At 43.1% G+C, this 121,896-nt stretch overlaps 8 protein-coding genes across 9 annotated transcripts; 4 read left to right on the forward strand and 4 right to left on the reverse strand.

Moving 5' to 3' along the window:
• The first annotated feature begins 16,478 nt into the window (after positions 1 to 16,478).
• On the forward strand, positions 16,479 to 25,132 carry lhx6b (LIM homeobox 6b). The gene is made up of 9 exons (XM_030104882.1): positions 16,479 to 16,573; positions 17,254 to 17,384; positions 17,911 to 18,042; positions 18,342 to 18,463; positions 20,510 to 20,730; positions 21,442 to 21,542; positions 21,623 to 21,718; positions 22,406 to 22,577; positions 24,794 to 25,132. The coding sequence occupies exons 2-9, from the start codon at positions 17,382 to 17,384 to the stop codon at positions 24,874 to 24,876; spliced, it is 930 nt and encodes a 309-aa protein (XP_029960742.1). The 5' UTR covers positions 16,479 to 16,573; positions 17,254 to 17,381; the 3' UTR covers positions 24,877 to 25,132.
• An 8,567-nt stretch (positions 25,133 to 33,699) lies between these two features.
• krt1-c5 (keratin, type 1, gene c5) lies at positions 33,700 to 41,470 on the forward strand. The gene is made up of 9 exons (XM_030104671.1): positions 33,700 to 33,775; positions 34,332 to 34,733; positions 34,975 to 35,057; positions 36,189 to 36,345; positions 37,817 to 37,981; positions 38,062 to 38,187; positions 39,372 to 39,589; positions 39,715 to 39,743; positions 40,276 to 41,470. Exons 2-9 carry the CDS (start codon positions 34,341 to 34,343, stop codon positions 40,389 to 40,391), a joined length of 1,287 nt encoding a protein of 428 aa, XP_029960531.1. The 5' UTR covers positions 33,700 to 33,775; positions 34,332 to 34,340; the 3' UTR covers positions 40,392 to 41,470.
• A 3,421-nt stretch (positions 41,471 to 44,891) lies between these two features.
• Positions 44,892 to 49,648, reverse strand: poli (polymerase (DNA directed) iota). Its single transcript, XM_030104669.1, has 10 exons — positions 49,476 to 49,648; positions 49,065 to 49,181; positions 48,824 to 48,988; positions 47,806 to 47,952; positions 47,440 to 47,676; positions 47,105 to 47,283; positions 46,738 to 46,829; positions 46,513 to 46,646; positions 46,144 to 46,364; positions 44,892 to 45,726 (listed from the first exon to the last, which is right to left on the reverse strand). The coding sequence occupies exons 1-10, from the start codon at positions 49,582 to 49,584 to the stop codon at positions 44,956 to 44,958; spliced, it is 2,172 nt and encodes a 723-aa protein (XP_029960529.1). The 5' UTR covers positions 49,585 to 49,648; the 3' UTR covers positions 44,892 to 44,955.
• On the reverse strand, positions 49,539 to 69,998 carry tal2 (T-cell acute lymphocytic leukemia 2). Of its 2 annotated transcripts, none has more exons than XM_030104673.1 (4): positions 69,867 to 69,998; positions 69,085 to 69,453; positions 65,963 to 65,968; positions 49,539 to 49,557 (listed from the first exon to the last, which is right to left on the reverse strand). In XM_030104673.1, exon 2 carries the CDS (start codon positions 69,437 to 69,439, stop codon positions 69,101 to 69,103), a length of 339 nt encoding a protein of 112 aa, XP_029960533.1. In that variant the 5' UTR covers positions 69,440 to 69,453; positions 69,867 to 69,998; the 3' UTR covers positions 49,539 to 49,557; positions 65,963 to 65,968; positions 69,085 to 69,100. The 2 variants fall into 2 exon arrangements, with proteins under 2 accessions (XP_029960533.1, XP_029960532.1); XM_030104672.1 differs by having other exon boundaries at positions 69,085 to 69,456.
• On the forward strand, positions 51,503 to 58,243 carry LOC115397811 (RNA exonuclease 1 homolog). The gene is made up of 18 exons (XM_030104283.1): positions 51,503 to 51,641; positions 52,688 to 53,064; positions 53,180 to 53,239; positions 53,650 to 54,069; positions 54,163 to 54,258; positions 54,341 to 54,575; positions 54,720 to 54,895; positions 55,118 to 55,258; positions 55,332 to 55,446; positions 55,529 to 55,600; positions 55,680 to 55,823; positions 55,956 to 56,069; positions 56,219 to 56,292; positions 56,382 to 56,486; positions 56,773 to 56,888; positions 57,234 to 57,372; positions 57,806 to 57,926; positions 58,116 to 58,243. Exons 1-18 carry the CDS (start codon positions 51,503 to 51,505, stop codon positions 58,202 to 58,204), a joined length of 2,733 nt encoding a protein of 910 aa, XP_029960143.1. The 3' UTR covers positions 58,205 to 58,243.
• Positions 58,220 to 62,531, reverse strand: LOC115398046 (UDP-glucuronosyltransferase 2A2). The gene is made up of 6 exons (XM_030104670.1): positions 61,814 to 62,531; positions 61,545 to 61,693; positions 61,115 to 61,246; positions 60,754 to 60,841; positions 59,039 to 59,258; positions 58,220 to 58,852 (listed from the first exon to the last, which is right to left on the reverse strand). Exons 1-6 carry the CDS (start codon positions 62,529 to 62,531, stop codon positions 58,573 to 58,575), a joined length of 1,587 nt encoding a protein of 528 aa, XP_029960530.1. The 3' UTR covers positions 58,220 to 58,572.
• A 3,067-nt stretch (positions 69,999 to 73,065) lies between the features above and the next one.
• shoc1 (shortage in chiasmata 1) lies at positions 73,066 to 91,898 on the reverse strand. The gene is made up of 29 exons (XM_030104284.1): positions 90,417 to 91,898; positions 90,192 to 90,205; positions 88,058 to 88,136; positions 87,850 to 87,979; positions 87,036 to 87,126; positions 86,799 to 86,953; positions 86,540 to 86,702; positions 86,326 to 86,440; positions 86,111 to 86,252; positions 85,929 to 86,030; positions 85,716 to 85,845; positions 85,483 to 85,577; positions 80,359 to 80,595; positions 79,347 to 79,718; positions 78,949 to 79,140; positions 78,553 to 78,736; positions 78,361 to 78,473; positions 78,044 to 78,228; positions 77,859 to 77,931; positions 77,025 to 77,094; positions 76,635 to 76,810; positions 76,452 to 76,557; positions 76,020 to 76,131; positions 75,787 to 75,908; positions 75,535 to 75,625; positions 74,964 to 75,095; positions 74,522 to 74,671; positions 73,322 to 73,946; positions 73,066 to 73,151 (listed from the first exon to the last, which is right to left on the reverse strand). The coding sequence occupies exons 1-29, from the start codon at positions 91,896 to 91,898 to the stop codon at positions 73,066 to 73,068; spliced, it is 5,724 nt and encodes a 1,907-aa protein (XP_029960144.1).
• Positions 91,899 to 94,382: 2,484 nt separating this feature from the next.
• Positions 94,383 to 121,607, forward strand: rusc2 (RUN and SH3 domain containing 2). Its single transcript, XM_030104502.1, is given in 14 exon segments — positions 94,383 to 94,494; positions 109,265 to 111,003; positions 112,549 to 113,092; positions 115,084 to 115,697; positions 115,699 to 115,753; positions 116,840 to 117,055; positions 117,178 to 117,351; positions 117,444 to 117,520; positions 117,701 to 117,875; positions 117,962 to 118,067; positions 118,757 to 118,803; positions 118,883 to 119,879; positions 120,449 to 120,631; positions 120,931 to 121,607. Coding segments are annotated over 13 exon segments (4,962 nt in total). The 5' UTR covers positions 94,383 to 94,494; positions 109,265 to 109,425; the 3' UTR covers positions 121,127 to 121,607.
• Positions 121,608 to 121,896: the final 289 nt, after the last annotated feature.

Here is a 121,896-nt window from a genome sequence, read left to right on the forward strand (position 1 = left end):
CTCCTCCATTGCTCTTTTATTTCCATTGTGACAATGTCTTAATTTAAATGACAGTGCATAAGGAGAAATAATGTTTTACATTAATTCTTAATTAAATCAAATATGATGCAACTTCATTGTACTTTGTAAAAAAAAAAAAAAATGTTGCTTTCAAGGTACAATTAGTAAGAAATTCACTATAAAACAGTAAAAATCATTCCCATTTTTCACCTGTCATTGAGGAAACATTCCGTTTAAACCATCTGTCGTGATGACACTGTTGATGGAGACTGGTCAACTGTTTTTTTTCTTCCCAGTAGGAAGTTGGCGCCAAAATATGTCAGCTGACCAGACACGTCACAGCAACATCACGTGACACTTCTGAAGAAGGCTGCAGCTTGGCACCCGAAACATGTAAAGGTAGGCAAGAAATCACTGGCCTGATTATAAGAATCAAAACTATTGGTCAAGTGTTTTTCTTTCAAAAGGAGAGTTCAGTGAGGAATAAGTCTTTGATGGGCTCCAGAGCCAATCATATGTGAGTTTTCGAGGTTGCCAAAGAAGCAGCGCAGCAATCTGTATTTCATGACCGGCCGCGCGCATGCGTAACACACGTGCGACACTGGTCGTGTGTGCGCGACACCGGCCACACGCGCGCACGCTGCGCACCGTGCACCAGAACTGTCGAAACTCAGTTCAAGTCTCTCAAACTGGTAACCTACGCGACGGGGGAGTAGGTTATGGAACGTAACATTACTTATTGCAACTTTCAGATACATTGTTGCTAACTGCTCGGTCAGGAAAGTTCCAGATGACTTCATCACCTAATTTGCCAAGGGGCTCATTAGCATATCTAGGTCAAATCTGATGGTGACGTCATTTAGAACCGATACATTGTTGCAAACTCCTCAGTCAGCCAGCCATCACAGCATATTGGTGCACAGGGCATCACGTGACAAGACAGAACTGCAGCCATAGAGCCCTGATCGTTCAAAGACAGATTTTAAATGGAAGCACAGACATCTATTGACATACATCTATTATGATTCTTTTACAAATTTAGAAATGCTATCTACAGTTACAAATCAAATTTGATTGGTGTCTTGTCTCATATTATCACACAGCAACATTTGAATAATTCAGATTAAAGGAGTATTTCCTTTTTTAATTTATTCTGTCAAGTGTCCATTTATTTGATTAATTATATATCCAGATTTTTAATAAACAATTGAACATGAATCTTAAAGTTCCATTAAGAGGAGATCCAAATTCTTTGACATATTTGAATACTTAAAGTAATGCAGTTTCTTTGTCTAGTGACTAGTTAATTTTAAAATAATGTAACTCAGTTATTAACTCTGTTACTTTTTTAAAGAAGGAACTAGTCACTATAAATAAGTACTTTTTAAAAGTAACTTTCCCAACACTGGTGCACATAGTTATTGTAGCATAAGAACAAGAAAAACAAACTGCACTTATAAACTTTAACTTTCTGTATGTTTTTATTGTGGATATATTTTTTACAGCTTTTATTTCATTCTTTGACTTTTCATTAAATGCCATCCATTAAACACATCACCCTGACATTTTTTTTCTTAGTTACATTTGACAATCATTAAGAATTAAAAATAAAATATGCCAGACATTTTCACTTAGACTGACTTTTTTTTCTTGTAATTATGGTCAGCTGTGCCTCAGTCTAAACTGCCAAGCTAACTAGGATGGCTGGCATGGTATGCATTAAACCTGCTCTAGGGTTGCATGCTCGTACAGGAGAGACAAACACAAAACTCTGCCACAACTCTCATGCAAATGTATCAAAACTGTTTTTCATTGGGAAAACATTGGTGGTGGTGGTGGTGGTGGTGGTGGTGGGGCAGGGGTTTGGTCTTGAACGCTGGTTTGGCTTCTTTCAAACAAACACATGTTCAGAGGCATGAAGACAACACAAAGCTACAAATTCACTTCAGCCTTTAGATTTTCACTTTTCAACTACTAACCCCTGAAGCAAAGGGCAAACATACTTCATATTTAGGACTATTGAGCTCTTTATTATATTATAAAATAACACAATGGGCTCCATGTGGTAGAGTGAAAAGCCCCGCAGGGTTTTCAGGGAGACACGTAGTCGATGCCCCTGTGGTTAGCTGTGTCACTGTCAGACCCTCTCACAGCAGTTACATCCAGAAAAATGTTTGATAAAGTGACTTAAAAATGTAAAATATAGAGCAGTCCGTCGTTAAGGGAAATTAAAAAAAATACTGTAACCTCTTCTACTTTTTTCTTGTTTCCTTACAAGAAACTTTTTTGAGTTGAAAACACTACTTTAGTGATCAAGTCATTCATCACAGCAGCTCCAATTTGCACAGACAAAAGAAAGAAACATAATCATGAAGGACTTAGGGGAATGGGATGACACATTTTTCATACTTCTCCAATGAGACATTTTGTCCATTTAGAGCAGGGATGTCAAATGTGGGGCCCTCGGGCCAGAACAGGCCCTCCAGAGTCCAATTCGTACTGCAAGATGAAACTTGCTATCTGAGAAATTACATTAGCTGCAATACATCTATTAGACCACCAGGGACACACTTCTGTTCAATAGTGCAGTGAGTCAGTTCAGATGATCAGGATCACTACACAGATGATTTTTAAAAAAAGAAGGTCTTGAAATCATAAGATCTGAGTGTTAGAATTTGTAAATATTTGTAAATATAATATGGAAAGCTAGTTTCACAGGATGTGCTTTTTCCTCTCTTTTGTCTGTCCTGTTACAGTAATGTGCATGACCGTATTACTGAAGCCTTGTTGTGACACATTAACTAAGCTGTCATCAAGTCCAGCCAGAGCTGCATCAGCTAATGGGAAGAAGATGCATGTGAGCAGGTTTTGTTTTACTACAAACAGCAACAAAGACAAACTACCAGAGTGCAGACAGATCTTATGAAGCTTCGACAATATTTTCTTTCTAGTTATCGTGCATGTGGTGCAATTTAAAGCTAATGATACTTCAGTAAACGGGAGTTTCGTCAAATAATTACAGCTAGTAATACATCGGTGTTTGTAACTGTGGTCCTACTTTCATGATGGTACGGCGAAGGTTTTTTTTTTTTTTTTAGAGTGGGACCACCAGATGACACCAGAGGAGGTCTGTGCTTCTTCAGAATCGGCTTCTTCTGTGAACAGCTTAAACAAATGACCCTCAGAGGACCGCCGCCGTGTGGCTCTGTCACAGACCCCGTCCGAGATAACACATGATGCCCCTCGCACCGTGCGCCCATCGCCGCTCCGTCAGCCAGGTCGGTCCGTTTCCACTACTGGACAGGAAGTCTGCTAATCTGTAACCTGAACCAGGGGGGAAGGAGGAAGTCAGGAACCAGCCTTCAGTGCTTTCACCAGTCGTATTCATCACCGGAGCCGGGCCGCGGCTCATTCAGAGCAGGAGCGCGGCTTAACTAAACATCTTCTCCATAAAATAAATGCTTCCAGGTTACTCCCGGCCCGGGTCCCGCTCAGAAACTCTGGGTAATTGAGATCAGATGCTCCATCTATCGGAAGCGGCGGGCCTCGAGCGCCATGGCAACCGGCAGTACTTCCACGAGCCATGCACTGATCGGAGGCTTTTCAGGCACCTGTAAAGCAGGAGAATGATCTGTTAATTAGCTCCTGATGGGCCTCATTCTGTTCTGCATTGATCATCAGTATGAAACAGAAAGTCGTTGTCTGTCTGAGCTGCAGACGCTGGTTGGCTGGTCGCTCTGTCCCATCGACTCTGTCCCACTGAAGACTGATGTTCTCATGGAGATGGTAAACTGTACAGTGCTGAGAGAAAACAGTTCCTGTAAAACATTTTACCATCAGGCATAACATTATAACCACCCACAGAAATTTGTACAGGTGAAAACAGTTCAAGACGTGGATTTCTTTAGGCCTGTGAAGACAGAGCCAACAGGAATCAGCAGATCCAATAAGAGGTGGACGTTACAAGATGTTTCTGGATTTAATGACTTTAAGTTAATGAAATATGTAACATCTCCAATATCCAAGCAAGTCATAACATATTCATACTTTTCTATAAAAATGTTCACCTTTTTCTCATGTCATGCCATTTTTGTCAAAATAAATAAAACGTGGTATTTCACATTACCTCTTCTCAATGAACCACAACTACTGCAGACCTGTCAACAAATCACTTTTCCTTTATGAAATCACCATATTTAGTAACTAGAAACTGAGACTCAGACAGTTTAAAAACATGTTATTGGTCAAAAATGAACTTATCAGAGTGAGGAAACTAGCTTCTTGGCTGGAAGTTAAAGTCCAGCCCTGTCATTGTTGAACAGTATTGACAGGTTCTGGAGCAATATGCTGCCATCTAGAAATATTCAACAAAGGCCCATTTTTATTTCAGCAACATGATGCCAAACCACATTATGCACGTATCTCAACAGCGTTGGTCCAAGTTTCCTGCCAGCAAGTGCAGAGCTGTCAAAAATACGAGGAAGAAGTCCCTGAACTTTTGAGAAATCTATTTTATGTCAGGCAAGTATGAGAAGATGTTTCATTCTCAAAAGAATCTGGTTTCCAACATGAAATCCTAAAATTGGCTCGTAATTTTCAAACAAAGTCACTGCTTCAGAGTTTGATATGTTGTATTTTTGGTTTTATTCAGCTTGCTGTATGTATCAACTGCAAAATGATACTGAATCTTCTATTTTTTTCATTTAAACAGAATGCTTAAGTGGTTTAAATATGATAACAATCACTTTTATTTACACTTTGCATGGTATAACATTTTGAGGATCTCAGCAGCCAGTTCTCCTCTGTCGTGGTGAACACACACTGCTACCAAAACAAACAGCCAGCTCGATGGTTTCCAGTGGTCTCTGCTGAAACTCTCCCGTTTCCTCTCTGACCTCGCACACATCCCCTGGGCTGATCAGCGCTCACCTCGACTTGACACGGCCCGACTGTGCCGCCCGGCACCCGGAGCTGCTGGGATCAGCACCGCGGCAGGATATTGCAGTCGGCATCAAACTAAACACTCAGTGCGTCCTGCTCAAGTAATCTCTGCATCCAGCATATCTGATGTGACAGCTTAAACACTCGAACTTGGAGAGCCGGCCGGTCGCTGGAGGACTGCTGGGTGGGCCGGGGCTGTGCGTGTGCGTGTGCTGACCTGAAGGGGTTTTTTTTACATGGTTAGGAGCGCTGTTCACCTCTGATTGCTCCGGGTCACTGCAGGTGAGTGGTCGGAAGGAAGCAATTTTCCTCCTGGAGCTGGTTACCCCATTGGGTAAGTAGCTGATCTCTGACACTGACCCGAGTCTGCGAACCCTAGCGAGGAGCTGGACCCTGATCAGAAGGGATATCAGGGAGAAATTAAATCTGATGTACTTGTGAAATTGAGCCTTCAGTTTATAATTGGCATATTTTCTCAGTTACATAGAGGAGTTGTGGAGTTATTATACCTAGAAGTCCTTTCCTGAACTACATTCTAATCCCTCTTTTCCAGTTCTCTGTTAAAGGCTCATCTCACATCATGACTAACTGACAGTATAGAAAAGGACCTTCTCTTTTCCCTCACACAGATTTGTGTACATGTGTTTGTCATTTCCAGCAGGGAGGACAACACACAGAAAAACAAGCCACTCAAAGAAAGTCACTTGTGGGAGGTGAAGGGTCAAACTCACTTAAGTGCTATAAAAGGAGGTTGTAGGTCAGATTCATCAAGAGCCCAGAAAAATCCTCAGCGTTTTCTTAATGGATAAGCCAGCTTTTTGAAATCTGAAGCCAGAACTTGATGATATCAAGGAGGTCAGCTCCCCAGGATTCAGAAAGCCCCTCTCGAGCCTCAGAAGAACCGCTTTTATAAACTCAAATCACCCTTCATGACAAGCAAAGTTGGAGAATAAGAGCAGTAGAGGCTACCGATCTCCCTGCTGTTGGGTTTGTTTGTTATTTTTTGGCAGTACCGTCAAAGAAATCCAGATTTAAAATACACATAAAAACATAAACCAAGTCAAAGCCGGTAATGTCTGCAGAGTAACAGAGTTTCACTGTGTAATTTCATGGTAAGTTTTTTTTTTTTTTTTTTTAATGAGCGTTTTTCCTCTTCATTTTAAGTTCTTCCTTCTTTAGAAGTTACTGGCAGATTTCAACCCCACCTACAGTACGTGACTTTGTAACTTCGTGTCATGTATGATGTTTTATATTCCATAAATGAGAATGATCCTTTTCTTTAGGATTACAGTTTTGCTATTCTTCTCCTTCTGGTTACAACATTGCCTTCAGTCCCATTCAATTTCTATGGCTCTAAATCTTTTCCTTTCTTTTTCAAAAATTTTGCAGTCTAGTAGGATATTTTCTAAATTTCCAATACTTCCACAGCGCTGACATTTATTGAATCTTGGTCTGAAATGTGCTTGAATCAGGATCCACTCTGGGGCAAACAGACACCTACTTTTTTGATCAATTGTGTAATGAAAGCTATTCCCCTTTTTTGTGTCTTCATGGTGTTTTGTATTTTTGTGATATCGTAGCTTAGGTAGCTGACACACGATGGTAGAGAGTCAGGTTGTTCTCACACGAACAGACCCTTGAAATGCTCTAAAATCCAGACGTCTTAATTCATGTTTACTGATTTGCCCTTTAATTCCACTGCATGCAACAAGTGCTCCACCACACAGCACTTACACTGAGCTAACATCCAGTGAACATAGTGGAGCACTCTTCAGTCCCAAAAAGTAAAATTGAATGTCTTCCGTTGTGCGTTAGACGTGTAAATCAAAATTGTGTGTTTACTGTAACAGCTGCTTATACTAATCCCCTAAAATGTGTTTCTGCAAATTCAATCATGTTTGGAAACCTTCTGAGACATCTGTGTGTGTGTGGGTGTGTGTGGATGTTGTTTTCTGTGGTAAAACAAGATGCACAAGAACATGTATTTGATTTTACAGAGGTCTCTGGCCACTTGACGGGTTTGTATCTTAACCCAGGGGAGGGGAGAACATGGTGGAATCGATCAGCTGCTTCCTGCCTGTAAATAAAGAGGCATACTGTAATGCACTTGATAAATATCAAGGAGAATACGGCAGTCAGCTGAAAGCAATTTGCATGTCTGTGCTGAAGCCAGCGGCTTGTGATTTTCTCTCCTGTCATCTATCATAGACCACGCACTTGGGCCAAAATACACAATACTCCCAAATTGCTGTCATATGGAGTGCAAGTCCAGAAAAAAGTGCTTCATTTTTCCTTGTCTGTACTTCAAATAAACTTGTATTTGTTAAATAACTGCAGAGTTGTTTTCTCTCTCTCTCTCTCTCTCTCTCTCTGCCGTGCAATTCTTCAGAGAGGTTGGATGGTGTAATGTGCCGTTTCCTTTGTTTGTTGAAAGCTTGGCTGCAGGACCGTAATCTAGACGAGCTTGATCTCCGGCCTGCTGAACGCCGGCCGCCGCCGGACGGTGAGTCTTCCAGCGTCAAGCCGATCTGCAACAAGTTGGCAGAGGAACGGGGGTCTCACTTCTTCTGGTTCTCTTCACGGATCGTCACATCCCCGGCAGTTTCTCCCTCCTTTAATTTCCTCGCTCACATCACAAAGACAGATTTAAACGTCTGCCATTTAGCGGCTGATCACGGCCTTTTGTGTCTGACACACTGCTCTTGATGAGCTCAATTACCATTTTGTGGACCGTTCCACATGGATATGAGAAGATTTATCACTGGATTTATTAGTTTAATGGTTTGAAAATTACCACATGGTTTAGTCATATCTGTGTTTGTGCTAAGATTTAACAGTTTCTCACTTGGTTTGGTCTATGATACCTAAAAACAGACACACTGGAACTAAAATGACATTTAATTATTGAGTCACTGTAACTTAAAAACAGTAAAAAAAAATCCAAAATATTTATTCCTGTAATGAGCTAGCCATGCTTACCAGCAAGAAATCTTTCTGTTTCAGCAGGATTATTTAAATGAGGCCTCAGATGGTGGGCCCGACGGCATCCGATTACATGTGGCGGGAAAATGCGCCATGCGTAATTAGACAGCATCGGATTTTCAGTTGCTTGTCCAGCCAGTCAGCAGAAAGTAGGCATTTAGCTAACGGCTAAATATTAAAGATTATCTTATTCAAAATAAATTTAAAGGAATATCCCAGAAGACTTATGTCTTTCTGCACAACACAGTCTGGTTTGATGGATAATGTCTCTGAACTCCCTGCAGGGCCTGCAGGTGAACCAGCGACGCAGAGCTTGTTGGGAATCTGTTGGTAAAGCAGATAAAGACACAGCTGCAGCAATAAATATTTTTCAGGCCCTGCTTCTCACACATAATGGCCTCAGATCCAGCTCTTATCGCCGACATCTAACTGTGTTCACAGAAGTTCTACAGAAACAAGATAAGACCTCAGTGTTGCATTTAGGACCCGACCCCACCCTTCTCCAAACATTTTCCCTCTGCCAACATGCCAGGCAGAGCATCAGTCATTTCTGTAGCTGGGCGTTGTGTCCGACGGAGGAGAGGCGGAGGAACCAGGCTCACTGCTGTTTCAATACACCTTGTATCGAAGAATTACAAAAAAGAGGCATTGTTAGCAACAGAAGACAGATCTTCACCAAAGAGGAGAGATTTTTCATGTTTAAACTTGTAACCTAGTACATGAGGGTCTGATTTACTAAGGTACACAAACATGACAGAGGATTGTGTCTGACAGACACAAAATAAAGAAACACACTCCCATCAGCACAATTGGCTTCACAAACATTAAATACTGTGAGCTTGTTCCAGATGGAGAATAAAATGTCAGGTGTTTGTACTAATTGTTAAATGTATGATGTTTATGTGATTTTACTGAGCTTCACTAAACTACTGAAAATGACTGCATTGTTTGTTGTTGCGTTTGTTTGCTTTTTTGGTGCATTTGAAAAAGGAGTGCTAATCAGTTCCGCTTTGAGTAAACACTCTGCTGTCATAGTGCCGAACAGCTCCTCACCTGTTTGTGGACCATATTATAAGACGTTTTCTGAGTGCGAACTCAAATTTTCAATATCTGACCAATTATCTCCATATTGCTGACTGTTCCTGGGTCTGAAGCATGTAAAATACTCATCTGAGTCCTCCTAATCCCACCTAATGTCACTCATGGTGTTACTCTCAGTAAAAATGAAAGCACAATATATTTGTGTGGGAGTGCAATTTAGCTATCTTTCTGCAGGATCTCAATAAATCAGACACGCATTCTTTACAAATTAACCAAACTGAATTAATTAAACAGGTTTGCAGTAAAAACAAACAAACAAAAATCCACAATATTGGTGTTGTGAATAACACATATTAAAGTGAAATGTTACTGCAAGGCTGTTAATGCTGTGAAAAATCCATCCATATCTTCTGTACCCTGAAGCCTGAAAATTTCCGGTTTGCGCTGTGATAAACAGGTGAAATAGCTTCACCATTTTATATAGAATTTGAGTGTGATTTGGAAAACCCTATCTCTAAGAAAGATTGTGAGCATACGATGTATATATGTGATCATGATATTTACATTATTGATTTATCTTGCTGAACCTCACTTGAAGTTCAAAGTAGAGCCGATTTAAAAAACGACAGCTGATGTCCTGATACGTTTCTTTTTCATCACTTTGACCACTCGCTGTGTTAAACGTATCACAGAACGACTGTGTTTCACTTGTGGTCATTAATCAATTCTTACCTGATTAATTATACTTCATATTAATTTTAATCAGCTCCCTGTAGAAACATAATGAATGTCCTTGAGGATAATCAGCTGTCAAACGGCGTCACGCTGCTTAAAATGTTAGCTGCAAATTTGGCCTGATTCTTCAGCTTTGTTGTTTTGGACTAGATGTGGAAATTAAAGATAGTTTACAAGAACATACTAAGACTGTTTTACTGTTTTACTGTATTTTACTGTATTGTGTGAAAACAACTCCAGGGAAAGTGGGACTGATCATTGTAATTTCATTAAAAAACTAAATTACTTTCTGGTTTTAAAAACCAGTTGATAACTTCATGAACTTTATGTAAATTTACTTCAAAACTTGTATTTAATCATCAAGAATAAAATGATATTTCCCAGTTTTTAAAAAGTAAATTTCAATGTGTTTTACTACTTTCACATGAAATAACAACTGCCTGAGACAGTGTCTAATCTCATATCAGTTATGACAAAGGCCTCCGCCTTCACGCCGGGCGTTTCCACATGTAAATACGTTTTCAGCCTGAGGTGAACCCAGCAGCACCTCCACTGCGGGCGGATGACGCACATCGTACATTGTTGACATACCAGCCGTGGACGAGTCCGCTGGGGCCCATCCGATGGCGTTAATAACTTTAGCATGTGCTGCCGATTGTTTTTATTGTTGTGTGGACATTCACGCTTCCACAGGACGCAGCAGGTGACCCATCCTTACAAATCTCTCTCAGAGTGCTCAGAAGATGAGCGTGCTTTATTCTTGTTGGCACGATGTCAGGGAGGAAGTTCTGTAAGAGCTGGGAAAAAGGAGCATATGGTGCATTTATGAGTAATAAGGAAGTGGCAATGTCACGACTTTTGAATAGGATCAAAGAAATCTGAGTCCAGTGAAATTTCTACTTTGTAACTGGTAAGGTGGGAAGGCTCAGAGGGTTTCAGATTTTTTTTCTCACATGACTGATAATATGAAAACATGACAATGTAGTTAGCTAACAGGAGAAGAATAAGTGAAATTTGCCAATAATATTGGTCTTACCCAAAATGCTTTTCATTTCTCTGCAGATTACATCCAGACTGACTTGAATGCCAAAGAGAAATATGAATCCTGGAGAAAATCCATATAAATACTGCCGTTCCCACTATAACCCCTTACATACTTTAAATGTGTCATTAGGTTTTTATGATGGGGATGCTGAAGAATACTTTAACTTGGTCAGTTTTAGACATTAAAGTACTCTTTATGAAGGAAGAAAATGCCATAATTTGATTTTTAACATGTCAAGATTGTCACTTGGACAGATTTAATTTGCCTAGATCATAAACATTTGGAGATTTTGAACCAATTTAAACAAAGAAAAGACCAAAAAAAAACCCTCTACTTTCAGATTTGGTTGGTTACAAGACAGTAACGATGGTCTCCTGAATGTAAATCCTAATTTTTATATCAAACTTTCATTGTAAACAGTTTATATCCGTTTTAATACTCAATTTCAAGAATCTATTCTATTCCATTCTATTCTGTAATATTCTATTCTATCCTCTACTTTTCTACATTGCTGTTCCACTAACTGCATCAGCCACTAGAGGGCAGTAGGCACACAGTCAACCCTCTTTTGAGCACATGGCTCAATACCTATATGAGAGAAAAACATCATTGTCTCTCAAATAGTATTGATGTTCATGGACCCTCCGGTCAAAAAATCAAACACATCATCACTAAAGAGCAGAAATAATGGAGCTGAGGTAGTTCTCTTCGCTCCTGAAAGTCCTCCGGAAGGCTGGCCAGTCCATTTTCAGAGGACACTGCTCCATCTGGTAATTACAGGTAATGATCAGAGCTGCTGAAGTGCATTACAAACTGAGACCATGTAAATAGGCTTTTTCATTGATCAATAAGAATTAGCAGGACATTGATTTCAGGGAAACCTTCACTTGATGTTGTTGTTGTTGTTTTTTTTCCCTTTTGGTGTCAAAGGAATATAAAATATAAATAGTTCTAGCTTTCATGTCACTGTCTCCTAAAATACTGTTCCAAACATGTTGAGACAGCTTGTAACGTTTAAATTAAAGAGACACATAATCTACAAGAATCACAAACCGATATTTTATTTATTAATTGAATAGATAAGTTACTCAGTATTTACTGACAATTCTAGGAAGGAAAAGTGTCATTTTGGATTCAAAATTTTGCCCATGTTCAATTATGATTCACAAACCATCACATCTCTTTCTTTTTTTAATTTTCATATACTTCGTTCCAATATTTTTTAAATAAGAGGTATACTTTAATATATCAAGATACCAACAGTCATTGAAAAATTCTCACACTTTCTAACATACTTTAAATATTGACACTGATTGATAGTGTAGTCCAAACCAGAGAAATCACTGCATATTACTTGAGTATTGCCAATAAAACTATAAAGTTTCCATTTTAATTCTCATCTAAATCACATAATAAACAAACCTGTTTCCTTTTCTGAAACTGAAGTTCAGATGGGTTATTTCAGCTTATTGCATCCAGAAGCTGGCTAATTGCCTCAGACTTGAGTTATGAAGAGACGCTTTATTGGGATTTTGCTCTGAAATCCAAACAGAAACTGGTGTCGTTACAGAGCTGAGAAATACTCTTTAACAAAGATTTGACTTCAGGTATTTTCACACATCTGCCAGAAGCATTACTGTGTGCATTTTAACAGGAACAACAGTTTGATGTGGTGTCCCTGATAGTCCAGCGCCATCAGCTGCACTGTCATTCGCCTGCTGAGGATGGAGAATGCACTGCTCTAGAATTATAGGTATCATACTGGAAATGTGGAGTACCAGGGGCTTCACATGTTAAGTGGGTACATTTTATGTCATGGTTTGGTTTTTAAAAGTCTTGATCCCGTTCCATTTCCATGCATTGACATACAGTATTTTAGTTTGAAAATGTCATCCATTCTATAATAAATTATGAAATTAGACAGACCCCATCCCTCAAACTGTAACTCTGTCATCAATCATCCAAACAACTGATTCTCAAGATGAGGTACGCACACAGCTCCCTCTAGTGGTACAGGTTTTGAAAATAGCAAAAAGCTTAGAACGAGTGTTGCGAGTCTATAGCTAGTAGTGGAAACCTCCACCACTTTCTGTTCAGTCAGCTATAATGGTGAAATGTGGAGAACGCCATGTTTTCTCAGGTGGTGTGAAAAGTGTGAGAATTTAAAAAAAATCATCTTGACTGCACTGACTTGGTCAGCAAGTGAGATTAAAAAAAAGTTGACTATTTCAAGAAGTTCTGCACAGTCCAATTTAGAAGGGCTTTAATGTTTAAGCCCAAGTCAATGAAAGAATTGCAAAGAGAACTCTTGATAGATTAAGCCTGATAGTTGCTCAAATTATAGTAGAGTGTGCTTCATTTGATTTTCTATGTAAAGTAAAAGCTCATCTGCATATAATGAAACAACCTTTTGATTTCTAGTGACTCCAGAAAGATGTGGTCAGCAGCTCAATGGATAGATCAAATTAAAATGGCGAGAGGCATCATCCCCTTGATTACCTCCGTATAACCTAAAAATATCTGATCTGATGGAATATGTTTGTCGTGAAGCTGCTGGTGACGTGGTTAATATTCAAACAAAGGAGGAGGGGCTGATCGAGCACCAGAGACATATACTCCCACTCAGCCAGGTCAAATACTTTCTCTGTTTTAAGTGAAAACACAACTTCAGCTTGTAACAACTACAAATTCAATAATATCCAGAAATGTTTAGGACTTCATCAATGTAATAAAGCTCATAATTTAATAATTTTCCCATAGGGATTACCATAATACATAAATAGATTTCGATTTCTTGAAAATACAAGCTTGCCTATGTGCGTTGTGCAGTTTGCTTCGCAATAATAACCTTATGGGGTAGTTAGTTATTAGGCTCACTCATTGATACCATGCTGTCATTCATGGCTGTAAAACAGAAAAAAAAATTTACTGTTTCAGTACATTACAGGCAAGTTATTAGTGGATGATTATGTTGCTGGCAGTCTCTTAAGTTATTTGCCATTATTACATTATTGTTGATGTAAAAGGGTCACAATACAGCACACAGAACAGATGTGTCATATTATAAACCCTGTTTGATCAGGATCTGTTATCTTGGGCATCACTGTTTCGAAGTGATGTGATGAACTTTGTGATTATCCTGTATAATTCACAGTGCAGTTCCCTCCTTTATTTCTACAGCTGCCTGCATCAAAGAAACAGCTTCCTGTCTGAGGCAATTTTCTGGAACAAAAGACAAATATATGGCGGCCAATTTAGATGCAAATGTGTGAGAAATCCATCAGCAAATAAGACTAGATTGACGGTGGAGACAAAATTAACAGTGGCTTGTGGAAATTTGATCAATTATATCTTCATCCACCCCAAGGACAAACAGTCCGTTTGGGACCAGACATGGATGAAACAAAGTCTTGCTAACATCGGAGGGAAAGATGTGGGAGTGAAACAATTCCACAAGGAAATATGGATTTAGACACCTGCAGTGAATGGACTCCACCCTGATCAGAGACAAGCCACTCATCAGACACATGCTCCACCCACAACGTCTCTCAAGAGAAGGACTCAGGCTGCACATGAACTCAAGCACATCCGAGGAAGTGCTTTAGGTCTATGAAGCGCTGACGGCTGTGTACATTTCTATATAGGTGTTTTATCTCAACTGCTCCAAACATTTATGGAGGCACTTGAAAACTGAGACGCACTCACATGACAAGCAGATCTTCAGAGCATTGCTTCATTAGTCTGGGATAAGAGGAGTTTTCAGGTTCAGATGTTAAGAAGCAGATTGACGGCTGCTGGGAGATAACTCTAACTAATGCGGACTTGACACTAGCAATTGCAGTAAAACATATATAAAAACTAGAAATATTATTATTGACTGCAAAACAATTGTTTTCAGTAGCCGTTTTAAGCTTTAAAATCTTGCCATAATTCTTTTGTCCAATCACTGCTGAGATTAGCATCGTCAATACAAGGTTTCACTGCATTTGCTACTCTTCGCTTTTGTTTTTACATGAAATGTTTTGTAGAGCTGCAAAGCTGCTCGTTTTGCACAAGTTTACTTTTCTTGTTGGAACTGCAACCAAGAGATTAAAGGACACGGTGTCAAACCAAGTCATGCCTCTGTGGTACATTGGGTGTCATTGTTGAGTCACTTCAGTACCACATTGTCCTTCGCCTGGCTGTCAGAGCTTCGGCTCTTTGACTTTTCTTTCTGGTTGGTAGCAGTGGACCAGTTGGGTTCAGAATAAAAGACTTTCTACAAATCAGTATCACTACCAAAGTTAACAAAAAAGATGTTAACATGAAATAGGTTTTTCTCTTCATTTCAGGTTAATGACTTAATGTCACTGCAATTGCAATTTCTGCATTCAGATTTATATTTGCAGTTGTATAATGTTTGTAAGTGTTATAGATCATCTTTTTCCATAAGCTGTGTGTAAATAACTGTATCAGTAGCTGTTCTGGTTCCTCTGGGGTTTGATCACTGTTCTTCATGCGTGTCACTCCTGAGCTGCAGTGTATGTTTCTCTTGCCATTATTCATTTTCACAGAAAAAAACTTTTCTCTCCAAGTCTGATTGCAAACTAACTGATTAAGGCTTCACTCTGTAAAGACAAGATGCAGAACACATTTTACCACAGATCACGCTGCACCGCCTCACGGAAATAAGCTCCAACAGCCATATAGCAAGACCGGCGTTTAGTCTCATTTAGCTCCTTTTAAAGATGTTATCTATTTACAGCAACCTGAATTATTACATATTATACTACCAGTGCATCAACCATCCATTTCCTCCACCTCAGTCTGCCAGTATGTCGCAGCCTGGACAGAGAGACGCACAATCACACACACTCACAGCTGAGAGTTATCAGTTGTGACTCCATGACAAAAGGCCCATAACCTGGACTCAGATGGGATCTTCCTGCTGAGGAGTATTTTTGAAGCCAAGCTCATCAGATTTTTTGTCAGGTTCACCTCTCTCATCCTAAATTATTGTTTTAAAGGATTAAACATTCCCTGGTTGAAACATTTCAAGGTCATAGCTACATAAAAAGTCCCAAATCGCTAAAGTATGACTTCGTTGCAATAATGCGCTGATGCTTTAGAGAAAACACATCCAACAGTGAATGGGAATAGGATGCAAAACATTGGAATATTAGAGATTAATTGATGAAAATGTTGATTCACACTCACCCCAAAAGCAGGGAGGGAACAAAGGGGAAATGATGGCTAATTATCCAACATGGTTTCACCTCTTGCTGTCATGTCTCTGCAATCAGCTCTGATAGAGGGAAGTGATTTCATCAAAGTGGCCCCCGGATCGTCTGCAACCTTCACCCCCATTAAAGGGAATTCAGATCCGGGTTAATTGGTGGGTGTTTTTTTTTTTTTTTTTTACATGATTGTATTTATTTGCTTCCACGAATTTCTTCGGTGTTTCTGAAAAGTGTGCAGTGAGGGGAGGAAAGGAGGGTGAGGCCGGGGTGGTCCGCCTGGTCCAGCCTGCAGCATCACATCCTGTGTGTGAGCGCGCGCAGGGTGGAACCTGGAGACCGCAGACTGCGGCGGCTCGGCCAGCGGGGAGCAGAGGAGCGCCTCTGCGCGGGACGCACTCCGGGAAGGGACGCTCCGGTGCCGCCGCGCATTCTTCAGGAGTTTGGATTAATATTTTGCACCGGAGAAAAAAAAAAAGAACAAAACATACCAGAGAAGAAAAACAGACTTCGAGGAAACATGACCACTGGGATTATCCGGACTTTTTTCCCGTGATGCTCAGGAGAAACTTTTATCGGACGATGTTTTCGCTCCTTCGCGGAGGCTCTCCATGTATGAAGTATACGCGTTTTTTTTCCTTTCTTTTTTTTTTTAATTCCAGCAGGCCATCACGACTCATTTTACTGCCTCCAATATTTATACCCTAGCTGGTAATTAACATAATCTTGCATTCCTGTTAATTTCGACAAGTGAAGGACAACACGAATCCGGATTGCCACCCAAACGCAGATTTTTTGGCAGTTCATGAATGCAGCTGTAATCACGCAGGGGAGCCTCAAGTACATAAATTGGTCCATCACGAGAAAGAGACAATCAAGCTCCTTTATGTCTCAAGATCAGCTGCAGTTTCTGCACATTGTCTGTTATGAATAGACCGATCTCCAATTGAGCCTCTTCACTTAGGAGATTTTTTCGATTTTCGATTATACAGCTATTGAAATTAGGATGTGCCGCTCTTTTCCCTCCCTTAGGATGGTGGCTCGGTTGGCTTTTTTTGATTGACAGATGAAATTGACACTCGGGTTGCCTCTTATCAAGCGAAGCATTTCAATCCGCTGCTAATTGCAGATATAGTGCCATCTTTTTCTTTTCACTGCGTTTGATTGCATGGGAATACAGCCTCCTATTGCGCACGAGAGCAACGATCGATCACATATAGTTTTTTTTTCTTTTCTTTTAACACCCCCTCCCCCTCTCTCTTCTAATTGCATCAAAATTTCTTTTGTTGCCAGGGTTTAAATGCAGGAGAAACTGTTATTCGTTGTTTTGGACCGGATATAGTGTGGGTTGGGGCAGAGATGCGTAATGCGCAGAGCGAGCTCCATCTCCTCTCCAAATAGGCAGCGTTCAAGACCCGAAAATGGTGAGTCACAAACATCTGGGCGAGTTTGGGCTGCTATCTTTTCATTTCTTTGTCTTTCAGACGCTCGCATCAAACTTTTTTTTTTTTTTTTTTTTTTTTGGCGTAACGTTATTCCCTGGGAGCGCAGGTTTGATACCTACAGGCTGGGCGCGTTTTCAGATCAGAGACGGAGCGCAAAAGACACACACACACGCTTAGACTCACACCAAAAAAAAAAAAAAAATCCTTAATCCAGGAGTTCACGTGATACAACAGTTTTAGGCTTAAATCGAAATGTGTGATCAGTTTTAGTGCACCGCAAAAGTGCGTGTGTCTACAGGTAACGGTGACTGAATGAAGGAATCTAAAGCTGTCACGGGAAATCAAATGTTCTCAACAGGATTTATTCCAACATAGATTTCTGCCATCACTGCGGATTTATTTTCCGAATTAGCTCTACTTTAGAAAAACAGAGAGACTGTTGTTTTTGTAATTTCCGTGAGTGAGATGGCTTTTTCTTGACTCGGTTCCCGTTTTCCCGGAGCAGTCTAAATCCGAGGTGAAGAAGGAGTCCGGGGAGTGCAGCCCGCCGGAGGCCGCCTGTCTCTGCTCTCCTCCGGCCGCCAAGAACCAGTGCGCCAGCTGCGGCATGGACATCCAGGACCGCTACCTGCTCAAGGTGACACATTCACAAATAATCATGAAAAGAAAATTAGAAATTATGCCTGCAAGACTGCTGATCCGTTTTGGGTGGTATATGCTTCATTTTATTTGTTTAATCGCTCCTTTGGCCTCAGTTTCCCTCCTAAAAGTGTAAGAATTTCTGACTCCTTTTATTTCTGGAGAAAAAAAAATATTTTGATTAAAAGCAAAAATTTGAAAGAATTTTGGGTGTTTTATATAATTTTTTTTTCACTGTCAATTGAAGGCCTGTGCGTGATTTGCGCTGATTTGCGTGGATCTTTGTCCCTTCCGCAGGTCAACAACCTGAACTGGCACCTGGGCTGTTTGGAGTGCTCCGTGTGCAGAGCGTCTCTGCGCCAACACACCAGCTGCTACGTGAAGAACAAGGAGATCTACTGCAAACTGGACTATTTCAGGTAGAGCAGAGTCTGCGGCTCACATGGCCTCTTTACACAACAAACACAACAAAATCACTCTAACTCAACCTATTATTATTATTATTATTATTATTATTATTATTATTATTATTATTATTATTATTATAGGCTTGCATTCATAATTATGTAACCCCGCTTGAAGATATTGCTAAGTTCAGTAGCTCTTAACCAAAATTATATTACTATGCAGTCGTGGTATTTGGTCTTTCGCTGAATTCTATTTGAATAATTTCTTCTTCTCCTTGTTTTGAGTAATTTCTTAAATTAAATATAAAATGCGCTTCATCAGTTTTACGGATTCTTGAATTTCCGATGACATTTAAACGTCACATTTAAAAATAAGTGGCAAATGGTCATTTAAAGCATAAAATAGATACAGCTGCAAACCCACAGACGAGCAGGTAAATAGATTAGCGATGTAAATACACAAATGAGATTAAATGCACTTCCACATTTAATTCTAGCAAATGTAAACACTACCTAGTAACATAATCATAGAAATATACAGAAGACTAACACACAGATGAGAATTAATAATTAACCACACAAGCGAAATCAACTACAATTATTCATTTAAATATAGGTAACTGTATACTAATGTAAGTTCTATAAAGAGAGTGATTAGATGAATAACTAAACAGAAAAAAAAGAATAACAAGAAATGTGTAGTTAAAGGACTTTGGGGTGCACAGTGTGTGTTTTCAGTGAATATATGCCTTATGTAAAGGATTTCAACTGATCCTTGTGATACTGCATGGATTTTTAAAATTTGTAAGACAATAGCGTAAAAATGGAAGGCATTAGAGCTTTCATATGGATCTTTGGATCTCTCCTTAATTTTCTTTAATTCTGAAAGAAAAGAAAAGGTTTTGCACTAAAGAGAAAAAAAAGTGTCTGTGTCATTTTCACCACAGATGATTAATTATTGCACATAATTCGACTTCTTTCTGGTTGTTCTCACTGCTAATTGATCTTTTTCTATCCAAGATCATGTTTGGTATCCAGTACAACACAATTTGTCTTCAGCAGCGATTGAGAAATGTGTTCTTTCACTTCCAATCACTGAAACCGCCTGGCACCTTCGTGTTATTAAAATGAATTCTGTTCAAACCAGTCAGACTTAATGGGCACGCCACTCCAGAAAACAGCTCCATTACCAGTTAACGTCATGTTGCATTTCAGGCCAGGCTCTGGACATTTGATTTATCTACAAGAAAATCACAGCAGCTCAAAGTCAAATATGATCAATTGGTTATTTTACATGATAAATAATTGGAAGCTGTTACAATCACCCCAAAAGTCACTTGATTAGTTTAGGAATAAAAGGACAAAACAATTAGTTTAATCTGTGTTGACCATAAAAAAAAAAAAAAAAAAAAAAAAAAACGTATTTTACACTTGTTTAATCTACATTTAATCATACTTCCACAAAGTGGCAGGCTCATGGGAAGAGGGATTAGTTTCCACTGGTGGACACATGAGAAATAACTCCCAATCGATTTCATGCTTTTTGACTGAGTCATTATATTTACTGTTCCAAATCTCCTCTGATCGAGTCATTTCAGCCCCAAAACGATGAAACGTTGTTGCTTTTAAAGAAGTTTCTGCTTTGATTTCTACCTGTAAATCCTATGACTCATCTTGTAATAATCTCTATAATGGGTTTGATGTTATGATATGAGCTTATTCCCTCCAAAAGTGATGAGGTTAGTCAAAAACAACAGAGAGCAGATCCTTTTTTCTTCTCTTGGCAGGAGACCTGCAGTTAAACTCTGGGTTTAAACTGAGATGATGAGCAGGCAGCTTTTAGTGTGACTGCAGGTGGAAATCACAGCAGAGGGTTTGGGGGGAAAATAAAAAAAATTGAATAAACTTTTTCCAACACAATGCATTAAATGATGCCTGACTGTAGGGATCAGGACTCCTGAGGCCTTCAGTGATCGATTCGTGGCCAGTGACGTGGTGGATCTCTGATTTAAAGAGATTCCCTCCGACCCTCACCTCTCTCGTCCTTCTCCCTCACAGTAGGTTCGGCACTAAGTGCGCCCAGTGTGGCCGGCAGGTGTTCGCCAGCGACTGGGTGCGGCGGGCGCGGGGCAGCGTCTACCACCTGGCCTGCTTCGCCTGTTTCTCCTGCAAGAGGCAGCTGTCCACCGGGGAGGAGTTCGGCCTGGTGGAGGGCCGGGTGCTCTGCCGAAGCCACTACGACATCATGCTGGACAACCTGCGCAGGGCCGCCGAGAACGGTGAGGGTTTGACCTCTAACCTTACGAAGGCTGAGAGCAGTTCACAATAAATCTGACACTCATGAAAGAAGTTAACCCAATGTCTCCACAAATTTCCCCATAATGTTCACCTCTTAAGGTTTTTCACATTATAAGATGCTACAGCTGTCTGGATAAAGCACGATAGTTTGCCTGCTAGTTTGAAATTTTCTGGTTAGTCTTCGGTCTACCCTTCAACTGTTGCACCTGTTGCACTTTCCTCTCTATTTATTTCTGCTTAGCAGTGATTATTACCAAAAATTAAAGGAAGAAAACATTCAGGGAAAAGGCCCATTTCCCCCCTCAGAGGCTCTATAGCACCCTCTCCAGAGGAGGCCTGCTCCACACTCCGACAAGTCAAACCACCTCCAAACCAGCAAAGGCAGAACATGCAAACGCCACTGTGAAAAGCCTTTGAGCCCAGAAGTTAAACCCAGTCAGCTCATATCTCACGGCCTCTGAAAAGCCATTTTTCAAACACTTTTCAAACTCTGCCTCACTTTCAGTGTAGAAAATGTTTCCCACGGTGTAAATACTTTGGACAGTGTGGTTGTCAGCAGGAAAACAGTCTCATTATGCTCCACAAGCTGTTTGGATAAATCCAGGATTTTCATGACACACACTTTTTTTTTTTTTTTGTTTTTTTACTTTGAAGTTGTGGAGCTGCACAGTCTGACTTGCATGTGTCTTCAGGCACGGGGTTGACTCTGGAGGGAGCGCTGCCCACCGACCAGGACTGCCAACCCAAACCGGCCAAGAGGGCGCGCACGTCCTTCACCGCCGAGCAGCTGCAGGTGTGTCTCCGCTCCGGCCTGGAAGTGTGTCTTCAGGCGGGGTGGCTTGCCTCACACGTGTGGATTTGTTGCCACGGCAGGTGATGCAGACTCAGTTCGCTCAGGACAACAACCCCGACGCTCAGACGCTGCAGAAACTGGCGGAAATGACAGGACTGAGCAGGCGAGTCATACAGGTAGGTGGATCTAAAGTGCTTGGGATGTGCAAATTCCTTGTAGCCTGAAGTCGAATGCTTTCATGAAGTTGTAGTGGAGTCCTGTGGGCAGTCTGGGGGTTTCCAGCAGAAAAAAAAAGGTTGTGAATGCTTGAAATCAACCACAGAAACTGAAAATTAGCTCCATGGTTGCTTCAACAAATTCAAGCAGTTCCCTGTGTAATGTGGAAATCTGCAGACCTGACCAGCCGATGAACTTGTGTTTATAATTCAAAAGTAGTTCAAATAAAAGTCTGGAAAATCAAGGGTAGATTTGTAATTTGACTACACACTATTTGAATTCAGTTCATAACAAAAGTGCATGTAATCACTATTTAAAGCTCATCCAAGAAACATCTCCATTATAATTTTCTTTAAATCTCTACTAAACCCCCCCAAAAAAGTGAACTGCAAACACACATCAACAATTGTATAGGATTGTTTAAAAAAAAACTGCAATATTTCATGAAAAGTTTGTTCTTTAGTGGATTGTAGAGATAGACATGTAATCTCTGGATGGAATGTTTTAGGAAAGCGCGGTCAGTTGATTTCCAGTGTTGCTGCATCCGGTTAAGCCTTCTTGTCCTCACAGTGATCTGGGGCGTCTCGGTGTTTTGATGGCGGCCGTGTCGCTCGCTGGATGTTCACATGTCCTGTCTTATCCCGGAGGTTTGGTTTCAGAACTGCCGAGCGCGGCACAAAAAGCAGCCCCCGCAGAGCGGCTTCTCCCAGAGCGCACCGCTGTCCCGGATGCCGCCGTCGCTGCCAGATGACATCCACTACTCGCCGTTCAGCAGCCCCGACCGACCACACCTGCTGGCTCTGCACGGATACCTGGACAGTGAGTGTCTCTACTGCAGTCTCTTAGTTTGTTTATATTGATAATTTCACTTTCACTGACATCTGCAGCAGTTTTAGAGAAACTAAGCCAGGTTTAGCCTAAAAAAATAATCTGCGATCGCTTTTGAAAATATAACACATTCGTTTGAATTAAACGATCAGTAATTTATAGCATTCTTCATATTCTCCCTGTAACATTATTAAACAGAGTTGAATATATAATCTTAAGAGTGAATATATTAACCGGTGAATCCATCTCCTGGATCCTTCAAAATAGACTTTGACTTTAAAGTTGCAGTTTTCAAACTTGATTTAAATTCTTCTAGACTCTTAAACAAGCTGGCTTCTTTCAAAAGTCTTTTAGCAAAACTAATAAAATAGCACAGTTTCAAACACTTTCAGTCATCAAACTGCTCTAGAATGTTAAAAAAAAGACCAGGCGTTACTGTACGACCTGGACTCTTTCATCCAAACCAAGACTCTTTAAATTTGAATTATTCACTCCATTCCAGCACTAGACCCAGACTGTTTAAGGTACACACCCTGAATGTTTTAAATCAGGGCTTTTGTAAGGTTCAGGTATCACCTTTGCTTCAACACATGATTAAACAGCATGTGAGAAAACCTCAAACCCTTCAAAAGGCGTCACGTTCTCCTTCCAGCTGATGTTTGTTTCGTCCATTCAGGGCTACTGTAGACACATGGTGGTGAAGCTGTTCAGATCAGGTTGCAGAAACAATCATTTGTTTCAGATCAAACTCCTGGAAGAGTAATTTATACCATTACATTTGAATTTTGCTGTTATTTGAATTTTTTCAATGCAATAGATGTTATCATTCAGATAAATAATGTATTGATCAAGCAGCAACATTGAATGCATAAATTCTGCACCTGGCTGTTTTGTTTTTTATCAGTAATACACGTAGAGAAGTGTGTTTTGTTCTGGTGTGTGGAACAGAGTGGTGCTACTGTGTGGAAGGATTTAATATACTTTCTGTGGCATTTGGCCTGTACGTATGTGCAACTTTGATTCTAATTCAGCACATTTTAGCTCGATTTTTCTGAATGAACTCATTTTAAGTCAAATAAATTGGTTTTCGAGTTTATTGATATCACCATAAACCATCACTTAAATGTAAAGCGGACACTGCCCTGATGATCCTGGCTTTATATTTTTTAAAAATCATACCTGCGAGTACAGTAATGTAGAAAATTAGAAATGTGTTGACTTTAAAGAAAAAAATATGGCAAACTGAGGAGAAATGTGTGTTGAGTGAATAATAACGTTACTGCAGTGTAGGGTTGCTGGGAGATGGGAGGCGAGCGCAAACTACGTCTGTGTCAGGTGTGCAAAATGAACCACGTATAACTTACTGTGGCGACCTCTAAAAAACAAAAACAGCAGCTGAATAGATGCTTTACATCTGTTTTGGCGAACATCTCGTGCCTTTGGGGCGGTGATGAATGAGGGAAAAACTTCATCAGATATGTTGGCATTAAAGTGAAGGAGTAACATAAAACCATTAAAACAGTCACGGGGGGAATCAAGAACTATCATCCAGTTTCATCGGGGGATTGATTAGATGATCTTTGTTGTTATTGTGTTCAAAAAATATTGATTGATTGAAGATTTTGTTTTTGGTTTCCTGAAAGGTTGAAATGATAATTCTCAACCTGTTTCAGTGAAATCAGTCATCTGTGTTATTCTGTAGTTTGATTTGATTAACTTCAATACAGAAACTCCAGAGGACTTACAACACCAACAAACCTGTCTGTAATTTAAAGGAGACTTCTCTCAGTTTTCACAGAAAAGGAAACACCTTTTTTTTCTCTTTGCTCTGGACAGATGTGTGACAGATGTGTTTATTCCCAGTCTTTTAGAAAAAAGCAGCAACAAAGAGTTGTTATTTTCTTAATTGAATCAGCAGAAAATGGTGGCAGCTTGTTTTCTCCCGGTCTGTCCACATTTACCTGCAGAAGCAAAATATTTTACCGGGGATTTCAGAGAATTATAACTCAGTCTGAGCTAAAGTAGGTCACCTTTTTTCTCATTTGTTAAAGTTATTAATATGCTGTTTTGTGAAGCCCTTTGATATGATGTGTTTTTTGATGATCGTTTGAATGATTTTTCAGGGTTTGATCATCATTAATGTCTTCAGCTAAACCACAGTAAACTCACTCATGCTGTTTCCCCTGCTGATTGTCTCCCCGGTGCAGCCCACCCCTTCTCCGTCCTCACCACCCCGGGACACCTGACCCACCCGTCCATGTCTCTGCCACAGCTTCCCATCAGCCGCTGACCCCGGCGCGTCCCCGTTTCCGTGGTGACCGGCCTGCCGGTGTCCCGTCTGCCACATCTGCTCCGCTCGGGGAGCGGGGTCCTCGCTCGGCCGGCTGTTTCCAATCAGCGGGATTCTTCAGTGTGAGACTGCTGATCCAAGCCGTGGTGATGTCTGCGGGCTAACACAGGAGTTACTGCTTTTTTTTCTTCTTCTTTTTTTTTTTTTTTTTTTTTTTTTTTTTGGAAATCAAGAGGAGGACCACTTTCCTTTTTCTTTTTCATGATACACCAAACATTGTATCCAGTCTGGAGTCGTTCCCTCTTGTTTCCCCTCTCATTCCAGGCATTTTAATTGCTGCAACATGAGCTTTCACAGAGGGAGAAAAGAGCAGTGTTGTAGCAGTATTCCAGTAAAACCTCAGCTTTTTTTGTTTTTGTTTTTTTGGTTGTTTTTTTTTTTTGTCATTATTTTATATCAGTGACGGGCACATTTGCAGCTTTACTGTTGTTTGTTGTGGTATTGTTGTCAGAAAATGAAAATCCTTATTTATTCAAAAACAAACTTCACTTTTAAAAAAAAGCACTTTTAACTGTGTCTTGAAATGAAAAATGAAAAATAATTCAGTGATTGTACATTGTAAATACTGCTATGGTTTAATAAAAATGTATCAGATCTGATGTGTTTGAATGACAGATAAACCATCAGGCTGGTGTGTGTGTGTGTGTGTGTGTGTGTGTGTGTGTGTGTGAGTGTGTGTATGTATGTGTGTGTGTGTGAGTCCTTATTTTTGCTCCTGCAGTCACTAAATCTAGAGGTCAGCCGTCAGAGGCTAAGTACCTGCACTAACCCGTCATTGAGAGCAATATCCCGCCACAAACCTGCCCATCGTCTCCAATTTACACGCCGCGCTCGGCAGGAAATGGCATCAATCCCACAGTGAGAAGCGATTATGGCCGCCTGCTCTCAGAGCGCGGCCATTGATCGGGCAGTTTGTTGGCCTTTGTGAGCTCTTTCACCACAGATTATTCACAGCTGTTAACATTGATTGACGGCACTTAAGCTGCGAACATGACGGTAGATTGAACGGCCGAAAGGATATCATTAAATCTGGATTTTCCAAAGTGAATCAATGTGCAGGTTTATTTAAAAAACAGTATGAAACTCCACTCTTTCTAAGGTGGTGGTGAAAACTGATTCAAAGGCAGTGAATTTGCATTTATTTTCTTTTTTTTTCTCTGAACCTACACTATTAGCCCCATTTACAGTGGAAAAAGGAAAAGAAAAAGCTTTTCCTCACTGTTTTTTTTTTTTTTTTAAATCAAGCCTATTTTTGACGCTAACTGTAACACGGCACTAACAGTATGCAGATGTTTGCTGCGTTCTGAGGAAACAGTCCTCTGTACAGAAGTCACCAGCACCTTTGCTGTTTGACTAACCGGTCAGTGGGGGGGTAATAGTGTGGAAGCCAGTGTGTAACTCAAAGGTTGTGGGTTTGAATCCAACTGCTGACAATACAAACTTCAGACTATCAGCTACGGCGACGGCTGATCTGTAAAGCCCGGCCCGCTGCACCACTCTCTTATGGCCTGTATGCTATCTGTACCTTCTTTTTTTCACTTCAGGTATGTAAACATCATTCAATCTTCGGCAGAAACGTGATTTGAGGGAGGAGTTTCTTTATTGTTGTGGTTTGGTCTTTGTGTTTAGCGTTTGCGGCCTCACCTCTGCTCTGCCACAGTTTCAGATGACAGGAGTGTTTCTCCTGTTGCTCCTGAAGGAGCAGAAGAGACAAATTGACCCCGATCTGCTTACCGCAGATAAAAACACACACACAGTGGGTTCTTTATTTCACTTACAGATTTAATTAAAGATGCCCAAATGTTGACTGGACCAGGTGTGTGCAAATGTCTGGATCATCTTGGTTTTTTTTTCATGGGAGCTTGTGTGTGTGTGTGTGTGTGTGTGTGTGTGTTTCTTTCTCTGTGTGCCGAAGGCTCTCAGATTTTCCCAAACTTTATCTTCAACTTAAACTTTCTCTTTATCAATCACTCCCAATCAGTTGGGTCCAGGAGAGAAACCCGTGGAGGAACACGACGCCGCTCCCTGGAAGACATTTTAGAACAAAAGCCGTCTTCATGCTGAGCAGAGATGATTATCGGGCCGACACAGTTTGGGCCACCTGCCAGCACTACACTGCAGAAACGGCTTCGCCCTCTCCGAGAGGAGCGCTCGAGGCAGCGCTCAGGCATGTCTCCCTCCATGCACAAGCATCCCCGAGTGTTTAAGCCGCCCCGTTTTGTCATGCTGTCATGCGTCCGCCTCGGTGATTGGCAGCCTCAAGTGGTTGCAGATGAAAGCGGGCCCCCCATGCTAATGAATAGGCCCCTGATTGCAGAGCTCGCTCGCTCGCCGAATTACAGCGTCGGCCGCCTAATGAGCAGATACACTGCAGTGCCCCTCGTCTCCGCATATTCACATCTCTCCCCTTCACGCTGATGAGCTCTCCCCTGCACAACAGTCAACAAAACCTCTGTGGAAGATTGCAATATGAGCCATCTTCACCACCCCCACACCCCCTTCACCCTCCCTCTCCTCCTCTTCCAGTTTATTTCAGATGCTGCCATATGCTGGCACGGCCTTCTGATTTTTTTTTTTCTTCTCTTTTTTTTCGTGCTTCACTTGTGGATATTATTTGACTAAGCTGATGATGCTATGCAAAGTGTCTGAATGGCTGATGAGCATGACAATAACTCAAGTTCCTAAATTCAAATGGAAGAAAGTGAGTGATAAATTTGCACAGAAATCCATCCATCTACATTTTTCTCTCACTTTACGATAAAGAATCTGGGCCATGACCCTTCTGAGATTGCGTGAAGGGCTTTGCACACATACAGGCAACGAACAGTCTCTAATTAAGCTCACAAACACGTTTTCGATTATGAAGAGAAGCCATATGACCCAGGTCATGATTCTTATGGGGATCTGCGGTCTGTACTCCTGAGTGTGTGTCTGTGTGTTTGTGTGTGTCATTGGTTAATGCGGTTACACACCACCAGTCCACAAAAGACATCAGGTTGGCTGCACAGGAAGACGGATCGCTCCGAAGTCATCGGCTGCCAGAAACTCGGGGCTCCTGTTCACCTCTCCGTCGCTGACGAACCCGGCGCGCACGTGTGTGTGCATGTGCAATCTTATGAGCAAGTGCAAGTGACTTAATGTGAGGACGTTTGTGATCCCTGTGTGAATTAGGAGAATTGTGTTTTGTTCTGTTTTCTTTTCTTTTCATTTGATACACATGCTTAGGATCCAAGAGAGTTTTTGTTTGTTAGTTTTGGCACTGCTGTTTGTGTAAGATAAACTGTACAGTTTTTTTTTGTTAATTCAGAATTGTGAGCCTGGCCTTCATGGGAGTGGGAAGAGTGGGAAACCCAAATCATGCTATATCCGGTTCATCTAGACCGGAGACATAACACCAGAGCATATGGAAGTAACCCACACATGCACGGGGAGAATGTGATTCACGTGACTCTGCTCTGGATAAAAGAGGTATAGAAAACGAACGCATAAACTCACATGCACTCAATATACTTTATGCATAAATGGGGAAGCACAGGTAAAATCTGTGAATCGAGGCCACAAAAACATGGCAGCTTGGAGAAGTCGGAAGAACATCCGGAGAGGAGCTACATGATGATGTAGAGAGTTTATCACAGATAAAGTTATGATACGTGAAGATTCAGGGAGAGCAGCCGTGCACGGAGGACTCCCTATCCCCAGTTCCGAGGAGCCGACCTTCAGTGAACGGATTCATGAGGCAGACGTAATAGGAATCCAGATAAGGATGTGTATGGATTGTGTGCGGATGCTTTGTCTCAGTCAGGAACATGATGACTTGTTTACAGGGATGGAGTTGAAGGTCCTCAGACTGTATGATTCCTGTCAATGTCACAAAGTGGATTTCCTGTGATAAACTGGGTGAAAGGACTACAAGTGTGGACCAGAGGTCAGAGCAAGATGACTGGGGTCCAGGTATGTGGAGGAGACACAGGCGTCGATCTTTGTGCCAGAGGAAACAGAGCAATGAAGCACTGATCAAAACAAAACACAACACTGCATTGTATATTCCATTTCAGAGATCAACTGTAACTTTTCACACATCTTTTATTGCATTTTCCTTCAAGCAGCATCAGTTTCTGACTGAAAGCGTTGTGTCTGACTAAAGTCATCCATCAGCTGTTCGGTGACACCGGCCTCGGCCTGAATTCGCCGCTCCAGAGTGAAGTTAGTGCGCGAGGCTTCGGAGCTGAACCACGTCAACAAACAGTAGTGCGACGGCCCGACACCACACGAGTGAACGCTTTCGGGCCAGGCCTGCTGTCCTCAGGAAAACTGGACCACGCTGAATTTACTTTTGTGGCTTAGGGTGTTTTGTTTAAATGTGGATATTGCACAGGCCTGCCATTTAACCCCGGCTATAAAAGCTCCACACAACTGGATTCAGGATCGTGTTTCCAAACAACGGCAAAACAAAGCAAAATGAATTGATCTGACTCTATGCTATGGGGCCAGCACATAGTGTGCTATAGAAATTCACTGAAATAAACAGAGAGCCTCTTTTTTTTTTTTTTGGTGTGTAAACTATGGCTCTTACAGTAGCACACGAGGGCAGGACGGCTGACGAAAAGTAAGGAAATGGCTGCAACTTATGATTCACTTCGCCCAGGCTGACGGCCAGCCGTGCACTATGCAAAAATAAACACGGGACTCCACAGCAGGTTCCCAGAAAGTGTTTATTTTGGGGGGACGACAACGGGTTTTGAAATATCACAGCGCTTGAGTTTGATTCATACGAGTCCCGGGCTGGACCCGAATCACTCCCCTGAGGTGTGCTGGAGACAGAAAAGTGCCGCAGGTCAGGTACAGGTAGTGGTGCTCTGGTACACCTGAGGATGCTGGGAATTACTGAAGTTTACTTTAACAGGGGCAAGAAACCCTCTGAACCTCGCTGCTCATGAATACCAGCCTATTTACCTCAGCCCTTCTGCCAAAGACAAATTTAGACTAATCGAATTGTGCTTGCACTGACAGAGAAGTCCTAAAACCAAAGCGCTGGACTATAAGCGTCCAGCACAGGTCTGGCATTCAGGTTTGCTCCCTGTTTAATATCCTGTCAAGTCCATTCAGGCTGTGGTGAGTTCAGTGGGTGCACGTTTTCCTGCGCCTTCAAGCAGCGTGCAAACATTTTCATTACTTGTTTTGCACTTAAGGCGTGCTGCATGCTGGTCATACAGTCACACTGAATAAACCGTAAGATAAAAAAATCACTTTGAACCAGGTTTTCTCTTTATGTTCATAACACCCGAAGTGCAAATAGTTAGTTATAGATAGTTGACAGATCAAACTAAAGATATAGACACTAAATGGGACACCTTTTTTTAAAAAATTGAGATGTTAGGAATACGTTTGTATGAATGCACATATTACACAAAACACATTAAAGATATGATTATTGTACGTCCCCATTAAACAGTCTTTTATTGTGGAGCAGCATCAGTTAATGAGTTTGGAGTTAAGTAACTACAACAAATTGTGTATGTAGGAATATTCTTAATGCCCACAGGCTTTAGAAGTGACAGCAGGGCCCACCTTTTGCAAGATACCGAAAACTTATCAATTGAATTTTGTGATCACGTCTCTAAAAAGTTGTATAACTACATTAATTGGCAACTGCAAACAGGACAGTGCCACATTTAAATGTCCCCTTTAAGTCTCCTGTTCATCTGCACATAGAGGATTTTCTAGTCTTGCTGTGGAAATCATCCAAAGAAATGTGGCTTATTGGATTATTTCCATTGGAGAAAACTGGAACCAAACAGCTGAGTTAAACTACAAACTAAAAACAACAACAACACATTATGCATAAATAATTCTATTGCACAGCTTTTTTGTTTTTTGGCAGCAACCACAAATTCCATTATTAGAAGATTAAAAGTGCCACTTAAGTGATGAAATTTCTTAATGAAGTTACATGTTTTATGAAGATTGATTGCCAAATAATTGAAAACTATAACTATCCAGGAATACGTGGTGATGAACAGTAATATAGTTTGAGATTATAAGCTTCAATGTGATAATCTGACCATCTTCTACAACACCAACTTATTTTTCACACAAGCAGTAATAAAATCTGCATTTATCATGATTCATGAAACCATCAACATGTCATTTTGTTAGTTTGGAATTAAAATGTGGAATTATTACAGCCACTTAAATAAAGAGTCAGTTGACAAAGTCCTCAAACAGCAGTGTTCATTTGGTCTTCATCTATTCCAACAGGTCTTTATTCGTTGCCTCTGTCATAGAAAATAAAGCCATCGAAAACAATGAAATCTTGTTATTTTTGTTATTTAACAGAACCATAAGATTAAAAACAAGAAAAAAGAGCCAAGGTTAAAAAATCTGTTTCATAACTCGAGGTTTGAGCTGGGCCCTCTGCTCCCGAGACGTCTTTAAAAACTCATTGTTAACATAAAACCGACTGTGTTTTGGTGTCATGTGACACTGTAGTTTAAACAGTTTAAATGCACACTGGAAATATTTCGACGCTGTGGATTGACATTCATATACATACATGTAATGTATACTGAATGTAAATTTTATTGTATGTCTGATATTTTTGGAGCATTTGTGTATTGGACTCTTTGTCTTTTCAATCTGGGAAATTAAAAAAAAGTCTTTGTTTTGGGTTAAGAGCACCAAATGAAGAGTCACAGTGAAAATTATGTGTGTGTATATATATATATATATATATATATATATATATATATATATATATATATATATATATATATATATATATATATATATATATATATACACACATATATATGATATACAGAATTTTCAATGCATTGTATAAACGAAGGATTAAATAAAAAAAAAGATGGGTCAGCTGGATAACAGGCTGATATGTTTTTAATTGGTGGAGTAAGTGACACAATATGATTATACACCAACCATTAGAGAGCTCATTTTAGCTTTCTTTTGAGTAAGTGTGGTTTGTAGTGCTTATAGTCTGTCTTACAGAGCCTTGCTGACACTTCATAAAATGCATTTTTTTTTGAGTTAGACGAATGTGCTCCAAAAAATGGTGCTTCCACAGGTCATAGCATCATTTCACTGGGGGGTATTTGACTTTAGAGTAATTTTAGAGCTAGTTTTTCCAGTCTTCAGCGATCAATATGAAATTTGGGTCAAAATTTTGGTAACATCATTGTTCTTTTACGACTAAAACACCAAACTGGTGATGAAAAATTATTCTAAGCTACGTATAAAAAAAAGAATAAATAAAAAACAACCATAAAGTCTTGGAGATGCAAAGTTAGTTATGTTATTGTCCCAACAGCTCTCTTGCTGATCTTGTATCTATAAAATAGAACATTCAAACAGCAGAACAATGCCATTATGAGAACTTTATAATGGCAATTTGGAAATAATTTTCACAGTACAAATGTAAAGATTTTGAAAATCTGTAGTACCGTTTCTCTCCACATGGTGGCAGTGTATTCCTAGCACATCCCGGTGGCTCTTCAGAAATAATGCTAAAACGGCTAGAGCAGCCTTTCAGTGCAACAATAATCCCAGATATTAACAAGAGTGAGAAAACACAGCAGCTTTAATTTACTGAGGAACTCTCCTTGTATCCCTGACACACACTTACTATGTATTCTGTATTATTATATTAAGATATGGACACACTGGTGCTACCATATTTATTTATACCACAGGGTGAGTAGTTTTAGGCAGAATTAAGGTGTTAAACTTGTTGGATGTGCCTCCTGTGTCAGACAGCTGGTGAATGCTGGAATGATGAACATTACAGATAGGCAGCTCACAGTTCAGTGCACGATCACGTGGAGTGAGATGTAAAAAGTAAGTCACTAAACCAGATCGGTGCCATCAGGTGAGGTGATCTTCCCCCGAGGATGAGGTTTACAGGAATCAGGAGTCGTGCTCTGCAGCGATAGGGAGTCGCTCGCACACACACACACACTGTATGATGGCACTGAGAGATGTGTGACCTTATACAGTGTGTGTGCTGGTATGTGCATGTGAACATGAAGCCGGGTTTCCAGTTCAGTCGTACCTCCGCCCTGCGTTTCTACTCATTTCTCAGGGGTCTTCTCTTTCTTTTCACCCGGCCCCTCCATTGTTCCCGCTTCCTCCCGTTTCTCCCCGGCCCGCCGGGCCGTCCTCGGGTGAAACCGGCTTCTCACATGGCACCTCGGTGCATTGTGTGCACCCTCAATTCCAGTGGAGGAGACAGCACGGGCCCTGTTTCTGGCCTGCAGGCCACACCGGCTTCTCCAATCAGGTCAGACCAACACCTGAGGAGGGAGTTGTCCTTGTCAGGCTGCGTGAGGCCAAATATAGCCCTCAGAGCCAGATCACACTTTTTCCAGGAGTGATTGGATCGTATATTCAACCAAGCCTGACATCTTTGTTCCATACTTTCAAAAAAACAAAAAAAACAAAAACCATAAACAGCAACAATGAGGTTTTTGTGTCTGTGCTTTGCACCAATGTGGAAGTAATGCATGTTGTCTGTAAAAAAAAAAAAAAAGAAAAAAGAAAAAAAAGACCAAACCTTGTTCATTTAGAAATGAAAGGAGAGACTGCTTTAATTTAACTCTAGTGAACTGTTTTTTTTTTCCCTCTCACCCTCTGCAGGGTGTCGTGTTGCATCCTCTTCCTTGTTGAACCAGGATTGGACACCTCCGTGGCTCCTCCCTGCACTGCAGTCAACAGCCAAGACTCACCTGTGAAATCTGGTCCAGTCAACGCCGCCTCTCCCACCATCAGCCAGGGACAAAGCCAGGACCTGGAAGCACAAAGCCACTGACTGACCAAGCTCCATGTAAGTACCCTTTAGGTCTGTCTCTTCTGATAACAGCTGCTTGTCAGTGGTTGGTGCATCACTGACACAGAAATCAGCAGAAGATCACCTCTACAAACTAATGGCCGGATGCCATACAGGCTACTGGATCCTTGGTATTGTGGTAAATGACTTTCATAAAGAGCATTCAAAGGCCTTTTAGCAGGGCAAGGAGGCCAGGATACCCCTTGGGGAGATCTACTGTTTGAAATACTAACCTTTTTTTTTTTGTTGGGACGTAAAAAGCAGCACCAACAGAGTCACAACAGGACAACAGGCAGACAAAACTTCTGGCATGCAACAAAGAAGGTGGCACCAAAAGCATGGCAAAGATACTGCAAAAGAGACACAAAGGTCTAGTTTAACTGCTGGTTTTGTCTTTTTCTGTGGAACTCCCATGAGAGGGGGCTTTGTCTGCTTGTTTAAAACAACCTGACACTTCTAGGATCCAGAGCAGACCTGAGAAATGGTTTGAATTTCAGCTTTTTAGAGATTGAGAGGACACATTTCTAACATGACCGATGTGAATCCCCTGCAGTGCTCCACCATGGCCTCCTCCATCTCCGTGCGCAGCTACTCGGTGCGTCAGCCGTCCCTCTCCAGCATGTCGGTGAGGGACAGCGGCCGCAGCATCCACTCCAAGTCCTCCATCTCCCCGCTCTCCACCATCGGCTCGCTGTCCCTGTCCCGCTCCGTCTCCGTGGGCAACGGCCTCAACATGCTGGGCTCCAGCCTCTCCCTCAACGGCCTCGGCGCCAGCGAGAAGGAGACCATGCAGGGCCTGAACGACAGGCTGGCCAACTACCTGGACAAGGTGCGCTCGCTGGAGAGGTCCAACGCGGAGCTGGAGGTGAAGATCAAGCAGCTGATGATGGAGAAGGCCCCCAAAGGGCACGACATCGAGGGGATGATGGCCCAGGCGCACGCCATCGGGCAGGAGGTCAGTGTCCAGACTGTCGGGACTCAACGAGATCTACTGATAAAACTCTATTTAGCCCACATTGTTTAGATGTCTTCACTGCTGGAGAGCATGTTGTGATGTGAGAGTCTAAAGTTTCAGGACAGACTCTGCCTCAAAACTCTCAAGCCAGTGAAATAACACAAATGTGGCATCTAAATTAAACACGTTAGAAAACAAACACTTTATCCCAACCAGTTTTGCACCTTGTTTCCCTGCTCAGGTGAGGAGGAAGACGCTGGAGAACGCACGGATCATGCTGGAGATTGATAATGCCAAGCTGGCAGCGGACGACTTCAGGGTGAAGTGAGTGCCACACAGAGCTTTCTTTCTTCGACGCGCCTGTGAGTGTTCGCATGAGAGCGCTAGACTGCGGAGCGATGTGAATAAATGACCTTTCTGTCAGGCTGCGAAACCGGAGCTCCATTCCCACGCTGCTCGGGCACCGGGGCAAAGCCGGCCATCAGGCCGCTGTGGGATGTGATAGATTGTGTGGGTCAAAAAGATGCCGTTCGCTTCCGGACAGTCCACAGTGGGCAGGGTGAAAACAAACTGGGAGAAAGATGGCCGAGTCGGTGCTTTTTTCACAGTGTGCTGCTGGTATGTTTTGTGTTCTGATGTGAAGAAGTGATCCATCGGTGACAGTGATTCATAGCATTAGCAGTGAAGTGCATTTGGAGCTCGCATGCAAATCTCTGTAAGAGTTTAGGTGGTACTTTTCGCACGCATGCATCCAGTCTGAAATTTGCTGTGTGGCTCTCTTGCATGCAGTTTGTGCACAAGTGGCGATTTATTCTCAAGATTGTCTTCAAGTACACTTCTGACGTACTTTGAGTTTCTGCTGTGCTAATAAGAAGATCCATTTTTTTTCTGTAGATAAAGGTCGTACTTTTACATGCTCAAAACCATTTTCATTCACTGACAAGGAAATATTTCAAAACGTAATGGTGCTTCCTATAAGAATAACTAAAATTGACCTCTTGAGTGCGTGCCATCTGTTAAAAACCAAGAAAACACAAGATGCTGGTTTGGCGCTCCAGATCGTAAACGCCGTGGGCGACTGAGTGCAGGACTGAGGCAGAAGTCAGAACAAACAAATCGATATTCTGCTACTCATTGTGGCCAAACAAGAAAAACATTTCATTGTGAATTGTTTGGACCTCACTTTCTGTTGTTTTTGACTTTGCGTTGTGTTTGAGGTCATGTTTCGGAAAAACCCAGGTGGGCATTCACTGATACTTTTGGTTGTTTATCTTTTTCTTGTGAAAAGTTTTTTTTTTTTTTTTTTTTTGCTAAAGCAGGTCTCTGAAGATAATGTCATATCCAGAAATGTAAACGACAGTGCCATATAGGCTTTTGCTCAGCATACCAGCTTTATTTCCTTTGGAAACATCAGCAGCATGGAGGAGACACTCTGGTTGTTTGGATTCCTTGCAGGTGGGAGGCGGAGGCCACCCTGTGCCAGTCGGTGGAGAGAGACTGTCATGCTCTCAGGAGAGCAAAGTCAGACCACGATCAGATCATCGCCACTCTGCGAGGCGACCTGGACAGCCTGAAGGAGGAACTGTACTTCCTCAAGAAGAATCACGACGAGGTGGGATTCCCATCAGTCTGCGGGGCCGTGACAGATCCGATCAGTCAGTCTCCACTTATTCAATAGATCTCTTTAATGGAGAGGAGTTCAACATCACGTCTGGAAAAGAAAAAGGGAAAGCAGCTCTGTGGCTGTGTTTGCTCTCTGTCAGCGTTCAGTGTCTGAAACATGATAATGTTAAATGTGCGGACACGCCCTGCGCCTTTGTAGCCAAGGTGCTCCAAGACGGCGAGATAACACCATTGTATGAGTACTTGAGCCCATCCAGACTGTGTGTTTAGACAGTCAGGTGTGGTGTAATCCAGGATGTAGACTGAGTCTGACTCAAATTAACACACTGCTTTTTCTTTTACTTACGCAGAGATGATACATTTCTGCTATTGGGAAGAGCTAAACTTTTTTTTAAGGGATATTGTGATAACTGACAGCATATTCAAGTAAAAAAAAAAAAACCTTTTAACACTAGATTCATTAATTATATCGTCAAATGAGATTTCTTTTTTTTTTTTTTTTAAGTCAAAAGGGATGAAAAGAAAATACAGCATTAGAATTCAGTACTAGACAAGAAAACATCCAGCCATTGGTTTTCTAACCATCCATCCAGGTGGGGACAGCCAGGAGGCTGGATTTAATCTAAGATAATTTGAAGTAATGTCTCTTTGTATAAACTGTTAGTGGATTGCTGGACAGAAAAGACAAATATCCACTCCCACATCACATGTATCACCTGTTTAGAGTTACACTCAATGTGTATGTAGTTACAGCTGAATTTAGTTCAACTCGACCCTTCAGCCAAGTTAGATATGCAAAATACCAACTGCTTTATACAGAGAGACATCCTTACTCTCATGTGAGACCATGTGGGTGAGACGAGGGGCGGTGCTCAGGGAACCATGGTGGTGAATTCAGCAATGTGAAAGAAAAACCCAGGACAAGTTCTACTGCAGTGTTTGTTTATGCATAGAAAGACCGAGATATCAGGTTTATATTGAAAAAGAGAAGTCTGTGAGACTAGTTTGACAGTGGAACACCTGGAAGTGTTTTGAGTGCAACACTTGGTGGGATGATACATTTTTGCTTGGGACCTGTAAACAAGGACTACAGCTTTCATGCGATAAGTTCTCTTTTACCACTTTCAACCATTTTCAGGGAAGAGATTCTTGTGTTTTTGAACAGTTTTGGTAAATCATGTAAAGTATGAAGGTCGATCTCAACGCTACAGCTCTACATGCAGTTATACTGGACTACAAGAGCCACAACTTTGCAGGGTAAACTCAATTTCTTTTAAGAAACAGTTGGCATTTTGTGCACACTGGCAGTTTAGCACTAAGTAACTGATTATTTTTTCTGTCTGTATGTGTACAAGTATTCCTAAATTAGATTTAAAAAAAAAATGGATTTCAAATAGTAAGTATACCACAGTTAATGTTGTAAAACGCCACTGAACCCTCCTCTCTTTGAACGACTGCAGGAGATGAGCTCCCTGAAGGCGCGTCTTGCCAATGAGCAGGTGAATGTGGAGGTCGATGCCGCCCAGGGTCCCGATCTGGGGGCCATCATGGCGGAGCTCAGGGTCCAGTATGAGGGCATCGCCCGTAAGAACAAAGAAGAGGCCGAGGCCTGGTACCTCAAGAAGGTTCGTCTCCTCACTCCCTCGTGCTAATCTGGATCATTCCAGTAAATATCTGAGTGTGGTGTGTGTTTGTGTCTCTGCAGCTGGAGGCAGTGCAGTCTGAGGTCAAGGAAAGCAACGAGGCCCTGCGATGTGCTCAGAATGAGCTCAGTGAGCGGCGCCGCTTCCTGCAGGCACTGGAGGTCGAGCTCGACAGTCTCCGCAAACAGGTAAAGGAACATGTGAATTGCTGGCTTGTGTCTTTTCAGGAGTAATTATCCACTATTTAACAGGATGCAACATTGACCAGTCCTCAAATTCTCTGCTTCGAAACACTCCTCCTCCATGTCAATACTCTCTAAAGACAACAGCTGCTTTCTCCTGCCCAACAAAAAGCTACTGCTGCCTATAAGTACTGTGTACACTGGCCTTTTATTATGTTCCTGTAATCAATCAGTGTGACAGAACATCGACTCACACAGGCCTGTGTGTGTGTGTGTGTGTGTGTGGGGGCTGTGTGTGACGGCTGCATGTGAATCCAGATCAAACAGCATAAAGAGGAGACTAACGTAGCTCTGTGGTGTTTGCTCAACCTGATAACCAGCACAGAATGATGGCATAGGGAGATATGACGGCGCTGACAGTGTCTAGTGTCTGGATGAGTGCTGAGGGCTGTGAATGGATGAACTCAACAGGTTTCTTTCAGCCATTTTTGTTGATGTTGCAGCTGTTATACAGGACAGCAGTGCTCTGAAATAGTTTAAAAGACCAATGCTTATGATGTGACAGGATTTGAACACGGTGTCCAAAAGACAGGGAATCATCAACAACTTCTGTAGCTTCACTGATTTTGAAAGAATAAAATTAGATTAACACCTCAAAAGCTAAATATTCTGGGAATCGTCAGTTCTATCAACATTACTCTTCACTAAGTTATTGTACGTTTTTAAATCTCTACTGTGATAAAATGTGAAGAATGAGGCTGGATGGTTTTTATACAGCAGCTTAAGTCATGAACGTCATGCGTCCCTCACTTTTATACTCAGTGGAACAAGAGGAAAGCTTTTAGTCAGAGTGATCAGACTGTTCAAAGAATTTCAGAAAATACTTTCCAACACACAAAGTGCATTAAATTTGAACTAGGTGTCACATTACGACAGTAAAATAAATTGTGATTACATTTCGTCTATTTTATCAGCGTGTCCATTTCTCTTTGCTAATGTCTTTAATTGGGCACTTGGCTTATGGAAATTGGGCTTCCCCTCAAAAAAGTCTCATCTTTACACTTTAAAATACACATTGCATTATTACATTTGTTTTTTTGCTATTGTGTTTGGTAGAGATGCAAGTGTGTACCCATTCAGACACACTCTAATGCTTTGACCTCCTGTGGGTTGTCGTGGCCTGGCGGCAGGTCGCAGTGTTGGAGGGAAATCTGAACGAGACGGGACAGAAGTACTCGGTGGAGATGGACCGTCTTCAGGCCACGCTGACGCAGCTGGAGGACGAGCTGTCCCAGCTCCGCCTGGACATGCAGCGCAACAAGACCGACTACGAGCAGCTGCTGCGCATCAAGCAGAACCTGGAGATGGAGATCGCGACCTACAGGAGGCTGCTGGAGGGAGAGGAAATGTAAGGAGTGATCCCAGATGACCTCCAACACAGCAGTGTTGCTTTTATAGCTTTTTTTTTTGTGGCTGTTACTCTTATTTTTTTTCTTGTTACTCAATGTATCATACATTTTTTTTCCTTTTCAGGGTAAAGGAAACGCCTCCACCTCCTAAAAGTAAGTCCAGATGGTTTATTTGACTTTATTTTTTGTTTTGTCTTTCTCCCTTTGTCTTTGTCATGTGTGTTGTCAGGATTATTTTCAAAAAGAGGCTGAAAACTCAATAAATGAGTGACTTTCCACTGTAGTCTTTCTCACGCCACGCTGAAGTCAAAAGTTGGCAGCTCAATTTAAAATACAGATGTTTGCTGAGTTTAATGGAGTATTTCTCAGTAGAGTACCACTGAAGGATCTTCTCTTTTTAAGTTTATTCTGCCTCTGTCTTTGACCTTCAGATCATCTTTACCCACATAGGAATTGGAAAAAAAGTTGCTGACAGAAAAAAAAAATGACTCACTCAGTGGAAATCAGACTTAAAGAGATGAAAGCTACTTATTCAGACACTGACAGTGATAATCCAGCAGATATCCTCACATGGTGCAGCGGTTGGGATTCCTGGTTTTCACCCAGGTGGCCTGGATTCAAGTGTCTGTGTGCAGGAATTCCTTTACTTATTAATTTATATATCCCTTTTCTCCCTGTGTTGCAGAAGACCCGGATGTGAGGACCAGGAAGATTGTGAAAGTGGTCACTCAGACCATGATCAACGGCAAGGTGGTGGATGAGTCCAGCGAGGTGGAGCAGATCGAGGAGCGCAAGAAATGAGCCAGAGTGTTCCGAGCTGTCTCTGGAACCCAAAGTGCCTCTCACCGAGTATCAAGTTGTCTTTTTCAGGCTTCAAGCTTTATTGCCACAAGCCTGTCAGTTCGCCCTTCACATCCATTTTCCCTTAATATTGTTAGTTCTCTACACATTTTGCACCACAGGGTTAAAAAAAAAATGCTGCAGTGCGCGGTTCAGTGTTGTGCTTTTCAGTCATTAACTGAGATCCTAAACTTGTATTTTCCTTTATAAATTCACTTAAATCCACAATTTCTCAGCTTTTCAAAAAAAAAAAAGATCTTTTACATTTCTGAAAATACATTTTTAAGATTCAGTTTTTCTTCTTGATGTTGCAACTAAAGCGCGTTTCAGCTGACAAGCACACTGCTTTAAGGTGCAGGTCACAGTTGGTGCAATGCAAATGGGGGACAGAAAACCATTGAAAAGATGGATTTTTAAACAATATGGAAGAGTTTTCTGACTCAATCCAAAGTACCAACTACAAATATTTGGATGTTTTGCACTTTATCCTCACTGTGTGTTCATTTTTTTTTTTTTTTTTTTACAGGTAAAAACTTATCCCACAAATGACTTGCTAGGCTGTTTAAGAATGACTGGAGTCCTCATGAAATATCCTGTTGTCATTTAGATCGACGGGAATGTTTCTGTTACTTTTACTCTTGTTTTCTGCCACACTGCCAGTCTTTTATCTCACAGGTGCAATATTTTCATCCAGGAACAGTCAACATGTGCAGAAGGTTTTGGGGGCGAAATTATAGTTTTAATGGTTAAAAATGCTAAACATTGAGCTTGAAACTGTTTATCCTTTAATATTCTGTGTTATTTCTACCTTCTTTAATTCATACTAACATTGAAGTGGGGAAATGTGCTTATGCTGAGCGAACAAGCTGCTTTAGCTTCACCCCTCATCTTAATTTTGACAATATAACAAAACTAAAATCTAACTTTTCTCTGTATTGAGTTCTAATTTTAATTCCCTGGACTTGATAAACTTTTTGTGTGTGTGTAAAAGTCTAATGGGAGTAGTGCTATGATCAACCAAAGAGGCTGGAAAGTGTCAAATAAAACTGAGTGTTTCAAATGTGTTTCCTGCTTCTTTTTTTTTTTTTTTTTTTTTACATTTCATCCCAAACAGAAACCTGGACTGATACTCAGGGAGACAAAGCATGAGGCAGAACAAAGAAAAAACGTGATTTGTAAGCAGAAACTGAGTCTTTAGGCAGAAATATCAGGTAACAGGGTGTTGGGTATGCTGTGTTCGTCACCAAGTTTGAACAGTCGGTCTTACAGTTATCACCAACAAACAAAAACATTTTCAAACAAAGCCTTTTACAGTTGTGGGTCACTGTGACACTGCCAGGTCGGATGATAAGACCGCACAGACACAAAGACTCAAAAAGAAATGTGTTAGACATTGTTCCTGTCGACCTGAGAATGAAGCCAAACATTTTCAGGCGTCTGCTTTGAAAATATTAGTACTTTTTAACTGTAAGTCGATCTTTAGTTTAAAGCACGTCTCGTGAAACTCAATCAGTTCTGGAGTAACAAAACGCCGAGTACAATCAAGCTGTCATTTGGGGATTTCAGTCAGTTTGAACCTGATCACTGAAGCGTTTCATTGGTATTTGTGTGGTCAAATTACAGACGGCGCTGCTTGAAATATTCCAAATGAATCCTTTCTTATGACCTGATCAGCTTTCAGGAAGCTTTATTGTTAACACAACATTAAAGTCATACATTAGAAACACTTTAACGTTGATTTTAAACCTTTTACAGGTACACCTTATTTATTGTTTTTTTTAATGATATTATTTCTTTGTGTACGGATGAGCCTACTCTCACAGTGAAGAGACGACCTGCCATTCTTTAGCAATGATTATTTCCAGCTGCTCTTTGCTACAGGGGACATTATATGGGATTCAAGTCAAGGGGAAATACTTAGTCAGATCACAGTGTTCATTCTTTCTTTCTTTTTTTTTTCACTTTAAACACTCTTTGGTGATTGCTGCAGCATGTTTGGCATCATCGTCATGTGGAAAATCTCTCTCCTGCCGAGCTGCTCCGGGCCGGGAGACATCTTCTCATTCAGTCGGGTATATAAACATCATAGTGACGTGTCTGAATGTCGTCTCCTTCACAACGTCTGCAGGTCTGAGGAGCCACTCGCCTCCAAAACTTCAGGTTCACTTATTTTGGTTTTGCTGGAGAGAGGAATGGAATATTTCCATCCGTGCCACTGTGTATACCTGCCTTATCAAGAGTAGGGGGGCAAAGGTCAGAACACATTGAAGCTCGAAAAATTTTGTCTTTGGATTTTGAATAGAAACTCAGAAATGCAAAGAAAAACCAGGCAATGTTGAGTAGACAGAGGAGTGTGGATGACTGTACACCAGACTACTGAAAAACACAACCACATCACGCCAGGTTCCTCCACCAGCTCCATTTTATTTAAATGTGTTTTTTTCTGTATCAAGCATATTGATGTGATTTCTAATCGAATTTGGTGATGTGAATAGTCGTTACTAATTCTGAGTGTCTCTCTGGCATTCCTATTGTGTTAAAGAAATTACCTAAGATAAAAAAATATTGAAGACACTTTTAAAAAAGGGACTGAATGAAAACATTATTGTTTCAAAGACTCTGATGTCTTCTCTGATATGAGAAGAATTGCACAACAATAACATTTTGTAATGATTATGATTAGTTCTTCACAACACTATCGCTCAAACTTAAAGCAATTCCTCACGATATGAAGCCTCACAGTTCAGAACTGAAAGGCTTTTGGCATTTATAAGCTATTAGACCTGCTTTCACAAAGAATTAATAAATAAAGGAGCTGATCTCTTGACGGAGACAGGGTTGAAGTGGACATACCTCACTCTGTAAATCACGTCACCACTCTGACCTCAACAGGTGCTAATGACGGAAAGAGAGGTGAAACATTTCAACATTTACTGTCCTGTCATGTCAGTGTGACTCACACACACACACAGTGTTGATGCCTCAAACCTGCAGCCCGTCAAGCATATTGTTTTGTCACCTGTATGAGAAACTAGTAAACCTACAAACATAGGTCTTTAACAGAGCAATAACTTCCGTATCATCCAATCACCTCACATGAGATTTACAAGCCCACCGAGAAGCTGCTGGCTGCTCTGTGGCAAAAAGCAGAACTGCACAAATAACAGGTTGTGCTGTCGCAAAGCTGAGAAATCAAACTCTCATGCTTCACTCAAGAGACTCAGACTCCTGACCCAGATTCTTAAAGAGGGAGTTTAAGACACCTGGATTCATCAGATATGGACTTTTTGAAACAGATGTATCCTCTTTGTGCCACCGGGACTCTTAGACAGGCCCTCTATAGCAAAATCTTTAGAGTAAAGCCAGAATGTGTTACACGTGGGCTCTTTAAAGTAAAATTAATTTGTGAACCTGGAACTTCAGACGAGCTCATTTCTTAGAGAATTAGTAAATTTTTGCCATACTAAATGAATAAAGAGCATCTTGGTCCATCACATCATCTGGCACTGTAATGTTAGTGGTACCTATTTTCATGGTAAAGCCTACAATGCCACCTTGTGGTAAAAACCTTACACTGCAAGCAAAACGAATATAAAATATCATTTATATTTCCTACACATAAGACAAATATATTGATTTGCTCTCCTTGATTGGCAGTGCACATGGGAACAATCGTATCCGTGCCATTGGGCCATTTGACAAGAGTCATTCAAGGTTTTTACTGGAAGCTTTGAGCGAAAGAATTGAAAAGCATTTAGCTACACTACAAGCTGTAATATGTTGGATAAATTTAAAAACAACAACAACAAAAAGGTAAGAAGAAACTTGTTTTTATTCTCCAGTATTTCTTCAGAAAGTTTTTGGTAGGACTCTTGCCTGGACTCAGTGCTGCCTGTGGTTGTGAATTTACAGTTGAGCTTGTTGGTGTACCTGTCGAGAGGAAGATGGTCTTAATCACTCCACACTCACACAGAGCAGCAGCTTGCTCAGATAGTTGTAGTCCCGTTCAGCCATCCTGAAGCTGCCACACAGATAAAGACTGGGACCAAGACTGCACTTTCCTCCAAACTGAACTTAAAGAGGAAATTCCACCTGTCACTGCATCATCTTTACTTACCTGTTCAGTCAGTAGGCTAATAGGCTCATTGAAGTTCAGGTTTATTCCACAGATATGAGAAGCTTGTCACTAAAGTCCATAAAGGATGTTTAGTAATCTGGAAATTGTAGAAATTGTAGTCTCTTGTTATTTACTCCACTAATAAGTCAATAAGTCAGTGATATTAAAATATTAATTTATTAAACAAACAACAATAATGTGTTTACAAGAACATATTTTAGTAGGAGAGGAAAAATAAGAGCCACAAGTCTGTATGACAGAATTCTTTTTAAGGTAATGCTTCTTTGTGTATTAGCCAAATTCACATCATTTCACCGCTTTAGGTGAACAGTGGCTGTGAAGCACTGATCACATAAAAACAAACCACAGCAAAGAAATAATAGATATAACAGAAATAAACGGTCTCCTCTAACTGGGTTTGAAATACTTGAACAAGCTGTTGGCCTGGCTGCCTCTTCCTGCAGACTTCTTGTCTCTGCTCATGGAGCTCCTCACTGGTTTCTTGGATTGGGGGGTTTTCAGGATGAGCTTCTGCTGCTTCCACTCAGACATCAGCTCCCTCTGAACGTCTGGAGGTAGCTCGGAAAACACCCCGGGGTCCACATTTCCAGGACACTCACAGTCAGAAGACCGAGAGGAAGGCAAAGTCCCTTCAACAGAGTCATGTTCTCCAGGCGCTACACTCATGCCCGCTGGAAACCGATGATTCACGGTGGTCCCTCTATCAGCCGGATGCAATTGGCTCGGCGCTTTTTTGACATCCTTAAAACTTGCGGAGAGTGTAACCGTCTGAGGAGCCCTGTTTCTACAGCCGTGTTCAACATCGGAGACTGATTTGGCTGTAAAATGACTGGGAAGAGAGTTTACGTAAGCAGGAGATAAGAGCTCCTTCTGGATTTCCTCTGGAAGGAGCTTGAAGACCTCTGGGTCAACATTTGGGGGCAACTGGTGTAGCGCGGGGCCATTTGTGTCATCAAAGTCACATGTTGAGCTGCAAGATGCTTCAAGTGTCTCTTCTTCTCCATCAACTAACTTTTCTTCCCATTTCAACCCATGTAATGGTGCCTCAGGGCTACAGGAGCTCTTTGTGGTAAGTTTCTTTTTGTGTTGACCGTCTGCAGAGGGTGGGCCGAACCGATGATCTGTGAAGTGACGACTGCCCCCATGAGAGGAACTGCCCTATTGGAGGGTAAAAGAATGAGAAGCAGAAATATAACAAAAATATTAATTTATTCCCTGTAATGCTACACTGATTTCATAGTACTTTGTTTAAGTAGCAGCATTTTCCTTTCCGGTCAAACATAGAAAACAGTGTGAGCTTCTGATGCATGGATGATGCATCAGTTAGTGGAGGGAAGATGATCTATAATTTCTATTGCAGCAACTCTTGAAAGAAACAGATTCATCAGTAAAGCAGAGCAAGTCTGTGCTGCTGCTCATTGGTGCATTTAGCTGCACATTGATAGGATTGTTTTTTTTAAGACAAACTTGTAAGAGGTCTACAACACTTCCACTTTAAGACAAACTCATCAGTGTCCCAGAAGATTAAAATGATCTGAACAGTTCTGTCCACATCAGACTGCAGTCCTGCGTTACCTGGCTCTGTGGTAAGGCGCTCTGTGTCTTTCTGGGAGATGTACTGTGCGTGAAGAACGAGGTGATCGAGCCCTTCCCGCTGACGGCTGCTGTTCTGGACTGCAGATTGCTGAAGCAGACGTTAATCAGGGTGAGGTGGAAGGCGGCGCCAACGTCCACCATCTTCTGGAAGAGCTTCATGGCGACAGGGATCAACTGATCCACTGCCTCCGCTGCGCAGCCTGAGGAGACAAAAGGATTAAAAGGTCAATTTGATCACAGCTTTGCACAACTGTATGATTAAAAAGACTATATATCATACTGAATATAAACCCAGATGATAAAAATAGGGCACAGTGTATTATTATCATAATTGCTTTATTTTTTTACCAGATGTGATCTTCTGTCCGATGTGGTTCAGGATCGGACACTGCCGACTCTCTCGATTGAACCACTTGTTGGCCACTGAGTATTTACGGATTGTGAGCCTGAACGTTTGAGGCTGCCGGCCATCTTTGTGCATTCTGGTTTCCAAACACAGCGATGAAGATGAGAGTCAGTGAGTCCAGTGAAAACAATGACAGATGTCGAGGAGGTTGAGAAACTGACTCTGACCTTTCCACCAGACTGGTCAGCAGCTGCTGAATCTTCTCCTGAACCTCTTTAGGTGAAGACATTTTCTTGAAGGAGTCTTCATCACTGAGAGACTTAAATATGAAATATCGAGACACTTTGAAATCAAGTAAAATAAATAATAATAGGATAGACAAAGGACTATCACAACAAAGACAGTACAATAAGTTCCAACTGAGCACTTCTTAAATATTAAACACCGAAAATGGTCAAAATATTTCATCTTGAATAATTTCAAATGGTCTCAAGGTGTCACAAACACACAAACACATACACGTGGGTTTCATTACCTGAATTCTAAACTACATCAAAACAGGACAACAGAACACTTAATTTTGCATGTTCCTACCTGAGGGGCCCCTGTAGGGGTGACAGGAGACTCATCAACGCCGAGGGCCAGGTTCTTCAAGCGCTGAGCAGTTGCACTGCCAAACTCTCTCACCAGGTCTCTCAGCGAGCAGAGCTGCAGGTCTTTGACGGCGACCAGTCCCAATGCCTGAAGTCTTTTAGCAGTTTGGTGGCCCACCCCTGATTATGAAAAGGCAAAACTTAGCATCAAAATAATGCATAATAAGCATAATCCACAAAGGTTTAGACTGAAATACATTTCAACAAACTGCTTCAAAATAATGTCAATGAGTAAGAGGTCTGTGGATCTGTTTGGTTGCATGAAAAAAACCCTACCTGGTACTTTGCGGAGCCCGCTGAGGGAGTCCATAATGTCACTAATGTTTTCTGGGAGCAGTGCGGTTTGCTGGTTGGGTTTGTGGGTGCCTGAAACCAGCTTGGCCAGCAGCTTGTTGTTGGCGATGCCAGCACAGCCAGTCAGGCCCAGTTTGCTGTGGATCGCTTCTCTCAGCTCGGCCGCAATGTGTGAGCCTAAAGCCAGCCTCTGGTGGTCGATGGCTTCGACATCTGCAGCTGTGTGGAAGGAGGAGAGAAACAAATACTCAACATGAAACTGAGGAGCAATGCAAATATCTCAGTTTTCATAAATACAACCTAGTTTCGGTGAGCCAGATGTTCAGTCACACACCAGCAGAGGCCTACCGATGCGACTGTAGACATGGCCGGTAAATGACAAGCTGCTGGACTCTGCCGTTTGTCCCAACCTTCTTTCTACCATCTCTGTGACGTCCATGAAGTTTTCATCAAATCCAAGCCTTTCGACCAGCGGAGAGTAGGACAACAGCAGCTCTGGACGAGCAACAAACAAATTAAATGACAGGTGAGCAGGACATGGATAACAGTAACTTCTGTTGAGATTGGCATGTTTCTGTGTGAAAGTGAAGGTAAGAGAAGAGCTGTTAGTCAATTAAACAGTAGTCATTGTTAGAAAGGGAAGCTAAAACTACATACGCTTTCTTTTCAGGTGAACTTACACCATCCTACATGCTAATGTATCCCTGTGTATTTTAATTAATTTAGCGGCTTGTGTTACTGTGCCACACATTTTGAATGCAGCTAAGTCATAATTCCTGCTCTGCTGTTATGCTTAGAAAGTCTAATGAGGCAGCTGGATACGTTTGAGAAATACCAATCAAGAAAAATATTTTGCCAAAAGAATCAAGTGATGATGAGGGAAGAAAACAAATACAAGGTGAAATTATATCAGGAAGAGTAATTCAGATTTGATCTTTTTTTAATTTTCCAGCATTTGCAACAATGCCAAGTGTCTGTGATTCATATTTCCCTCCTCCAGAGTAGTGAAACTGTAAAAAATCCTGTCTCTGCATTAAATTCCGGAAATTGAATTCTACTGCGTTGAAACTGGTAGTTCAGATCTCCATTCATGTTCTTGTGATGATGAAATTTAACTCAGGACCTGCACAGTCTCACTGTTCCTTGGTCATGAGCTATATTAAAAGAGAGCAAAATTCTGAGCATTTTCATTGAAACAATTATGGCATCTCGATCAAAACAAATATTTAAAACATCTGCTCGTGTAAACATTGCCAAATCAGAACAGGTGAACACTCTGTGAATTAGGGGAGAAGGATGTTTCCCTTGTTTGGAGAAATGTTTCCAGGGAACAGTGTGAGCCCTCCTCTGACCTGCTCCAGCCTACCTGTGACCTTGTAGGACATGTCCCTGTAGTGTGTCAGGTCTTCTCCCCTCACCAGCACCAGCTCAGGACATTTCTCCAGAGCATCAGTCACAGACATCAGCTTGGTGACACCTCGCTCCCTGGCCACATAGTTACAGGTGACGATGATGTACTTCTGCTGAATGCCTGAAAGGATGACAGGTGTCTTATGGAGATCAGACAAGCGCTAAAACCTTCCTCCTGTTCTGTCTCATAGCTTTACCTAAAGGGACTTGTCTCAGCGCTGGGTTTCTGATCATTTCCACTTGCGCGTAGAAGCAGTCCAGGTCAAAATGCAGAATGACTCTGTGAGGATGTGTTGTTGCACTGATGAATGATCCTGGAGGAACAAACAAGCAGAACTCGTGGCCATGCTCCGGTGTTTCGGATTAACTGGTTCCCTTGTTAACTGGTGACTAATTTATGTAAACAGAGGCTACTAACACCAGACGCAAAACCAGACACAACTAAAAAGAAAAGAAAAAAATACTGTAGCTGCAGATAACCGACCTTTGCCGGAACAACTACGTGTTTCAGTGGAGCTTTCAACATCTGTCGGTCACCAGGAACTAGGAAACCAGTTCATTCGAAACACTGGGACTGTTTCACTGCCTGAAGTCTGCTTTGTTTTTACCTGAAGCTGCGGCGGGACCGACAGCAGCAGTGTCCGCAAAGCTACTCTTCCACTCGGTGTCATCCTCCTCCTCCTCCTTCTCCTCTTCCTCGTCCCCGCTGTTGTCCATTTGAAGCGACGTTGTTAAAGAGTTTTAATGTGCTGAGTCTTTTCCTTCGACATGACCGTAAGACTGAGAGATTTCTGTTACGCTTGTTTTTGGCGGTAGGTCGAAACTCGGTGCCGCGCAGCAGCGCCCCCTAAAGCTGGGAGGAGTTACAGCAACTCAGCCACAACTACATTTCAGTAATTTCATCCAACTTTGTTTTTCATAATACCCAATTATGAAATAAATGAATCTGTGCTAACTTAAAATTAGATCCAAGTTTATTTTCATTTTTTCCCCAAAAATATCTTTTTCTGTTGTTGCAGTTATTGTTTTGGGCAAAAAAAGGACAACATTCAACTGAGAATAAACTTAACAAATGAGAATGTTTTGTAAAGAAAGATCAACTAATTCACCTTCAGTGTAAAAACAATGCTTTTTAAGTTAAGAAATTGGGAGCTACTGTATTAAATACCATTGGAAATCTAGGCTTGGTGAAGTGAGGTTGAGGAAGCACAACATTATATAAAGTTATGTCTAGGACAAACTGAAGCCCTGGGTTCTCTTTACACCAAACTATTCCATCTGTTTCACACAAACACAACACTTCCAAGCCTTTGACCCAAAATCTGTTATTTCTCACAGAGAAGACAGATTGTTTCACTCTGTGATGATCAGTCTGAAGGCCAGTGAAATCTGCTGACTGCTAAGGTTCTGTTTCAAAACAACTTCTACACGTCCTTCGTGCTTTTACAGAGATACCAAGGCACCTGGAATTTGTTGATGCTATAAAAAGCTGGAGAAGACCCATCATCGGTGTGTTTTACCTTTAAACATGCAGGGTTGGCTCCTCAGAATTAAAGAAAGTGAGTCCACTGTGCAGTACTCCTGTTGCTTATACTCTATATATCTGAAGGTTTGACTGCAGCAATTTTTTTCCCTGCTCTTCTCAAGAATTTTTTCCACTTCAGCCATCTTCATATCTTTTTAAAAATGGAATTAACCTCAACCTGAACATTTATAAAACTGAAGTAAGTGTAGACTTTTCATTCTGTCCTTGAATTCTTTTTAAGGATATATTTTCATGTGTTTCTGTGCAGACAAAAATAAAGTAAAAATATATAATGACTGAGAGTTATAAAAGAAAAGTTTGTTTTTGCTAGTGAACTCTCAAACTCAAGCTAAGCTTAGAAGCACTGTTGACACATTATCTCTCATAATGTCTTTTTCTTCAAGGAATGTATGACAGACTTACAAGTAGTAGGTGCAAATTAATACATTTATAATGACAACTTCCTCTAATTTGACACACAACAGCTCTTATCTTCACATTTTCTCAACAATATTTTCAAGAGGTATATTTGTTAGATCTCCCTTGCTTGTGCGCACAAAATTCTTTCTTAAAGCATCTGCTGCTGCTTCTTTAATAGCTTTGTGTGTGTGTGTGTGTGTGTGTGTGTGTGTGTGTGTGTGTGTGTGTGTGTGTGTGTGTGTGTGTGTGTGTGTGTGTGTGTGTGTTTTGTAAACTTCAACGGTAGGTTGAAAGTCCACACACCTGGGGGTAAATTAGGATCAGCAATTAGCCTCACGTGCATGTTTTTATGCTGTGAGGCAATTAAAGCTTCAAACCACTGGTCCACTTTACAATAAATACATAAATAAATAAAATTAATATCTTAGGAAATACAATAAGATGGAAAAACAAATGCACTGGTTATTTTAACCAGTCAGTTGACAGCTGGCACTCCTGTCTGGGTGTCTCTCAATCCCGCTGTCCAATAGAATCGTCCTGTGCGTCCCAGCGCCCTGCTCGCGCCTGCTGTCAGAGCCTATAAAAGGCAGGTTGACGCCAGTGGTGTCCGCTGAGCTACCTGTTTGAGCCTAAGTGTTCAAGTCTAGTGAAGTTTAAGTTCTGGGGGTGGAAAGTGGCGTTTTGTGAGCCATGTTTCCCTCCTGTGGTATTTTCGGTAACGTCAGCTGCCCTGTCGCCCGTCGCGGGCTTTGTGAGAGGCCGCATTGTTTCTATAAGCATGGAGCCAGCGCGAGGGATGAGGTCGATGGCTCGGCAGGAGACTCTGAAGGTCAGTCTTTAAACTATTTAAATAGCTGCTAATTAGTTTTGGTTCAGACCTTTTTAAATATATTTATAAATAGTGTCTACAATATTTGGCCACTTTCAGGCCATTAAAATGTAGCAGTTTCTGTAGAAAAAGAGAATAATTGTTTGCGTTCTAATACCTTTCTTCACACCCAGGTGCTCAATAATTAGTGCATCTGTGCAAATTTCATTGGCCAATTCAGTGCTAATTAAGTCTGAAATTGGTTATTTTGTTTTTAAACTGTTGAACTTCCACTTAATAAAAGCAGTTGAGACATTTCTTATACCAGAGCTGGCCTCTCTACCTGGAGTTCTAGTCTCATGCACATATGTTTGAATTTTATAAATCAGTCATTGCAATCAGGTGTGTAGTTGCGAGATTTAAAACATGCCAGACATGTTTCTCCTGAACACGGTTCTAAACTAGTGGTTTCCAATGCTGCTCCTGGAAATTCAGTCTTATGCACCTTTCTGAGCCCCTCCTTCAACTCACCTGACTTGATGCAGCAGGAGACCTAAAACATGCAGGACACTGATCCTCCAGGACCACTGCCAATTAATCTAGACTTGGCCTCTTGAGTTTGACTTGGTATTCTTAAAACGCTACCTAATTTATTTAAAAAAAAAACAAAAAAAAAAAACTGGACTTTAATTCTACTCCATGTCCCTGCTCATGCTACTTAAAATGAAACTGAATTTTTAGTTCCACAATTTAAGGGTTAATTGCTAAATGTGTTGGACCTGACATGGTTGAATGCACCTGAAATTAATTTCTGTGTACAAGTTAACAACTTACTACTTTAAATTCCTAAAATTGTGATCATGGTTTAAGATGATAAAGTAAATGTGTGGCTTTTTGCTGTGGAATCTAGCCATATAAAAAGACCAATGATGTTTGTGGCTGAGTCATCCAATTTTAAAGCACCAAAAATGTTCAAGTCTTTGTTTCATCTGTGTTTCCTTTGTGCCACACTGAAATGTGAACACCAGCTTACTAATGTGACCAAGTTGTGCTTATTTTTCTAACAGGAGTCCAGAACGGAAATCTGTGTGCTGCCTCTGGAACGCCGGTCAGCGTTGAGACCCAGGATGACGGTTTCCACGAGCTGGAGCGGATCAACAAGGAGATAGAAACCGTAAGGCAGGAGGTGGAAGTGGAGCAGAGACGACTGTCGGGCTGCCAGACTGCACAGGAACGCTCTACAAAACATGGACCTTCTTTAAAGTATGCTCCTTATAGTACCAAAGTAGACGGAGGCCCTTCAAACCTGTATAAAACGGCCAAGGCGAAGTACGTGGTTGATAACTCCAGACCAAGGACTGATTTAGAGTATGATCCTCTGTCCAACTTTTCTGCTGCTTTACGGTGTCACAACTCATCAGCTGAGGAGCAAAAGGTCAAAAACGTACCAAATGTTAAGCCAGCAACAAGCACAACAGCTTGTGAGTCAAAAGTGTTAGTCATATGTGATGATGATGATGATGACGACTGTGCTCTGATCATTGATATTCCCCTGCCAGCTGAAGAGGGCGATCATGCTGAGATTGCAGATTGTTTGTGGTCCGGCAGATCTTCCCAGGGTGAGGTAGAGCAGATGAAGAAAGTCTCAGCAGGGCCCTCTTTAGTCGATACTCCATCACAGCCGCTGACAAAGTCTGAGACATTCACACTCACGCCTTCATCCTCACTAAAGATCAATACAAATAAAGATGACAGGGATTGTGGCGGTGAAAACCACCAACATCAGTTTTCTTTAAGTGATGGCAGAGACGGTGAAAGTACAGCTGCCGGTGGGAGTGTAGAAGCCCCTCAGAGTGCCTGTCATATCAGAGCTGATTTAGACACAACTGGAACTGCAGAAGGGAAGTTTCCTCTGCCCTCAAATCTTTCTGCAAAATCTGTGCAACATGACCGTAACTTGAAAAATAATTTCAGTATTACAGAAAAACGGAGTGCACTGCAGACCTCGACCTCTTCACTTTCTCTTAAGACTCCGGCCAGTAACTTGCCACACAGGCACGAAGACGGGGTTCACAGCCACACTCCTGAAGAAAGAGCTCAGTTATTGGTGCGGGACATCAAGAAAATGTCAAGTGAAGTTCCAAGACCGACACGGGATTATGTTCCACTGACCCGCACTTCGTCAGTCATCCACCTGGGGGATGCGGGGGCAGCCTCGCACACCAGACAGGTTCTCTCAACGTATTCAAACTTGACTGATGAAGTTAAATCTTCATCTAAGCCTCATCACCCACCATTGAAGACGGAGGACGATGTTATTGTAATCAGCTCTGGAGATGAGGAAGAACACAGCTATTCCGACATCGAGCTGTCGGATTGCGACCCGATGGAGGAATGCTACAGGATCTTCATGGAGGCAAATGAAGGAGACGCCCCAAATGAAGATAATGCAAGTTTTTTTTTTTTACAAATTTTAGCTCGCAATGGAAGAAAAACTATAATTTCAGCACAACTCTAACACCAATTCCTTTGTGATTTTCAGATGAGCTCTGAGGATGAGTCAAAGCCGGCAGAAAAGGTGGCACCACTGCCCTTAGCAGGAAAGAAGAGGGTGGCTCATGAGGCTTCACATACAGAGGTGTGATCTATACACTTGATACAGATGATGTCGTTCTGTAATTGGGGTTATTCTACACATATGATTGACCTCTTTCTTCCAGCCAGTGGCTAAGAGTAGACTTCAGCCTCAGGTTTTGGTCCCCTTCCGTGGACCAGTAGCCTCAGGATCTGGCTCCCAGCCGCCGCTTGCTTCCAAAATCAAGCAGATACAACAGACGGCATGTGTTGCGCACACTGCTTCAGTTAACCGTGGTCAGGCACCTCTAAAGAAGCCGGAGACACAGAGCACACCTCCTGCTTTGACTCCACCTTTAAAGGCTGCTGCTCCTCAAAATGGTGAATATGCTGGGAAGAACAAATGTGATGTTATTATTTCAAAAATAAATTACCCACAATTTACCTTCATTTATAAGAAATGTGCTTTGACATGGGTTGTTGCTCTTTATAAATGCATCATATGCCAATTTTCTTATTCCACAGCTTATTTGAACCCCTTGCCTGGTAGAGGGACTGTTATTGCAATCGACAGCAATTTGCACTTACTGGTTCCCGATGGCGCCGTCGCTTTACCCGTCAACCCTACTGCAGTTCCAGCTTCAATACTCACCCCCATCGGTCGAGCCCCGGCCGGTCCGATGCCCCCCCCTGCAGTTACGGTTGTGAAAAGAGGCCAGTCAGGAGCATCTGTTCTCATCCCTGCTCCACCACGGAAACCCTCTCTGACATCTGGTTTTGCATCAACGCCTGTTTTCTCGAGTCCAGCTCCTCCAGCTGCTGCCAAGGCAGGAGAACAGAAAATCAGATTTAGTTTGATGGAAGCGTAGCTGGTACAAATCGCCAATATGGAATTCTCTATTCACCATTGAATGTGTTTCCAGTCAGTTCCTGGGAAGCGGAAACCGAAGCATTTCGAAACGGCCAAAGACAAAGTTCCACATGACGTTCGACAGCGCTACGTCAATATGTTCACAGAGGAGTTCCTCAAAACCACTCCCAATGTTAACGAGGCCTTTCAGAAAGTGAGTCTGTACATTAAGGTATTGTCACGATGCCATTCAGCCAGTTTATCATCCGTCATGCTGTTGTTCACAGGCTCTCACGGAGGAGAAGGTTGTGTACAGTCGCAGTATGAACAAAGTGAAATATCAGAGTGTCGCCGTGAACGCTCTGAAGAGGCTGAGGAACCAAAGTACCGTTGTCACTACTGGTGAGATGGGTGGGGGCATAAAAATGAGCTGTCAGAGGTGTGATTTGATAAATGTGATCCATTGCTTCTGTTTGTGGTGCAGTTGACAATGAAGTGAAGAGTGGAAGGCTGAGAGGCAACATACCACTTAACTTAAAGAAGCTTTACAGCAATGGTGACCAGACGAGTCCTCAAAATACATTTGACCTGTAGTCTGATATTTTGATAGTTTATCTTAATTTTTTTCTTCCTAGCAGATGATGTGGACTTATACAAGGCTCTGAAGGATTATATTTTGACTGATGAGAGGCTAATTGAGAACAACTATCCTATCCTGAACCCAGAGAGACGTGGGTGTGCTGTTCTGTTTTCTGGCAGTAAGAGAGCGAGCACAGACCGTAAGTCAGCCTGATGCCCTCTGCACTTCTCACATTGTTTCACTAGAGGGTGCTGAGCTGCTATATTTGAGGAAGGATTTGAATCTCAGACATTCCTCTGGTGTTGAGCTTCTTCTGTTCTGATGGTTAAAGCCCTCAAGAGGATCTGCTGCCGATGCGGGGCGACGTACTCTGTCAACCGAGCAGGCAAGCACGTTCGTCAGGAAGAGTGTACTTACCATTATGGGAGAGGAGTGACAAAGAGAGGTGAGCAATTGTTGATGGTTCATGCAGTTTGATGGTATTTAAGCACTTCATTCGTGAGTTTTGATCAAGCCTCCTTCAGCTGGCAAAGCAGCATCAAATTGAGGGACATTCTGGAAGATCTGACAGACCGACGGTTCCAAACATTGCAGTTCCAGGTGGAGTGGAGACCCGCTACAGCTGCTGTGAGGGAGTCATGGGCGCCCCAGGGTGTCAGGTATTCAAGGTATATAAGCACTATTCATTCCTCAAGAAGTTTTGGGCAGTTCTTTCAGTTTCTGTGCTACTACTTAATTTTTGTCTCCTCTTCATCAGTTGCACGTCCACGACTTCCTCAGCCTGGAGGGGTTTGTGTCTACCGCTCCCAGCTCTCCCTCAGACACGAGCTGTCCTGGAGTCTTCTCCTTGGACTGTGCAAGGGTACTGTCAGCTCCCTGTTTTGTTTTTTGTTTTGTTTTCTTTCTAGTGCCTAAAATATATTTTCATATCTAGCACCACCATGTAGTCTTTTATTTTTATTAGAATTGTGAGAAACACAAGCTTTTGTTTTGTGTATTGTTTTATTTGTTGCAGAATGTTTACTTTTTAAGCCAAAGACTGAGTGTATACATGAATCCCATTTGGTTAAGACAACTAGCTTCTACAAACGTTGTGAGCTTTCTTTTGTGCGTTAACAGTATTGCTTGTTGTGATACTGTGTCTTCAGTGTTACACCGTTAATGGACTGGAGCTGTCCAGAGTGACTGTGGTTGACTCCAGTCTTCAGGTTGTCTATGACACATTTGTCAAACCCTCCGGTGAAGTGATAGACTATAATACCAGGTAATGGATTTCAATCTGATGTCCCCCTCCATTTCAGTCGAATCCTCTCTATATAATAGTCATCAAATCTGGATATGAAACTGTGATGACATTGCAGTCATTTATTGAAGTTTTGGCATTGAAGTCAGATTGTCAGTAGTGTAGCATTACAAATCCGCGTTCGAGACAACAAAAGTCACTTTATTATGACAATACAGTATCCACCCATTGCAGTCTGATGTAGATATGAGGCCAGAGTTCAACCTGATAGCATTCCAGCTTGGTGAAAAAACTGGAGTTCTGGATTAGTGAGATTTAAAATGTTTGCTGTGTTTGTTTCAGCAGTGTTGATGCTTCATTGTGCAGGTTTTCAGGTATCAGTAAAGAGGATGTGAAGGGTACCAGCACTTCCTTCACAGAGGTCCAACAGACCTTGATGAGTTTCATCAGTGCTGACACCGTTCTGATTGGACACAGTCTGGAAACGGCACTTTGTTTACTGAAGGTGACGACTAAACCTGGCAAAACATTGCTTTAAGAAGAAAAGAAAAGCGGCTCCTTATGTCTCTCATTCTGATCTTCAAATGATTGAAACATTCCTGTTTAAAAAAAAAAAAAAAAAAAAAGGCATTCACATGAAATGAGATTTCCAAATTCCAACATGCTGCAGAATCGGTTTTGTGATTTCCTCTTGAAGTTTTCATTTACTGTTTTTTGCTTCAAATAGTAAGAATCATCATTTTAATTCACTTTCACATTTCATTTTTTCTCAATGCATCCTGTCTCCAATGCTGCTGAATTTACTGAATGTGTGATGAAGCTCTGCAGAAAACCTGAGCTGCTCATAAGAAATCCTCCACATTGAAGTGCCCAATTTCTGCATAAAATGATTTCAGGAGCAATTGCAGTGTTTCCCAAGTTTTGCCTCTCCTCTGCAGTTGCTCCATAATACGGTGGTGGACACGTCGGAGGTCTTTCCCCACCGTCTCGGCCCCCCCAACAAACTTAGCCTGAACAAACTCACAGCTGAATACCTCAGGAAGATCATACAAGAGAGTGGTGGGTCGCCACTGTTCAAATGTCTGGTTTTGTGCTTCTTCGTTCAACAATTACACATTATCCGAATAAAGAAAAAATTCACAAATTTTAGTGTAACCCTTATGAAACATGTTTACACGTGTGGCGTATTAATTCATGAATATATAATTGAATCCTTTATGATAGGAATGTTGCACTGTTTTTCCTCAGCTTGTGGCCATGACACTGCAGAGGATGCTGCAGCCTGCATGGAGCTGATGCTGTGGAAGGCCAAAGAGGATGGAAAACTGAAGAAATAAAACTAAATACATTGGATGCATGAAGAAGAGAATGACTGTCGGATGTCTGTGTGCCAGTCTGTTGTTTTTGTTCATGCATTATGTTCTGTGACACAATTTTCGTGGCTTGGTGCTGAAATGTTCATGTGGCTCCAAATAAAAGCAACTCAATGGAATTGCTTCCTGTGATTTTGTTTGATTAGCCAATGAGCATCCACCTGTCTAATTAACCATTTGGTGTTTGCAATTCAAAAATCAGGTTCACCTGGCTGTAATTGAAGTCCTACTGGAAGCCAGGGTTTGGAGGTCACGGCGCTTTAGACTGGCAGTGTTACGGCTTGTGTTCATTTACTCATTAATTCTTTACTCATTAAAGTCAGTCCACGCCTTTACTCAGACTTTGTCTTTGTTTTCCTGCCGCAGCATTTCCTCAGGCAGAAACTGCAGGCCTTGATGAAGATGAAAACGATGGTCAGGATCAGGGCGAGCAGGAAGGCGAAGACGTCCAGGCAGTGATACTGGTACCAGGTGAGCTCGTGGGCCTGGACCCTCAGGTGTTTGGCCCCATTGTTTCTAATGGCGAACTCGATCCAGAACACCCCCTCATCTAGGGGACTTAGTGGTTTGTCGTGGTGGATACTGGACAGCCGCATGGCGTTTTCCTTGTACCTGAAAACAGGTCAATCAATTATTGGGATCATGTTTGCAATTCTATACTTTAATACATTTTCACCATCAAAATGACGCAAGTATGAAGATATGGATTATTTTTAGTGATTGTGTGTTATATCCACATTGTCATCATGTTCAAATATAAGAGGAATTCAGATTCGGGCAAAGCCAATAAGAACTCACGATTTGTCGTTGATCACTGTGTTGATGGCGTCTCTGAAGTCCTCGGCCGTCAAGGAGTTCAGGTTCAACATGACTGCCACTCCTTTAGCCTTCATGTGGATCAAGTTGTGTGGCTGATCAGCGAACATGGGAATTCCCACCATGGGGACGCCGTGGTAGATGGCCTCATAGATCCCGTTGGAGCCGCCGTGAGTGACAAACGCTCTGGTCTTAGGGTGACCTGAGGCGGGTCAGAAGGGATGCAGAAAAAGAGAAATAGTCTGGTCAACAGAAAGGCTGCACTTTTCTTTTTTTCACTCTGAAGGCAGTTTGCTGGTATATGTCATATTTACAATATGTAGGTAATCTGTCTATAAAGATTACATGATTATCTGCGTTAGGTGAAGACGTGTGTGTCATATTATTTCCAGGTGCCTCTCCACACAGTGAGAAGGTCAGGATTCAAACACCATCCGGGCTTTTCTGTGTGGAGTTTTGATGTTCTCCCCATTTGCATTTCCTGCGGGTTCTCTGGTTTTCCCCTCACAGTCCAAACAGGCATGTGAGGTTATTTAGTGACCTTAAATGACCTCTAGTGTCTTGTTTTGAATTTGATCACTGAAATAAATGGGCTTTTAAATTATTCCAATTCAGTGAGATGCATCTGTATGTTGTTCACACACACCCTCAGTGTCAGTGCCACTCAGGGGAGTGTCAGAGCACAGTCACCAACAGACTCTTACCTGTACTAAGTTGAAAAGTTTTGTCCTAAATATACCTTTATTCATAAAATAACTCAGGGTTTAAAGACTTCTGTCACCATGACAGATTTCCGTCATTTAGAAAAAAGAAGAACTAATATTTCTACATTTTTATTTTAATTAGTTTTTTTTAATGCGGTACAAAAACAAACATAGATTTGCACAGTAACAGGATGTTTACAGCAGCAGTTCTTAGACTCCCAAGAGTCTGCGAGCCATATCAAATTTTCTTTAAATGCTTTATATCATCACATGCAGATTTTGGTAACAGTGTATTACGTCTTTGTAGAGAGCATTGGGCCCATTTACATTTGTGAAAATATCAAAAATTTTACTTAAAAAAATATTTTCCTCAAGACAGAGTGTTTGTGGAGACACAGCTGGTTTTGCTTATCGTCTCCTCACTTTACTTCCTCATTTAAACCACGCTAGATCAATGGAATTAAAAATGTTAAAGAATAACTTCACTGTCTTCTAGGGGTGGGACGACACATAAATTCCACGAGACGAGATGTCTCACGAGATCGAGACGAGACGGGGGGGGGGGATTTAAAATCACATCTAAATTCTTAGAAATGTCTTGGAGGACCTCCGAACCCCCCTCAGCTTTCCCTTATAACTTCTTTGAATTTCAAGGGAAACAGAATATTTTACTTGCTTTCACTGTATTTCAAAACTAAAATGTTAACAAAACATGTAACAGCAGCCTGAATATATGTGGCCAGTCCGTGACCCCGGTGCTTCGGTGTCATTTCAACAGAAAAAAAATTTCATTCAATTGAAATTTTGTGTTTCCTTTTTTCAAAATATTCTGACACCCAGATTACTTGTTCAATTATTTTGACAAACACATCTGTTTGAGAATTTGCGAGTTGCAGAAATACGATTCGTATGTTTTAACCGTGTTTGATCTTTTTTTTTTAGAATGTTATCAAACCGTATAATAAAGTGGAGGCGATGCTGAACTGCACTCACCCAGGAGGTCGTTCTGAGGGATCCAGTTGAATATTTTGGTGTTGGGACCAAGAGTTTCTGGTGCTTGTCCACTGTATTTCCACAGCACCTTAAAAAAAACAACAGTGAAGCAGTGATGACTCAAGCATCAGTTTTTTGTGACAAAATGATTAAATTCATATCTATAGAGCCTGAGGAAAATTGAAAAGAGGTCAAAAAGCATCCATTATGTAATTTCCATTGTATAAAATCATCAAGTGGGGAAAAACAGAAGATCTGGATGTGAGTTCTTTGGCATAGTTTCTGATTTGTGCCTAGTGGATTGCAGATGGCTTTTCACATCCGTTAAGAGTGCCAAGTCTGATTTATATTGTGTTCTGACCTTTTGTGGGATCTGAGCGAGCGCTGATGCTATCATGTTTCCCTTCTCTGTGGTGATGTTCCTGATGAAGGATCCCAGAGTGAAGATGACGATGCCGGCGTCTCCAGAACTCTGCACGAATTCTTCTATATCCTGGTGGAAATAGTATTGATTTGGAAAGTTATAGCCACTGATTGATCATAATAGCATAAAGCAGTTCATTGCAACAACAACATTATGGAGAGTTCATTGTTTTTTGTTTTTTTTTTTTCATTTGCATCCAAACAGTAAAACTTACAGATATTTTGGATTTATTACACAAACTGAAATACTTAATGCCTTTTCAGCTGAGACAATGAAAATAACGACATGCTTTAAGCTTTTCAATTCATAAGTGTCGAAGTCAGGAGAAAAACCAATACTACGCCTGCAGTAGTGAAGACAGTCTTACCTTTGGTAATGGTTTAGCAGGTTTACAGTGGATCCCACCAACGTATTTGAAGTTGGGGAGTAAAGGTCGAGGGAAGTCAAAATCCCAGTAGGTTCGTATTAACCATATGTCTGCCTTGCCCATTAACTCACAGGCACTGGTGGGCTTTCCTGTTCCAGAGAGAAAGTACTTAAATATTCAACTGATTTTCTGAATTCACAATTCTGAGTCAACAAATCTTATTAAAATGATTAAAGAATCAGTCAGGCTTTTAAAATCGTGTTGCTCACCTCTCACTGCAGAGTAATACGAATCCACAGTCTTCCAATAAATATGATTTAGCACAACATCCTGCACAGCGTAGAATATAAAGTTCCACACTCGTTCCCAGAAGTCCATGCGGTCCGTCAGTTTGCTCATAGCACCGGGGACGAAGGAAGGCGGGGCGGGCACCTGGCCGCAGTACCGCTCGAAGTGATGAGCCATGGTGAAGCGTACGGAGTAGACCAGAGGAATGCCCAAAATATCTGCCACCAACTCGCTGCCTGGCATGATGGGGTCGGCCAGAAGAACGTCGAAGTTTCCTCGCTTCAGCTTCATCATGACTTCTTCAGATTTCACCACGCCGTCCAGGTTCCCCAGAGCAAACTTCAAGTTAATCCTGAACAGCTCCATGAATCGCAGGTACATCTGTACGTAGCCCATATGCTCCATCTCATAGATGGAGAAATGCAGGAACTCCTCCATGAACTTCTCCATGACCTCTATTGAGAGGGAGGACTCGACTCGTTCGTAGTGAAAGCGGGAGGGTTCACTGCTGTTCATGAACAGCGATGCGCTGGGGACCAGCACCGTCACCCGGTGGCCCCCGTCCACCAGCTTCTCCAGCAGTGGCTTCATGTTAATCCAGTGGCTGCCCTCGGTGTACCACACCAGGACGTTCCCTCCATTCACTCCCCAGGTCACGCAGAGGACCAGCAGGACGCAGGCGGAGAAACGCAGCTCCATGGCTGCTTGTCGCTGTGTGAAAAACTAGTCTGATCCGTCTTTATGAGGCTTAGTCTGAAAGAGAATCATTAACTACACTTGAACTCTGACTGGTTTAACTTTTATGCAGCGTGAACTTTAGATAACAGGGCCATCCCAAGCAGAGGGTTTCACTGTAAAATATCTTGGAAAAATTAGTATTATAAAGAAAAAAGTAATGTCTAACCTGCACAGAGATCCAAGAATGTATAAACCACCTCCTGACCTCCACCCTGATGAGAAATGAAGTCAAGTTGGGGAGGAAAAAGAAAACTGAAGCGCTTGAACACTCTTATACAATCCAAGGAAGTTACTGGTGTGTGTCAGAATTTCCCTGCATCCTCTTCGTGTGTGTGTGTGTGTGTGTGTGTGTGTGTGTGTGTGAGAGTGAGTGAGTGAGTGAGTGTGTTCGTGCACGCTTTAGAGAGATAGACTGAATGAGTGTTGGCCCTTTCTGAGTTCAGTGCCCCTGTTTTTTCTCTATAATGCAATACTGTAGCGCCACCGTAAGGCCTCACTGATGCTTTCAACAACAACCAAAAGTGAAAATGATCATTTTTATGATATGGTATTTATTTGACAGTTCAAAGTGACAAATTTGACATTTGTATTAAAGAATGGATCAAGAGTTTGACAACAACTAAGTGTCACCAGGACGCTGCCTTCAATTCACGTAATAAGTGTTGAGTTTCCAAATGCACCTTGTCATGATGAAATTCAACAAAAGTCTCAAAAACAAATAGAGTTTCAGTGTGGATAAATTCATATTGTTCCATTTGTTTTGAAAATGATGCTCATTTAACTGTGTGGAGACAAACAACAAAGGTTAAGCTCTAAAACCTCTAAAATGGCAAACGTTAAAACAACTAAAAAGAGCTTAAAGCTAAAACTAATAGAAAAAAATTACTGAAAAAAGCTTTAAAGGGAAGAAAAATTAAAGCATTGTGTTCAAAATGATATTTGTGGAACTTGATGAATAGGCCATAACATTTTTTTATGCACAACTTTAACATCTTTTGTGATAAATGTGGTTTAAATGTAGTTTTAGTCATTAATCTTTTAAACCCCTGTCTTAACATATTTAGCCTGTAGTGAGTGTACATCTGATTTATTTGAATGTGTTAGAACATACAAAGTAGAATTGTGAGTAGCTGTAACCATTGGGGGATAAATGGGTGACTTTGACAGTGTAAAGCCTTATTAAGATGGTAAAAATGCATCACTTATCTAAAATACAGAATACAATTTTGCCACCAAAAGTTTGACTTTTCAACTTTTTGAAAGGATACAAGCGAATTTTTGAAGACCTGAGAAATTCTGAAATTCATGATGTCTTAAATTTTTCATTGACCTGTGACCTCAGACCTGTCCCGGAGCCACAGTGGGGGCAAGGGGGCGGTCGCCCCAGGACCCACAAGGTCATAGGGCCCCGTTTCATTTGATGTGTCCATATTTACTCGTAAATAAATTCTTATAATGAAATGTGAAGAGTGTGCGAGAAGGTATACGCATATGATTGTGGGCTCTAATTTGCCAAATCTTACATTACGACTGTCCATGAATGCATCAGAGCTGTAAGCCAGCGCTGATTGGCTGTGCGGCATTAACAAGTTTTTTCTTTGCACGTGATCTGAACTCTTTGGAGGGAAGTTAAACAGTATGCTAAACACTATGCTAGCCGCTAGAGGTACTACCCAAAACCTAACACCGGAGCCATTGGTGAGTCAGTGAAACCTTGAAAAATATTATCTTTATCAGAATGCTGTGGTCTTTAACACCTGCCTATTTGAATGTGCCTTGTGTTGCTTTCAACTACAAGAGACCGCCGAGTCTATTTTTTTTCCCCAATTTACTTGAATTCCAAAAGATATAGATAGCTGTGTCTATATCTATCTGAATAGATTGTGTAATTTTAGACCAGCTGTGTTCATTTTATATTTAAACTGTATCAAAAATGGTACAGATTTAGCCCGTTACTTTTTATCTGATTTTTCAGCACCATGGACAGCGGACGCTCTGAGATTGACAGGCGTCAATCTGCGTGCGTATATGTATTTGTTCTTCAAAACAAGTTTGTGAACTGGTTTGTGACTTTATTCTGCTTTCTGAGGCATAGATGTTTGCTTGGCTCAATAAAAGTGAGCATTAGTGTGTTGTTTGATGGTAGCAGGAGGTATTGTTTGAATGGTAAAATTACGATCGTAAGGGCCTGTCGAGAATGCTCCGCCCCCTCTGTACTGAGACCCCCGCCTCTGCCTCAGACTGTAATTAATCTCAGCACAGAATCTTGCAATATTGCCAGTTATGACAATTTTGGTCAAACAGTTTTCATCAGGATGAACTTGAATTAAAAAAAAAAATTAAATTAAACCTCTAGCGCTTGTTAGTCGTAGAAGCTTAATTTTCGAATATGTGAAATGCAAAAATAAACAAAGAAAAATGAACATCCAAATAAGTAAACAGTGTAGAAGAGACAGCATTATCTGTGCTTGTCTCATTTTCCATGAATGAAAGGGAGTAAAAGTCAAAACTTATTTCATTCTACCCCTCTATCTTTGTCATTGCCTTAATTTTGCAAGTCAAACAAACTATATATTTTAACCATTTAGCATCAATTTCAATGCATCAATGTACCCAGAAGTCAGCAGTTATAACTTTCAGTTAAAGCTCATCTGTCATTCAGTACACCCCCCCTGTCATCTCCAGACCCTGAACCCCAGTCAGCTCTTTAAATCTCTTCTGACACACTTGTTGACGCGCTAAAAGGATCACCTTGAAGCTGCACCAAACTGACGCCATATTGTGACTTGTTGGTCACACTTGATGCCAGGCAGCTGAATCCAGCGAGCGGCGCTCCCAGGGAGCGTTTGGGAGGCGGGACTTGCCGACCGTGCCTTCAGGAAGCGGTGTTGTTCTCAGGGAGACGTCAGCCCGGACTGTTTGGCCGTCTTAACTCTCAACTCCGGGCCACTTTGTCCCCCTCCTCATTAACATTGTAGATTCTCTTTGACGCTGGATTGAGGAGCGTCTGGAAAAACAATGAGCATTTGAATATTCGGTTCAATGCTCTTCTGAGAGAGTCAGCGGCCATTGAGGGTGAGGAGAGTGTTTCATATTCAGACCTCCCCTGGTGCTGCAGACGCATCAAATCAGTTTGTATTTATGTTGGATTATTTTTTATTTTTTATGGAGATGGAGCCGGTGACTGTCTTCTCCTCTGCATTCCTGCTGCTTCCCCTCCGCTCCGTCTCTCCACCACGGGGCGAGGGTTACAGCGTGTTGCTTTTTGAAGTAGACATTTGCATAATCAGATTAGGATGCGTGATTGTCAGTGGGCCTTCCCATCAGAGGGTGCTCCAGAGGAGAGAGGGTGCTGTCCAGCCCAACAATGGAGGACTCCCCTCCTCTCTCACCATCCATCCATCCATCCATCCATCCAGCCCTGCACCTGCATCCCAACCCACCCACCCAGACACCCGATGCACCAGGTCAGGCTCCACGCTCGGACTCGCAGTGGTGAGAGGAGGAGGAGGGGAGGGTGGGGGTTTGCTCGAGTGCAGTGACGGGAGTGGGAGGGCAGGGGTTGAGCTGAGATATTTAAACATGCAGAGTGTGAATTGGCTTTAAGGGGATAAAGAGCTCAGGGCCTATCGGTTGGCACCCAACTCCAGAAATTCTTTTTCACGGGCGCCTCAGCCGAGAGAGCGAGGGGCTGCCTGCACTGATCTGGCCCATTGTGATAACGGATTCAGACAGTGTGCGAGACGCTGATAAGGAAATGTGCTCTCAATAGACGATTACCCACATACTTGGAAGAGAATAGTCAATCAGGCAAATATACTCGGTGGAACCATACAGATTTGTTATTATTTTCATGGACGGGTTTCATAATCCCGCTGGAAAGTTGAGGTCGGAGTAACGCTCGCGATGCGATTGGGAGCTTTCTTGAAAATAAGGTGTATCAGCAAAATGCTTTGCTTGTGTGCAGGCGCTGTCACTTTTAAATGATTGTATAAGCAAATATGATGGAGGCTCCTTTTCAACTCAGTGTTCAAGGATGACACTGCGTCTCTTTACTCCACAGAGAAAAGCTGGTTAAAAAAACTAAATCTCTTTTTTAATTCACAATATTTTCTCAGTTCTCTGTGAAATGGCATAAGAGGTAAGCGCTTCTCTGAACTCATGCTGCCAGAGTCAGGCAGTCGCTGTCGTTCAGTATGATTTACGTAGTATTTTCTCTGGATTACAAAGAGTCACCTGTCACTTCCCACAGGCCTCCAGTGTGAGTGTCCAGCTGCCCTCTGCTCCGTTTACACACCATTAGCCAGAGTTTTAACAGCCGGGGTGAAACCTCCACTCACTGTTTGCTCTTCAGCTCAGTTTGTTGCTGCTTTTCTGCATGGAAACAGTTTCTGCAGCCACAATGGGCCATTAGGAATGTTAATGTCTGACCTGGATTTACCCGACTGGCAAACAGATGAACACACACAGGAGACTGAGTGGCTGTGGATTAATTTCTGCAAATCAGCAAACCTTTAGTGGACAAATCTAGCTATTTGGGACAAAGACATCTAAAGAAACATCAGCAAAAATGTGTTAAATTGACTCCTCTGTAATGTTTTTTTAGTTGAAACCAGATTTAATATCTTTTCTTTCTCCACCTAATAGCTGTGAATGTTTTTTCATTTGTGTTTGAGTTTAGAAGCAAACAGGAACTGACCGCTTGGTTTTCTTCCTCCTTCACTCATCGGCTGTAAACTCTGAACTTACATCAACAAAAGCGTCCATCTGCACGCCGGTCAACCGGGCGGCGTTTGACTCTGGAGCGACCCCCTGACCTTCGGGGTGGGAAGTTAAGCACCGTTCTTCTCAGGCCTCTGGTCAGTGGCCAGAGGGCAAAGGTCGTCTCTGTGTCCACACAGTCACAAACATCACAGGGCTGCTGGGAGCTAAATGCTATTTGGATTAATTGAGCGCAAACAAAGAGGCTGCAGCTTTGCTCGTATCTCCAGCTCTGCCGTTTGGAAAAGACAAAGCCATATTTATAACAGACACATACACATATTTTAACTGTCTAGATAAAAGATAACTATTTTTAGATCAGATAAACACCAATCTACTGACCAAAGCCTGAACTCATCATGCAATTGTAATTGTAAGTTGTTTTGTTTTGTTTTTTTTTTGTTTGTTTTTTTTTTTTTTTCCCATTAGAGGAAAGTAATGTATAAATGATGAAAGTTGCTGTATTTGGACAGGAGTGACGCTCCTAGATGGTTGCATGTTCTCCCTGTGCATATGTGTGTTTTCACAGGTTAGTCTGTCCTGTCCGGGAGCCTGTTCTGACGTTTGGCCTGTGCTGTCTGGGATAAGCTGTTCACTCTGCTTTGCATTGACAAGATGTGAAAGACGGCTTTGCAGATGACTCCTCCTTCCAGTTCAGCCCAAATTAAAGAAACTTCACCAGTTTGATCTGCATAAATCAAGGTATGCATGGAGGTATGTCTATTTTCTGAGATTTTTGTCTGCATTTTATCCAGTTGATATGATTTCTTAAGTTCCCCCCGGGCAAAGGCATTGATTTCCCTGACTCCTACTTTTTTTTCCTGCTTTTAATCTCGCCCGCTCTGTATTTTGTGTGATAACTGTGTTAACAAATAGTAAACAGTCATTTTAGAGTTTTCTTTTGTTTTCTCTTTTACTAAGAACATTAGTGGGCATTAGTGAGGATTCCATTTATTAAAATATCAGGAGAAAGATTTTTATTAACAACTTGTTTATTAAATAAATAATTGAAATAAATAACATACTATATATCCACAAGCAAATCAAAATAAGTTACAAAAGAGGTATCAGAAGATAATTGGCACACTCGTCACAGTAAACAATCAGTTCCTTATCTTTGGCTATAGGACATGCGTATATCTTACAGAAAAACATCTTACAGGACAATATGTGGATGTGTGTGTGTGTTTGTCTGTGTGTACATAGAAGAGTCACTGAGGATTGTTGGTTTCTTCAGCCTGATCCAAAAGTCCAAAACACTCAACACTGCTGTGTGAAATGGGGAGAACATTTCCTCCAGCTGATTCTCCTCAAGTCGCCTAACCTTGACAATTCAAATCATATGTAGTTTTTTCAAGGAGGAAAAAAAAGAAGAAAAAAAAAAACCTTCAGCATGTCAATAGAAAGAGGGAGGAAAGAAAAAGTGCCCGTGGCTGTTTCAGGTCAATTGCAGTGGGGATGTAGAAGTGACTGAGCAAAGCCTTTGAATAGATAATGGCTCAATCTCTTGCTGGAAATGAGAAATTCCTTAATCCCTTCCATTGCCCTCATCGGCAAAACATGGAGAAACTAAATTAGTCCCGGGAGCATTAACAAGAAGACACGATGGGAGTATGGTACATCCAGGCTGGAACACATCCATGCAGAACACAAATGAAACTTCACCTGCAAGGTATATTTGATAATTCAACGGCGATCGGCACCCAGAAAGGTCCAGAAACATTGCCTCCACCCCCCCCCAAATCCTTCACCCAGAGTCTGCTCTGTCTCTACCAGGCCTCGGAGCTGTCGCAGCTGGAGCCGGGCGACGGGGCCTCGGTGTCGCTGGTCAGGGCCCAGGGGTGCGGCGGGGAGTGCAGCCGCTCCATGTTGCCCTTGAGGAAGGTGAGCAGGGCGGCGGGGGAGTGGGCGGCCGGCTGGCCGCTCTGACTCTCCAGCAGCTGCACCAGGAAGTTGATGTAGCGCATGGCCAGGCGCAGGATCTCGTTCTTGCTCAGCTTCTTCTCCGGCGGGTGTGTGGGGATGAGCTTGCGGAGCTCGGCGAAGGCCGTGTTGACGTTGTGCTGGCGCCAGCGCTCCCGAGTGTTGGTGAACACCTTCCTGGTCATGATGCTGAGCGCTGCTGGAGGAGTCCAGAGAGAGGGAGGAAAATTAGATGCTATTGGCAAAAAACGAGGTAAATCCAAACATAAAACATTTTATCACATTTTATGGTGATAAATAATTCAGTTTTCTTTTTATTATCATTTTCTGTGGTTTTTTGCAAATATTAATCAAATTATTTTTTAATCTTTGCTCTTATCTTACAGATGCTTATCTTTACCTTTTTTTCCACGATAATAAAACTTCAACATGTTTATAAATGAAAGCTTAAATTAAACTTAAAGGTTTTGTTTTTTTGTTTTTTTTTTTTTTTTACTGTCATAAGTGATAATCTATTGACTCTGACTTATTTCCCATTGGGCTTTGTCTCCATGGAAATTGCAGATCATCTCTCTGGGAAACGTCGTCCTGCAGTAGAAAGAAGCGTCTCACCTGTCCGTGTGTGGAAATGTGCAGGAGTGTCACAGGCAGAGCCGCCGCTGTCCGCTGGTCCCCGGTGTGAGCGTCCACTCAGTCGTGTCTCTTCATGCTCGCCGAGGTCCCGGTGACTGAGTGAGTGAGAGGGAGGGAGAGAAGGGATGAGAGCGCTGCATGCTCGCATCCCACATTTTATAGCAGGGTGAGCCCCTATTGTGTGACGTGTGCTGTGGTGGAGACCCCCGCCTCTCCCCGCGCTCATTGTGTGGAGGTTAAAACACCCACACACATACATCGAGCTGGCTCTTTATCACCGAGTGCAAACTGATGTGTCTTTGTGAAGACGCTCTCTTTAAATTTTGAGTTTGAAATGGGTCTCCAGTGCAACATTCGACAGGATTTCAGACTCTTTCTGCAGCTCTCGTGGTTCAAAAGACTTTTAAGTGGCCATTTGTGCTGCTTCTTTAAGATTCATTGCTTGTTTAATCCTTGAAGGTTAGCACTAAAGGTGACAAATGAATTGCTGTGGAAGTGAAACTGAGACGTCCGTCTCTCTGATCCTTCTCTGAGTGCAGTGGACACTGATTCCTTGCTGCCTGCCCGGCATTAGGCATGGACGGCCCACCGTCCCCGCACACAGGAAAAGCTCTGATACCGCTGGCTGCTCGGCTTTTGAATCCATCCTGATTGGGCCACAAAAGGTAAAAATACCACATCCAGACTGACAGTTGAACAATATGGGATTTGTTATGACTATGGTAATCTTGTTTAGCCATTCCAAGGGGCCACACATAAATTACAGAGGAAACACGGAGACACAGCATCTGACTCACCTCCCCGCAGCCACTCCCCTCTCCCCCGTCTCTCCTCCCACCTCCCCCGCTCCCGCTCCTGCCTAACACTTTCAACCTTCATCCTGTTTAAAAAAAAAAAAAAAGTCTAGTTTAACCAATTGTCACTGTTCTTTTTACACCCTTCAAGTGTTGTTTCAAAGACGCAGCCTTCCATAAAAGTCTCTGTGTGGAGTAGGAATTTACATAATCCGATTAGGGGCCGGGATTAGCCCCCGGGCCTGGAGAACGGGCCCGATGGGGGCCGATCTCTGAATCGGCCATTCATGGGCCCTGCTGCACGTCCAAGAGGCTGCACCTGCAGGCCTGCGTCCTGCGTCAGGCCTCCACCGCAGGTCTGCACGGCTCGTCCTCCCTGTTGCTGCTTCGCAGGTTCTGGCCGAAGCGTCCAGCGGAGGTTTGTAGGACAGTCAGAGTCTGATAAACGAACGCTTTAAGATCCAAAGTTGCTTTTATTGTTAATTTCTCTGTGTTTAACCCGTGTGATTCAAAGTTCACCTTAAATACACACAGCGGGAGGCTGCAGTGAGTGTGAATCAAACCATCAGGCTCCCAGTTGCAGACTAGTTTCTTTAACCTGGAGGCTCCTTCTGCCTTGAGAAAGGGGGAAGAGACTGATGTGCTGCTTCACTGGAGTTCAGTCAGAAGCCCTGAACGGTTATTCTTCTGACTGAAAACACCTCCAAGAGGTTTTCTGCAGAGCGGGAGGGGAAAACTCAAAGCATACTGCTACTTAAAGATGGTGACATATCGCAATGTTGATAGAAATTAGAAGTGCACAGGCAATTCCTCATTCAGATGTTGGGGAGGTACAGGCATTTACGTGGTCATTTTAGAGCGGAATTAGGATTTATTCGGATTTAAAGAGGAATAAAAAGTCCCATGTAAGCGCAGGGACGAGTGCATTTATTTCCAGAACTATCTTTTGCAGTGATTTTTTTTTTTTAGTAGTATTTGCTTGGAGTTTATTTTTTTTTTAAATCCCACTATTCATAACTAATTTATTTATTTATATGCTGTCACTAATTCAAATACCTTTTAAGTAAATTGGGCACAATGGGGAGAAAAAGCTGTTAAACTATTATGATGAAAACTATAACATTTCACTTATTATTACAGATCCGGTGTGATTACTATATTTTTTTTTTCCTTGCAGTAACTCATCCATCCAGTGTCCTCTCGTCACGGACCCTGAAAGGAGCCTGAATTTGTGGCTGGGAGGAGGAGAGCAGACACACAGGTGATGCTTAATTGCAGCCTGCGATGACAGATAACAGCGGCGTGACCTTTACGGGGTCCCGTCTAAAGCAGGCCTCCGTTTAACCAGCCTGTTAATTCCCACAGTATCTGTCCGGCTCCATTCACTCCCAGGCTTCAGTACACTCAGAGGCCATTACCGGCCCATTAGGCTGCGCTTCACCTCGCCGCCGTACGGCCGCTTCTTTCACAGCTTTTGTTCCAAAGCGTTTTTCCTCTTTGTTTGTCCACTGCTTCTCAGACGGCAGAGAACGAGAGAGACACATTTTAAAGGAGGGGAAAGAGAGAAGAAGCTGGCGGGTTATTGATGGCGGCTGGCCGGTGTTGGGTGCGTGCGGCTGTCCAGAGGCAGGAGGGAGGCTTGGAGTCGATGTCCCCCGGGGTCTTCTTTGTCTGGGGATCATTCCTGAGGGAGCTGGCTTCACTCTGCTGGCTCGTGAAGATAAGCACTCTCTCCACACGCTGAGAGAGCACGATAAGGGGATTGCTTCACTAAACTATAGAAGAGAGGGGGGGAAAAAAGAAGTCCCACCACTGGAGCTGCTAAAATGAGAGACGTTATCAGCAGAGCTGGGAAAGACCCCCAATCCCACTCCTCCAACCATAAATCACAATTTGTTTTTGGCACGACTGAGCATGCTCAGAGCGGAGGAACACCAAAGCAAAACGTGCGTGCAGTTATAATTATGTTTAATCAGATTTTGCAGGAAAACCCTGGTCACTCCTCCTCGGAAGCCGTGTACGAACACATAATGAACTGATTAACACAGCATAAGACGGATGTAAGCAGATTTAAATATTAAGTGTTTTTTATTATGACACACTCATAACAATATGATACAGCCATTTATCACGTTTATGTGTCTGATTAACAGGCAGAGATTCAGAACAGTTTTTCAATTTAATCAACACTGAACACTTTAAAACATGGGTAGCTAAATGTAGACTCTCAAAAAGTGGGAACGATTAAAAACATTAAAATACCTGAAGTGCAGGAATATTCAAATGCAAAGTAAAAGACTTGCGTAAAGCTGAAAATGTTTTCTAATGGAGTCAAAACTCGACTCTCAGGATTAATTAAAGGGTTGAGATCTTTTCTTTCATGGCTACAACAAGCGGAGCCTCGTCTGTCCGTCACTTCTGCCGGGAATCTTCTCGTAGCTCAGCCCTCGTCTCTTCAGCGGCGTCAGCACTTCAACACAAACAGCAAACAAAAATCTCAATCAGCACAGCTTAATAGAGTTGACCTCTAATTCTCTTTACAGTCATTTGACAGAAGAAAAGTCCAAATGAGTGTTTCTCTTCTCTATTTGATGGAGTTTTTGTTTTGATGGCAACATGTGTGTCGCTGATGCTGTTCACCTGATCCAAACAGGCCGGCCTCCTCACCGCTCCTCTTCCTCTCCCGTCCCGCCCAGCGTCTGGAACCATAGCTTTCACCCCGGTCCCACGTCAGGTTAGATGGAAGCCCCAGGCCGCCGGTGACGGGACGGAGCTGGAGGTCGCTGTAGACGACGGGGAACGTGGCTGTGTGGGAGCTTTCTGGCGGCTGCAGGGCGGGGCTGCAGCTCAATGTGGGCTCCAGCATGAAAGGGCTTCCTGGGTTCTGGAGGGAGTGTGTGTGTTCATCGTTCAGTCGTTCAGCAACGCCCCCCGCTGCTCCAGCTCGGCTCGTCCACACAGGAAGCTTCTCCTCCTCCTTCTGGCTCCACGGATCGCCGCTGGTCCAGCTGCCAAAGGAACAACTCAGAAAGTCTACAGTGAAATCTGAGCCGCCGTCCCGTTCTGCAGAGTCCGGCTTGCTGAAGCCGCCCTGTGTGTCTCTGGCTCCAAACAACAAGCTGCCGGGGCCGTCGGTCCAGAGCCGGTCCGCCTGCCAAGGCCCCGGGTGCTCGCTGGTTTGACTCCACAGGCTGAGCTCTGGGCTGGACTCAGACTGGATCGGGTCTGCAGGGGGCGGGTACCGGGCAGTGAGGTCTGTGAACAGCTGGAACCAGGAAAAGAAGAAACTAAAAAGATCTCCGACTGGCTGAGACTTGTTTCTGATGGTAAGTCGTAGAGGATTTGGACTTTACTTTTGTGATTGCCTATAATTCAGTATTATAAGTTAAAAGCTCTATAAAAATATTGCGGTCAGTGAAATAAGTAACCATGTTTCTGAATTTGAAACGGAAAAATGTAATGTTGCACATTTAAACATTAACTGTACGACTCAATTGTAAAATGATTAATTAGATACAGTACAATTTACTCTATTGAATATTTAGCACAGCGCCATGCTCTCATCCATCAGCTTATAAATATAAAATATAGAAATACACATACATACATATATAAAAAACCATCCGTGTCACACTTTGGTTTGCCAATAATCCAAAAAACGTTTGTGTAAAAATGGAGCATGATTGTGTTTAACATGGTAGTTTTTCTGTGATTAACTGAGATGCGTTCAAGTCTGAGCCCTATTAAATGTTTAGTGCCACCTTAAATCATTGACTGTTTTCACATACATGAATATTTACATTCATTAAAACAGTTTAGAACCAGCAGGCTGTGAATCACCTTGAGCACCTTGTGGGACACCTCGGGGAGCAGCTCCTTCAGCTGGGGCAGAGGGGCCACCAGGAGCCACCGGAGGGACGGCGCTCTGCTCAGCATCAGCTGAGCGACCAGAGGGTTGATCGATGGGAACTGACACAGGCGCACTTCATCCTGAAGACACAAAACCATGTGGAACATGGATGTAGTCAGCATGTAGCCAACTTTTAACTATGTCAAAAGTATGTTTCATACAAATTGCAGTGTCACTGAAATTAATAAAAGCTAAAACTATTGATAGAAAAATGGCATTAAATTAATAGTAAACTAATTACATGAGGCATAAATTAAAAATGCTCATGCTGCCATTTTTTGATTATCCTACATATGTGCAGCTACAGGCTTTTTACAGCTTCTTCTTTTGTATTTTCTTGTCTACATCAGAGTTTTGGGACGTCCAGGTCACCTGTGAAGGCACCACAGTCAGCCAGTCTCTGCCCAGGAAGCTCAGAGCGTCCCTGTCGCTGCACATCAGGCAGGTGAAACAGATCTGGCTGATCCACTTGGCCAAATCCAACATGTCTGACACTATCAGCACCTGGAAGACATCATTTATTAATTTATTATTTGGTTATTTGAAACATTTATTCATAAGAGGTTTTCAAAGTGTGAGAGGTTGAGCACAGACTCAGAGTTAAACATGCACAATGTAAGAATGCACGGGGGACAATGAGGTTCAGTTATTAAAAGAAATTTATTGGTGTTTTGAATCTGATCTAATTGTTTTAAAACTGGAAAGCTTCTTAGAGGTTCTGCTCCACAAATGCAATGTCAGAAATCTGCAGAAATCTTCATTTTTTAATATTCAATTAATCTTGGTGGGTTTTGAGATCCATAGACAATTTTAATTAATTCAGAAAATCTTGCCAGGAACATAACTGAGCAAGTTTAGCATTGTAACAAAACTAGACTTGATGTTATCGAGAGAGACAGAAACTGATGAGCAGGAACATTCAGAACAAAGTGTTGTTTGCTACCTTCACGTCCAGATCAAACTCCGATTTCATATTGAAGACGACCAGGGACGAATAAAGCAGCGCCAGGTTGGTGGAGGCTTCGCTGGAAAATCTGCTGCCGTACACACAGAAGGTCATGGTGAGTGTTTGTGTGCATTGCTTGAAAGAGCCAAATCAAATACCTTTTCAGTTTGTTTAGTTTTTGGATGTGTGTTTGTTGCTGGTGTGTGAGTGTGAGTGTAATGTCTGTAATGTGTGGACGTGGACACAGACCCTCGTCCCTGGCCACCGGAGCAGTGCAGGAGGAACCAGCAGCAGCTGTACTGCAGAGAGAGAGCGATGAGCCTCATCACCAGACTCTCACTGACCTGCTCCCGACACAGTTCTTCCTGCTCCTAAACACACACACACTGAATTCAGCTGAACTTCACCCACACTCTAGGGACCTCTTTTTTTTTTAATCCAAGAGTAAGACAAGGTTTTAGCGGTGTGTGTGTGTCTGCTACCTGAATGACGATGGCTGTGTTTTCATCCACAGTGATCACGGTGTAGTTCTGGGTTCCTCCCAGGTTCTGCAGGGTGGGGCTGTAACTCCTCTCCAACACGGTAATGTTGAAGCTGAAACAGACAAACACAACTTACACTATCCTGATTTTAATCAGCAGCTTATTGATAACAATAAAACAATAAAGACGAGTCCATCTCTCACGACTGCAGAGTTTACCTCAGTTTAATATTAACTGACATGTTACAATATCTATTAATGAGTTCAGAGTTTCTTTACATGATGCTGGTTGAGCACGGCTGAACACAGCTGATGCAGAATATGAGTTATTTTCATTAAATTAAGAACCAAACTGATATTTTCTGTAGGTAAATGAAACGAAGTCTTAAATGAAGCCGGCTTTCTCCAAGTGTGGATGATTGGAATCTCTCACTCTGACTCCAGAGAATGTAAAAGCATCGGACAGTTGAGGAGCTGCTCCGTCACAAGCAGCACGTAGGGAACGTTATCCTGCAGACGCCAGCTGGTGTCCTGATCCTCTGTGGGAGGGAAACACACACACACACACACACTCAGAAATGACCCTGGGAGTGATTTGGGAGTTGTGGAAGCTGACCGGTGTTGGAGACGTTGGTGTTGAAGGTGAGGTGGCCGATGCTCCTCTCCCTGCACACTGCGGCCCATGGGGAGTGGCCCGGGTGGTCGAACTCCACCAGCAGGGAGAAGCAGCTCCAGGGGAAGTCCGGGCCGATGTGCTGCTCACACACAACCACACACATACAGGCCTGCACGCTGGTGAAGCAGAGTGGGAGTGTTAGAACAAGAATCAAATGTCCCCTTCAGCACAGTGTTTCCCCCTGTTCACCAGTATGACCTGACTGCTGTATGTTTTATATTCATGCCAAATATAAACAAGACTAACACAAAGTTTGCTTTGGATTCAGTAGAAATGTGTTGCAATGTGAATGACTGAATGACTGAGGAGCTGAAAACAGCAGAGAGTCACCTGCTGACCACGCTGGCACCATTCAGCTTTTTCATGTCTGCTGTGGGATGAACAGCAGCGACAGCAGCGCCTGAATCAAACATACACAAGCTGAATCACAGCTGCACAGTTTCTTCATTTTTGTATTATTGTTATTACTGACTGAGGCAGAGCTCTGTTTTGGTCTATTGCAATGATTTGCTATACTGCAAATTTGCAATTTGATGTCTACAAACATCACAGTTTTATCAAATCTTAACAGTATTTTCAGAGGTTTACAAATTCTTTCCAAATTACAGTATTTTCATCCAAATGAAAAAATTACATGAAGTGTCATCATGTTGCAGTGGATGTCATCACAAACTGGACAAATTCTCTTATCTGCCACCAAAATAACCACAGAAACCCAAATCCTATAGCTCTCTTGCGATTTAAGGCATTGTGTGATTATGATTTTCATAACTGTGATTTGCATAAAAGTGAAGCATGCAGTGATCCTCTGAGAGCAACAGCATTTGAGTTTTTAATTTAGTTTGCACAAGAAACAAATGTGTGCCTGGACTACATAGTTTCCACCCTGCAAACCACAGCAGTCCATTAAGGCACCAAAAGGAAACAGAAGAGCTTAGGGTTTCTTTCCCCTGCTTTATTTTGTATGAGTATGTTTGAGGCCATTTAAATTAAAAACTAGCATTTTTCCCCATTTGTTTTAATTTTTGTACTAAAATTCCAATTAAGTTGCACTAAGTTACAGTTTCTGGCAAACTGGGGCATTTTTGACGACGATGAATCAAAAGAAGGCTCGGCTGTCGGCTACATGTGAGGACAACGACAACAACAAAACCACTTGCTCACCAGTAGCTTGTTTCAAGCTGGCGACCACAGTGGAGCTGCTGTCTTCAGAGTCAGCTGATATTATGACAAGAATCTACACAAAGACAAGCCAATCAGGGTCTTTAACAAGAGTTTCACCAGTGAAAATAACATCTCAATTAAATAAAGCTTCAAAAACGTAATCTGCACAGACATGAAAGACTAACTCTCCCTGTGATGCTGTGTCCGGCGTTGCTGCTGTGCAGCCGCTCAGCCAGCAGCCGCTGCAGCTCCTGCAGTTTGAAGTTGGGCTCCTGGTTCATCTGGCTGAGGTAGAGGATGGTCTGCAGCCTCTTGAGCAGCTGCTGCACACTTTCCTCTGCACATGCCTTCACTGCCCTGCTCAGGTACTCTGCAGTGCACAGGGACAAATAGGATGGTTAAGGCTGCTACTGAGCCTCTATAACCAAACCTCAGGCTCATCTATTCTGACGAGGCGTCCTGTTATATCTTATACAGATCAGGGTGGACAGTTCATACTGACCCACTGCGGTTCCCAGGTCACACTTGAGCAGCAGCTCCTTGAACGTCACCAGAACGTGAATCAGAGTCGCCTGCTTGAGAAGCAGCTCCTGATCTGCGAGCAGCACGGTGTCACTTCACAACTTTCAAACAAACCAACTGTAACGAGGCATGGCTGTCTCATTTAAAATGACCTTTGGCATCTCTGGCGGGCTCTGCGCTGGGAGCAGGAGTCCTGTGGAGCGCTCGCTCCTGCTGTTTGAGGAGGAAGTGAGTCTGGTCCGGAGCCAGGCGGCTGAAGTCTCCCCACAGCAGGACGTTGAGTCCAAGCTGTCGGGCAGAGCTCAGACAGGGCAGGGCGAATTCCAGGAGCTCTCGGTAGGCCCGCCTTTGACTGTCTGCAGGAGAGCGCAGCCACGTCGGACAACAACGTTAAGTTACACTGTCTCTGCAGACTCACCTTAAACTATCAGTGCATGAAGATCTAAATGGAACAGTAGGTAAATAAACATTAGATAACTACATCCTCTCCAAGTATGACTGTAGTTGTTTTAAAGTGGTTTAGAAACAAAGTTGGGTTCAGCAGCACGTTGTGCTGAATGTGTCCCACCTGTGGCTTCAACCTGCACCACCGTGCTGTCAGGTCTCTTCTGAGGGTCCGACTGAACGGCGGGACGGCCCAGGACTTTGCTGGTCCACTGAGGCGGATTCTGCTCTCTGGTGGCTCTTCCTGATACGATGGTGTGCATGTGGCCCGGCGTGTCCTCTGAGGGGGGCGTCTGCTCCACAGGCCCCACCCCTGCTGTCGGTACAAGCGTGACATGATGCTGTCTGACGTTTTTCACCATTTTCAGGAATAAAACAACGATCGAGAGTCTCCATCAAGGAGAATGTTTGCTCGCTTTGACTGCTGCTGCAGTTTCTAGAAACTCCCTCCTGTATCAGTAAATATGAGTGAAACTTTATGAGCCGTCTGCCCGTTCAGGAGGAGTGTCATCCAGGGAGTACCTGCGGCGCTGGCTGAGCTCTGACGAGTTGCAGGAACTGAGACGACCGGCTGGAATCTGAGCGTCATGAAGGTGGAAAGAGGGTCGTGGTCCGTCTCTGCTGGACGCCTGCTGAACGGTGTTCCTCTGGCGTTATCAGAGACATCCGTCCTGATTGACCTGGCAGGCACAGAGAGGCGGGAGCTCCGCTCTCTCCTCCCATCGTCTCCACCTCTGCTGGTGACGGGTGCCGGAGTAGAAGACCTGAGAGCCGCGACTGGAAATGTCTCCTGTGAAATGCTGGAGGCGGCCGCAGCCGCAGGCGTTACTTCTTTGTTTGTGTTGAAAGTGTTCACGTGAGAGGAGTTCCACTCTCTTTGTAAATGAGTTTTGTCTGAAGGATGCAGTTGCACGGAGAAATTTGGAACCAGAGAGAAAACAGAGAAAAGAGTTCAGATGTGCGCCTGAGAGATCCACAGCAGCAGTTCAACTTTTAATTTAAAATCAATCTATCACACATATCCATGCACCATATAGACATTAGAGCCCCTTTTTTTCTTCTCATGGTTTTAATTATAATAGTCATTCTGTTTGATCTGTTTTTTCTCCATTATTGACAGTTGCAAACATTTTTGTCTTTTTTTTATGCTTTCCAGCTGCTTTGCCTTCTAAGATTTTAATGGTTTTAATGGTAATTTTAGCTCTTTCAGCCATGAGAATCTTTTGTCAAATAAGGCATGTATGCAAATAAGATTTAAAAAAAAAAGCTAATAAGAGAACAAATTCACAGATAATTGTAGAAAAGCTTCAGGGAACCAATACGGAAAAACCATAATAGCCACATGTGGCTTTAGAGCTGCAGCCTCCTGCTTTGGGGTGTATTCAGATCAAAAGGTTACAAACTTTAACAATTATAGAAAAGGCACTGTGATGAGAAAAACCTCTTAAACCCCTAATCTCACGTATCATCAGCTCCCAAGCACACAGCCAGATTCTTCTTTACCAGAGTCTCAGTATGATCATACTACACCTACCCTCCACATGTGCTAGACAGACTTTTCTGAAGACCTCCACCCTTTCTTCCCTCCCAGGGTTCGACTCCGACCTCATGCTCTCCATTAACAGACGAGCGCAGCCCAAATCCTTCTGCAGGACTCCCGTCTCCGTCTGGTGGTCTCCAGTGTGTGTGATGCTGTGTTTCTTCAACTGAAAAGCCTTCGAAACTTCACACAGGGGCTGGATGTCGACTGCTGGTTCACAGATTTCAGGCTCTGTGAGAAAAAAGCAGAATTTATTGGAATTTAAAACTGAACTAAACACACACAATGTGAAGAATTAAAGCTACTTCCTCAGATATAAAACTAAAAATCTCAGCTTCAATCAGTGAAATCGGTGTGTCTTGCACCATTTAATGACAAAATACAGATGGAGAAGCAACAAGGCATTTATTGCATTTTATGTTCAGGAGTGTGATGGACACTGTAATGATGCTTTTTGCGAAAGTAGAAACACTCAATTTTTGTGCTGACAACAACTCAAAACTAAATTTAAATGTTCAAATCGACAGAACACTTTGACTGTTACTGGTAAGAAAAAAAAAGCCTATTTATCAGAACTTTTCTCGAGAGTGTACATCAACATCTAGATCTCCACATTCATTGTGTTTAAATCTGCTTCTGAAGTCCGAGTCAATCAGAACAGCTGTATCTGATAGAACTTGCCAATGAAGATATCAGGGTTCCTACATGTTTGCCATTTCAAAATTCCATACTTTTTCCATACCCAAATTTCCAGAGTTCTCGCCAAGAACATCAAATAATTTGTGACATTTTAGTAAGCATAGTGCTCCGCGGAAGGAGATACCGGCGCACAGCGGCTGAGTCTATGGCTGCTACTGCTGTGCTCCGGTATATCCTTCCATGGAGCACCGCGCATGCGCAGGTCTGTGTATCAAAACATTATTTTAATGGATTGAAAAGAAAACACGTCTTTTAAAATGTTTTATAACCATTCGGATTTACTTCACGTGCTAATACGCCATCCCCTGGACCATTGGAAGGAGAATTTTGTCCACTTTCGTCAGTCCGGTTCTGATTCCTATTGACTTCCAGCAATTGAGCTAAGCTAACTACGATGCTAACAGCTGAGAACCAGCCACAAAGACACAAAAAAGGTATTTATGAGCTTGTCTAACTTTGTCAATGATAGGGAAAGGGCGTGGGTCCAAAATCTTTGGAGTAGTCATTTAAGGGGGCATTTATCCAGTAGCTTTGTCACAGCTGTGACAAGGAACTCCTTGGTTTCCATCCTGAGCTGTGTTTCTTCCCCATCATGTGGCTCAGCACCGCCGCCTCCCCCATGTTGGTGATGTTGAAGGACTTTATGCAAAGTCTGCATTTTGCTTTTCTTGTCTGCCCGGAATCCTTTGCCAAGCAGCCTATGTATTTGGGATTTTTTAGCCACTCCTCTGTAGGGCTGGGCACCATTAGATATTTTTCGGGTACAAGTACTTTTTCAATACCTCATGTATGGTACCAGTTCCTGAATGGTACTTTTTTCGGTACCTGCCTTTACGGCGCACAGACGACACCATGACTGCATTTGCACTTCATGCCACTTGGTGTGCTGTTTGCATGTTCAACCTTATTTTACACAGACACCACAGAGGAAGAAGGGCTGCAGGCTCTCTGTGAGGCTCTCTCTGCATGTTGTTAGAAAGAGTGTGAGCCGGTAAGACGTGGTAACATGTTCAATGATGGATGCACCATTTTTTTTCAGTAAAAGAGAAGAACTGAACCATCGTTTCCGCGCATGTTTATTGACCACACAGCCACTTTAAGAACCGAAACTGATACCAGTACGCACGTCTCTTGTTCGGTACCAGTATATACCGGAGTTTTCCGGTCGGTACCACTGAGGTACCGTTAAACGGTACCCAGCCCTACTCCTCTGAAAATTTACATCTTCCCATTTTAGCTCACTCATGAGCAGTAACTTGTTCACCTGCCCTATTTCTTCTTCTGTTGGTTTTGCTTGGTGGTTGGCATCCATAGATATCCTATAAGAAGTAGATGTCTTGAGGCCTCAGTATGCTTCCCCGTTGCAGCGACGTCGTTCCTACGCCGGCAACTGAACATATCTTGCTTCAGCGTCAATTGAACGCGCTCCTCTGCAGTTTCACCGCCAAGCCGCTAGGCAGTCACAACAACAATGTGGCTTCCGTAGCTCCGGCTTTTACCTAGACATAGATCTATAGACATAGATATCTAGACACACGTGCACTGACTGAACATATATCTGCATATATGACATATCTGGTGACACCGGGCTGTGGTGAGGAGAGGCTGAGCGGACCATGATGAAATATTGGTGAAACTAATGAGCTTTTGGACGATTAAAGCCGTTTTAGGAGCGGCTATACACATAGCCCGGTCTGCTAACAGTGCTAACACTGCTAACAGTATAGGATGTACAGGATGTGCGCCGCTCAATTTTGAATCTACACTTCTCCCGAAGCACTGTTCGGATCAGAAAAGCATACGGGGAGAGTTCTACTTCATTCTATAAACAACACGAAAGCGGACCAATCACAGCCCTTGACGTTAACGTCACCACTCGTCGCCTCGACACGAAGTCAGGATTTTTGGCAGGTGCGCGTCAAGCCTTAGCGTAGGGCCAACATAGGGCGCGTCGCAGACGTTGTAGGAACGATGTCGCGGTGACGGGGAAGAATACTGAGGCCTTCAAGGCGGAGTCAACAACATCGTTCACTGGCAGCCATCTTTGGACAGCACTCCGGGGTGCTCTGTGTAATCTAAGGGAAGGTGAGTGATTTACACTAAAATACTCGAAATTCTTAACGGATTTACAGACGGTTTGATTTATTACAAACGTTATGTTGCTATGATTCAGATTAAATGTTAAAATCACAACTTTTCTTTTTGCATGCAGTTAAATATCTACTTGTCTGATGTTTATAACAAACCACGTGATTTGAAAATCGAGCGAAAATTGAGCAATCAACAGCTATTTCAAAGTTGACGCTCAATTGACATTAAAGGGCAACTCCGGTTTTTTGATACTTGGACCTTATTTATAGGTGTGTGCATGCTCATATACTCACTCAGACAAACATCGTGCAGCTCAGAGTCCTTCAGAAGTTATTTAGATCCAGCCGATGTAGCGGGGCCATGGCAAGGGAGCTTCAGCGCGGGACATAATCTCTGCAAAATCATTCAATTTGGCTATATTTTTTCATCCATCGCCAGTGTTATAAAGTCAGCTCGTCTACCGTCTTCAGGTGGGTCAGCTGACAGTTTTCGCTTACTTAGCCACAATTAGCTTGGATGGGAACGTTGGAGCTCCTCTCCCCAGCAGAAAGGCACCGAGTCGGCCTTGCTGTCACGGCGCCCGGGTGTCTGACTTGCCGGGAGGCTGCATAAAGTCAGCTCGTCTACCACCACGGTCGGACAGCCAGGGGTGGCCTGGGCGTGGGTCCAGTCGTCCGCCTGTGGAGCCCGACCGGGCCTGGAGGCTGAGCCGCTGGGTCAGGGGAACCGTCCACCACGGCGGCGGCGCTGGGCGCCGTGCAGCGTGGGGGGGCCCATGGCGGCCCCGGGTTGCCTTTCGATCCGGGGTTGGATGCTAAAAGCTCTGCTCTGCTCTGATAGGATCTGTTACGCTTCGCTCTTCTCCGACACCGTGCTAACTTAGCCACAATTAGCTCGAATGCTGGAGCCTCTCCCGTCCGCCGAGCCGCAGCCAGCACACAGTGCTCCTCGCCCGGCTTGGAGACCTCCAGAGACTCTCGGTGAGGAGAGACTTCCAGGAGCGCCCCGCAGCCCGCACGCAGTGTGCCTCCACTGGGCTAACTTAGCCACAATTAGCTCGGATGGGAACGTCACGGAGCTGCTCTCCCAAGAGAGGCACTTTGAGTCGGTCTCGGCTGTCACGGCACCCGGGTGTCTGACTCGCCGGGAGGCTGCAGCCCCCCGCCCGGCACGGCAGCGACTCAGAGTGCCTCTCTGCTGGGGAGAGGAGCTCCAACGTTCCCATCTGAGCTAATTGTTGCTAAGTAAGCGAAAACTGTCAGCTGAACCACCTGAAGACGGTAGACGAGCTGACTTTATAACACTGGCGATGGATGAAGAAATATAGCCGAAATGAGCGATTCTGCAGAGATTATGTCCCGCGCTGAAGCTCCCTTGCCATGGCCCACGCTAAATCGGTTGGATCTAAATAACTTCTGGAGGACTCCGAGCTGCACGATGTTTGTCTGAGTGAGTATATGAGCATGCACACACCTATAAATAAGGTGCAGGTGTCAAAAAACCGGAGTTGCCCTTTAATGTGATGAGTGAGTGAGCGGCCCTGTCCCAAGATGGCCGCCATGTGACGACGCTAGTCCCCACTGGGTTACAATGGGCATGAGCCATCTGAGTTTGTATATACTGTATATATCTATGTTGGCATCCAGTTTACAGGTGCATTGCTGCTAGCCTGCCACCTACCGGACCGGAGTGCAATGGCAGCTGAGAAATCTGCCCAAACGTTTTCCAGGACCGTAACCGTCTGTGTGCTCTCACACAAACATTTTTAGCTGCTACCAACAGATCGATGCATTTCCCTTTTTTCTATATTCCTTTTCTTTCTTTCTTTTTTTGTTTTTTTCTTTTGTTTTTTTAGAAAATATAACAATGATAGAAGTCTTGGAAACATGAATATTTTTCCATACAATAGTTTAAATTTTCCATACTTTTCCAGATCTGGAAAATTATAAAATCAAATTCCATACTTTTCCATACTTTCCATACTGTGTAGGAACCCTGAGATATGGAAGGTGTTTTAAACACAGGTCACTCAGTGACATCTAGTGGTCTGAAAATCTCACAGCAGGTTTTGAAGATGCCCTGATTTAGACTCCACATCTTGAATTCAATTAATAGATTTCAAAGCACGTACAACAGTATCCTCACTGGATGTAAGGATTTAAAGCACAAGATTCTTTCTAAATATTTCTAGAATCTTCTGACTTTTGTAAATCCTTCAAACTCTTATCTATCTGCAGGTCGTTCACGCGGCTGAGCAAAACGCTTCCTGTTCATTGAAGAGCAAATCGATGGTTGTGTGTGAAAGTGGTGTCGTGCCCCTTTAGTTACCTGCTAAGAGAATGCACACCATGAAGTTTGGGTGTTTCTCAGCTTTCCAGAGCGCCGTCTGCATCTCCTCCTGAGTTCTCGCTGACACCAAAGATCTGCGTGACAGGCGAGAGCTTTTAAACACACAGAAACATCATTTCATTCATTGTTTTCTATAAATATAATACATCAAGGATTTATGCTTAATTTGTGTAAGTTTGACTGCCACAGAGTGAGCATGTATTTCCACTCACAGTGGAGAAAAAGGAGGCAGCTCTTCTTTCTGGAGCTCAGAGGTGGACATACAGACGTGGTGTCGATTCTTCTTAGAAGTCGGGCTGAACGTAACGTCCAGCTCCATCTCAGGAAGAAGCACCAGGCGCTCTCCAAGACGCAAGGAAAATGTTTGACTCACGAAAATTACATTTAAATTTAGTCTTTTTTCATGAAAGATGTGTAACATGTACCTGCCAGATCTGCCGGGTCTTTCTTCACCTTGCATACTTCACTTGCCTCTCCTGCTGTCCTGTACGGTGAAATCCACTCCACCGATGCATTTGGAAAACAAGCTAAAGAAAACGCAAACACAACTGATATTAGTTTTTGTTTCCTTGCAGGAGTTCTGAGTGTTTTCCTGTCATGTCTTCACCTTGACGAAGCTCCAGCAGAACTGGACACGACTCATTCAGCACTTCAGGTGAGACATTTATGTGATCAGAGACCCTTGAAGGGCTGAAACAGTTTTCTGGGTTCACCTGAACAGTTTCCAAGATGTCAGGGAGCAGCAGCGACTACAGAGGAAGGTCATAAAAACAATCAGCGTCAACAAGATTAGACAATCTGACATGATTAAGCTTTACTCACTTCTTTATTGACGAGCGATTCTTTGTGGAACTCTTCATGAATATGAGCACAGGTCTCCACATCAGTGCTGTCCACATGTGGAGGTTTCTCATACAACTCACAGCGCTGGAAACAGCTGGAACACATGATGGACATGAAGGTTACGTGGAAGGTTACAGAAATAGGAAAGGTGTGAGAAGTCAGGAAAAGGCAGACTCAGATCTGATGGAAACACCTGAACACAGCGTCTTCAGAGATGGAGTCTCCTGTTGAGCCGAGCAGAGGGTCGGCCACAAGCAGGACGCTCAGTCGGGACAGTTTAGCTTTCAGTGTTGGTAAATGTCTCCGAAACTGTAGCAGGTAGTCGACAGTCAAGACCTCCTCTGGTAAGAAAAGATCTTTAACACATGGGGAGAACGTTTATAAAGCAAAGCCAGCTTTCTCTGCATAACCTGAAGCTAATAATGGTTTCCAACAGGCCAAGTATGAGTTACCTTCACCATTATTTTCAGATGTCCACTTGGAAAAAGACTCCTGCCATGGTTCAGAAGTACGAGATATTTCAAAAAGATACTCATCAAGGTCTGAATCCACCAGTGAGTCAGGATTAGAGCTGGGTATCATCTCCATTTCATCCATCGCAATAAATCTGAAGCATTCAAAGTGTTTATTAAAACTCTCCACAAATGATAAACAGTGTGATTTTTTTTTTTTTTTCAAAATAACAAAACCTTTCAGGTGAGACAACTGGCTGTTTTCTTTCTTCCAAATCCTCAAATGGAGGGCTGCCGAGTGAAAGCTTGCTGGTAGACATCACTTGTTCTAACCAAAGAAGGACACACTTTAGACTTCAATGCAGACATTACTCATTATCCTTCTAACTCCATCAGTATTGAACAGCAACATGTTAAAATTGCGATGATTCACCTGTGTTTCCTGTGTTCTGTTGTCTTTCCCATTGAAATACCTCTAAAGTAATGGTGGGTTTCATGTAATAATATTGAAAAACATTAAATCCCCAAATCCTATTTAAAACCAGTTGTTTGTACGTTGGTTTAGTGGTCATGTTATTGGTCTCTCTGCAGTAAATGGATAAGTTTGCTGTCTGATTTTTGTTTGCTGCTCTCTTTTTCTATCTTACTATCCAATGACACATGCAAGGATAAAGCCACAGACGAGTCTGAATCTGCAGAGATTTCTCATTCGAAAAATTCCTTCCCATTCTGCTCCTCGCTCATGTGGGACTGATTTTGAATTTTAGTTTAGGGGTCACATGCAGTCCAATTAAAACTTTGCCTGGGTCAAACAGATAAAATTATCACAATCTATACATAATGACAACTTGATCTTTTCTTGTGCAAAGAAAAAAAAAAGTCCTTTATTGATCTCCTGGGGGAAAATTACTTGTCTGGTGCATTTTATCTCGTGTGTGGGCTACAAAATGTCAGTCAGCCCTCACAACCATGAACAGCAGTAACTGACATTAATTTCTGGTTATACGGTGGGCTGATTTTTGTCCTCGGGCCTTATGTTTGACAGCCATACCTCTGGTCCATGGTCTCCTGTAGGTGTCCTCCTGCAGCTTCCCACTGTCCGGGTACAGATCGTCTGAGCCTGGGAGGTAAGGGGTGGGCAGCCCCAGCAGGCCCGCCATCCCATTCGGCCTGGTGCTGCTCTGGTGTACAAACAGACGCAAAAGGAGACAGTTTAATGAGACGTAGTCAAGTTTAAAACGAGGGTTTTGTGAAAATACCTCGAAGACATAAGCTTCATAAGCTTCAAATCTCCCAGCAGGGAACAGTACAGACGAGGGAGAGCGGTCCTCCTCACACCTGGTAAACCACACATACACACCAATAACAAGTTGAAAATGAATTTTAAAGACACTTTCACAGGATATATCCTCAAATCATTAATTTGACAACATATTTAAAAATCTATGTATCTTAAGCCGAAACGCTGCACCGTTAGCGTGTTCAGCTAGCTAACAGCAGCTCACGAAGTTAGCTAAATTAAGAAAATAAAGCTATTAAACAACGTATAACTCTGCAGTGAAACACCAGAGGGTAAAGTTAGAACACATGCAAGCTTGAAAAATCATATTATATTGTTTATATATTCTACTTACATGACTGTGTTGTATTTTTAATGACGGTCCTGCGATTTGTGGCAGCGTCAGCTGACTGTGGGGCTTCAGAGCAGAATTGCCAGATCTGGAAACAATTATACATTTATGTACTGTACATTTATTTTTGTGTGCAGTAAATTGACAGTAACAACAAAATAACTGTGAATACATTTTTTTAACTGAATTTTTTTTAAAAAGCAGCTTTTTTTCTCTGGCTTTAAAAAGAAAAAAAATTGATAAAAATATTTTTAAAATACTTGTTGTGTGCCCCTCCAATGACGACTCTGTGGATCAAACAAATGTGGGTCTCAGACTGGGATTAAAAAGCTCCATTGCTTTTTCTTTCATCGTCATGCCGAATTTTATAACACTGAAGGGGATTAAATTCATATTTATAGATTCTGAATTGATTGCCATAGTCTATTAGTTGTCTCACAACTGTAGAAGTGTTATGTAATTCATCATCATTACATAAATAGCAGTAATCCACTTAGAGATTAAATTTGGATGTGATAAATTCATGAGAGGGATATATTTCATTTGTAGTTTTGAAATGGACTTCCTTATGATTAGGAGGAAAGGGAAACAAGAAGTTCAGATATAGTTATTTATTTTTGAAATGGGTGTTTTTTTTTTGTTTTATCCAGCATGGTCAATCCAATCTGTGACATATACTGAAGGTCTCTCTCTCACTTTTCAGGTTCCAATCTTTAGTTTTGTCTCAGCACTGCTTGTTATCCACTCAAGCAACTGGCAGCCTGTCATGGAGCTGTTTGAACAACTTGCTGTTGCAGAACTTGAGGCCATCTCGTCTCTCAACAAGCGTTTGCTCTCCGAGTTTTTATTAAAAAGTTTTTCTCAACCACCATCCACTTTTTCTGCTCGTTTTTTACTTTCCTAATTCCTGCTTCTTGCACACATCTGTCACTGGGGAGCGTGTACACAGAACATATATGCGAGTATATCACCATCCGCTGCCTTCCACTGTTTATATTAAGCACAAGCAGATTATCGATCAGGGTAGACTGCCTCTCACGATCCAGTCCAATCGGATCCACTCAGGTGTTTATATGACACATTTACAATCCGTTAGACCTTACAATCTGATTATAAGGAGGATTTCTGGATCTATGTAAATAGGTCTAATGAGCAGAGAACAACATGCCCCGAAAACAAGTTTGTGTGTTTGTGAGGTTTTGGCTTGATTTTAACACCAAAGAGTGGCCAAACAGAGAATTTCCATGTATTCTGCAAACTTTTGGTTGACCCAACCAAAGCTCACTCCAAGATATTTTGAAAAGTTGGCAACCTTGCTTTATCTGTTACTCAAACCGTAGAGGTACAATGTAAATCAATGTCCCCAACTTCAGAATCAACAGGCTGAGTTGAGAACAAAGACTTTCAAGCAAAAGTGAAGACATTAAAAATGAGTTAATTGTGTAGTTTGCATTTTCTAAATGTGCGTGCAAAACTTTTCTGGGTATTCCAGTTTACTCCCCGAGTCCAAGAATATTTAAAATAAAACATGTGAAGTTGTATTTGTTTCTCCTGTGTTGGGTGTGTGAGCTGTTGCTACAATGACCAGAAGAGCCAATGCCACAGCAGTAAAAAGCAACAACCTAAGAGCATAGTCAGAAGAATGGAATCCATCAGGGGTTGCCATCTCCATACTTGAATGAAATCAACTACAGCTTGGACTCAAGAAGGTGACTGCATTTTATTTGAAGGATTTTCTTTCACTGTGCAGTCGAAGATGTACTTTGGGACATTGGCCTGAAATGACAAGAACACAGTGCCATAAATCATGAGCTGCCTAACACAGGAGGCAGTTGAGCATGAAGCATCAATTATTGCAAGAACAGATTACCTTTCTTCTTGGCTTTAAAGCGTGATAAAACCAGCATCACTCCAGCAGCTCTGAGCCCAAGGGCAGAATAGAAAGGTATTTCCAAGGGCCTGAGTGGTCAACAGGATATGGTGGTACCTGGGCCTTACCCTTAGGAGGAAACGGGGGTACAGGGCCCTGAGGCCTGTGAGGGAACAGGGGTACCTCACCCTGATAGATACCTTTCTGGGAATGAAGCTTAGGCAGCTGCTGTGACCATGGTGTTTGCTGGAACGGAGACTGAATCTGGTTTTGGTACTTGGAACGTGGTGTTTGAAGTTGACCCCCAGAGGATGACACCTGAGGATTGGATTGAGGTTTGCCAACCTGTTGGGATCGAGGCATCTGGAGCTGAGACTGCGACAGGAGCTGCATGGGTAGAGCCTGGGGTTGTACCAGAGAACGAGGCTGTTGCTGGAGCTCAGGTGAGTGCTGGGAGCGTTGCACCTGTGACCGATGCTGGATCCGTGGCAGCTGGGGCAGGGACTGAGACCGAGACTTGGGCACCAGGGGCTGGGACTGAGACTGAGACCGAGACCTGGGCACCAGGGGTTCAGACTGGGACTGAGACCGAGACCTGGGCACCAGGGGTTCAGACTGGGACTGAGACCGAGACCTGGGCACCAGGGGCTCGGACTGAGACCGAGACCTGGGCACCAGGGGCTCGGACTGAGACCGAGACCTGGGCACCAGGGGCTCGGACTGAGACCGAGACCTGGGCACCAGGGGCTCGGACTGAGACCGAGACCTGGGCACCAGGGGCTGGGACTGGGACTGAGACAGAGACCGAGGCATCAGGGGTTCGGACTGGGACTGAGACCGAGACCGAGGCATCAGGAGTTCGGACTGGGACCGAGACCGAGGCATCAGGGGTTCGGACTGGGACCGGGACCGAGACCGAGGCATCAGGGGTTCGGACTGGGACCGAGACCGAGGCATCAGGGGTTCGGACTGGGACCGAGACCGAGGCATCAGGGGTTCGGACTGGGACTGAGAGCGAGACCGAGGCATCAGGGGTTCGGACTGGGACTGAGAGCGAGACCGAGGCATCAGGGGTTCGGACTGGGACTGAGAGCGAGACCGAGGCATCAGGGGTTCGGACTGGGACTGAGAGCGAGACCGAGGCATCAGGGGTTCGGACTGGGACTGAGAGCGAGACCGAGGCATCAGGGGTTCGGACTGGGACTGAGATCGAGACCTGGGCACTAGGGGTTCGGACTGGGACTGAGATCGAGACCTGGGCACTAGGGGTTCGGACTGGGACTGAGACCGAGACCTGGGCACTAGGGGTTCGGACTGGGACTGAGACCGAGACCTGGGCACTAGGGGTTCGGACTGGGACCGAGACCGAGACCTGGGCACTAGGGGTTCGGACTGGGACTGAGACCGAGACCGAGGCATCAGGGGTCTGGACTGAGACCGAGACTGAGGCATCAGGGGTTCGGACAGGGACTGAGACATCAGGGGTTCGGACTGGGACTGAGACATCAGGGGTTCGGACTGGGACTGAGACATCAGGGGTTCGGACTGGGACTGAGACCGAGGCGTCAAGGCTTGGGACTGGGACTGAGCGCGCGGCATCTGGGGCACAGGCTGGGACTGAGGTTGTGCTTTGCTCAAGGGCTGAGAACGTAGTACCCGAGGTTGCGGCTGTGACACACGTTGAGATCGTGGGAACTGGGAACTGAACTGTGAGACCCACTGAAGTTGACCATTAGGAAGATTTTCAAAATCCTCCATGACACCATCAAAGTCGCCATCAGAAGCTGAAAAACAAAACTATTTTACTGAAACCCTAAAAAAAGAGACAACCAAAATCTGTTCATAACAGACTTACATTTGAGTTTTGCTTGAAGATCTCCAACAAAGAGCAGTAATGGCAGCAGAGAGCTAGGAAAATCAGGTAGAGAATTCAATTTAGTCATCCCAAATGAAGCCAACCTTTCAATGGCACAAAGACAACATTTTTAGCAGTACCATAAAAGAAACCTCATGACTTCAACTGGAAATGTGGCCAAACGCAAAGTGAAAAGTCTCTGCCTTCTTCTGATCCAACAGCTTTTCCTCAGTGATGAAATGGCAGCTCAGATGCAGGTGCTACTCATTTAAACTTCCCTTGACAGCCAATCAAAGCTGTTGCCTTCTAACTGACTGACAGAAAACAGGTGGAGTCAGGTGCTCGTTTGTGGGAGGGTTTGAGTTTTTTATTCATTTTTTTCAAAGGCAAGGAACAGGATTTTTATTTATTTATTACTCTATTTGTTTCATCTGTATTGGAGCTGTTTTCAAGATTTGCACAATGTAGTGGCCATTCTGTGCATTAACTGACTAACTGGATTTTACTGATAGGAGAAGGAAGAGTCTGAAAGACTAAAAACTTTCCCTAGGTGTTGTTCATCCAGCTGGTATGTGTATTCCTATTGGCTGAGGAACGTATGCTCTGTCCCACCTCTGCTCCATATATAGCAGCCACAAACAGGACATCAGAGAATTTCAGGACAACTTCAAGAAAGCTCAAATTGGATTTCTTCCTCCTGGATTAATACTGCAAGTTTTTGGAGGGATTGTAAAAATGCATAAACACGTGCTTTTGTTTGGACATTTCTATACATGCTGAAGAATTGCATATATGTAAACAAATTAATCAGTGTAACTTTTCCCATTATATTTTAACAATCCACTTTCAGCACCAAACACCGATTGGTGTCTGGTCTGATGAGAAGACAGTATTCATGAAATACTGAATTAGATTGGCTGGGTCTTTGGTTTGTGAGTGGGCTGCATGGTGGTGCAGTGGTGAAGTGTATGGTTTTCCTCCCATAGTCCAAAAACACGCATATGAGGTGACTTTCTGACCCTAAATTGCTTCTATGTGCGTGTGTGCCCAGGATGTGTTCTGTCCTGGCCATAGTCAGCTAGGATTGGTTTCAGCACTTATTTCTACCTTGAATATTTCTTTTGTCCTCCATTATGCACAGTAGACTAAAAGGCTGAAGATAAAACATCTTCTTCCTTTGTTATTCTTACTTTTATCCAAAATATTACAGCTTGCAGTGTAGTTAAATACATTTTGTTTCTTTCTTGCAGGGCTCCCAGTCAAAAACTTGAATGACTTCTGTTAAAAAGAAATGAAGAAGCAGCATTGATTGTGCTTGGATGTGGAGAATGTGCTTTGTGGTGAGTGCAGTTACAAAAGTAAACCTTTAGATGGTGCTCAGTCAACACAAGGGAAAAGTGCTGGTTCAGACTCCAAATCCAGAAGTCAACGTTCGAGGAATTAAATGGTATGAACTTGAAATAATATAAAATTGATAGAGAATTAAAGTAGACATTACTAAACGCAAAACTTTAGCTATTTTTTAAGTAAAAGTAATTTTACACAAAAATAAAGCAATCTTACACAATCAAACGAAAAACAATTAATCTACTGCTCATAACTACACTCAGTCTAATCTAGACGCAGAGGTAAAATGTTAAGCCCCCCCCCCCCCCCCCCCCCCACAAAAAATATGATATAATAATATAATAATAATAAAAAAGAAAATAATTATATGAAGACACAATGATTTAACAAGGTGCAAGTATTGAAATGAGGCATTAAAATAAACTCTGAAAAACAAAATTGTCGTAACTATTTTCTATGGATATAAATATCTGCAAAAAGAACAAAGAGTGAGTTAGATAAATAGTTCAATAGAGCTTACTAAAGTTGAAGTTTACTTACAGCACTGAGGCATCCGCTGGCAAATATATTCCACAATAAAATTATTTATTTATTTATTTATTTATTTATTTATTTATTTATTTAATAAATAATTGTTTGTTCCCACACTTTGGCCGGTGCAATGAGCTCCATCTGTCCCTCCCAGGTCTGGGTGATAATCCGGACTGGGACCGGGCGTTGACCTCGGTCTGACGTGCCGCTTCAGCGGGCCGCCCAGCACGCTGCGCCGCCGCTGTCTGACCCGCAGTCCCTCCCTCCTCCTCCTTTCTCCTCCCTCCCTCCCCTCTCTCTCTCTCTCTCTCTCTCTCTCTCTCTCTCTCTCTCTCTCTCTCTCTCTCTCTCTCTCTCTCTCTCTCATTCCCCAGTCGTCAAAGACCAGCCATCCTCCAGCAGCTCAGTGATCACACGCTTTAATTTCTCCAAAAACACGCAGCGTCGACCCTCAGCCTAAAGGTATGTTGCTATTTCTCTTGATGGCGGCTTCTGCTCGCGCGTCGTTCGGGAACAAGGGGGGCTCTGACCACCAGCATCACGTCGGAGGCAGGGGAAAAAAAACCCAGACCTGTTCAGACAGGCGTAGCTTCGCCCTTACAAGCGCGTTTCCCCCCCTGACCGTGTTGAAACAGACGGATTGTGTGTTGTTTTTTCCAGGGATGGAGTAAATGGAGGCTGTCCTCCTGCTGCCTGTTTTTATCGCGTCGACACAAAGGGTCGCGCATCGGAACGCACCGATCCGTGTGGGAGCGCTCCTGTTTCGGGGTTTAAATACAATAATAATAATAATAAAAAAAAAAAAGACCGAGAGACAGATTAAAATACAGCGTGCACAAGATGCACGGAGGTGCAGTGACAGGTTCAGGAACCGAGCCGGTGCAGCATGGACCCAGAGAAGGCCTGCTCCCCGATGCGTTCACCATGTTGGCCCCGGATCAGTCGACAACAACAGCCAGTAGCAGCAGCCTCAGCAGCATGGAGACAAAAGCTGATACTGTCCGCGAATAACCCCGCTGTCACCGGCTTTTATCATCAATCTTTATGATTCTCTATCAATTTGAAGCCCTCCCTTCTGTAGGACTCATAAATCCCCCAAAAATCTGAAATTAAGGAAAAGAGGGTAATTTACTTTAAATGATCAGAAATAATATTGGAAATAATTTAGTCAAAAACAGTCGCAAGATCAGTCAGTCATGCAGTACCACTTTGTTCCTCAAGATGGTACAGTGAGCCGCGATTTCCTTTTTGTTTTTAATCCAAGAATAAGCAACTAATCCTAATGCAGATTTGCTTTTTAATCTGAAAACAGTGCTTAGTCAACTGTTCATTCAACAACAAAAGCTTTGCAAGTCGATGCAAATAGCAATCTTTGAAAATAACTTTGAACATGGAATATTTGCACATGTGCAGTGCAGGCCTATTAAATAGGTTAACATTGATAGTGTTTGATTCAAGAGAAATATCTTTTGGGCTCATTTTAAATTATTATTTTAAGCTCTTTCGTGTCCGTTGCATCGCTACCGCTTACCACACCATCGTATCCGTCAGACACAACACACTGTGGTCCAATACAACCAGGAAGGGCAGCTGAAAGGTTCTTCAATGGTTTTATTGTACTGTTTTCAGGTTACATGCAAATTCAGTCACATTTCAAAAACAAACAAAGAGCAGTGTGGTATGCAAACTTTAAAAGTTGTATGGTATGCAAACGGAAGATACTCATTTTTCGCATTCCTGACTGCAAGGATCATTATCAAAACTTTGCTGTCAGTTTCTAACAAGTTGTTCTTTAGTGAACTGAGCCTCAGAATGATGGAACTTCCTTCAGAAAAAAGATTTATATTAAAAACAAGCAAGAGACAGCTTTGAGGCACGAGCTGCTTCTTTGCTATATATCAAATGTAAAGCATTTTGTCCACAAGGACAATGTATCTTCAACACTGTAGCAGAGCTGTATGTATGTTATCGAAACAGTCCAATAGCATGCTGTACAATGACAGTAAAACACTTCATGCCAACATATCTCAGGGTGCAGATCAATTTTGGTCTTCAAAACTTCCCACCATTACTCTGGAAAACCGTCGAAATGACAAGACCTAAGTATCAATGGAATCCTGGACAAGAATCTTAAATCATTACTGCAACCCTGAATTCAGTAAGTTTGGTTCAACCTAACTGAATAAAATAAAACAGTGGCTACAAACTAAACAACAATGCCACAAAACATCTCCACAAAGCATGTCACTAAGTGCTAGACCAGCAATATAACCCTCCGGAGTATGAAAGGCTTCAAATCTTCCCGCAGTGTCATGCCATCAAGGGGGCTTGTAGCTGTTAGTCCGTGAGGTTTGTCACTCTGGGAAACTCTTTCACATCATTTTAAAGGTGCAATCCCACCTCCACCTCCCCTCCTCAGCTCCTCAATTCACCAAATCACAACAGTGAAAGCAGACACTGGCAGACGCAAGGCCTCCAGGATGATGAACAAGCAGGATCCATCCAAATAAAAGCAATTAATACTTTTCAAGGTCTATTCCAGATTTCTGAGCACATTTAAAAGACTTCAGGCCCAAAGTTGCACAAAAGTTAACAAAGAGCTGCCACTGCAAAGGGTGTGACCTTATGTGATTCCTTTAGTCCATAGAAATGTGTTTCATAACCTCACATGGCTTTTGTCTGGGGAGGGCTTATCAATCTAGTACGAACAATGACCCTCACCCCCCGAAAACACTGGGCTGAAACGGATTGCGACTGAACTGAGAGTAAACAGGCCAGGTTTGCTAATATCAGTCCACACATTGATATCAATGGCTGTGAAAAGCAGCTAATGTGCTGCGTCACCGGTTGCTAAGTGCTCGCTCTACAGGGGATTGTTTGTCTCCCTCTGTAATAGTGTAAGATCCCAGCTTTACTCAGTAAAGCACCCAGAATGACTTTCTTTCACAGCAGTGTGCGGTTTATGCCAGTATTTGGAGGTACAATAAGTAGGGGCTGTTTTTTTAATGGTGTAAACATGTGTCCTCATTTATGAGATGACTGTGTATTTTTTGTTATTATTGAATGAAACAGAACAACAATGAAGACACAAAGACTGAAGTAGGCCATGGAAAAGAATCAAGTAAAAACATAATGATTCTTGCACACGTATCACTTTTTATGATCGCTAACATTACAAAAAGACACTCAATGAGATTCAGACTAGAAAAGGTGCTGTGGAAGGAGACAACGGTTTCTGTGTTCTGCTGCGGGAAGCATCCATCAAAAAGAATGGGCTAACCAACATTAATTCAGTTTGGTAAAACCTTTTTGTGCCACATGTTGAGGTGATAAATCACTTGAGACTCCAAAATGCACAGAGTCTGAGCACTGAGCGGGAAAACGCAACTTTTGGAAAATACTCCAACTCTGTTTTTTTAATGAAATTTTAATTTCATTTTTAATTAAATGAAACCACAAAAACGATGAGTTTCCACTCGAAACTTTGTCGAGCGAATCGGACCTTCAACAAATCAACCTGAGACTGACTGAGATTCTAAAAGCGAGTTAGTGTATTCCGACATAAATGTGCCCTGTGGCAACATATTAAATCAAAAATGTATTTCAGCTCTCTTTGAAAAGCAAAGCAAAGTGAATCCAATTGTTTGGAGCACATTATTGTTGCAGCATTTTATGCTTCAGCAAGCCTATGCAACAGAGCTCTAAAGACCATTATCAAACTCTGTGGTGCAACAACATACACATTAACAAACATTTGTCAAACTTTGGAGCGATTATGATAACACGAACTCCAGCTGTTTTCAAGAGATTGCACATCAGAATGCAAGACAACTGTCTTGCTCGACCGTTTTTAATTTCTTGAGGTGATGCTTCAAATATAGTTTGATAAGAATGCTATTCCTGCAGATTTACAGCATTACCCTGCAACTCTTGATGCTCAATTACTCAGGTTCTTTGTGATTCTCCAAAACAACAGTAGAGCTAATGCTAACACCTCAGGTGGTGGTGCACTTAGTTATTTGACCTTTCCGCTCGATGATCTCTGGAGGGGAGTGTGTGAGAGGAGAGAGCTCAGTGCAAACCGGCTGTCAGCACTCTGAAACCTTATTTCATTCTGCAGGAATCAATGCTGGTAGATAATCGGAATCAAATCTGCCTTTTCCTCAAGAATCATACAATACAAAGTGAATGTCTTCCCCATAAGAAAAATATAAAAATACAACAGTAGGAAAACTGAAGGTGAAAATGAGCAGCACTGTGTTTGTGTGGTAGAGTTTATTGTGTTAAAATGCACATGTAAACATCTTTGTTTATTTTCAATGTATAAGAGTATTCAAATTATTTATCTTCCAGAGTGGATACTGCAATAAATAGCTCGAGCATGTGTTGATCAGGCTCCGTGCCATTGAATGCACAGCCTTGTTGTCCTGTAAAGAGGTCAAAGTTGTCTTTTACAGCTCAAAATCTAAAAAATCCAAAGAATATATTTCATATAATCGCTATCACAACCCCCCTTTAATTCCTTCACGATATTTACCGTTATTTATGACATTATTTACTTCAACTCAGGATCCTGATTGAACATTCATAAATCGTTGTACAGTATTGTCATCAGATAAGAATTTAGGAGCCAACAAGTGTGTCCAGTTTAGTTGAGCAGGCTGCTTTTGCCTCTGTTGATCTCTTGTTGTTGTGGTTGGATGAAGGCAAGCTGTACTCATGGTGAATGTCACCGAAGCTGCAGGGTGTTAGCACAGTCCTGAATCTGTCTGCGTCATCCATCGGCGTGATTAAAAAGCCCGTGACCACCGAGCTAATAACCATCATCATCGTTTGGAGCCTGCACGCTGTAATCAGTCCGTGTTTTCTGTTTTACACCACAAATGATTCAGTGTGTCAGGCGACGTGCCTCCTCTCAGCGTTCAGCTGTTCTTGCAGAGCTTGGAATGTGTCTGTGTTATGTAACCGAGGCACTGCAGAGGCCGGATGTGCATACTTTAACTCTGTGTGTGTGTGAGAGAGAGAGAGATGGAGACATGCTAACAAGTGCTGCTTTTTGATCTATATTGTGATGATCTGATTTTTCAACACTGTGTTACTGTAGTTCTTAGACTGTGTCATATGACATCCCTGAATAGTGTGTTTTAACATTTTTCCTGCAATCCATCAAAGGCTTTCTGCTCTTGTTTCCAATTATTTTTAGAAAGATAATTTTCAACACTTCAGAAGGTGTGCTGTTGCCACAAATCTATCCTATAGAGCTACTCCAGCTTGTGTTTGTGTGACTTAAACTGTACATTTAATATCATAGATATCTGCATTTTTGCTCGGTTTACAGCTGAAATGATTTGAAAGAGGACTGCTGTTGTAATTGTGCTGTAAAGGTCTTTCAAACCAAACTGTGACCGTAAAGCTGCTGGTTGAACCGCGTTTAGTTAGTGCACAGCAAAGCTAGCCATTCATCGATTGCAACATGTTTTCTAACAATGTCTCTTTGCTGCGAGCTGACGCCACGTGTCGCCTCTGAGGGCTTTTGGTGGTTTGCCCTCGACCTGAACCTCCCTGTTATAATGATTAAAGTGTTAAAGTATTGCACATTCAGGATTCAGAAAGCTGCATCTCCAACAGGGATACCTACACGTGGATGACACATGGATGAGGTTGTTGCTGGGGAAGCTTTCAGTGTCTCTTTTCACCTTGTCTGGACATTTAAGTGTCCCTCAGCAAGACAGTGAACCCCGCCTTGTCATACTGATGTTCTGACCTTTGTTCTACTGCTTATTGACCAAATGTTGAGTTCCTGAGTGAACTCCTGGAGCATGGTACTGGCTCTTGAAGGTAGATGAAGTGATCACCACAGAGGCACTGGTAGCTGCTAATCTCAGCTCTGCATCAACATGGATGCGATCATGGCTTTGTCACAAGGCCTGTTTTAGACTCATCCCAAAAAACAACAAATAGTAAGATTACTCAAGAATACTCACACAATTTAATCCAAGCTTTTGATGACTGATCTATACAAGGCAAATTGAAGTGTGAACAAACAAGCTGCACGTGAGGTACACATCTACAGTTTAATGTGCTTTTGCATTTTGAGCTCTTATTGGTGCTCTTATTTGTTCAAATCAACAAAGTTGAGAAAGTTAAACACCATGCCTGAATATCAAATTAACTGCTGCTGTTGACCTAGATAGAACAAGTCATGGAGCTTCCAGTTGTTCTTTATGGTAATGCAAATGCCTCCTGCTGTTAAAGTAATTACAAGGAGCACCCAACCTTCCAGATAATCCATTTTATGGATGTTTTTCTTGTGTATTTTTAAGTGGAAGATGAAAAACAATGCGGGCAGTGTTTTTTTTCTTCTTAACGCACCGACAGGGATGTGCCATGGTTACTAAAAGCAGTGTGGAGTGGTGCAGTGGTCAGGGTGAAACCACTACAGGCTGGATGGGTTGAGCATGGAAAAGGGGAAGAAAGAGAATGATTAAAGGAGCAGAAGTGGGTGAAGCAGGGAGACTTAACACTGCAGCACACAGTGGATGGGAGGGAAGCAGGAAGCTGGGTTTTGGTGAAACTTGAGGGGGATGGGAGAGACGAGGGGAAGAAATAATGGATAGAAAGCAAGTGAGAGGTGTTCGAATCCAGACCAGAGAGAAAGGAGAAGATCGAGAAGATCATAGTCAACACAGCGTGCATTGAAAAGAAGAGAATGAGCGAATTGTTGGCTGAAGGTAAAACAAGAGAACTACTGGGTTTTTTTTAAAGCTCTTATCAGTGTGTGACTGGTATCGGTGTCTGTCCACAGCTTGGGATTCATTTAAAGGAAGCTGAGATGTGCAGCACTGTTTGGATAACCTTAGATAAGCCCTGTGGGGACCTTTGTTTTGGACATTTGAGCTTTTCTGTTCGATTACAGAACGATATCTAGGTTTGAGTCCTTGAGCAGTGATAAAAGTACAGCATATGCACAGCTTTAGTTTGACACGTTTCCCTGAGCTCTTTAATGTAAATTAAATGTTGTTGTGGCACTGTTGGTTGTTTTTATATTGAAACCACACACACACACACACACACACACACACACACACACACACACACACACACACACACACACAGATAGCAATATGCTGTTAACATCAATGACGAGGATAGCGACATTCGTATGGACAGACGATAAAGTTGGATTGTTGTCTCGAGTGACTCTCAACTCTAAAATTACCAAGTCCCAGGAGAATATGGACTGGGAGTCATGACACTCTGGAGGCCGCCGCATCTACTCACACGTGCATAACCATTTACTATTCGGATGAGCATTAGCAGCATTTCAGAATAGTTGTAGTGTTCCGTGTTTACATGGAGTCAGTGTTTTTGAAAAGTTGAAAAGAGCGATTTCAAAAGTTGCATTTTCAGTGGTTCAGTGGAAATGGATTCTCAAAACACAGCAAAAATGTATGACTTGGAAATATTTCTTTGTAAACGGGACCCAAGATAGCAGTATTTCGTTATATAGGCTTTTCTTGCACCAATAACTTATGTCTTCAGACCTTTGAAGAAGTTTATTACCCAAATTATTATTTTTGAAAAGTTTCACATTGATTTTTGTGGTTTGTTCAACACCCCAAATGTGAGTGAACTTAACTTGGAAAACAGCTTGAAAGAGCTCATTGAACAGAATAAAAACAGTGAACCTAAAGCATTGAAAAATGCATTAATGTTAAAAGACACTCCTGCATAAAACTCGTTATATTAACTTGGATTTGTTGTCATAAATGTGTTTTTCGGATAGTGTTTAGATCAACCACTCCCTTTAACTACATCTGGACTTCAGTGTATATTTTTTCTTTGTAGTCTTGTTGAACGGCTAAAGAAATGATAACACCCAACAGCTGTGAAAGTTGCAGAAAGCAACATTTTCTTTGCAAAATCTTTTCATCTTTAATCATCAGAATGTAAAAAGGTTTTGCCTTTGTTTTGTGGCGTATCTCTCAGAAAACCCTTTTTAATCATGCATGTGTGCGATAGACCATTTTGAGAGGTTGCATTACCTTAAATGTAAACAATCGGATGAAATTGTAACTTTCCAAGCCGTCGATGACTGCTCGCTGCCTTCCCACCTTCACCAATACCTGCTGAGGATGGCTTCACGCTGTGTGTCTGTTACGTAAGCACCTATAAGCTCCTGGAGTTTAGGCAGAGTCACAGTGAGGAGGGAAACTGTCTCTAAGCCTTTTGGGAAGCTGGGATCAAGGTCATGTGTTCGTGTTTAGCCCGCAGAGAGTCGATAGAGATTTACTCATGCTGATACTGTTTGTTTACATGAGAAGTGTGTACCTGGTTTTGAGGAGTCCATCAAGTTCAGGTTTTGAAAGCTCAACTTCAAGTATGAAATAAGTCAGTCTGGGAGGTAAAAGTGAACAGAAATCACCAAAATAGATGAACTACGTGATGCAGCAGGCAGTGACAAACCGTCTGTGGAGTTTCTTACTCAAGTCAACACTTTGAAAGTTACCTTCTGTCCAACATTTGCCTCAACAAGAACATGAGCGTCTCTTCCACTCAGTTTGGAAATTGTCCCTTCTTTATTGCCAGAGGGCAATTACTCTACCACCCTGCAATGCTAACCTGGCCTGTCACTACATGAAATGCAAATAAGAAATGAGCCGAGGGCAAACAATCAATGGAGTAATTTCACTAATGACTGAACATCGTTGAGGTCATTTGTCAATGTTAAAATACACCAAGACACGTTAAAGAAATGGTTTCCTTTAAGTGTATCAGGCCAAACTTCAGCGATGAAGCCGTGACCAGATGCTCACTAAGCAGAGCGGGCAAAGGGAAGACAGTGTTTTCACAGAGGATCGATAACGCCTCAGATTTTGCTGTGTCAGCGATCCAGAGGGTCAGTTACCCCAACGTATGCAATGCCGTCGGTATTGTTCTTACAGCTCCAGGGCTTCAAGTACCTCCATGTCCAGGGAATGCGGACAATTCTCTCCAAGGCAGAAGTTAGATTTTTAAAATAATGCACTTTCAATAAAAAGGAGAAAACAAGGACACAAAAGGAAAACTATATAGCAGAATAAGTATGGTGCTTGTAATCTTCAGCAAAGACCAAGTTCTTTGTCCTGATTATCCAACGTCTTCTGCAGGGACTTTTGCTAATAAGATCGTGACAGACGATGGTCTCTAGAAAAACACTTTTCCACCATGAAAAAGCCTCAAGTTATTCCAGTAATCAAGCTTTGACTACAGAAAAGGATGGAGTTAAAATGTTCTCTTGCAGGCACTTTGTCTGGTTTGCGAGCTATGATATTCCAAATAACCACTCAGCACTTTAAGCTAGAGCGTTATTGAGGTTCATCACATAAAGCTAATCAAATCAAACTGAAAGCGATAATGCAGAAGTCTGCTGTTGTATTTGTAATCATCACAATAGCAAGTGACGATATCATTTATTTTTTGATGGCTGTAGTTATTTTCATCTCGGTTTCGGCAATTGCTAAAGCTGCTGCAGAGAAATTACATAGAAAGCCTGGAAGAAAACTTAATGTAATGAGCTACAAAGTCTCAGGAATTAACTACCGCCTCAAGAAACTTTGGGGGTTGCTGTGTTGCACCGTTCCTCCTTTTCAGCTTTTCCTTTGTTTTTGTATTCCACACTGCAGTGAGGCGTCCAATGTGCACAACCAACAAAAGCTCCATTCATTGGCTGAGCAGAGGGCGAACGCCGAGCCAGAAACTCAGCAACGGCACGGCTTCAGCTGAGGCCGCCGGTGTAACGAGGATGAATCCACCAATGTGGAACTATTTTCAGACAGTTTTTCCTAATTAAAATGTCCTTTACCATTACTGGTGCATTGCAGTTTGACTCAGCAGCTTCAAAACTTGGGGAACATCTCCGCCTGTCTTCCTTTTATTGAACAAGCAGCTTCTCGGTGGCGTTCAGTGCAATTCAGCCCTCGCTGTGAGCATTGTAGGTTGAATCCATCACGTCAGTGTCTGGTCTGCCTGGACAGGGTGTGCCTTCTCTCCTCTCAGACTCTTTCCTGGAAGCACGGCCTCCGGTGATATCACAGGGAGGATGTTCTTTTGTCAAAGCTTGGCTTCCCTTTTCCTCAGTGTTTTATAAATAGGTCAAATTCCCACCCTGTTTTTAGTATAAATATGACATGCAGGCTTTTTCCAAAAGAAGCTGAACAGGAAGTGGTTGGTGAGAAATACAATCATACCACCCTCACCAGTCTTCTCCATGTGTATCTAAAAATATGAGCGAGTTACTGTGTGCTTGTTTGTGTTGAGGTTTAGATAGAATAGAAATATAATTTGAAACCCCACAATTTTGAATTTTTATGGTTTGTTCTGGGAAATTTTAATGTTGCAGATAAAGCTGCGACGACTTTTATGATTTAGTGTCAAAGAGCATTGCAACTGCAGTTGTATCCGTAGATCTGAAGCTGTTTGAAATACTGCACTCCTCAGCCTTGAGAAAAATCTTGTGCTTAACCAGGTGCTTCCTAGGATGACAAGTATTTACTTTTTTGGACTATGGAGAACTGTTTGATTTGTCATAAACTAAAAGTTCACATTTCAATTCTAGCTACTGTCAATCAATGTATTTCATTTTCATTGAATCAAAGTATTCTAAAAAATTACCGTAAATCATTAATCTGATTTTCTGCTCCTTTTAGGCCCCGTTCATCTGACCACATTTTCAAGTGAAAATGGAAAATGTTTGTTGCGTTGGTGCTCTGAACCACAAAAAACACAACTTTATGAGGTGGAACTTTTCAAAAATGCTCCAACTCCTTGTATATAGGGGAAAATGCACCTTTATGAAAAAACTACAACTCTGCATGTACACTACAAGTGTGGTAAACAATTCTTTTGGACAGTAACAACATTGGAAGCCTCCAGAGTGGCATGACTCCCAGTGAATTTGGAGTAGGAAGTCACCTGTCGTCGCAATATAGCTTTAACTGACCATAAGAAAGCCCGTGTTTTTGAAAACGCCTTCATTTATTTAGATCAAGACAATTATGACTGTCAAGACCTGTCATGTAAAGTATTTGATTTATTATTTATATGGCAATATGACTTGAGTATATACTCATAATTATTAGTAGGTGTTAAGAGTTGAGAAGTAGAACTAACAGGTTTTAATGTGGAAACACATACGGCGCTTTTCCGTTGCAGTTGTAGCGCTGCTCGACTCGCCTCAACTCCGTTTCGGTCGTTTTCCATTATAACAGAGCACCAACACGACGTGGGTGGAGTCGTCAATGCGAGCTGACACGAGACTCCACCAAAGTAAATTGTTGCGAGACACGTTGCAGGTCGCTTGATCCAGTTGTGCTGAATCCTCTCGTCGCTGCTCTGCGAGGTTGATTTCTGTGCATCCGTCTTTGATCGTGATCATTCTCGCTGTGATTGCGTATTAAAAATGGGAGGAGTTGACTCTTATGAACGAGTCGCTCTCCTGACTCATCTAGACACTTCGCGCTTTAGCCAATCACTGGTTGGTCGTCTGCCAACGTCACGTTCACTACTCGTCTCAGCTGGCTAGAGAAAATGGCCAAATATTATCAGAGAAAATATATATTGCTTTTTTAACTTTTAAATTGTAGGGTTCACTATAACCCTATGTTATTTAATTTAAATATTTTTTGTATTACATTTCTATTCCCCAAATTACCTTTTTTCATCAGCAAAAGGTTTTTGACTGAATTATATATATGTATATTTTTTAAACGCTGTGTAAAAGTGTGTAAACATGAACTGCTCAGTACATCTGAGTCCAGACATGCTTTGTGTTTCTCGCGAGGAGGGAGGAAGACCTACTTTCTCCTGAAGCCCCCCCACAGACCAGGCCTAATCTGATTGGCTCATCTTGTAACCAGGGTTTCTGATGTTGTGGGAACTGAAATCTGATTGGCTGGGCTCAGACTCTTTGTTCTCGTTAACCGTTCACTGCTGGGATCTGCTGTGATTAATAGTGTTTTCTTCTGCTGATGGTTGTGGTTCAAAGGGCTTGCTCTCATCTTTTCTTCTTGTTCTCTGTGTTGAGGGTTTCTTGTTGCCGAGCAGTAAACATGACACCTTTGAGGAGATGTTTGCAAGTTCTGTGTGTGCATGAAAGCTCGCATAGCCTGTCGTCACGCTGTATTATATAACATCAGTACCTGTCAGATTAACCAAGAAAATAAAGTCGGATGCAAAGCTGTCTTGAGTGCAGGTTGCCACTTGGGAAGAAGAAAAAAATGCAAAATACATCAAGTAAAGGTTTTTCACATCTGAACAATAAGCAGAGCTGTGTTGCAGTATTTGAGACCACATTTTAAAGCTCTTACTCTTAACTCAGATCTCATCCCCTTAATAAGTTCATGGTCTTGGGATGATCTGGTCTTGGTCTTGACTGGATCTTGGGTTAAGGTGGTCTTGATCTTGTAAGCATCACTTCTCACACATAGAGGGAAACAGGCTCAGCACTACACTCACTTCGAGACTTTCTCTGTTTTCAAAATTAAACAGCAGAGGGTGAAAGTAGGCCACTATAGCTGGTGTACTTGAAACTTTCATTCTTTTATTTCATTTGCATGAAATCATTACTTTTTTAGTCCATTGAGTTTTACTTCTAATGAATTGGTAATGAATTTCTGAATCTTTGGTTTTCTCAAAGAAAATTTTTGATTATTAGAAAAATTGTTTCTCTTTAACCTTATTCATTCATTGAAATTCATTAAATTTAATTAATCTGTGAAATAAGTAAATATAGGTACATGTGTCTTAATCAGCTCTTGTATAAAAACATATTCTTGTCTGTTTCCTCGACTTTAGCAGCATTAAAGCCGTATGAGAGACCTTCCTCATCCAGCTCACACCAGCAGAACACACATTACACAACGCTGCATGGCTGACCCCGCCGATAATCTCTCAAAGCCAATTAGGACTGTCTTTCCACACTCTTTCTCTCAACCACTAAGCTAATGTCATTAATGTCGCTTTATATTAATGGGGCCTGTTGATCCAGTCAGATACAGTAAAAGTTACCTTCCTGGGCTCTGGAGAATATTCATTCATGCTAGTTTAAGTTTGAATACGGACACGTATGTTGCATTAAATTAGACTGCTGCCAATCACGTCCCAAACTAGCCTGTGTTAGTACATTTGTGGCTTTATTGTATTTCCTTGTAAGTTCTTTATTCTAAATTCTGACTTCTTGTTGCTTGTTGTTAAGCTCTTTCTATTTCTACATTTAGCTTGTGCTGAAGGATATAAGAATGAAACGGTTCAAATTAGGATTGATTCTGTCCAGGATTTTATATTACCATCCATTCCGAACTGAAATGTTAACATACGGTTAGGACATGCCTGGTCCAGGTCCTCTGCAGTGAGCTAAAGGAAGGCTTATTCGCTAAACCAGCTCAAATTGTTCTTTATCAGTCTTTGCTGTTAAATTAAAGACATTACAAAGATTGAGTTCACTTGTCAAAAGCTTAATGGGATTAATCTGGCAGGCAGACGGTGACACTGCTAAGTAACCTTGGCAGAAGCATACCAATAAAAACAGTGCAGACACAAAATACACGATACATTTAAAAAAATAATAACTAATATTAGGAGGACATTCCAAATGGAAATGAATAAAAGCATTCACTGGTTATTGTCCTTGTGGTTACTGTTAAGCCCCTCTCACCATTTTGAGAGTGTTCCTGCTCCTACCTGAGAAGGGCTTGAAGGTGTTTGAGGATTGTTGGCTGGTGCAGCTCACCTGCCCCATGTAGGGTCATGAAAGCTGATCCACATGTTTCTCCACTTCCCCAACTGACATGCTACAAAAGCTGCAAAAGGAAAATGGAAATCACCTTTCTTTTTTAATAGCATGTATCACATATCAACTGTTTTTGTTATGTATAAATCAACGAGATGGCACATTTACCTCATGAGATTTACCTGGGGGATCGTAGAAAAACTGATTACACATTATGTTTTTTTTTTTCAAAAGTTACACACACTGTGTGTAAAGTAACTTTTGTCAAGCTGTCTTCTCTTATAGTAAGATAACAGCTTCGACACACCAGAAGACAGTGCTTTCACAGTTTAAAATACTCCATTAATTGGCTAATTAACGTATTAACCTGGGCTAATCTTAAAGGCAGACACGTGGCTCGGAGGATTTTAAGGGCTTTTTTTGTGTTTGATGTGCAGCTTCAAAACGATGCGGAGATGAAGGGTTCTGTTCTGTGTGCATACATTGGTGTTGAGGGTGTGTCCTAAGAAGAGATGAGATCATGGTCCCGTCTGGGAGTCAGCTGTCTACTGTCTGTAGATCTCACTGTTTCCACTTCACATGCTGCTGACTCACCATGAGAGCAGTTTAACATCCGCTGGCTGTTGCTCTGGACTGTAACTGGATGTATTTGACATGAATTTTCCCTTGAATTCAGGTCTGCTAGTACAGAAATCAGCCCATTGGAACAGTTATCAGGTGTCACAGAAGTGATAATGGCTTTAATCAGGTTACAATTTTTCTCTTAAATGACGATTTTGGCTTATTGGCATAACGTACATGTTGCTGTTTTCTTGGTTTTTCCTTGTATCTCTAGTACTTTGGCTAAGCAGCATGTGTTTTAAAGTGACCTTGATGTGCATATAATGCCTTATGTTCTGTTAGCTTTGGGCAAGAAAAACAGTCCCTCCCCAAGTCTTCAGAGCGACTGATCTACTTACGTCAAACAAATACAACTAGCAACAGATGGGACCCTGATGACTGGATGAAGCACTGGAAAACATTAAAAAATCCCCATCAGGTCCCAATGGTCTAACTTCCTTTGGATTGAATTTCTTCATTATGTAACTGAAAAACCTTCTGTAAACTCATTCATGTCTTGATGGTTTCTGTTCTCATTTCTGCAGTGTCTCCAGAACATTATGTACCAATTTGAAGCATTATGGGAGAGCAAATGTCCTCATGAAATCAATGTAAATGTGAAGTCTCCAGAACAGTTTTTTTTTCCCCGTTTGTTTCAGTTTGGGAGAAATATTCAGACTCACCAACTGGCTAAACTGAGGTGTATGAATTCAAGGTACAAGTTGTTGCCTGAAGTTTACGAGTTGAGTATTTTTGAGGATATGTAGTTTGATGTGTGTGTGTGTTTGTGTGTGTGTATATATATGACTTCTGTCATAACATTTTTTTTTCTCTCTCTCTCTCTCTCTCTCTTTGTATTTCCAGATGTATCACTCCGACCACAGCGTAGACGTCCCTGACTTATCCTTCAATGTCCCAGGAAGCCCTTCAGAACAGGGCCCAGCAAACGGAGTGTAAACCCGTCTGTCAGTGCACCACACCTGGACTTTCACTCATTCCTGACCCGTCCTTCTTTTTCTTGAACCATGGATAGCCCTCCCAAACTGTCAGGTGAAACCCTGATTGTGCATCATATTCCCCTGGTGCACTGTCAGGTGTCTGGCAGAAGGCAGGGCGGCTGCGGTAACCTGCTGAAGAGGAGCAACCCCTTTAGCCCACCTGAGAACCTGGGGCTGAGTCGCACCACTTCCCTTCCAGAGAGGGATGTTCTCCAGAGAGAGGCCTTGCTCTACAGCAGCCTGATCCAGACCTCCAGTGGCTCCTGGTCCCCCCACAACGGAGCAAGAGAAAGGAAGGGCGGCGGGAGAGGAGGCAGCACTGCCAGTGACGATTCATCATTTACCTCAAGCAATTCAGAGGACCAGCTGATTACAGCTCACACGTTACCGAGAGCCAAGCCGAGAACAAGGAACCCATTGCGCCATAACCCCTTCTTGTTGAATACCGAGGACGACGAGGAAGAAGAAGAGGAAGACGATGGTAACAACCTCAGTGGTTACCTTGAGGATTCGTCTTTTCACCTCCACAGCGACACCAACTCTGTGCTTGATGATGGAATGACTCCCTTCCATTTGCACGACCTTGGTTTTACTTCTGAGCCATTTCTTTTACACAAGTCTATCGGAGGAAGCAGTAGGGAATCTTTGAGAGGTGTGGTTTCGGATCTGTCCAGCCACCTGGAGGATCTGGACATCTTAGAATTGGACAGCCAGTATCGTCACGGAAGCAGCGGGTCCAACATGTCCATGGATTGCAGAGAACAGGACTGGGGCGATGACGACGAAGAAGATGAAGATCACCCAATGAGGTGTGGCCGAACTAGCAAAACAGGCTCCTACTCTTCGGGCTCTTCCACTCAGCACTGCTCTTGCTGTGCCCTTTCACAGAACTACCCTCAGAATTTTCCTGAAGCCTTCACTGAGCCATTCTCAGAGTGTCAGCAAGGCTACGGCAGCGACTCCTCCTCAAACAGCTCCTATGGCGTGCTCGTTAACTTCAGCGCCATTTACAACAAAATGAACAATGCCATCCCAGAGAAGCCTCCATCGTCTGGGCCCACCAATCTCAACAACTCTACCGACCACTCTTGCACCTCATCGGTTTCCGATGCACCAGGAGGCCAACCGGGCTCAACTGGTGGCGCTTTCTATCTGGACCTCCACACCTCCCCGACAGAACCTCCCCTCTCCCAGCAGCAGCCCTCCTCCCTCTGCAACACGTTTCCTCTCATACGCGAACCACACTTGTCCACCTCCTCCACCTGCTCCTGCTCCGCAGAGCACCAGGGGGCTCTCGACCTGGACGCCAACTGCAACTCCTATCACCCTCCTCACTCGGGGTCCTCCGGCGACATCGCCTCATGCTTGCAGAGCCAAGCGCGTCTGGTCGTCGCCACCCAAAACTACTACAAGCTGGTCACCTGTGACCTGTCATCCCAGTCATCTCCAAGTCCTGCAGGTTCCTCCGCCAACAGCTGCTCGGACGATCATAGCAAAGACAGCCCCACGCCGACTCAGCCCAGCGAATACTTCCTGTTCAGACAGCAAGCTGACGAGGAGCGGGTGGAGGAAGAGGACGAAGATAGAGATCGAGAATCACCTAAAGTGAGTGAAAAATCTTACTTCATTGGTCCTAAGAATTTGACAGCAGCTTCACCTTTAGCAGGATTTGAAGGAGGACTAATCCTGGTTTGTTATAATGCTGGGTTTTCTGGTATCTCAGTCAGTGTTAACCGCAGACCTTGCAAATTAATTTAATACACCTATTAATACAGGCTGCCATGCAACAATATCATCTTTTTACAACCTACTATGGTTGCATGTAAGATAGGCAGTTAAAAGACCAAATAGAGCAAGTCAACAACTGTGGCTCGCTGAATTCAGTGCAGACGTTGCTAACTGTCAGACTGACCTCCCTATCATTTGCCGTCTGCAAGTCAACTTCCAAGACTCAATAAATCATTGGTTTCACAGGTGATTATAGGAAGGAAGTATTTCAACCACATTTTAACTTTACGTGATTGTAAATACTCTGTAATTACTGGATGAGCAAATATAATCTCAGATGAAAAACATCAAACACTTGCGTGACACACCCAACGAGTTCAAATACCTGAGCTTCCCACCATCTCTGACCAACCAGAGTAGTTAACAGCAGGAGATCCCGAACCCTCTTGAATTATTGCCAAATATCTTCCAAGGCACACTTGTTTGAAAAAGTCCGGTTGAACTGATTCACCTGCATGAAGATGCCTTCTAAATGGATTCCGTAGGTCACTGAAATGCTCATATATCTTACAAAATAGATATAAAACTTTAAAACTCCTTGAGCGTATCTTGGTCCTCACACAGTGATCTTTCATTGGTGTGTCTGACCTTACATGGACGTTGACACCAGTGGTGTGTCTGCCTGGTTATAATGTGACTGTTGTAAGTCATGTTTAAACTGCTTCAGTGGTTAAAAAATACGATAAAGTTAAAGTGTAGTCGGTAGAAGTCAAAAGCGATGCGGTCTGAGAATGTAGGGAAGCTTTTTAGAAAAAAAAAAAACATTGCTATAAATGGGTAATGGAAGGCTGTGCGACAGTGGGAATAACCCTGAACTCAAAATAGCCACGGCACTAGTATTAGTCTCCTAATGTTAACTGCTGTCATGTCTGGGGATCATTTTAGCTGCTATATTGAGCTGCAGTTTAATAATATCAGTCTCGAACAGTGCCACTGTGTCCACGGAAATATTCCCTCAGTAAGCATAGCTGGAATTTTAAATTTATTCTCTCTGTTTGGTAGATCTGCTACACTTACATTTTCAAAACTAGAGATTAATCTAAGGCTGAATGATATCAGATGAAGTAGATGATGTTAATGTGTTTGATTTGTTATTTTCCTTTGTGAATAACCTTCTCTTGGCCGTAATTGACAGTATGTTGGTATAAACGTACAGTACATGTAAACATCATTTATGGCCATTTAGTCAGTCTTTTGTGATGTTTGTGCAGCCCTGATTTTATCTCTCCCAATATAAAAAAAAATACTTTAGCTAAAGAGGAGATACTTGAACAAGAGGAAGTGTTTCCCATTGGCCAAAAAGCACCTTCGTTTTATTAGAAATAGTTGAAAAACTTTGATGTTTTTGGTCTTTTCCTTTAGCAATCTGATGAGAGTGATGACGAGGACAAAGACAAAGAGACCGAGGAGGCGGACGTCGGTTCGGAGACTGCCCAGCCCGCCAGGATCAAAGGTCAGGTTTACGTCAACGTCTCCCCGCCCATGGCCGGTTCAGGTGGGCCCCCCGCAGCCGGACGCCCTCGATCCCGCAGCTACGACCGCAACCTGGACAAGTCCCCCTCCCCGCGTCTGGGATCCCTGGAGCGCATGCTCAGCTGCCCCATGCGGCTCAGCGAGGGCGCCGCCCCCACGCCTCCTCCTCCCCCACGCGTCACCTCCTTTGCGGAGATCGCGAGGAGCAAACGGAGGAACATAGCCCCGGGCGGGTCGCCCTCGCTCAAGTCGGCCACTGACCCTTTCTCCTCGACCTACTCGCACTCCTCGGTGGAGTTCTCCCCCATCCTGGAGCAGCGTGCCGAGGCGGACAGTCAGAGCCTGTCGCCGCTCCTCTTCACCAGATGCTACAGCCAAGGCAGCATCGAGCCCCACCTGGAGGCGGCCAAGGAGACCCGCGCCAAAGTGGAAGGTACGTAGCCTCTCTTTCTCCAGGATAGATTTGCTTCTTAATGTGTTTTAACTACAACAAGGTCCAAGAACTTGGAAATGGGTTGATGAATGTTTGGTAGCAGGTATTTTTGTATTAAATGGAAAACGCTTCCTCCAGTCTCTGTGTAGATGGAAGAAAACACAACTCTTTGAAAGCACATGGGCACCACGGCAACCGTAATTGGTTCTTCTGCAAAAGTGCAAATGTATGGACAATAACAACAATGGCCTCCAGAGCGTCATGACTCCCAGCACATTTTCTCCTCCGACTTGGTAGTTTTAAGTTGAGTCACCTGTAATGGCAGTAGAACTTCATAATCTGTCCATACGATTGTTGGTTTACCAATCAACAGCACCAACCTGTGGCCTGGCACGCTAACTACAGTCTTTTCAATGATTCGTGTAAACAGACATCGTTTCCAAAACGTTGCCATGTAAATGCAAAACTCTTCTGACACAGAAACACAGAAACGATGCGTTTTCACTTAAAATGTCGTATAAACAGGAGCCGAGAGGTACCTCAACAGACGAGATCTGGGTTGACCCTTCACCCTTCATTATTACCTATTTCTCTTCATCTATTAGTCACACTCATAAACCAGTTGTAAAATCAGAATTCTGCGATCATGGAAATTGGTGTGTGTGAAAATACTTCAGATGATCCTCTTTTAACGATCGTATCTATAATGAGGGGCTGAACAGCATCTGAAGACATCTATTATTCATCGGACTTCACTCCATTGAGCTTTGCCCTTTCACCATAGAGCGTGCTGCCGAGGAGACATCTAATGGATTCATGAGAGTGAAATATACAGAGAGGAGGGGGATGTGGGAGCTGTAGATATGAAGGAGACAGGAGGAGGTTTTGCTTTCTCTGCAGCTCTTTATGGCCTCCTGGTGGCTGGTGCGCAGCACTGCACCCAGGCAGCAGAGGATCCTGGGAGTGACAAACAGCTTGCGCAACACTGCTGACGTCACACCCACACACACACTCCTATCTGTCATGCACTGCATAGACACACACACATAGAGAAAACACAGCAGACTGAGTCAGTGCAGAAAAAGGCTTCTCCTCTGCTGGCTGGTGTCTCTCCTCTCGCAGTGCCTTCAGGTTCAGTGTGTGTGTGTGTGTGTGTGTGTGTGTGTGTGTGTGTGTGTGGATATGAGTTTGAGAGTTTTGACATGCAGTGTGTGTGTGTATGAGATAACAGGCGGGTTAGCTTTATGACTTGGCAGCTTTTTGCTGTGTGGTGTTCTTCGTTTTCACTGGTGACCTTTGCAGTATGGCTCTGTTTGCATTAGTTTGAAGGAGTTTTTCAGTCTGTGAAGTCGACATGAAACTAATTTTACTGTTTAATGTTTTTCTTACTGGTTGAACCTGAACTCTGGATTGTTAGTATGTGTTGAGGGTAAAGCTTTGTCACTGAAGTTTTCAGATGAGGATTGAGCTGCAAATTAGAATTTTTTGAGAATCGGTGAAAAGATCATGGAGCTCTCTGGTGAAGAGGTGGTCAGCTCTGTCGCTTCGCAGCAAGAAGGTCTGGGTTCAAATTCTCGCTGGTTCCTTTCTATATGGAGTTTGCATGTTCTCCCTCTCGCCATTGAACGTAGTTGTTCTGCACTTGCGTGAGTAGATGGACAATAACAATGTGCCATGGCTCCCAGTCCGTATTCTCCTGGGACTCTATAGTTTTAGAATTGAGAGTCGCCCTGATTATCAATCCTTTTCATATGAATGCATATACACTGCTATGCGTATTGTTCTGTCGTAAGTGTGTCCAATTTCATTACAAAAGCAACGGCACTGCTACTCATTTTGAAATTTGCAATAAATTTCCATGTTGAAGTAGTATCTTTGTGTATTCACCATGTTTCATTATTAATGCGTTTTCTCACAATAACAGCCTGTAATGCTACTGTAGTGTAGAGAATCTAACCAGCGTCTCTTCTCTTCCTTCCCCGTTGGTCCAGGTGGTCTTTCCAGCTCCTCAGACGGCCGCCCGCCGGCGGTGGTGCGCTACAGTAAGGAGCAGCGGCCCACCACCCTCCCCATCCAGCCCTTCACCTTACAGCACCAGTTCAGCTTTAAGCCCCCCCAGCCCAAGCCGGTGCGGCCGCTGCTCCTGGGCTACGTCTCAGGCATGCAGGCCCACTCCAGCTCGGGCTCGGGGTCCGGCTCCGGAGATCTGGCTGAGGACGACGGAGATGCACCCGAGAACCCGTACCGGAGCGGGCCGGCCCCCGCGGCCCCTCCCCCGGGGTCCGCGGGGTCGGTCCGGCCCTCGCCTCTCGGGAGCTACTCTCCGGTGCGTCTCCAGGGGGCGCCGAACTCGGCGGCCTGTTCCACCTGCACCCCCAGCCCCCAGCCCTCTCACAGCCCATCCTGCCCCCTGTCGGCGGGCCGAAGCCCCCAGCACACCCCCGCGGGGCAGGGAGGGGGGCCGGCGCCGCTGCCCCCGACACCGCCGCCTTCATCCTTAGGGGCCAAGCGAGGGGTGGTGCCCCCCACGCTGCCCGCGGTGCATGCACACTGCTTCCACCGCGGGGGTCTCCACAGCGACACCCTGAGCCCCCTGGGGGGGGCCGGACTCCGGGAAGCATGTGGACGGAGGGAAAGGAGCCGCAGCCAGAACTCACAACGGTAAGAGGAGGAAAACAGCAGACTCTGCTGAGACATGAATCAGAAACAACTTTAAAGTTTAGACAGAAAAACATCTGCAAAACATCTGCTGGGTTTCAATTCTACCGAGTCCAGTCAGAGAAAGAAATCAATCTGTTTCTGTTCCCCTGAAAACAGACTGAACAGCCGTCATTCTGCCTCTTTAAGGTCTCGACTGAAAAACAGAACATTTGTTTCATTTTGCATCACAGCAACAAAGAACTAAAGGTTAAGACATTTTAGCTGTTTCAATGAATATAGCTGATATTTGCAGTTTATGTCAAATTAGACGCTTTTTTTATATAGCAATTTAAGATGCTGTTTACTTTTTTGTTATTTTGCTCGGCTTAGACATGAAAAAAAAATATTATTTAGTTCTTTTTTCCCCCAAATTTATTCTGTTACCATTTCAACAACAGTTTCTTGTTGTCATTTTAGTTGTTTCAGACATTTAAAAAAAAAAAAAAAATATATATATATATATATATATATATATATATATATATATACAGTATGTGTGTGTGTGTATGTATACACACACACCAGAAATCACCTGAAAATAAGTTTCACCTTCGCTAACATGTAAAAACATAATTTACATAATTCTCTTATATTTAATCGATTAAGTGAACTGTAGATGAAAATAAATACACATTTAGAGCATAAAATGACTGTTTTCAATGTGTTGTAATATTTATTATTGTCTGCCCAAATTCTTCTGAATTGGGACTTGGAGACTTGCTTTTTTCTTTAATTGAATAATTCTCCTTTGCCACTTCTTTTAAATTTTGTTACTTTATTCATGCTTTTGGTTTTTATCTCGTTTCACCTCCTTGAGGTCTGCGTTGCTCTGAGTTCTTCAGTGGTTTGAGGAGCGGTTCAGGTTCTTTGGTTCAGTTTTGATCTTCTGCGGTTCGTTCTTACTCTGCTTTCTTTCTTCTCTCCCTTCATTCATGCACCTCCGCCTTCTCCCACCCTTCCTCCTCCTAATCCTCCTCCTCTGTTTCTCCTCCATCCGTCTACTGAACAAACCCCCACCCCCCCCTAACGCCCCACCGCCCCCATCAGCGCACCACCTCTCCCCCCAGGCTCTCAAATGGAGGGAGTACCGGCGCCGGAACCCTCTGGGGGTGGAGAGGGTCTCGGCCGGGCCCTCCTCCTCGGGATCGGGCCCCCTGTCTGGGAGCGTGGAGCTCAGAAGGGGCGGGGGGACAAGACCCGCCAGGCGCAATGTGTTCGATTTCCCTCCGACTTATTCGGCCCACGCACCGGGACGGCTCAACGGTGCTCACCATTTTCTCCGTTCATGTTCTTGAAGAGTGTGTTGAAGATGAACGAGCTCAGCAGGGTTTGACCGTCCTGAAGACATTCCTGACCGTCTTTTTCTTTGGTTTCTGTCTCCGCAGCGAGTCAATCGGCGAAGCTGCAGCAGACCTACAGCGACTTCTTGCCGGACTACTTCTCCATGATGGAGAAGCCTCCCGAGGAATTCTGCCTCTCCCCCGACATCACCACGTCGTCTTCCTCCTGCTCATCGTCCTCACAGTCGCAGGTCTCCGTCGACCTGGGGCAGAAGAGAGGTGGGGCCCGATAAGCACTCGCAGTTCACGAGATTCCAGCGGACCTTTAACTGCTAACAGACTTTTCTTTCCTCCCTGTTGTTTCTCTTCAGGTTTGGTGAAAGCCGTGAACAGAGCAGTGGATCTGATCGTGGCTCACTTTGGCACCAGTAGAGATCCGGATGTGAAGGTAGTAAATCGAAGGGACATTCAGGCTCCTTTGGCTTTGATTAAACATAAACATTATAGAAGTGATGCTTTATTTCATTTGATGGATGAGGTCTGCGTACAGTGCTACATCCATACATCCATCCATCCATCTCTTAGACTGACCTTGTTCCTTGATGCCTCTTCTCTGTAACTCCACCAGGCGAAGCTGGGGAACAGCTGGGTGAGTCCCAACGTGGGCCACCTCATCCTCAAGTACCTGTGTCCGGCGCTGCGCGACGTGCTGCAGGACGGCCTGAAGGCCTACGTGCTGGACCTGATCATCGGCCAGCGGCGCTGCCAGCCGTGGAGCCTGGTGGAGGCCTCCACACAGCTGGGTGAGAGCCGAGGCGTCCGGCATCATGCAGCCTGCAGGACGGTTCAGTCTGTCTCAGAGGTAACGGCGATTTCCTTCTCCTGACAGGGCCGTCCACACGGGTCCTCCACAGCCTGTTTTCTAAAGTCAGCCAGTACTCGGAGCTCACAAGCCACAGCATGAGGCTCAACGCCTTCATCTTCGGCCTGCTCAAGTAAGTCTACTGGACTTGATAGTTTTCGAGTTGAGAGTCGCCTCAATAAGAATCCAACCGGATCGTCCACATGAATATCCGTGTATTCCCATTGTTAAAGTTGATGGCATATTCTCTGCAAGCGTGTGTTTGTGTGTGTATATTCATGACAAAAACACACAACAGCACCTGGCCTGCTAACTACATCGTTCTCAGCTTTTCTGCTGTTTCTGCGGAAACAGGTATTATTTTCAGAAATTTTTGTCGAGTAAACAAGGTCAACAAATGTCGTTAATTCATGTCATGTCAGCAAAAAAAATCCTTTGATTGGCCTCAAAAAGGATGTTAATCTGTTTTCTTAAAAATGTCTAAGTATTGCACAGTATTGCATGTTGTGATTGCTTTTGTCGGTAGTCGACTTCTTTGGTATTTTTTTGTTGTAATAATTCAGTTTTGGTCAGGACAAGCTGTATATAAACAGCTCTGCAGAGGTAAGAGTGTCTGGATCTTTCCTGGGAACATCAGACAGTCTCAAACAATAAATCTGATGTATTTTCAAATTTCAGCACCACTTCAATAACATTCATCCTAAAATTGTCAGAAACATTTTCCTGCATCTCAGTGGATTCAGGACAGTTCCATTAGGGTCTGAAATGACGTCCTGCTCCGTCATCTATTCATACTGACTTATTTTCATTGTTCCATTTCAGTTTGAAATCGTTGGAGTTCTGGTTCGGTCACCTCCACACACACGAAGGTACGATGATTCAGACTTATCTCCGTGACATCTTTGTTCTTGGTTCTGTGGTTCTAACGTGTTGTTCATTCCCGTTCAGACATCGTGGCGGCTCACTACAGCCCGTGGGGTTTCCTCCCCATGTCGCACGGGGCGTGCCAGCCTCTGTTTGAGGAGCTGCTCCTCCTGCTGCAGCCGCTGTCGCTCCTCCCCTTCGACCTGGACCTGCTCTTTGAGCCGCACCTCCTCCAGAGGGGCCAGGAGCACCTGCGCCGCAAGGAGCAGCTCTGCTCGGCGGGCCAGAGCGTGGACCAGACCAGCCGCTCCACCTTCCAGCTCATGAGGGGGTGGAGCACCACGGTCAGGGAGATGGTGGAGCGGGAGAGGCCGCCGCTCAGGCGGGAGGGGACGTGGCCGAGGATGGAAGGGGTCGGGTCGAGGAGGGAGGTGCCCGGAGCCAGTTCGAGGAGAGACGGTTCGACCGCCGAAAGCATGACGGATGTTTTTGACAGCAGAGGGATGACGGTGGAAGTAGGGTTCGCTCACACCTGGAAGGACAGAGGAGCGGAGGGGCAGAGGGTGAAGGGTGTGGGTCAGGACAGCCAGGGCGAGGGCGACGAGTCGCAGGACAGGGACAGAAGGAAGGACAGAGACAGGCAGGCCGGCTGGTGGTACCAGCTCATGCAATCCTCTCAGATCTACATCGACCAGTCCAACGAGGGCTCCAAGTTCGTGAAGGCCGAGAAGAGGAAGAAGTCTTCGGAGAGACGGCAGGGCCAGGCTCCGCCTGCACGGGAGGGGGTGGTGGAGGGGGCCGAGTCGAGCCAGGAGGGGGACGACAGGAACGGCAGCAGCAGCAGCTCCAACGGAGACTCGGCCGGATCCAGAGGGAGGCCTTCCTGGATGGGCAGCCCCCCGGAGTCTGTCCTCAACCAGGACAAAGACACCGATCCTCAGGAAGCCACAGGGGCAGGAGCCCAGGAGGAGAGCCCCTCGCAGGGCCAGAACCTACGCTGGGGCAGACTCTTCGGGTCCAGTGTGGGTTCCCCCGTGAGAGCAGAGGCAGCGGAGCAGAAAGCTAAAGTTCTGAAGAGCAGGTATGATGAATTCTTGGCAATATCGGTTATTTAAAGCCTGTGCGATATTAAACGTGGTCTCAAACCGGAGTTTCACCTGCTCTCATGTGTCAGACATAAGGTTGTAACAACGTGCTTTTTGTGTGAGTGGCACATCTCCAGGTTTCTGTCCTGACATCCAGACCTGGTCTCTGACTGGAAACAGGTTGTTTCATTCAGTAGAACACACCCAGCAGACTCTGAAAGAAGAGTCCAAGCTGACCTGCTTGCAGTCAACAAACAAAAACAGCTCAGAGCAGACGTAATTATGCAAGAATGTGAAAAATTCCACTGGGAAAGCTGCTCTAGTCAGCCCATGCCACACAGTGGTTAGCCTGTTTAAAATACATACAAAAACATTACATAATTCAGTTTCTACATGTAAATAGTTTGTTTCAGTGGTTAAATTCAGCAATCTGTACCAGATAGGAGCATAGTTTGTGCCAAGTTGTATGTATTATGGTTCCCCTCTTTCACAACAGTGTGAAGAATCCATTTAAGTCCATCTGGATCTGGACTTTTTACCTAAGTGGTTTTCTTCTGGTCTTCAGAGCGCCGTCAGGCTGGCTGGGTTTGGATCGGTCCGTCCTTGACCTCGTGGCTCACGCCATCGGAGCAAATGGCGGGAGGAAGGAGGAGCCTCCTACTGCGCCTCCTCAGGGTCAAAGCACAGCTCCGACACAGACAACACACCCGGCGTCAGTCGTACAGCAGCCGGTCCAACAGTCCCCGTGGTGAGGAAGAGAGACGCCGTCCTGTTTCACCATTCATTCAGTTAGAAAACTTCTCAAATGTCCTAGTCCATGTTCTTCTTCATTACACCTGGTGGTACACAGTGGTATTACAAGCTGATAGTGGGATGGTTAGTACTCTAACTTTAGCAGACATTTTACAGATATGCAATAGCGTTGAACTAAAACACATCAAACTTTTATATGAGCAGAAACCAGAAGAACCAGAGCTCGATGCTGATGAATGACTTATTTCTCCCGTTTCGGTCCGATTCTCACCTGCTGTCTTTATGCTCCATCAGTGAAGTCCAAGCGCTGTGCCACCACATCGCCACCGAGCCGGGCCAGCTGAGCTTCAACAAGGGCGACATCCTGCGGGTCCTGAGCAAGGCCGACCCCGACTGGCTGCTCTGCTCCCTGGGCTCCACCCAGGGCCTGGTCCCCATCATCTACGTCACCCTCAACAGCATGGAGAGCAGCCAGGACACCAGGGAGTAGCCCCGCAACACGGATTGACGGTTTCAGCTGCTGTGTATCTACTGGAGACTGTAGGGAAACTCTTATAAAGGTGTACAGACTCATGCGAGGGAAGCATGTCGGCTCACATCCGCTTCAGACGTACATTCAGACACGTATGCATGCATACATCCCAAAAACCAAAAGATGGAACCCAAAGACTGGGGAACCGTGCGCCTCCCCGTCTGCCCGTCACCCACCGCAGCCGAACGAGGAGGAACCGGAGAGGATGCTCACGCGCCGGGCCGAGCCACGCTCTGTCACGCCGTACCGCCTCTACCTTCACCGTGCTGTGCCACACGTCAGCGCCGGGCCCGCCGTAGCTTAGCTTAGTGCCGACTCAGCTTTTCACCAGTAGAAAACCTTCGAGGTCAGAGGTGGTTGAGAGGAAAAGTAATTAAAAAAAAAAAAAATAGTGAGCGTTCTGATCTGTGCAGAGGCGTGACTTTGACATAATCGTTGATAATTTAGTATCAATGAAGCAGCTGGTGTTATTGGCTCATGAAGCTTCAGAGTTCAAGAAAACATGATTTATATTCTCCTATTTCAGATGAGTGTGAACACAATCTGACAAATTAAGGCCAGGTTACAGACAGAACGCGTTATCTAAGCATAAATGAGTATTTATATGGTTTAATGATAAAAATAGTGAAATCAAAAGCGATGGGCTGAACTAACAGCATTTGGAGAGTTTGAACGCCACAGCAGAACACGGTTGTCACCTCAGGCCCTGTTTACAAGATATTTCTTAT

This window comes from Salarias fasciatus, chromosome 12, assembly GCF_902148845.1.
Source record: "Salarias fasciatus chromosome 12, fSalaFa1.1, whole genome shotgun sequence".
Classification (NCBI taxonomy): Eukaryota; Metazoa; Chordata; class Actinopteri; order Blenniiformes; family Blenniidae; genus Salarias; species Salarias fasciatus.

Coding starts and splice junctions, on each gene's coding strand:
- lhx6b (XM_030104882.1), top strand. Junction 18,043..18,341: donor AGGACCGCTACCTGCTCAAG/GTGACACATTCA, acceptor TCCCTTCCGCAG/GTCAACAACCTGAACTGGCA. Junction 18,464..20,509: donor TGCAAACTGGACTATTTCAG/GTAGAGCAGAGT, acceptor TCTCCCTCACAG/TAGGTTCGGCACTAAGTGCG.
- krt1-c5 (XM_030104671.1), top strand. CDS start 34,341: ATGGCCTCCTCCATCTCCGTGCGCAGCTACTCGGTGCGTCAGCCGTCC. Junction 35,058..36,188: donor GCGGACGACTTCAGGGTGAA/GTGAGTGCCACA, acceptor GATTCCTTGCAG/GTGGGAGGCGGAGGCCACCC. Junction 39,590..39,714: donor CTGCTGGAGGGAGAGGAAAT/GTAAGGAGTGAT, acceptor TTTCCTTTTCAG/GGTAAAGGAAACGCCTCCAC.
- poli (XM_030104669.1), bottom strand. CDS start 49,584: ATGGACAACAGCGGGGACGAGGAAGAGGAGAAGGAGGAGGAGGAGGAT. Junction 49,182..49,475: donor CGGTCCCGCCGCAGCTTCAG/GTAAAAACAAAG, acceptor TTGTTCCTCCAG/GATCATTCATCAGTGCAACA. Junction 47,677..47,805: donor CCATGTCTACAGTCGCATCG/GTAGGCCTCTGC, acceptor CCTTCCACACAG/CTGCAGATGTCGAAGCCATC.
- LOC115397811 (XM_030104283.1), top strand. CDS start 51,503: ATGTTTCCCTCCTGTGGTATTTTCGGTAACGTCAGCTGCCCTGTCGCC. Junction 51,642..52,687: donor CTCGGCAGGAGACTCTGAAG/GTCAGTCTTTAA, acceptor TTTTTCTAACAG/GAGTCCAGAACGGAAATCTG. Junction 54,259..54,340: donor ATGAGGCTTCACATACAGAG/GTGTGATCTATA, acceptor TCTTTCTTCCAG/CCAGTGGCTAAGAGTAGACT.
- LOC115398046 (XM_030104670.1), bottom strand. CDS start 62,531: ATGGAGCTGCGTTTCTCCGCCTGCGTCCTGCTGGTCCTCTGCGTGACC. Junction 59,259..60,753: donor CCCTCAGAACGACCTCCTGG/GTGAGTGCAGTT, acceptor GACCCGCCTCAG/GTCACCCTAAGACCAGAGCG. Junction 58,853..59,038: donor ACAGTGATCAACGACAAATC/GTGAGTTCTTAT, acceptor ACCTGTTTTCAG/GTACAAGGAAAACGCCATGC.
- tal2 (XM_030104673.1), bottom strand. CDS start 69,439: ATGACCAGGAAGGTGTTCACCAACACTCGGGAGCGCTGGCGCCAGCAC.
- shoc1 (XM_030104284.1), bottom strand. CDS start 91,898: ATGCCGCGCGCTCAGTCCCAGTCCCAAGCCTTGACGCCTCGGTCTCAG. Junction 86,703..86,798: donor ATCTGAAAATAATGGTGAAG/GTAACTCATACT, acceptor CATGTGTTAAAG/ATCTTTTCTTACCAGAGGAG. Junction 78,737..78,948: donor GGTGCAGGTTGAAGCCACAG/GTGGGACACATT, acceptor GCTCTCCTGCAG/ACAGTCAAAGGCGGGCCTAC.